At 41.9% G+C, this 121,896-nt stretch overlaps 8 protein-coding genes across 10 annotated transcripts in view; 4 read left to right on the top strand and 4 right to left on the bottom strand.

The window, feature by feature from the left end:
• Positions 1-595: 595 nt before the first annotated feature.
• Positions 596-14,806, top strand: arhgef5 (Rho guanine nucleotide exchange factor (GEF) 5). 2 transcript variants are annotated; one of them, XM_080039709.1, is made up of 15 exons: positions 596-1,092; positions 1,625-4,546; positions 7,441-7,486; positions 7,758-7,807; positions 8,605-8,966; positions 10,533-10,693; positions 10,883-11,035; positions 11,135-11,264; positions 11,572-11,646; positions 11,773-11,862; positions 12,011-12,153; positions 12,334-12,477; positions 12,578-12,648; positions 13,876-13,980; positions 14,100-14,806. In XM_080039709.1, exons 2-15 carry the CDS (start codon positions 1,645-1,647, stop codon positions 14,240-14,242), a joined length of 4,575 nt encoding a protein of 1,524 aa, XP_079895835.1. In that variant the 5' UTR covers positions 596-1,092; positions 1,625-1,644; the 3' UTR covers positions 14,243-14,806. The 2 variants fall into 2 exon arrangements, with proteins under 2 accessions (XP_079895835.1, XP_079895834.1); XM_080039708.1 differs by having other exon boundaries at positions 1,625-5,185.
• A 1,079-nt stretch (positions 14,807-15,885) lies between these two features.
• Positions 15,886-19,656, top strand: LOC307259763 (gamma-aminobutyric acid receptor-associated protein-like 1). The gene is made up of 5 exons (XM_080039734.1): positions 15,886-16,052; positions 17,120-17,209; positions 17,404-17,482; positions 17,861-17,979; positions 19,126-19,656. Exons 2-5 carry the CDS (start codon positions 17,120-17,122, stop codon positions 19,189-19,191), a joined length of 354 nt encoding a protein of 117 aa, XP_079895860.1. The 5' UTR covers positions 15,886-16,052; the 3' UTR covers positions 19,192-19,656.
• Positions 19,657-20,162: 506 nt separating this feature from the next.
• On the top strand, positions 20,163-32,315 carry LOC307259657 (uncharacterized protein). Its single transcript, XM_080039600.1, has 15 exons — positions 20,163-20,202; positions 21,403-21,507; positions 21,742-21,831; positions 22,339-22,493; positions 22,623-22,720; positions 23,053-23,162; positions 25,517-25,563; positions 25,876-25,974; positions 28,334-28,449; positions 29,489-29,625; positions 29,726-29,830; positions 30,136-30,255; positions 30,764-30,915; positions 31,564-31,661; positions 31,906-32,315. Exons 1-15 carry the CDS (start codon positions 20,166-20,168, stop codon positions 32,045-32,047), a joined length of 1,611 nt encoding a protein of 536 aa, XP_079895726.1. The 5' UTR covers positions 20,163-20,165; the 3' UTR covers positions 32,048-32,315.
• Positions 32,316-32,484: 169 nt separating this feature from the next.
• trpv6 (transient receptor potential cation channel, subfamily V, member 6) lies at positions 32,485-37,504 on the bottom strand. The gene is made up of 17 exons (XM_080039717.1): positions 37,399-37,504; positions 37,093-37,240; positions 36,876-36,973; positions 36,660-36,782; positions 36,137-36,277; positions 35,892-35,990; positions 35,568-35,743; positions 35,308-35,454; positions 35,138-35,217; positions 34,904-35,039; positions 34,631-34,717; positions 34,457-34,533; positions 34,195-34,360; positions 33,914-33,980; positions 33,508-33,776; positions 33,283-33,389; positions 32,485-32,904 (listed from the first exon to the last, which is right to left on the bottom strand). The coding sequence occupies exons 2-17, from the start codon at positions 37,221-37,223 to the stop codon at positions 32,646-32,648; spliced, it is 2,163 nt and encodes a 720-aa protein (XP_079895843.1). The 5' UTR covers positions 37,224-37,240; positions 37,399-37,504; the 3' UTR covers positions 32,485-32,645.
• Positions 37,505-41,430: 3,926 nt separating this feature from the next.
• Positions 41,431-82,883, bottom strand: ephb6 (eph receptor B6). Its single transcript, XM_080039710.1, has 20 exons — positions 82,791-82,883; positions 81,430-81,505; positions 68,843-68,907; positions 63,073-63,345; positions 61,024-61,193; positions 60,634-60,929; positions 52,347-52,502; positions 51,627-51,898; positions 51,119-51,200; positions 50,227-50,351; positions 49,962-50,124; positions 49,154-49,268; positions 48,995-49,050; positions 48,534-48,650; positions 48,189-48,436; positions 47,882-48,100; positions 47,615-47,764; positions 45,714-45,898; positions 45,455-45,613; positions 41,431-42,941 (listed from the first exon to the last, which is right to left on the bottom strand). The coding sequence occupies exons 1-20, from the start codon at positions 82,812-82,814 to the stop codon at positions 42,836-42,838; spliced, it is 3,057 nt and encodes a 1,018-aa protein (XP_079895836.1). The 5' UTR covers positions 82,815-82,883; the 3' UTR covers positions 41,431-42,835.
• A 1,333-nt stretch (positions 82,884-84,216) lies between these two features.
• slc2a3b (solute carrier family 2 member 3b) lies at positions 84,217-94,525 on the bottom strand. The gene is made up of 11 exons (XM_080039724.1): positions 94,440-94,525; positions 94,121-94,277; positions 90,886-90,990; positions 90,281-90,441; positions 89,677-89,917; positions 88,682-88,844; positions 88,255-88,442; positions 87,070-87,174; positions 86,866-86,967; positions 86,541-86,744; positions 84,217-86,440 (listed from the first exon to the last, which is right to left on the bottom strand). Exons 2-11 carry the CDS (start codon positions 94,142-94,144, stop codon positions 86,180-86,182), a joined length of 1,554 nt encoding a protein of 517 aa, XP_079895850.1. The 5' UTR covers positions 94,145-94,277; positions 94,440-94,525; the 3' UTR covers positions 84,217-86,179.
• Positions 94,526-109,344: 14,819 nt separating this feature from the next.
• cox6b2 (cytochrome c oxidase subunit 6B2) lies at positions 109,345-112,069 on the bottom strand. Its single transcript, XM_080039735.1, has 4 exons — positions 112,008-112,069; positions 111,413-111,544; positions 110,656-110,756; positions 109,345-109,693 (listed from the first exon to the last, which is right to left on the bottom strand). The coding sequence occupies exons 2-4, from the start codon at positions 111,516-111,518 to the stop codon at positions 109,640-109,642; spliced, it is 261 nt and encodes an 86-aa protein (XP_079895861.1). The 5' UTR covers positions 111,519-111,544; positions 112,008-112,069; the 3' UTR covers positions 109,345-109,639.
• A 3,481-nt stretch (positions 112,070-115,550) lies between these two features.
• The window catches only part of rasip1 (Ras interacting protein 1), a 7,821-nt gene continuing 1,475 nt past the window's right edge, over positions 115,551-121,896 (top strand). Inside the window, exons 1-13 of one of the 2 annotated variants that reach the window (XM_080039712.1) lie at positions 115,551-115,771; positions 116,433-116,554; positions 116,896-117,347; positions 117,529-117,789; positions 117,878-118,119; positions 118,213-118,377; positions 118,933-119,137; positions 119,231-119,529; positions 119,640-119,801; positions 120,374-120,414; positions 120,707-120,861; positions 120,993-121,105; positions 121,758-121,896. The exon at positions 121,758-121,896 is cut by the window's right edge and continues 147 nt beyond it. In XM_080039712.1, the coding sequence (XP_079895838.1) occupies positions 116,433-116,554; positions 116,896-117,347; positions 117,529-117,789; positions 117,878-118,119; positions 118,213-118,377; positions 118,933-119,137; positions 119,231-119,529; positions 119,640-119,801; positions 120,374-120,414; positions 120,707-120,861; positions 120,993-121,105; positions 121,758-121,896 (2,356 nt within the window). In that variant the 5' untranslated portion in view covers positions 115,551-115,771. Of the gene's footprint in view, positions 115,772-116,432; positions 116,555-116,895; positions 117,348-117,528; positions 117,790-117,877; positions 118,138-118,212; positions 118,378-118,932; positions 119,138-119,230; positions 119,530-119,639; positions 119,802-120,373; positions 120,415-120,706; positions 120,862-120,992; positions 121,106-121,757 lie in introns of both variants that reach the window. The other variant, XM_080039711.1, reaches the window with a different exon arrangement.

The following is a 121,896-nucleotide window of genomic DNA, read 5'->3' as shown; positions in this document are numbered from 1 at the left end:
GGGAAAGTGTGTAAAAGTTAGCCGAAGTGTAAGTAGGCTAAATAAATCAAGGCAAAGTGAGTGACGTGGTCCTAATGGTTTTAAAGGAATGTGAAAGTGATCTTTGGTCTTGTTGCCTTTATTTCAGGCCTACAGTAATGTAAATGACATGTTGTCGGGGTAATCCTAATTTCATCAATACCTAATCAACTTTATAGTAAGGCAATCATCGTTATACCAATCATTCACAGATCACCCTATAATGCCCCTCCCTTAGTTTAACCCTTCTTTGATTGCTTTAATCTCGGTTTTCTAGATCACAAGGAACAGTTTATTTTCCACTTTCTTTCCCCTATTAACTACTTCTCACTCTCAGGGGGAATGTAGGGACGTTTTTATAGGCCTCAGTGGGTTCTCTATAACAGTTTGTGTGCTCTCATTCTTCATACTGTCTCCCCTCCCCCCGCTCTCCCTTGTATTATCACACCCCTACCTTACCTGCCTGTGTGTGTTGTGCAGACACACCCAGCTACTCCTTATCCACCAATCGCTGCACCAAGTGAGATACACCAAGGAGGTGTACTTCCTGTGTTTCGTGACAGAAAAATTGGAGCAGGACAGAGGAGAGAGTTGAGCACTTTATTTTTGCCCTGGGGGTCCACACAGGCGATCAAGTCGGCAGATGAGGGGAGGGCAAAAGGACTGAGGCTATTGGACCGACGTAACATACGTGTGTTTGATTTATCAGAGTTCAGTGCCCTGTTCAGCAGCAACGACTGAGAGGACAGGACAGAGAGAAGGAGGAGGGGAAAGATAAGTGTCAATTTGTTCAGACTTGTTTGGGAATTCGAAGAAGGAGGGTAGAAACGGAGAGACGCAGCGAGAGGGAAAAACAAGCAGAGCTCAGGCGTAAACATTAAGGTTTTCCACAAGTATTGAGAGAAAGAGAAAGAGGCTGTTTTCATTTAGCTCATCAAAGGAGTTCGCTGCGTCCCCTAGATAATGTGAATACAGAGAATTCATTCTTATTTGTTGTGCAATCCCATGCTGTTTTTGAGCTGAGCTGAACCAGGGGAGGTGGGACCTCATATCTCCCCAGGATAATACATTCAGGTGAGTTGCTTTACAGTTTTTACATGGATTTCAGTTGAACACTTCTGTAAATCCCTTTGGGTTTGATGCTATTATTTACTATCTATGGTTTGAAGACAGTTTTGGATCGAGGTTAGTTATGGTTTGCATGTTACATGCCGTGCCTATGTGTCACAGGCCTTGAATTTATGAAAGGCTTCATATGGTATGCAGTGTTTTGCAGGTCTGTGCTGCATTCTTAGAGAACTGTAACAGGGTGTCACCTTTTTTGTGTGGCCTGCATCTTACATTTGTATTCTAAAGTTACTACACAAACAGACTGTCCTAAAATAACTGACAGCTTTTAGCTCCTAAGTACAAGTGCAATAATTAAATGTATTTGGCAAAACAAAATAAGACAGAAATCACAGCTAAGTGGCTGTATATATCATAACAGTTGCAAAATTCAGAGTATTCATCTTCAACTCTGGAACATCAGCTAAACATGTAAAAGTTGTCAGACCCTCCTTGTCTTATTTCTAAATTGATGATGTGGAGTTTCCCTTTCTTTTAGGTTCTCCAAATTGTGATACTATGGGGACCAAAAGGCCCGGCTGCACCCTCTTTGACACTCCATCAAATATAAACACTTCTGACCGCAAGCTTCACCCAGGTGGAAAAATCTCCCGGGATCCAAGTCCAAGGCCAGCAATGACTGCCCAGTCGGAGCGAGAGAGAGACAAACGAGAGGACGACTGGAGGAGAGAAAGAGAAATGGAGAGAATGAGAGAAAAAACAAGACACAGAGACATGGAGCCACGGGAGCAATACTACGAAAGAGACAGAGCTCCTGCACCCCGGCCAAGAGAGGGTGACAGAGAGGGGTCGAGAGACAGGAGGCAAGAAGACAGGAGGATACACGTGAGGTCGTATGTAGAGAAGGACACTGAGAGAGAGGAGGAGAGGGGGACGAATAAAGGTGACACATTTCCCAGAATGAGAAAAAGCAGCGCAGAACGTGCCAGAAGAAGGCCTGAGCTGGATGAAGACAGAGGGGAACGGAGGCCTAAAAGAGTAGAGACAGATTATGAGAGACGGGACAGAGACAGAGATGGCCAGCGGCAGAGCAGGCCAAGGGAAGAGGGAACTAACACTGGACGAAGACCTGCGGAGGATAAGAAATCACAACAGGTGCAAAGATATCGGTCTGATGTGGGTTTTCAAGACAGGAGAAGAGAAGTGCATAGCGATCCACGGGTCAGAAGAGAGAGGAGCGCAGCTAGAGAAAGAGAAAAGCCAAGGTCTAACATGGAAAAGTGGGAGACCAGGAGGCCTTCTCCACACAGGAGACAAGAGAGAGAGATCTACTTAGACAGGAGTGAGAGGGGAAAGGCGCAGAGGGAGGGAAAGAGGAACTCCAGGAGTGAAGGAGACAGTGACGAGAGAGAGCAGAGGAGGGAGAGAGCAAGGAGCAGGGAGAGGGATAGGGCCTATCATCAGAGCAGAAGTGAGGGTGACAACACGGACAAAATGGAAGCGGATCGATCTCGGAGGAAGGGGGTGAGGAAAGAGGACACAGGGCGGTCACATGACAGGAGAGAAGATGAGAGAAACAGAGAGTATAGTAAGCAGAGGAGGGACAGGGAAACAACGGATAGAAAGACCTATTCTAGGTGGGATGATACGACAGGAAGAAGCAGCCAAGCCCCGAGAGAGACGGGGCTACAAGTGCAGCCACGAGTCCAGAGCAGCGGCGAGTGGAGTAGCGACATGGACAGTGAGGTGAGATACAGACGACGCAGGGACAGCTATGAGGAGACGGGATCGGGGAGAGAGAGCACTACTCATAGGGAGAGAGATGTAAAAGAACAGAGAAATCCAGAGAGAGCTGCTGAAAGAAATCCAGCCAGGGAGCCAACAAGAACAGAGAGACAAGAGAGAGAAAGAAAAGAGGCGCAAGATGCAGAGAGAAGAGGCAGTGTGCCAGAGCAGAAGAAGATGTGGTTAGACCCACAGAGAGGCAGGACTAGTAGAGATGAATATGTGGACAGAGGGAGACACACAAGTGGGGATGAGAGGAGCGTGGTAGAGAGGGGAAGAGGGGAACCAGATGAGAGGTACAGAGGAAGACACGGAGAGAGGAATCAGTACAGGGGAGACACGGAGAGGGAGACAGAGGGTGTAAGTGTGGATGGAGATGATGTAGGTGAAGATGAGAGAGGGAAGGTTTCTTCCCTCTCTCATCCATCTGACAGCGGTGGAGAGATAGAGGGAAGCCAAAGGAGAGATGCAGAGGGAGATAAGGTCACGGATAACACAGACGAGAGTGACAGAGAGGAGGAGGGCGGGAGGGATAGCTGGGGTCGCTCCGAGAGCGAAGGAGGAAGTGGGAAGCCAGGGGAGGATGGCTTTGAGACCGTGTCCAGCGGCTGGGACGAGGAGGATGAAAGAGAGGAGGCGTTTGAGGACTGTCAGGAATTCTTTGAAGGTGAAGTTGCATGTAACGGGCCCTCACCTGTTGCCTTAGAGGGAGAAGAAGGTGCAATGGGAGAGGAGCAGATGGTTGAGGAAAAGGAAGAGGGGAGGGGATCAAAGAAAAAGTATGTCTTCTGTGTGATTGGCACGTTGCCCCAGCAAAAGACCAACGAGGTGTCGCCCCAGCAAATTGATCAGACAAAGGGAGCAGAAATAGAAAACCCATATTTAGAAAGTCTTCATCATTCTAGTGACTCCACACAGCAACCTCAGGATGCCCTGCATGTGACGCTGAGTGGAAATGATGAATTCCCGATCATCAACAACCAAGACACAAAGAGCAGAATCTATTTGAACTCGCCAAGGGAGGAAAGGGCAGCCATCGGAGAATCTACTGAAGTGAATATGAGATACAGAGTGTCGCCAGAGCTTCATAACACAGATACCGGAGAGGGAATGAGGAGCAAATCGGAGCGCCCATATACCCCAATAGAGACAGTTAAAAGAGACTCACAGACTGAAAGACTCCTCAATAAGTGGAGAGAGAACAATAAAGAAGAGGTGGAGCAAGATCCTGAAGTCCCAAGCAATCCCTATGGTGAGGTCTTGTCTCAAGTGAATTTCGAACAAATTCAACCCATCTTGGATGGGCTTGCCTCTGGCGCAATGAGTCCAGAAGAGGTCGAGGCCATTCGGATCCGAATGAGCGGAGCGTGGAGCATCGCCGAGGAGCCCAAGCGTCATTCCCAAGCCCCCCACCTTAAATGGGCCAAAAATGTGGTGCGGGAGATTCTAGGACGCTCCGAAGATAAGGATCTGGATGAACCTAAAACAGAGGTAGAAGGAGATCGAGGGGTCAGCCAATCGGAGGCAGCGATAGAGAAGGACCCACAGCAGGAGGAGGAGGAGGAGGGTGCACAAGGGACTGGAGAGATGCCAGGTGTTAGGTTGAGCACAGACGAGGAGCCTTCAGAGCCAGAGCCGGAGGAGGAAGAGTCTTTGGAGGTGGAGGGATCAAGAGGTATGAGGCAGAAACAGGCCGACATGCATGCTGACCAGTGCACAGCTATGCATGGTGACACGCGTACATACACTAATACTGACACACTGCTAGACACAGAGGGGGAGGAATGTCCCAGCATGGACAAACAGACTGAGAGTTCTGGCCTTGTTAAAGTAGAAAAGGCAGATGATAGGGTTGAGTTATCAGAAACTGAAAAAGAAGCAATGGAAAATAGAGAAATGGAGATGTATTTATCCTTGAGCAGCACGCTTTACAAGCCTAACAGCTGCCCCATTCTCAATTATGATAGCGATTCTGACCTCCTCGTCCCCTCGAGAGAGGATGAGGACCAGGAGGGGGAAGACAGGATGGGTGAGAGTGAAGAAGAGAGGCAAGGAGAGGAGCATGGAGACAGTGGTAGTGCAGAGGAAGTGGGAGAGGTTACTCAATTGGATGGCACAGAGGCAGCAGAGAGAAAAACAGCCGGGGGGGATTTGAAAAGCAGCTACAGTTTCCGAGATTTGGGTCCGGAAGCTCGGTTTCGAAGAAGGGGAATCCGTAAAACCACTGAAAGAAGAAAAGGAGAGCTTGTAGAAGTTGAAGAAGAGATGGAAGATGTTGGAAGGGATCGCAGAACCAGAATATTCTCAACAACAGGTAACGAAAGAAGATGGAGGGTGGAAACGCTGGTTATGTGCTCCAATCAGTTTTCAGAAATCCACATAATTACCTCTCCGTTGACTTGCATGCATCATTTCTTATTTTCTTTTGTTTCTTCCTATTCAACATTGACAATATTTTCCTAATCAAGTTGAAATTTTCCAGACCGGATTGCCCACAGACAACCCTTAAATGGAAGGCTACATAGATGTGTTTTTTTCAAACAATCTTTTAGTCATATCTTGTTTTATAAATCCGACACCTTCTTGCATCATTTCGTTGCAACATCAATCACATAGCAGGGTTCGACATAACGTATAGCCCGATGGCCCGGGGCCAGTAAAATCATATGCAGGGCAAGTTGATTGGCCAGTCACTGTCCCGCCCGGGCCAGTGACTGGCCAATCACAGTTCAGTATATTTTTGTAGACTACATCATGGTTCATTGAAATGCGCGTTGAGAGTCGGAATGAAAGCAGTGTTTATTTAAGACTCAATATAATAAACCTAATATAAAATATATTTTTTAATGAAAGGCCAGTGGACAACCGATGCGTGGGCGTTTTGACAGGCAGAGCAACAAGCGGGTGCAATCTCGCTCCGTTGGCAGAGCTGCCCACCGTCCGCCTGCGAGTCGACTTGCTTTGCCCCCTTTCTTCCCACAGCAGAGGTGTGCAGAAAATGATAACTGCGCTTTTCCTTTATCTGCCGCCGTAATGTTACAGTATTTGCATCCAAGCTCCAATGGTAATACAAATGAGAGGCGTTATTTAAACGCTGTGAATGCGTCTCCGGTGATTGTGTCGGTTGTAGACAGAAACGAACGGAGGGACTCCGCTCACTGTACAGTTCCTATAGTCGCGCAGTTTGGCACTGTGTTTTCAGGCTCGAGACATTCAATCAGATCGCGGAAGTCTTTCCCATTGAAATCGCTAACGGGGAGAATATCCCCCGTTATTATTTTAGCCACAAACCACAGTTCATCTGCGCAGCGGCTCACTCGCTGCCGAGATCACACGGTGAAACGCTGCTGTGATCGGACGAAGGCATTGTGTGTTTCTAAGTTGATTTAACGTCATAGTCTTAGACGAGCGTTTAACTTATGCTGCATATTTTGCACTGCATTGTTTTTTATCAATAGTTTGAAAAAATGGTCCCACACCGGACTCTTATGTGAAGCTGACACTTCATGGAGAAGTGACACTCCTGCAGCGCGCTCACAACCAGACGTGAACTCACATACACGGTGAAATCTCCCATTTAAAAAAACGGCATAACCCACTGATTTTCGGATTTCTATTCTATTTTTAAAGTCAACTTGAGCGCAAGTGGAAAACCGGTCATTCGGTCGACACATTCACATCCCTAATGCATATAGAGAAAGTAATAAAAACAGCCTACCACACCACAAAGAATGATCAGACCTTCATATCTTATTTTTTTTTTTACGTTTGAACATGACTTCTGCAGGTGAACTGTTCATTAAACTGCCCAAATTCAAGAATACAAACAACCATCAAACTACTGGACTTTAAAATACTGGCCGACTCTTTCAACATACTTTCAGTTGTAGGCTTCTAATTCAATATGTTTGCCTGGTTTTTATATTATGTGTATGAGCAATATCAACATTTCATATAATTAACTATAAGAAAAATAACCAAATCTAAAGGGAATATATATACTGTTACAGTATAGATATTCCCTTTAGATCTGGTTATCTTTCTTTATTTTTCTAATACAGGTATTATAATTATTGACACTAAATTATGAAGAAAAAAAAAGTGTGTGCAGGGCCAGTGAAAATATACAAGGGGCCAGTAAAACTCGGATCCACTGGCCCGGCGGGCCAGTAGGAAAAAAAAGTTATGTTAAACCCTGCATAGTCACAAATCTGAGGCAGACTTCGTTCTGCTTATATACATATCATTGCATTTATCAGAAGACACTGCCTTCTTTCCCTGGAAATTGCATCACATGTCGTGGTTGCAGGTAGTGGGCGGAAATATGAATGGAGGTGGAGAAATCAGGGAAGCATGAGCTAAAAGGCATGGGGGGGATCCTGTTATGAGACATAACACCAGAGGCACAAGCTTTGGGAACCACACATGCTTGTTGTAGCTGGGTTATTGAAATAAAAGTTATTTATCTTACTTATTACCTATTTCTTTAGTCATCAGTAAATCTGATTCACGTAAATATGGGTTTGCTGTTTTTTAACGTTTCAATGAATGGATACTTTTTTATTCCAGACGATGAGGACGATAAGAGCAAAAGCTGGGGAGAAGTAGACCTGAGGTTTGTAAAACAACTGCACATGACATACAAACATACCCAATTCTTTCATTTCTATTTTTAAAGTATGTATTTGATTGCATGTCCCTGATATGGATATTGCATTTTTGAGGGACGTAGGTCAATAATATTTTGAACCACTAAGTACTAAGTTATATCTCTGTCTGTGCATATTTCAGTGCAAATGTTCCACACTTCAAAACAGTTTTTTGTCACGGTCTTCACAGTTCTAAAATACATTGTTGTTGTGACTCTGTCTGTGTGTGTGCTGTAGGAATGTTTTGGACACGATCGAGAGACGGAAAAGGAATTCACGGTTTTTCAGTGAGTATCTCTGTCAACTTTTATTTATTTTTCCTAATCAACGTACCTCTTTAAAACCATTATAAGAACTCCAGGTCCAAATCAAGCACTTGGGCTTGATTAATATTTGCAGATGACTTATTTTACTACTCTTTTTATTTTGACATTATATCACTGACTGATTGGTTCCACAGTAAAGTAAATCGTTAGCTTGATCAATAGAAAGGGCTGTGTAGGTGACACTGATGTTTCTACAGATCAAATCTGCTCTGGCTGTAGCAGGAAAAAGCACGACGTGGTTGAGCAATTCCCTTCAGTTTGCGTGATTAATCTCTGTGTTAATACATGCCCACTAACTGTTTATCTCTTTTCTCAGCCCATATTCGCTCAGAATTTTGAAAAAAAAAGAACACAAATGCAAGGAAATATGTGTGCAGTTTCCTGTTGCCTCATTTTAGAATTATGTTTTAAACAACACTTAAATGGCAGTGGGTCCCTTGTTCTATGATTCACATAGATATTGCGAAAAATGGGACATAGGAGAGTGTGAGTATGTGCTGTATATATGTGAGTCTGTGCAAGCCGCAGACAGGTTTCTGCAAGCATTCATTTCTCCTGTCTTGAGGGAAAAACAGCTGCTACTGCAACATTGCATTCCGACAAGTATGTGTAAAAGGAATGTCAAATTCAAACAACTCGCCGTTTCTGTCTCTAGCCATTTTCTTTCCCTTTTCTTCATGTATTTTTTTGTTGCCCTCCCTCTCCTCTCTTCTTCTGCTGTCTTCGTTCAACCGTCTCACTTTCTCTTCGCCTCCCAGATGCTGCCCAGCTCTACCAGCAGTACAGCGAGGCCGCTCAGAACTTTGAGATTCAGCGTCAGGCTCGCTCCGATGTCGTCTCCATAATCGAGGACGCTCCCCGCTCTCCTCTTACCTCGCCTAAACCTGCCCGCAGACCTCTCCCTCCCCTCCCTCCTGTCCAGCACCCACACTCTTTGTCTCACACGCACTCCATTACCAGTGTCAAGAGCTTGCCTGTCCCCGAGACCGGACGCAGGCCTTCCTCCCCTCGTCTGTCTGCCTGCCTCACACAGTCATCCACACTGTGGCGGGAGCTGCCGGGGGTCAGGAACAGCTTGGAGCTGGAGGAGCTCACAGAAGACCAGAGGAGACTACAGGAGGTATGTCAAACTGTCTAGTCACCAGTTCTGTGTTACTACATCACACCTCAACATTCTTAAAGGTGCTGTAAGCGGAATGGTTCTTTTAGCTAACTTCCTGTCAGTTACTGCAATTAGCAGTCCCCTCGCTCGTCCCTACGTCACCACATTAATGCACTGCGGTCTTCAAACAGCGAGATAGCATCATCTCAGATAAGTAATTGTGATAAAACATGAAAACATGTTTTCATGTCAAAACAGATATTGGGAAGGATTTATACCTGCTCTGCCATTGTAGGCGCATAAACATTCACCCATCTGTCCTCTGGCGTGCACTGGCAGTGAGACCATAGCTGCATTCCAATAGTAGTTGCACTTCCCCTCGTTCATTTACCCTCAGCCCTTGGTATGACGTAACAGCATACGTTGCACGGAGGGAACTTGGAGCGCGGAGGGAGACTGGGCGGGGGAGGAGCGGGGGATTTAAATGGAACCCACTTGCCCACTTTCCCTTGTAGTCGCAATGGACCGTCAGTTACATAGGTAGTTCTGAATGCAAATAATACAGAATTATAACATTCTGCTAAGGTAGCCTATGTTGCAGAAAGCCATTTCCATAGCATAACAAACATTGAATTTCGACACGGTAACTCAGATTATCAAGATATTGTTACTTACACATGTAGATTGTTTGCTCCAACATATTTTCATATTTATATTAGTTTCAACCAAAAACATTTGTTTTAAATAGTCCTCTAATTGGCAGCCATCTGTGTTATAGCAGCAATGTGTAAACTGCAATACATTCACTGGATTGTTCCTATGGGAATAGGATAGCCTAATTGAGGTGTTTTGGAATATATTTATATATAGCCTATATATTTGTCCTGCGGGTGGCCGCGATGTCCCTAAAAGCATACAGTCTACCGGAAAATAAAAGGAGAAGAAGAAGAAGACGAACTGCAATGCACTGTGGGTGATATCCACCTCGGAGTGACCATGGATGTTCACTTGATCACTCAGCCCTCCGAGGGTCTATATCATGAAGTTCACTTCAGTTTCCAGACAATTGGAACGACACTTAAGATGGCGGCGGGGATTCCCCCGAGGGCAAGTGCCTAGGGCAAGTGAACGAGGGCATGTTGAACGGGTATTGGAACGCAGGGCATGAGTGAGACCGGTGTCGGTTTGTAGCGTTCTCTCTTGTGATTGGACATTAATTTCGGGATCCCCGAAAAGTTTATTTGCCGATTACGTGCAGAGCAGCTGCCTGAGAGATCGGCTTTATGAAACGCGCACATTATGTAAGTGATCACTGTATGAATAAAGAGCGATTTAACACTTATATTAACATAAATAAATCGCTTACTTCACCTTTAAAGCTTTTCTGGAACTGTAAGTGTTTCTGTAAGTCTTAAAAAAGACATGTGTCTGAGCAAGAATACTCATGCTCATTGTGAAATGATCCTCCTCAGTAAGACACATCCCTGTCAAAATTCCCCAGAGAGAACTGACAAACAGCTGTTTGCAATAATGAACTGTTAACTGTCTCTGGCTCAATGTTTTCATCTTTTCTTTTATTTATAGGTGAGATTTGAGGTGGTGACTTCCGAGGCCTCCTACTGCCGCAGTTTGGACATTGTTGTTGAACACTTTGTCAAGTCTAAACAGCTGGGGGCGCTGTTAACCACTCAGGATAGAAACTGGCTGTTTTCCCGGTTGGCTGACGTCCGTGCCATCAGCCACAGGTCAGAAGTCTCACATTATTTAGAGCCAGTTCTTTATCCATCTGAGCTATAGTTCTACATTTACATCTGACGTGATGTAACATACAGTGCTTTAACTAATTATCAAAATATTTGTTTTGTGCAGGTACGATTTTACAAATCTGTGGGAGAATTGAGCCTAAAATAATTATTTTAACTTTTTTGTTTTAGTTTCTTATCAAAACTGGAGGAGCGGGTGGAGTCAGACATGATGCAGTTTACCGTGTGTGACATCATCACTCGGCACTGTCAACGCTTCAAAATGGTTTACGTGCCTTACCTCACCAATCAGTCCTATCAGGATGCCACCTACCAGAGACTCATGTAAGCCTATTAGTCAAGCTGTTATGCGCTTTTCTGTGCTGGAAGATAATGTATTTGTTGCAGGCTTAAGTAGTAGATTGATTTCTCCTTTTCTTTCAGGAATGAGAATTCGGGTTTCAAGCGAATTGTGGATAAATTAGAGAGGAGCCCTGTTTGTCAGAGGCTTCCTCTTCGCTCCTTCCTTGTCCTTCCCTTTCAACGCATCACAAGAATTAAGCTGCTGGTCCAGGTGTGTGTGTGTGTGTGTGTGTGTGTGTGTGTGTGTGTGTGTGTGTGTGTGTGTGTGTGTGTGTGTGTGTGTGTGTGTGTGTGTGTGTGTGTGTGTGTGTGTGTGTGTGTGTGTGTGTGTGTGTGTGTGTGTGTGTGTGTGTGTGTGTGTGTGTGTGTGTGTGTGTGTGTGTGTGTGTGTGTGTGTGTGTGTGTGTGTGTGTGTGTGTGTGTGTGTGTTTGTGACCTTTTTGAAACAGTAAAGGTTGATGGTTCACAACATGTATCATCCTGTACCCTTTTAACATGTACCCTCTGTTTCTGCCCAGAACATTGTGAAAAGAACAACTCCTGGTACTATGGAGGCGACTCATGCCATCAAGTCTTTGAAACTCCTTGAGAAGGTACAGCAACCTTCCCTTGTTACTACATATTCAAATAGGATAGCAATGTTTTTATAATATTGCTAAAATAACCTGCAACTTCTTGGTAATAAGAACATATTTTTCCTTCTTTTATTCCTCCTGTAGCTGATTCAAGAGAGTAATGACAGCATCACACAGATGAAGAGCATTGAGTCCCTGGTCTCTCTCAGTGCCAAAGTGGACTTTGAGTGCAGGGTAAGTGAAGACTACTATGTTTTCATACAACATTTTACAATCCAAATTCTTGAGTTCAAAGAAATGTGTCATGCTTAAAAAAAAAGTAGTGACAGACAGCATTGTCTTTGTGTGTGTGTTTGTGTTTGTTGTGGTGTGTGTTTTACAGACCCTTCCTCTGATCAGTCAGTCTCGGAGGCTGGTGCGGGAAGGGCCGGTCTCTGAACTGATGGATTTCTCTCTTAAGGATACAGAGAGACATATTTACTTGCACCTGTTCAATGACTACTTGCTACTTTCTCTGCAGAAAGAGTGAGTCAATCAGCAAGTTTTTTTATTTAATTTTTTTTTACAAAAAATCTCATTATTCATTTGTGACATCCTGTTATCCTTCATATCTGCAGTCTTTTTATCTCTCCCTTAATCTCCCCCCTAATCACAGTCTTTCCTTCCGCCATCCCATTTCTGTCTTGTGCTGTCTGCTGCTTTCAGCGGGGGGCGCTTCACAGTGATAGACCACTCTCCAGTATCGGATCTGCGTGCTGAGAACTGCCGTGTCAAACTTCACTCCCTCCAGAAAAACCTGTTCCGGTTGCATATTGCTCCCAAAGCCAAGCTGCTAAGAACTGACACACAGTAAGAGACTGGCTGGCAGTGTCTGTGTTGGCTGTTGCTGCATCACAATGTGAGAAAAGTTGCAGAATTTCTTACACCCTTTTTTTACTTTTTCCCTTAGGAGTGATAAGCTACGTTGGATATCCGCTCTTTCCCGGCCACATCCTGAAATAGACTATTCTGCTGCACAAGGTGAAGAATGCAATGTTGGTTTAGAGGTCGTAAGATGCCAAGTTGTTCTCAAACCACTGCCCTGCTTCACTCAGTCCCTACGTAACATATAGGTTTCCAAAGATGTATTTTGCATCCTAACAACAATCATATTTTTAGATGAAAGTAAAGAAAGTTAAAGGACATAAATGTGTTTTTTCAACAAAAACTGTGACATGGTATGGGGACACGATTACACTTATTTCCGACACTGAAATAAAATGGCGAAAAGAACTGGCCACAAAGTCACCATCAGCATACAATAATAAACCTTTCTGATATATGGCATCCTTGCTTTATGTCAAAATGTATATTATGGAAATGATGGGAATCAAAACATATAGATGAGCCAGTTCCAGGGACTTGTGCTAGCTGCCTACTAGTAGAAAACTCATTCAAAATGTTTCAGGGAAACATTTGCAACTTGGACCCTGGGTGACTGTAGTGAACTACCATCAATAGCTGCTGGAAAAAGTTATCCTATGGGTTCATTCACCATCACTTAGTTCCACTGTATGCATAAGACTCACTTATCACTGTTTATAGAGGAATAGACTGCATTTTGACTTCGGAACTTCAGCGTTCTCTGACCTTGTTTACATGAATGTTTTATTCACCCACACACATATTTTCAGCATGTTTTCAGTCACCATGACTGATTACACCTGATGTCACCAATCTCAATGTACTAACAATGATAAAAGTGTATTGCCCAACTATTACAAGTGTAAACAAACAACAGCAATAACAGGAAAGTGATCTAAATGTCAAGCACAGTTTCCGACGCCCAGACAGTATGCAAAGAGCTGTCAACATGTTTTAAATAAGGAACTTCACATTCCGAGCATTATAATCAGCAATTCCGGAAAACACTTTTGTCAGAATCACTTTTTGTCAAAATCAGTAAATATCTCCTTATCATACGCTATCTTTCTGTACTGTGTGTGCACTGAAAAAAGAAAAAAGACTGGTGTTAATACACAGCCTCTATAAACTGGCATCTAAAAACAAAAGGGGCCCTTCTTAGCTAGTAGCAACATGCCCCATTTACAGAGCCTAGGCTGTGTATTAACACTGGATTTTGTTTTCAGCCCATAAACACTACAGGTAGCGGATTGTGAGGAGATATTCACAAGCATTCTCCAGAATCGCTGACACCGCCTCCTTTTAAACTGTAGGTCTGACCTCTCTCCTTCTTTGTCCGAACAGATTTTCCACAGATGCAGTGTATCCGAGCTGTGGTCGCCCAGCAGTCTGATGAGTTGTCGTTGGACAAAGCTGATATCATACTAGTTCACCAACAAAGCAGTGACCGTAAGATAATCAAACTACCGTTTCCCTGTGCAGTGTTTGATTGTAGAACTGCCGTGACCCTGGTATTATTAGAGAATAAGCATTCAGTTACATTGTGTTGGATTTGTTCTTCCTCACAGATTGGGTAGAGGGGACCAAACTGTCTGATCGCCATCGTGGATGGGTGCCAGAGTCCCATTTGGAAACCATAAGCAACTCTAGAGTCCGAGAACGCAACCTGTCAGATGCCCTCAAACTGACAACGGCCAAAGCTGCTGTTTGACCACAATGCTCAGCGTGGGACTAAACTGAGGGACGTCCTGGATGCACCTTAAAATGAGAAGACTCAGTTGTCTGCTTCATACTGCTGGAAAGTGGACTATGGACGTTCAGTGCTCCAAAAAACGGGGATTGCTGTCATTGAATTGTTCACAAGTGTGCAGCAGCTGAAATGTTGTAGGAATTCATCTCAATGTAGCATTGCGTTTCACTTAGTTGAACAATCGTTTGCCTTTGAACAAATGTGTTGACTGCTGAGGCCTGCCTGAAAGAGTGATTAACATTGTGACTCTATTAACTGGTATCTTCAGTACATTACCAACAGTGTGTGTGTCAATAAGCTGGTGTTTTAAGAGAATATTTTGATTAAGTGAAATCACATTTTTCGAGGAAATGTTTTATTTGTGAATATTGAACAGAATCTAATAGTTGATTGAAAGATAAATGTCTGTTGAAAAGTTGACCCCTGCATGCAGGAGAGCAGAGACATAAATCATGCAACAATGTACAACACAATTGAATGATGTACAGAGTTAACAGAATGAGGACATTTCAATAAAATTCAGATTGGTGGACTAAAATCACTTCTGAAAAGAACGCATGCCTCTTTGAGAGTGAGTGGTGGCTTATGGTGGTATCTGTAATCTGTATGGAGTTTGACTGTTTATTAATTGTTGGGGATTTTAATATACATGTTGAAAACCCGAGGACAGAAGTGCTAAAGAACTGTGCTATGTCCTGGAAAATGTTGGACTCTCTCAACATATAAACCAGCCTACACATAACAAAGGTCACACCCTGGACTTAATAATTTCAAAGGGCCTGGACATTTCAAACCTTTCAGTGTCTGATGTGGATTCGTTACTGTTCACTTGCGTGATCACAAAGATAACAGACGAGCCTCGTTAAATAGCCCAATATGAATATAGAAATTATATAATAATTTAAACTGTGATCACTAGAGGACAAGGGATCTTGTATAATATAAAACACTCATCAATGCTGTGCAGCGGCAGCTTAATAATTTTGCTGCTGCTGATATGCATAACTTAATTCTTAAAATAGATTGCTTCTCATACGGAAGCAATGATGCTCTTGCTCCATTGACGATGGCTTTTATGCACACGCTCCACCCAGAGTGAACACGCTCAGAGTTGATTGACCCAACGCTGATCCACTGTTCTGAAACCAAAAACCCAGACCCTGCGCTCTGAGTTGGTCAACTCAGAGCGCAGGATGAAACTCAGAGTATATAAAACCAGCTACCTGAAACAGGCCTCTGTACATAGCAAGGCTCATAAAACGCTTGAAAAAGGCGGTCGGAAAAAACGCTCAGTAGACACTCCCGAGCGCACAGCCAGCGTTTAACGCTGGAAAAAGGCGTTAGGTGGACACGGGCCCTGAGGATTGAGTAAGGGCGTAACCATATCGCCAGACTGGCCCAGTTTCCAAGCGCTCCCATTGGTTAGATGTATTAAAACAGAGTTAGACGGAAAGCAGCACTCATCCAATGAACGCGCTGTCACTGTGCCTTTGGTCCACTCTGATTGGATACCATCCACTGTCAATCTACACACTCGTCTCTGATTGGTCACGGACGTGGTGGGCGAGCGTTGCAGCATTTGTTGTTGTTTTTGTTCAGCAAAATAAGTAGACCAGTCGACATCTTTAAAATAGGGTACATTCCCGTACGTTATGACTGATTTTTGAGCAAATAATAATCTCCTAGGGCATTGTTTTAAGACACTTACCAGCGCAGTGAATCTGGATTTATCCTGTTTTGAGTGAATCTTGTTCTTGTCTTTTTTTCAAAGGTATGTGAACAGAAACGTCTTGTTGATCCGTTAGCTTCTGTTGTTAGCAAAACCGTTGTCAGCGAGGACGATAAAACAGCCTTTAAATGTTATATTATAGACACAGCGACTGCGGAAGTTAGTTGTTTTTGACGGTACGTATAGTTTTGTTTAGTTGCTTTCTTTATAACCGCCTCAGAAGGAAGGCCAGTTAGCTGAAGTCAAAACTGTTGTTTAACGTGACGTGGCCTCACTTCACGATGACCCTTATCAACGTGACAGAGAGAAACTAGTCTTATGCAGTCTGTACTAAAAAAGAAAATTCTGATTACATTTGTTTGGCTGTAGTGGCTGGCGACGAAGAGATACTATGTTGGATGAGTGTTTTTCTTTTTATCGTTAGCTTTACTGTCTGCCCACTGATACGGCTGTTTACTCCACCCATAGCTAACTGTAAACAGCGGCATATAATTGGGGGGTTCGGATGTGAAAATAAGTAAAACTGTGGTTATATCGTTTATAAAGAAGACAATATTTTGATTGTATGGTCTACGGGGGTCTATGGGTACAATCTCCAACCACTGATTCTACATACAGTTTACATCAGTATAATAAGTATATATTATATATTTATTACCTATATTTTCTGGAACATGTATTTGAGAATCCATTCAGTAATGCAATCAACCCAATGGAATGTCTTTCTTCTTGCCCCAAGCACTAATAATAAGGGCTGCAAGAATGGTTCCTTTGAAGAACATTATTTATAGTAAGCAAATGGTGAAATAAACGCCCTACACAACTTCAAATAGCAGCTTTGCACACAAGGGACAGCTATGTTGGTATATACAATAATGAACATTTCTTACAGCTGAGAAATGTGTATTGTCAAAATTCCTACCCCTGATATTGCCCCTATAAAAGACTTGATTAAAAGTTGCCTGCATCTCATCTCTCAGTTAAACAATGATGTTTTCGTTATTCACTGATTGGTGAAGTCAGCCAGTGCTCTCTCTCTCTACTTTGTTTTCTCTGTACATAATGCTATTGTTGTTAGACACTTCAAGGTTTTCTTGTGTTGTTTTCAGATGGGCAGTCAGTACCAGCGTTCAGTACCACTCGAGGTGAGGAGAGCAGAGGGAGAGAGAGTTCGGGCCAAACATCCTGACAAGATACCGGTCAGTATGGAAGTTTTAAATGTAATGTGTTGCATTTACTTTGAGTGATTTTCAATCAGTAAGTCAGCTGAGTAAAAGCATTGTTCTCTAGATAGGAGACGTGTGAATGTTTTTGATGTTGTTTAGATGTTGTCACTTAGACCCCTTCTGTCTCTGATGGTGATGAGTGATTACTGTTTGGTCTTTTTGAACAGATCATTGTGGAGAGGTCCGCGAGGTCACGAGCTCCTGAACTGGACAAGAAGAAATATCTAGTGCCCTCAGATTTAACAGGTGAGATAAATATCCAAATGCATGCAAAAACTTTAACAGCCCAGTTTCATCGACTCTGATAATTGTCACGTCTAGAAAAATAATACTGCAGCAGTCAACCGCCCAGAGCCTTCACCATGGAAAGACAAGGTGTCCCCACTTGGGATCAGAAGAGCTCAATACTCACAGTTTTATTTATAGCCAGACAGATTTTTTTTTTTTACTGAGATTGATAGGTGGCAGAAACGATAACTACTCTATTACTTCTACATTTGTAATATCTAATTATAAGTTATCATAAGACAGAAAGGCCCTGTCCTACAGTGTTTTTTCTACTGAGCATCACACTCACTGACCACCTCGCTCTCTTTCTCTCCTTCCATTTGTTTTCTTTTCCAGTGGGCCAGCTGTGCTTCCTGATCCGTCAGCGCGTGTCACTGAGACCGGAGGAGGCGCTCTTCTTCTTTGTCAACAACTCCCTTCCCCCATCCAGTTCCCCTCTCTCTGCTGTGTATGAGGTAACTGCACCCTGCCGCACACCTGTTCACATGAGTATCCTCCCCAGCACACACACAACACAAACATATTTACCAACATTTGCAGATCACCGTCCGCTTCTGAAGCTATTTCTCTATGTTTGCTTGTTCAGAAAAAGAGATTAATAACAAAAGTCATCTGACACACAACATTTTTCCCCTTCCCCCTTCATACAACATACCAAACATATCTCAGACGGACAGATCTGCTTGGACAGTGATGTCACTTCACTTTTCGTGTTGTCAGAAGTAGACTGCCAGTAAACCCACAAACATTTGAATTATAAAAAAAGACTACCAGTAAACCCACAGACATTTGAATACATAAAACAACTGAGCAGATAATTGTCACTTCTTCATTCTGAAAGTTAAATAAATTCTGTTTATATTTATAAATGTCACCCAATATCACAAAGAGCCATTTGCCTCAGTGGAATTCACAGTCCGTTCAAAATATGACACCTGACCCTCTGCCCTTTGACCCTTAGCTCAACTGAGGAAAAACTCCCTGCAAAAAAAAAACCTTTAACGGGCAAAATGTTGAGAAACCTCAGGGAGAGTGGCAGAGGAAGTGATCACTCTCCCAGGACGGACAGTCTAGAAATAGACGTCACGTGTACAGAACAAACCAATAGAAAAGGCACAGAGAAGTACAATCATTGAAAAATATGTTTACATCCAGATAATAAAATATGAATAATGTGGATGCAGTAGGACTTTAGATGCTTCCAGAGGAAGGTCCTGGTCCACACCACCTCCTCACCACCAGGGAAACCTGGAAGAGGAGAGACAGACAGACATCCAATGACAGAGCAAAGTCAACGTAGAGAGTGAACTGGCGTGAGACTAGAAAGTGATATTAAAACCAGTATTTTATAGTGTGCTTGAAAAAAAGCAGTGAAAGATTTACAAGATATATTGATAAGAATAAAGCTTTTAATTCCTCAGTTCTCAAATGAGATAAGTTTATGCACAAATGTATTGTGTCCAACTACAACCAAACAACTTTTGGTTTGCTTCTAGAGCCATTCTATGGGGTTAGTGTGGGTGTGACAGCCCAAGTGGAAACCTATCAGCTTGTCATGTCTTGCTGAATTATGCATTATTCTCTGCTCTCTTGTTTTCTAGGAGCACCATGAAGAAGACCTGTTCCTCTACATGACCTACAGCAATGAGAGTGTGTACGGTGCCTGAGGGAGGATTAAAGACTTGAGAAAGAGAGAGAGGGAATGAGAGGGAGAAAAAGTGAGACTTTCTGAGGAATAAAGATTTAAGGCTTTCTGTGATGCTTCACACCACTATTATTCTTTGTTTTAGTTTTGATAAGTAACCACAGTACATGGTGGAAGAAAGGCTTGGCAAAGGGCACAGGGGTGGTTGGTGGGGTGGATCTTTTCTCAGTGTTTTGGGAGGACCGTAATGCATTTAATTACTCTTTAAGTTACGTTGATTTTGTACTTGTTCGAAGACGTAAAAGGTAGGGTGAAATCAGAGGATGAAAAAAAAAAGTGTTTCAAAAGGAAGCTATTGCAATTATGTCGAAGGAGCTCTCATTTTCTTTCTCAGTCGTCTGTATTTAATGCAAATAGTATTTTCTTTTTTTTTGTAAATTAATATCATAAACCTTTGTTGAAAATAAAGATGAAAATGCATACCTTTTTATGATTCATGCTTTTTACTTTATTATTCTATATGTTTGTGTGTCTTCTTATGCCACAATTTGGGATGTTATATTTCAGAACATTTTAATCAGACTCTTTGCATTGCTATAAACTTCTATTGCACTGAAATCTCAACCATTATGTATTTTTATATGTATTTATTTAGCCCTTAACCAAACGGTTGTCATCACACAGCAGTGTACACACAAAGGCCTCCTCCAAAAGCTACTTGTGCACTGTATGCATGTGGTTCACAGGAAGGATGACTGTCAAGAAAAAGCACTTCCCCTGATCAGAGTCAGGGGAAGTGCTCGATTTTTTTTTATAGATTAGTTGAGTCATAGACTTAGTGGACTTTTTCTCTGAATATTTGTGGGTACATTTTTTTTCATTTTTTTTACGCGTTTAATCTGCATTTGTGTCTGCATGACAAAAGGTATATAAAGTGGTCAGGTCTCAAAGACTTCCCCGGAGAATCGAAAGTTAGAGAAACAGAAGAGAAGAGCCATGGAGATGGAGATGGAGATGAAGGTCAAAACTGAAGGTACAACAAGTCTAATTCAACCTGGTATTGCTTTATAATAATACCTTTGCTTATATTGTAGAACTGAAAATTATATGTTGTTTTACAAAAAAATTAATGACAAATACTAATAACACCCAAAATAAAAATAAATAATACCAATACATTTCATAGTTGAAAATATTAAGGGATTATACTTGTATTGTGTTTTTGTTTTTCAGGATGAATATTTGAAATACCAATTGTTATCAAAATATGTATGTCTGTATTTTTGTCTGGCTTTAGAGGAACCAGACCACTACGCTAAACTACAAAGTCCATCTGAGGACGTCTATTCAGAGGTTAATAATGGTGGCGCTTCAGATAAAAAAAGAGCAGGTACACCTTAAGTGTGTGTGTGTGTGTGTGTGTGTGTCTTTTCTGTGGAATGCACTGCTGAAGTGACCGATGACTGCATTATGGTCTCCATGATTTTACTATCATGTTCACAACATACAGTGGACAGTGAAGCGAGAGGTTGCACTGAAACTATTGGATCTCAAGCATTAGACATCCAAATATGGACTTAAAAGATCATATTTAAAAAATGAAGAAAAAATTAAACATATTGCTGACCAATCATTGCAGTTCTCTGCCCGAACATTCTATAAAAACAATGACTGTTGCCATTCAGACCGTTACTCCCACACCCACACAGTCCTGTCAAAAAGTCGACAGTAAAAAGGCTGCATTTTAAACTAAGTTTGATAATATTTATGAACATTTATTTTCATTACAATTTTTTGTAAACCTTTCTAAATAAATAGGTTTTGAGGTTAGCTTTGAAATGAGCTGCTTCTATGATTGCCAGGGAGTAACGTTTCAAAGTCTCGTGCCAGCAACTGCAAAAGTGCTATCACCCAACAGTTTGTGCTTGGATGAACACATTGCTTTGTTGCCTTCGGGAACAGTTTATGAAAAAAAGTATATGAAAAGCAACAATGTATGTTTTCTGGAAATTGTAAACAACACAATGAGATGAGTCAGCAGTAAAGGCAGACGAAGCAGGACCGGGTAAACAAGCTGTATCACAAATCCCAGGGCATTTCTCACCATGTACATCAAATTTAGGCTCAGCTAGGGCAAGGATGAAAAAGCTGTGGCCATGTGTTGAACTGGAAGGGGAAAAGGTATAGGCCACAGCAGATGTTTTCCAGTCTTAACTGATGTCTTCCTCCTCAGGGAAACAGACTGATGGAAACACACGTCTGTATCGTGCTGTGTGTGTTTTCCTCACAGTAATCTGCTTGGTTCTGCTGCTGGTCATCCTTATCCTCAGTGTGAAAAGTGAGTATCCGCAGCCATGCATTTGATTTAGTTTTTTACTTTTGTCAGTGTGGTAAAAAGAAATCCCTGCTGGCTCCAACATAAATTATATATAAAAGGAAATGGAGAATATATAAAGGATCACATTGATTTCATTCTGTTTTTGTCCATAACAACAAACAGCGATACAGGAATACAAAGGGTGTCCAATTGCATTGCTGCTGCCTGCCTGGACTAATTTTGCTTTTTTTCTAGTCCAAACTGGACCCTCGGCCTGCCTGGAAACCCCTTCGGTGTGCAGCTACACACGGTGCGAGACCCTCTATTCCGGCATTCAACCCAAAAGTGAGTGTGATGGTGAAAAATCACAAGGTTCAAACAAAAATAACACAAAAACAAAACAAATGCCGCCTTCTTAACAACCACAGTTCTGCTTTCAAATTTGTCCAAAATGGTCACATTAACAGGCACAGAGGAAGTTGGTTCATCTTGCTTGTTTTTACAGAACTGAGAATGTGGGTTTCTTTATTTAAGATTCAGCTGAATTTAATCAGCTTAATTTTTTTGTCATTATTTGCGATTGCTTTGTTATGGGGTCAAGAGCGTGCAGAGCGTTCATCTACTGATTGCAAGGTTGGCGGTTAGATCCCCACCTCCATCCCACAACAACCCCAAACAGCTCCTGTGGCTGACCAGCACCCTGAATGAATATGATGAAAAAATTGCGAAATGCTTCAGTTCGAGGCATTATATTAAACTACTGTATATTGCCACATCTAAACAGCATTGTTTATTTTATTCTCCTTCATATACTTTGGATTTTTTTCTACATTGATCTATTCCTCCTTCCAGATCCAGTTGGCTCTGGGCAGTGTGCTGATGGTTGGCAGACTTTGGGCCGATCGTGTTTTTTCCTGTCCACCTTCAGACTGAGCTGGGACAGGAGCCAGAAGCACTGCAGCGCTAGAGGAGGGACTCTAGCTGTGATTAGCAGCCAGGAGGTTCAGGTAGAACTGATGGCTGACTTCCTCCCCTGGCCTGGAACTAAATTAAATCATTAATTGAAAAAATAAATAAATAGGTGATCAATTACACAGTATATTTTTGTAAATGTCAATGGCTCTGTGCCCCTACAGAGTTTTCTGACTATGGTGGGAGATCTCAAATACTGGATTGGGCTGAGACAGAGGGAAGCCGCATGGACCTGGGTCAACAACACTGCTCTGCAAAAGAGGTGATATAGGCCAAATAATTGATTAATGATTTTCTGTGTGACTTTTTGATGGATTGACCAATCGCATCAGCACATTTGTTTTTTTGGTCGCTTTTTGTCTTGTTTTGTGGTCTCATCACTTTTTCTTTTTTATGTTGGGGAATTAGTTTTTGGGACCTCAATGTTTAATTCTGTAAAGATCAGATGCAAAATGGGTGGGTTCAAAATATAAAGAAATTAAACAGAAGGCGGTTTACATTTATCTTTTGCCAGCTTTATTCCCTCTCTGCTTTTTTGAAAACGAAAAACTAACTCTGAGTGTACTAAACAATGTTCTTTTCTTCTGTTTGCAGTTATTGGGCTACAGTTACGTCAGAAGGGGATTGTGGAATCCTCAGCAGTGAAGACCCACCTGAGAGGAACTGGATGAGAGCTCCTTGCAAAGACTATTCCTACTTCATCTGTCAACTGCAGCGCTGACATAATTTTTTATAACACAAGCATAAACTCCACCGTAACATTTCAAATCATTTTCTCATTCCACTTCACACTTTAAGCTGTAACATTCAGCAAAGACAGATGAAGAAACCTCTTAGATAATAGTTTTATATTTGAAGTTTGAAGAGCTTCAGTCACTTTCTTGTTGTATTTTGTTGCTTAATTTGTATATGTCAGTATACATTGTATGATTCCTTTTAATGCTGTATGCTTCTTTCACAAATAAAGGCAAATACTTAAGATAAGCCAGTGTTTATTCTTATATAAAAAAGTTCATTTAATTACATAATAAGTTGAAGGTATACAGTCATATGAAAAAGTTTGGGAACCCCTCTCAGCCGGCATTATAATTGACTCTGCTTTCACAAAACAAATATAAAAGTGCTATGTCTTTAACTTACCAGGAACAGCTAAGTACTGGGATGTTTTCCAAACAAAGATTTTTTGAAAAGCAGTATTTGGTTGTATGAAATAAAATAAAATGTGAAAAACTGGCTGTGCAAAAATTTGGGTACCCTTGTGGTTTTGTTGATTTTAATGCCTGTAACAGCATGTAAAACTGATGACTTTAAACACAAAGTTGGTTGGATTATGTTGTTAAGCCTTGAACCTCATAGAAATGTCTGTTTAATCATGAGAAAATGTATTTTAGGTGCCTAAATGCAAGTTGCACTTCTCTTTGACTCTCTGCTGAAGTGAGACAGAATGGGATCATCAAAACATCTCCCAAAAGATCTGAAAAACAAAGATTGTTCATTGTCATGGTTTAGGGGAAGGCTACAAGAAGCTTTCCCAAAGGTTTCAATTGTCAATTTCGACTGTAGGGAACGTTGTCAGGAAATGGAAGGACACAGGCACAGTGGCAGTTAAACCCAGGTCTAGCAGACCAAGAAAAAAACAGGAGCGGCGTAGGTGGAGGATTGTGAGAAAGGTTGCACACAACCCACAGATCACTTCCAAAGACCTGCAAGAACATCTGGCTGCAGATTGTGTATCTGTACATCGTTCAACAATTCAGCGCAATTTGCACCAAAACATCTGCTTTTTATAAAGACCAAATAACTTAATTTTTGTCTCATCAGTCCAAAGCATTTTCTTCCAATATGAAGCTGGCTTGTCATGAAATGAGCTTTTGCATACTCCATGCAACTGTATCTGTGGCGTGGACGAAGAAAGGGCTTCCTTCTCATCACCTGGCCATACAGATGTTTTGGTGCAAATTGCACTGATTTGTTGAACCATGTACAGATACACAATCTGCAGCCAGATGTTCTTGCAGGTCTTTGGAGGTGATCTTTGGGTTGTGTGCAACCATTCTCACAATCCGCCGCATATGCCGCTCTTGTACTTTTCTTGGTCTGCTAGACCTGGGTTTAACTGCAACTGTGCCTGTGTTCTTCCATTCTCTGACAACGTTCCTTACAGTAGAAATTGACAATTGAAACCTTTGGGAAAGCTTCTTGTAGCCTTCCCCTAAACCATGATAATGAATAATCTTTGTTTTTAAGATCTTTTGGGAGCAGTTTTGATGATCCCATTCTGTTTCACTTCAGCAGAGAGCCAAAGAGAAGTGCAACTTGCATTTAGGCACCTAAAATACATTTTCTCATGATTAAACAGACATTTCTATGAGGTTCAAGGCTTAACAACATAATCCAACCAACTTTGTGTTTAAAGTCATCAGTTTTACATGCTGTTAGAGGCATTAAAATCAACAAAACCATAAGGGTACCCATATTTTTGCACAGCCAGTTTTTCACATTTTATTTTATTTCATACAACCAAATACTGCTTTTCAAAAAATCTTTTTTTGGAAAACATCCCAGTACTTAGCTGTTCCTGGTAAATTAAAGACATACCACTTTTATCTTTTTTTTGTGAAAGCAGAGTCAATTATAATGCCGGCTGAGAGGGGTTCCCAAACTTTTTCATATGATTGTATATCTATAAATAAATATATCTCTATATATGTATACGTATATGTCCGTCTGTTTGTACATTTTTGTGTGTCTTCTTATGCCACACTTATTCAATATTTCAAATCAAACTATTTGGATTGCTACAAACTTGTATTACATTGAAAGATTAACCATTATGTTTTTTTTTTTTAATTTGTGTTTAACACTTGAACAAATGTCTATCACACACAGCATAATGACATAAAATGTGCTCACACAATTGCCTTCCCCCAAAGCTACTTCACATGTTTACATGTGGTTTAGGGGAAGGGCGAAGAGTCCTTTTTTTGATTTTGTGACATTTTGTGACATTATTAGAGTGACCAGTGTTTAATCTGTATTTGTGTCTGCGTGACAAAAGGTTACATAACGTTGTCAGGTCTGAAAGACTTCCCTGGAGAAACGAAAGTTAGAGAAACAGAAGAGAAGAGCCATGGAGATGCAGGATATCACCAAAGAGATAGAAGGAAAGAAAGAAGATGAAGGAGAAAGTGAACCAATGCTGGAGGTCAAAACTGAAGGTACAACAAGTCTAATTCAATCTTGTATTTATGACAAAACCATCCAAAGAGATGAATAAAACACACAAAAAAATATATATACTAATTAATTTAAAAGTTGCAAATATGATGGGGTTATACTATACTTTGTTTTCCAGGGTTAATATTTGTAATACATGTCTGTTAAAATATGTATGTCTATATTTTTGTCTGGCTTTAGGGGAAGCAGAACCAGACCACTATTCTAACCTACAAAGTCCATCTGAGGACGTCTATACAGAGGCTTATTATCGTTGCGCTTCAGTTAAAAAAAGAGCAGGTACACTTTCATATTAAGTTTGTGCGTGTGTGTGTGTGTTTCTTTTCTGTTTAATGTAGCCTTCTGCTAAAGTCACTAATGACTGCATGTTTCAGTATGCATACATGCTACGTTGCTGAGTAATCACGGGTATTTTGTCCTCATCATGGTCTCCATGCTGCTGTTCATACTATATTTATTTTCATGTTCACGATATAAAGTGAAGTGAGAGTTTACACTGCACTCTTGGATCTCAGGCATTAGCCATGTAATAATGCAAATATTGAATTAAAATATAATGTTTATATGTAAGAATATATATTGCTGTGAGTCAAGAAGACATGACGTTTCCAAGAATGTGGATTCAGACAGAAAGTAATGAAGAAAGCAGAAGCAAATTAATGACACTTCAAAACCACATGATCAGCATGTGAAAATGTTTCTGTTTGACTATTAGAGAAACCTATTGGAGGACTGTCTCAAGAGTTGGGGTCATTCTTCAATTTCAACATTGTTTCAATTCCTGTAAAGAATCCTACCGCTATGAAAAAGCTTTACTAATATGTTTAAGTCTTCTTTATTGCGTGAACAGAAAGTAAGATATTTTTTACATCATTGTCTTTAAAATAGCAATACCGTCTCCACAAAACTTAATTTTGAATAGTTTTAGAAAAAACTAAAATACTCAAAACATGTTTAAACGTACGTTCGGCCTATATACCAATAGATAACAATACATTATTGGAATATTTGCCTTAAAAATAAATGTATCATTACAATTAAATTAAAGGAGAGTAAGTGATATTGTCCTTTTAGCTAAGTTCCTGTCGGTGACAGCAGTTAGCAGTCCCCTCCCTGGACCTACATCAACACCACATGAACATGCAGCCGTCTTCATCAGATAGTGCCGCGATGGACAGCAGCGAGTCACCGTTTACGGGCACAGAGACCCGCCTCTTTATAGTGCTCTTTATCCTGATTGGATAAAAAAGAGAGGAATACTCAAAATTTGATCTGGCAATTACTGCAAAGCTGAATGACTGGGAGACCTGTGTTATGAACTGCGCATACTGTTTAAGTGATTCCTGTATAAATATAGAGTGATTTAACACGTATGCTATATTAACAAAAAATATCACTTACTTCTCCTTTAATATATTATACATTTTCTGTCAGTCGACTTATTGCTTCCCCCAAGCCTAAGTAGTGAGTAAGTAGTCATTTATGGTCAATGTTAGCTTAAAAAAATATTTGAAAAGGGAAACGTTGATTATTTAAATAAGTATTATATTATAATAATAATAAATAGCATTTATTTTAATAGTCAGACTAATATAAATTCCTAAGTAGCTATCATTTATATATATATATATATATATATATATATATATATATATATATATATATATATATATATATATATATATATTCTGATCCTTTTGTTTAAAATTAATTTTCGTTTTATATAAAATAAAGTAGTGAATTATGCCTCAAGTTATTCTTCATCTAGATAGCAAACTTTATGTTATATAAGTGAATAAATAACTATCTGCAATTTATAAGGTCCAAACTGAGTTAGGACTGGAAATTACGGCCATTACACAGGTTACATTTCGGCATGTCTCGGTAGGAAAAGAAAAGTTCACTCACTCAACGCCAACTGCTAAACTGTGGTCGTGTAGTGCGGGCAGCAGCTCCAGCACCCTCAGAACTTCCTTTTCCCACATTAACCAGCTCTCTCCATCTAGTCCTGGGTATCCTCCATGGTCTCCTCCTAGCTGAACGTGCCTGAATACCTCCTTAGGGTAGCCCCCAGGCGGCATCCTTACCAGATGCTCAAACCACCTCAACTGGCTCCTTTCTATGCAAAGGATCGGATCTGCCCTGAGTTCCTCATAAATGACTGAGCTTCTCATCTTAAGGGAAACGCCAGCCTTCCCCTTGAGAAACCTATTTTGACCGTTTGTACCCCTGATCTCGTTATTTTGGTCAATACCTAGCCTTCATGACTATAGCTGCTGATGGGAACGAAGATCCACCGGTATAGAGAGCTTTGCCTTCGTCCGTTGTTCCATGGGCAGGACGGATTCTGCATTGTTCCTCTTCAATCTGAAGTTGACCCTCCACACCTCAAGCTTTCAGCATTTCTGGACGGATCTCATCATCCCCGGGGCTTTGTCACTGTGGAGTTGCTTACTACCTCGGTGACTTCCACCAGGGAAATTGACAATGATTCCCCATCAGCTCCCCATCACCCTACCATAGAGGGTGTGTTAGTCGGATTCAGTAGTTCCTCAAAGTGCTCCTTTCACTGGCAGACTACCTCCTCAGTCGACCAAAATCATTCTCTGATTTATCTGAACTTCTCCCACACCCCCAGCTTTGCCTCTTTCACGGTAGAGGCTGCAGCCCTTCAGGCCTGTCGCTGTGGTACAGCTTCTGGAGTCCCCCCGGGATAACATATCACAGAAGGACTCCTTCTTCAGTCAGACACCGGTGACCACCACAGTGTTCTAGGGTTACCGCACCTTGATGCAACTGAGACCTTGAGACCATAGCTGAAATTTTGAACATCAACCACTCCCAACCTCCACAGGGATGCTAGAAAAGCTTGACGCAAGTGTGAGTTGAAGATCTCTCAAACAGGGGCCTCCTCCAGAAGTTCAACCGCAATACCCGTTCTGGCTTACAGGTTCTGTCCAGAGTCCTTCTCCCACCCTCTGACCAAACTCACAACCAGATGGGGATTAGTGGACGGATTTGCCCCTCTTTTCACCCGAGTGTCTAAAACATGTGGCCTTAGATCAGATGATCACAAAATGTAAAAGATTCAGCTATGACAAAGACCTATTATAACATAATTGTAATCTTATTCAATATACAGTGCAGTTATGTCCGAATAGATAGTAATACACATTCCTCTTCATCTGAAATATATTGTCTGTAATTGTTTGGCAAGCACAAGAAGCACAAGTCTGTAGCCTACTTAATGTTCTGTTTAAAAATGTCGACAGTTTATCTTGAGCTATAGTTGCCAACTTCACTTTCAATCTGACAACAATGACAGAAACTGTTTTGTCTTAACATTTTCTGACGCATCCAATCCAACGTTCCAAGGACAGTTTTAACAATAACATGAGAGTGTTTTGTAAATGTGAGTAAGTGGAGTATTAATAGACAAAACGCAATGATTGAATGATTCTGGGTTCCACAGTGTCCTGGTTAAAATTCCTTTAACTTCACAAATATTACTGCACTTTGTCTCTCTGAAATCTGAACTTCAAGAGTTAAATCTGTTGTTTTGGATTGTGGCGTCTCTGTGCCGACAGTATCTGTCTGTGTCTCTCACACAGAAGAGAGAGACAGTATAATTTTTGGGGAATTGAAGGACAAGACGAGCATTGTGCTCTATGAATGATTTAGGAGTCCTTCAATGTCATGTTGCTATGGCAATGAGACGGGAGGGGGTAAGAATGCTACTCTTGCAGGCGTGAGTCAGCAGGAGAGGCAGACGAAGAAGGACCGGGTAAACAAGCTGTATCACAAATCCCAGGGCATTTCTCACCATGTACATCAAATTTTGGCGCAGTTATGGCGAGGATAAAAAAGACCAATCCGGTGAAATTCTGTCACCTGAGTCAGAGCTATGTGTTGAACTGGAGGGGGGAAAAGGTAGGCCACAGCAGTTGTTTTTCCAGTCTTAATGGTGATTTGTGTTGCTCATTTAGAATATCTCTCTTAACATCTCTCTAACTGATGTATTCCTCCTCAGGGAAACAGACCGAGGGAAACACACATCTGTATCGTGCTGTGTGTGTTTTCCTCACAGTAATCTGCTTGGTTCTGCTGCTGGTCATCCTTATCCTCAGTGTGAAACGTGAGTATCCGCAGCCATGGATCTGATAGTTTGTTTTACTTTTGTCAGCGTGGTAAAAACAAATCCCTGCTGACTCCAACATTAATTATGAAAGGATTGTAGTTTTTCCCTAGCAGTGGAAAAATAAAATAAAATTGAGAAAATATGTTTGTGTATAGGATCACATTGATTTCGTTCTGTTATTGCCCATAACAACAAACAACGATATGGGAAAACAAAGGGTGTCCAATTGCACTGCTGCCGCCTGCGGGGCTTTATTCTTTTCCCTCACATTCTTGTCCTCCCACTCCTGCTTTGATTTCTAGTCCAAACTGGACCCACAGCCTGTCTGGAGAGAGAGGAAACTACAGCAGTAAACAAGCAAAGGCCTTTGACGTGCAGCTACGAGCAGTGCCAGACTCTCTTTACCAGCATACAACCTCAACGTGAGTGTGATGCCAGGTGTAAACAAACAAACCCTTGTTCAAGCAAAAAGAAGATCAAGATCAAATGAAAAACAAAAACAAATGGCGCCCTCTCAATAATCAGTTCTGCTTTCAAAGTGGTCCTAAATTGTAACGCTAACAGACATGGAGGAAGTTGGTTCATCCTGCTTGTTTTTACAGAACTGAGAATGTGTGTTCTTCTTTAATTAAACCAAGATTCAGCTGAATTTAATCAGCCACATTGTTTCTTCTTTATTTATGATCTCTTTGTTATGGGGACAAGAACGGTCATCTAATGATCGCAGGGTTCGTGGTAGATCCCCACCTCCTCCCCACATCAACCCTCAAACCCTTAATTGCTCCTGGTGGCTGAACATGAGTGCTTCAATTTGAGGCTTTATATTAAACTGTTGGAGGACATATATTGCCGCATCTAAACTGTGCTGTTTCTTTTACTCTCCTTCATTTACTTGGAATTTTTTCTGCATTGATGCATTCTTTCTTCCAGTTCTTGGCTGTCGGCAGTGTGCTGATGGATGGGTGACTTTCGGCCGATCATGTTTTTTCCTGTCCACATTCAGACTGAGTTGGGACGGGGCCCAGAGGAACTGCAGCGCTAGAGGAGGATCTCTGGCTGTGATTAGCAGCCAGGAGGTTCAGGTAGAACTAACAGCTAACAACAGAAACCATGGCTGTGTTCGAAAAGCCCTTCTAACGTCCTACTCATACTCATTTTGAACTCAATTTGAGTATGTTGTGGTTGTGTATGCAAGTTTGTGTAGGCAAGGAATGCCCAGATGAGTACTTGCTTCCGATAAGATTTTGTGTATAGATCCATAGGTTACTTTTCCTACTCAACTGTCCCACAATGCATTGCGTCGATGCAGAGCTATGATTACGTAGTAGCCGTCAGTGGCAGTTTCTTATTTCCTACTAGTATGTTTTTGATTCTAAAATTACATAAGGTGTAAAAAAATATAGAGCACAACATAACGTGGTAAATAAAGAAGTCCCAACAAGCACACATGAGTGTTTAGTGATGTTGTAAAGTTTATCTTTTGACTGTCAGCATAGGCAGGCTAACGCTAACCCTTGACTACCAGTGTTTGAGCTAAGCTAACCTGGGTGAGCGCCCTTTGCCCATTTCTTCATCAAAATTGCATGCACATTTAATTGTAGGGATTGTTTCTGAGACCTTTTCCTGAGCCGGAGAGTGAGGCAACAAATTAAAATGAAAACTGCTTTACTATTCCTTTAATAAAAAGTAGGTGATCAATTACACAGTATATTTTTGCTGTGCCCCTACAGAGTTTTCTGACTAAGGTGGGGAACATGAAATACTGGATCGGGCTGAGACAGAGGGAAGCCGCATGGACCTGGGTCAACAACACTGCCCTGCAAACGAGGTGATTCTCCATCAAGCCAAATAATCGATTAATGATTTTCTGTGTGACTTTTTGATGGATTGACCAATCGCATTAGCACATTTGTATCTAGGTGTTGGGTCGCTTTTGTCTTGTTTTGTGGTCACACCACTTTTGTCCAAAGGGGGTGCAAGAATAAACACAAACTGAAAATTCCTCGGAGCACCTTCAAAACAAAAAACTAACTTTGATTGTACTAAACAATGTTTTTTTCTTCTGTTTGCAGTTATTGGGCAACAGTTACGTCAGAAGGGGATTGTGGAATCCTCAGCAGTGAAGACCCACCTGAGAGGAACTGGATGAGAGCTCGTTGCAATGCATACTCCTACTTCATCTGTCAGCTGCAGCACTGTCAGAATTTCATTTAACATGAGCAGAGCAAAAACTCTGTCAACAAGCATAAACTCCTCCGTAACATTTCAAATCATTTTCTCATTTCGCTTCACGCTTTAATCTGTAACGTCCAGCAAAGGCAGATGATGAAAACTCTTAGATAATAGTGTTATATTTGAAGCTTGAAGAGCTTTAGTCATTTTGTTGATGCACTTTGTTACCTAATTTGTATAAAAACATGTCAGTTAAACAGCATTGTTTGATTCCTTATACTGTCTTGTCTTAGATGACTTTTTCACAAATGAAGACAAATATACTTAGGATAAACAAGTCTTTATTCTCATATAAAAAAGTTGATAAAGTCTAATTTCTCTCTCTCTATATATATACGGTAAATATACATATACATACACGTATATTTGCTACATATTTTTTTCTATTACTATAAAAATAATGCACTTTTTTCTATAGCATAATACTGTAAGAGTAATTGCACTGTGGACCACATAGGCAGATTGAACCATTTGAGTTTCTCATCTCGCAAGTTTGTTCATAAACATTTCACATGTCCAGGACTGTATGATGATGGGAGGCCTTCGGATGATTCACATCAGGCTCAGGTAGAATCTCTCCTCAGACATATTGGATGTCCCGGTCCTCCTCCGGCTCTTCCTGTTCCATCTCGTAACCCAGAGTGCTGTTGCGAATCACCTGCCAGCCAGTCAGAGACTTCCTTTTGCCAAACCCCTTTATGTTTTTAGGTCTGAGTTTGGGGGTTCCCGAAATCGAGCCCTTTGTTGTGTCTGTCTTCTCGTCCATTTCATCGTCTTTGGAGAAAGCTTTGATGTAACGCCGCATCTTTTGCAACATAGGATCGTTTCTATCCTCGACCCTGCAGAGAGACAACAAGTGGTCACAATGGAAATTCTCCCACAATGTAAACTATCCCTAAAGTTGAATGGAGCATTGGCAGCCAAAATATCCTGACTTTTGCTCCCTATGGGTGAAACTATTTTTAACAAATAAAGGCAACTACTTATTTATACTTATTTTCTACCAAAGTTCATGCATTTTTTGTTGATTCACATTAGAAATAGTTTTTGTCTGTGCACTTTTCGATAGAGAGAAGTGGGAAAAACAAGATTAGGTCATGAATATCCATGCACCAATGAGGATTTAAGACTGTAAATAAGGGACTAAATCAATAATACAAAATCAAGTTTGATTATTGCAATTTAGTAATTATTCATCATTTGTGTCCCTGTCTTACCTGAGATACCAGCGCTCCCTCAGACCATAGTTTAGCCCGCTCACACCAAACCGAGGCCACAGGCAGCGGGGCAGCCTCCTCTCCAGCATCAAAGTTGTTGCGACCACCTGCACAAACATTATTACAACTGTGACCATGTATGACATCCTAATGCACAGGTAAGCAAACGATGAAGGTGTTTATCTGAATTGACATTTCTGTCTCTAGAAGCATTATTGTCGTTACCTGAGTCCTCCAGAGCTCGTCCCTCTCCTGGGCCACCCTCCAGTGTGTGTCACTCATCATGGCTATCAGGAGATTGAGCAGAAGGATGTAGGAAACAACGGAGAAGGCGCAGTGCAGCACATGGACGATCGGAGGGGTGGCGATGGTGTGGTCCACGGGCAGATCTATGAGGCCCACGCTGAGCTCAAACTGGGAGAAGAGGGTGATGGGGAAAGAGCGATACGAAGGAATGGCCTCAGGCTCCTGGGTCATGTACACCATCCACAGGGCTGGGAGAAAACATGTCACAATAGTATGAGGGGCGAGAAGAAAAAGTCTAAGGCTCCTATATCAAGAATTTCCAATCTGACAAGCTTTGTAAGGTTTAAATATCTGCTTGTGCGTGTGTGGCTCAGAATATACTCACAGGTGGAGAAACCCATTAGCACAATGAAACTCAGCCAGATGAACTTTGTCAGGTCTCCAAATATAATCTAGGGGGAAATGAGACACATGGTATAGGTCACTCTGTCTGCCAAACACAAATAGGTGGACCTCAGAAACCTAAAAACAACAACTGAATACATCTGTTTTCAAAAACATTTGGGCACAGGTGCGCCCAACAAAGCTACTATTTCCGCATGACTCACATAGCTCCCATAGCAATGCACCACCATGTGTGTGTGTGTGTGTGTCTGAGTCGTGTACCTTCTGGATCATGATGACATAAGGGCCGAGCATTTCAAAACCTCGGGCGAAGAACATGACGTTGCACCAGCCGAGGACTAGACACACTGCCATGACCACATCCTCCCCTTGCACTTCACAGGCTCTGAACACACACAGCAGCACCACCAGGCAGGCATAGCCGATACTGGTACAAACAACAGCAGACAGGTTAAAGGGTATTTCAGAACAGTATATAACACTTTTATATTTTTTTATTCTGTTGTGATGTGTTCTTACTTACAGGATAACATGGAAGGGGCCTCCCAGTGCAGTTTGGCCAAAATAACGCCTGGCCCCCACTCTCAGAATATCAGGGATCTGTCGGAGAAGAGGAGACAAGAAGATGTAGCAGTGCAAATCCACTGTGTTGTAGCACACAGTATGTACTGTAAGAGAACATGTTTCATGAATTCACCTCCAGTAACAGGATGACAAAAGCTCCCAGGAGGCTGATGATCTCACCCACTAGCCGCAGGTTGTCCTCATACGTCAAATAACTCTCCTAAGGCACAGAGAGAGGAAATAAAGAATTGAATTGGTACTTAAAAAAAATGTATTTAAATGTTTTTACTCCAAGTAGATATGCTTTATTATTTTAATCCAAGCCTTTTTAAACAGATCATAGTTTTATGTGGTCGCAGTGAACTATCACATGCATGCCATGTACTTGTATGTATCTCTAACGCACTTGGAGTGTTTTCTGGACCCGGATGGTCTTGTCCTTGTCTGACTTTGTGTAGTTCTCTGGAGCGTCCTTTAGAGGGCGATATGTACAACACAGCGTGAAGGTCCCGATGTACAAGAGATACAGTAACATCAGCAGCCTGGCACAAGAAAAGGAGAGAAAAGGAGTCACACTCAAACAAGACTGGACATGTGCACAATTCTGATATTTTTACTTCACACTGACACTGAACTCTACCTGAAGTAATGTTTTCCGTACAAGTTCCACTTCAGACTAACCAGTTGCCTCACAGGGGTCACCTCTAGTATCCCTCTCGCCTGTGGAACAAACACAATCTGTTTTAATGTATTCTCAATGTCACATCAACTTCATCATTCTGTCCAACTATTATATTTCCTATATTGTACCTCTCTCTTGTGACCGCTCACGATGAGCTCCAGCACTGACATGTCGTCGGCCCATGAGTCTATCTCTGTCAGGTCGTACAGGTTGGAGGTCATAGGGCCCAAACTCCATTGGACTACACGCCTTTTATTGACCAGGTGCTGAAACGCCTGAGGGAGACAGAGGCAATCACAGCAGTGAGTTAAGGATTAGTGAAATAATCCGCTCCTCCTTTCATGTTGGGTTTTTTCACCCTGTAACCCCCCTCAAAGGCTTTACTCACCACAATGTTTCCCTCTCTGGCAGCCAGTTTAAAAGGTGTAAGACCTCGGTAGTTGGGCACCATGTCAAGTGGCAGTGACTGGTCCAGCTCTGCATCGCGTGCCATAATCAGGTCAATGGCCTGGCACGCAATGGTCTTGTTGGGCTGCAAAACCAAAATGTGAAGCACTGTGTTACCTAGACAGAAAACAAGGAGGGGAAAAAAAATAATTTTTTGACAAGAGACAGTAGGTCAAATAAGATATAATAGATCAAATATCAGGCTGGTACACATAGTATGTAAAATAATTGAGTAATACTGTACTCAAGAGGCAGTATTTCATACCACGGTAATCCTGGACCCTGGTGCTGGCCCCTGCATCGATTACCATGGAGATAATGTCTTCATTCCCCGCACACGCAGCAAAAGAGAGGATGTGCTCGCCTGTTGACCAAATGTGCCTTTTGAAAATCTCCATCTGTTTTGTGTCTCTCAGCCAGCACATAGTACATAACCTATTTTTTTGCATACACATTCGTTGACATTGTCATTCCACCATAAGGCTGCTAACAGTAAGCTTGCTGACTCACCATAGTATATAAGTCCTCCGATCCTCTTCCTGAAGTACAGACCTGTGACTCGAGGTGTAGCCACATCGCCCCCACGACTGATCAGATGATGGACCAGGTTGATGTTCTGATTCACCACGGCAATGTGCAGCGGAGTAACACCTGAGACATAGAGAGGGGAGCAGTGTTCATCTGTAAATCAGCTGTTTTTGAGGCTGAAATTCAATCAATGTTAAAAAAAAAAAAATTCATTACAAGTCAAAGTCTTGTATTCAAAAGTTTGCTTACGTAAAAGTACAGAAGTCTTTTGGGCAAAATAATTAGGGCACTTAAAGCGATACTGTTATGTTGTAGCTGGTGGCACCTGTTTTTCTAAGAAATTACAATGTGAAATGCATGTACTGTATATTTGAGGCCAAACAGAGAGATGAACAGATGCAGAATATACTGTAGAATGGGTTGAACGCCCCCTTTCTCTTTGTATAATTTCAACCTATGCAACACATAATGTACAAAGTAATTGTGCCTGTTTCTGTTTGTCAACCTTGGAAGAGCTCGGAGGTCATGGGCTCATTGATGAGTTCAGGAGCTCCGTCCATCAGAGCCACGGCAGCGTCCAGGCTATCGTTCATCACGGCCACATGAAGCGCTGTCTCCCCGAGAGCACCTGAGGGAGAGGATCACAGCTGAACAGGTTACAAATGAACAAAGCTGAAATAACCACACACTGAAGTTCACACAATTCACAGTTCACTCTCACCTCTCTCAAATATATTAATGGATGAACAGCTGAGCAGTTTCCTGACGCAACCCACACTGTCGCTTTTAGCTGCATAGAATAGGGGGATGTCATTTATGCTGAGGGAAGAAGGATAGAATACACATGTATTTATAAAGGTTAGTTTTAACATCTACGTGTAGACATAATTTTAATTCATGACATCAGTTGGAAATGGTTTCTTGAGTGAATTACTTACTATTTAGTGTGGAGCATAAACGTCTCATCCAAGTTCTCGTTCCATCCTTTCTTGTGTTGAAGGCGAAACCTCAGCTGGCTCCACCAATGGTTGAGCTCGCTCGGAGCGGATCGGGCCAGAGACGGAGCCATTGACACCTGATGTTTGACTGGAAAGAACAAATGACAAGGGGATGTCCACGTTGAAAAGCAGTGAAATAAATAATCTGAGAATCAATTACAACAGGCCTGAACCAGTATAACCTATTTATCTTTTATAAAATGCAATAAAAAATTTACTAAAGAACAGCAAGTGACTTAATCTTACCCTTAAACAATAAAAGTGCAGCTCCCCAACTTCAGGTGATCCTAGTCAGTCATAATACACAGGAAACACAAAAGTAAATAAATCAGGAACAACACTTCAAAAGAAATGTACCTGAGGAGAAGTGAAATCCCTGTGGCCTGTCCACATATATATGACCCAGCCATGAGGGAGGAGACATGCGTAGTGGGGTTGTGAATGGGAGGATGGGTGGAACAGCGGACAGGTAAGACAGAGAGAGTGAAGCTTTAATAAGTGGCAGGTCAGGGAAAGTTGTGCTCTCGCTGTTGGGCCAGGTACTCCTTTATCATGCTGATCTTAAATTTATGTTTTTTCCCCTGTCACCTTAAAAGTGAAGTGACAATGGTCCAGCCCTTTATCCCAGTATATCTATGTGTATTCACCAGGCCTGTCTGCATTCCACCAACTACCACCGAAACCTGCATGGCCACTATAAAAATCCTGCAACATCATGACATGTCAACACATTGCGGTCATTGTTTCAAGTGAACTGTTAAGGGAACCTGGGGCCTGTTTCAGGTAGCTGGTTTTACATACTCTGGGTTTAATCCTGCGCCCTGAGTTGGTTAACTCAGAGCGCAGGGTTGATAAGCAACTCTGGGTTTTCGGTTTCAGAACAGTGGATCAGCGTTGGGTTGAATATACTCTGAGCATGTTCACTCTGGGTTGAGGGCGTGCCTGTTGACTATAAAGAGCCATCATCAATGGATCTCTGATAACATGATCAAACATGGAAACTAAGCGCAGATCCTCCTACTTCTCCCCAGGGAATTGGAAATTCTAATGTCAGCTTATGACGAGCATACACACATTTTCAACAAAAAAAGCAATACCGCGGTGGCAGCAAGAGCGCGAGAGAGAGCTTGGCAGGAAATTGCTGATCAAGGCAATGCGTGAGTATTAATAAAATAAAATAAAATAAAATAAGAGGAAAGTTTAATATATTCCACTTATTCAATGTGTAAATTGTGTGTGTGTGTGTGTGTGTGTGTGTGTGTGTGTGTGTGTGTGTGAGACCCAGAGTTTCCACTAACTCAGAGCGAACAAACTCTGGGTTGCCTCAAAACCAGCTACCTGAAACAGGCCTCTGTTTGGAAATTGCAAGCATGTAAATCTGAACCCGGGTGTGTAACTTAAACCTGATATTATGGCACGATTGTCCAAGTTGCACTATTTCTGTCTCTGTAACCGTTGGCAGATTTTTCCAGGTGACACTACAATTGTTTGCTTGGTTAAATATGGACATGATGTATGACTTTCTGACATGTTGCATCCTGTGCACACCAAACTACTTTCATTCACAGTGATCACCATTGATGTGTCAACAGGAACGATCACAAACACGGTGATTGCTACATTACAAAGACCAAAATGATCATTTGGAAGTTGACAACATAATGTCACCTTGTTCTGTAGGTGGAAAACAAAGCTGATTGTACATTTAATTTGGTTATGGGCTATATCATTCTTCATTTTTAGGGAGAGTTAATTTGGCAACTGACTTGGGCAGTCCCTAGGCACACCGTGGACCCACATTTATGTTCCAAAACATTGAAAAAGTGTGTTTTGCATAATATGGGACCTTTAACCTAAATCACAGATTTAATTTCCACTCATATGAATAATTTGTAAACTGCTGAATCAGTCGACTTTCACAACATCTCTGGTTATCTCAAATGTAGTGTACAGGTGTTTTTCTGCACCATTTATAGGTTGTGACTAACAGGCTGGTCCACCGCAGGATAAACAGTGTTTAGAAAGACTCTATAGGAGGCCCTGGTAATGGTTGCCGATGTGGCAGTCATTTAGTATTGTGGAGATAATAGCTGTTTACCAGACGGAGAGCGCTGTCTTTAAGTCGGGTCATAAAGACCAGTGGTTTCCACTCTGTTAATGTCAGAATAAAGAAACAATAACACTGTAAAAACATGATTTGAGGGTTTGTTTGTCCACTGTCTATGGACTTACATACTTGTTCTCTCACAACACTGTAAATCTGAATCGGGACATCACAGCAAACAATTATTACAGATATTTGTGGTTAATTTAAGACAGTTGGCATGTACTCTTTTTCAGAGTGACATAGCACAGTGGAGCTCAATGACTATTATCAAAACAAAAGTGTTACACACTTTAGATTCAAGTTTAGCTCTCTCTCTCTCTCTCTCTCTCTCTCTCTCTCTCACACACACTATATAATTCCCCATTTCCAACTACATAAGTTCGATCTGCAAAAGGCTGCCAAAGTACCAAAAGTATTTTGTTTTTAATTAAAGACATGATTAATATGTACTTACGTATATATATTAACAGATTGCTGGAATTATATTATTCATGTACCGCACATTATTGTACTTCAGTTGTACAATAGGGCCTATTGCAGATTAACTTTACTGCTATTGTAACTACTGAACATGTATCTGGACTATAAAGTGCTGAGGGTTTGTATAATATTTGGCCACTCAACATGCCTTCACAAAAAGGATCAAGCAGTTTGACATTGGAACAATCTGAAGACCAGTTGCATAACTCTACAGTCTGATAACTGTGTGTCTAAAATATGACACAGTGCCAGCTGCGTCAGACTGGCAGAATAATGTGGGGGTTTGTGTAAGTGCAAGCAGTCTTGCTATCAGTCATGATCTGCTGTGATATCAGCAACAGTGGTACATGGGGGTAACCAGTGTCTGTTCTGGGACTGCTGCTGATCCAAGCAGATCCCAAACTCAGATTGAACTCAAACTTGCTGATCTGAACAATGTGGAGTTCACTATGTACCATCGTGAAGGTGATAGAAGTGGATCAAGGAGAATATATACATTGGAGTTGCATAAAAGCTTGAAAATTGTGTAAAAGTTAATATTTTTTGTGTAGTACTTTCTCCCAGGCTTTATGGAGGGGGAAAAGGTGGCACGGGCGAAGGTCTTGGCTAAATTAGATGACCATGCAATAGTTTATAGTTTGAACTAAATTAAGCTGGTCGTTAAACGTTGTACATTTTCTCTGTTGGAAGCAATTGTGAACCACTGTCTGTTCATTTGTTGTGTATGTTTAAGCACCGACCTATGAGGCCACTTTATAAATAACTATAGAGCAATGCACAGTTTTCCACATTCAGCCTACCTGCAATTTTGATTTACATAAAATGTGTCTTCTTTTTTTTTTTTGTCTTTTAGAGCGTCATGGCTCGATGGAAAACAGTATATTTGGTTATAACCCAACTTTGGTCCAAACTAAAATATCTCAACAATTATTGGATTGATTGCCATTAACTTTAGTACAGACATTCATTTTTCCCCGATGATGAAGTGGAATAACTGACTTTTCCTGCAGCCCCACCATGGAGATGACATTTTGGGTTCAGAAAAAAAGCTCTTGAATAGATTTCCATGATTGAATAAATACTTAAATTTTTTCCAGATTACATTTTAAAAACCCATGTTATCACATAACTTTTCCACTTGTGAGCTTACACACTTAAATTTGCTATGAGGAACATTAAAATATTTCTGAAACGGTCTAATTTTTCCTCTGATGATTAGAAATGACATGTAACAGCAAACCAGACCATCAGTGCAAAAACGCTATTTTTAAATAGTTTTCTTTATGCCTTTGTCATGGGTACGCTCACCCAGGAACAACAGCTGGCACAGTAAAAACACTACCGCTTTTGTAAGAGGGGGTGCAAGAATGAACACAAACTAAAAGTTCCTCAGAGCACCTTTAACTTAGATGGTGAACTTGGCACACATTATGCCTGCTGACTATTATCATGCTAGTATTGTCATTGTGATTATGTTAGCATATAACATTTTCATAATCACTGCTGTGTTGAAGCACATCCTTGAGCTGCTACCGTTGGTGTAGACCAGCAGTGCATGACATTTTTGATTGCTGATTGATTTAATAATTTTCTCTTTTTCTCTTCTTTAATGTGTCTGTGGAAATATTCATTGTTTGGGGTAGATATAACTTTCTGAAATAAAAAAAAGCAAACACAGTGTTTTAAATAAAGTCATATCATTTATTTTACAAATTTGCACAAGTATGGAGTAGTGGTGAACAACTCGTACAAGTAAACAGCTAATAAGACACACACACACACACACACACACACACGCACACACACACACACACATACACACCCACATCCACACACAGTGTCAGTCAGCATATACCTGATGTACACAATACAACAGCCTCATTTACAGCACACACATGTCACAGACACACAGGTATATTCTTACAAAACAAAGCATTTCGCCTCTTTCCTTCAAGTGTAAATAAGATCAGATTTTGTCCTTTTTTTCCATTTCGCACATAGCAACGCTTCGACGACTCAGTGTCTTTATTCTTGCAATTAAACAAAAAAGAGGTGACTTGTGAACTGTACACATAGAGGTGGGTGCTGTTCGGTTTTGTCTTCATCGAAGATGGTTTGTGTTTGCAGCTGAGGTGACGTTTGTGGCGTACAGTACATTAGCTCTGTTGAATGACCCCACAGTGAGAGTGAGCTGTACAAACAGGGCTGCTCTCAAACCCTGGATATGATTTTTTAAAGGGGGAAAAACATGGCTTAAAGTGTCATTTCTGTTCTTCCCAATTTCATAGCAGTAATTCATATCTAACCTCAGGGTTTGCAGTACTGATTTTGGACTTGTGGCATTTCGTTGGAACACTGAACGAACTATACACGTTTCTGAAAGCTAATGGTGATACCTTATAAGGCTGACCACAGGCTGCTAGGTAGTACACAGTTGTCTTGTTGGTTAACAGTTTTATAGCATTTGGCGTTAAAGGAGAAGGGAAGTGATAGTAATTTTACAACAACTCCAAAAATATTAGAAAAAGGCTTTGATTGTCTTCACGCAATTCTTTGTGCAGAGAGGTCTGTCCATGAGACCTCCATTTAACAAAAACACTTTTTTGAGTTTTTTTTATATTCAACGAGGGTGGGGACAGTGAAAAGTTAGGGGAGGGACAGTAGTGGTAGAGAAGGTGAGAGGTAGAATTGCAGACGGGTAAAGAGAGTAGAAGGCAGACAACAATAAAGTGAAATCTAGTGAAAAACATAGAGGATTCATTAAAAAAGTCCTCCTTCTCAGCAGCTCCCTAAACCCCACTGTGACCTGGACTGCCGCTCCCATAGTGCATCTCTTCTCGGTTATTTGTCTTGAGTGACTGGCAGTAAGTCCTGATCCTCTTTTTCACCCCCTTCTGGTTGTAGTGCCGGGTTTATCCAAAATACACAAGAGTGGCCCTCAATACTTTTTCCTCAAACAAAAAGCATATTCTCTTTTTGTTCTGGCTTTTAAACTTGCTCCATCGGAAAGTGGTTGTGACAGATACCGGACACGACAAGCAGAGGACTGAAAACAATAGAAATCCATGGCACAGGTTGAACTGTAGGCTAAGTGTTTCACACCTCCACCTGGCCCTGCGTCAGATAGGCCTTGAGCTGCTGAGCTGCGTTGAAGATCTTCCTCTGGTGTCCCAGAAGGTTCACCCCGAGACCCTGGACGTCACTGAAGGAGAGATCAGAGGAACCAAATTTAGTTCAACACTTCAGCTTGTGTGTGGTGTGCTATCACTGATAGTTTGCACGTGTCCATAGACGCCTGCTCACGGAAAAGCTACTCACACTTAACCTGATTTGCCTTAAAGTGGCTACGAGGAACTTTGGCAGCTGGCGGCCCCTTTGGACAAAAGCGGTAGTATTTTTACGACGCCAGCTGTCATAAAGCCGTTTTCTAGCGTGCGCCGTCCGGTGCGAGTGTCAAATGATTAGGACGCAATATAGTGCATGTCCGTGTTGAAAGTGTGAGGGCACGGAATCTTTTCGGCTCTGTGAGAGTGGTTACTTACACTGCATTAACTAATGCCAGTCAGTGCCACACACACCTGATTGCATTGAGTTGATGCAGTGTCACTAACCACTCTCACTGAGCTGAAAGATTCCGTGTCCTCACAGAAAGCGAATGAACGAGAGACGGCAGTATGGATCACGATGAGGTAATGTGTTTATGTTGTTGTAAATAATGACTATTTCAGATGAATAATGGTCATCTGATGATGATGAAGCAAAGTAAACTTTGTTTTAGTACCGCTCATTCACTTAGGAGTAAACATTGGACTAGTTCACTCCCGTTAAATTGTTTACACGTTGCTTGGCAACGCCCTCCTCCCGCCCGTCTATCACTCTCCCTTTTAGCTTTTTATTGTTCTTCATTGAATTTTCTTTTCTTCTTTGATGGTTCTGCCCCGTTATCAGCCATTATGGTGACAAATAACTGTCTCAAACAAGGCTCCCCTTCCCTTACCTGGAGGGATAGGCTACTCAAATAGCGTTGCTGTGCTACACTGAAATCTGCGACCAATACGAATAAGTGACCATAGAGCCTGCATGCGCAAGCCGAAAATCGGACTAGGTGTGCAACCAGACCAAAGACATTAATAAAAACTACTGTATATAAAAATTGCTTTCTTTGCACTGATGGTCTTGTTTGCTGTTAAAGGTAATTTATGATTATCAGAGGAAAAATTAGGCTGTTTTAAAGATATTTAAAAGTTCCTCGTAGCCGCTTTAAAGAGTCTCTTAAATTATTTGGCTTCTCCTTATTTGGTTTTAATTTAAAAACTAATCGATTTCCCCAGTCTTTAAAGCCACTACGAGTAACATGGCACGTTGGCGTCCCCTTTGGACAAAAGCGGTAGTATTTTTACGACGCCCGCTGTCGCAAAGCTGTTTTCTAGCTCGTGCCAGGCGTGCGAGTGTGAACTGAGAAGGGCGCAATATAGTGCATGTCCGTGTGTTGAAAGTGTGAGGACTCTTTTCGGCTCCGTGAGAGTGGTTTTGACACTGCATCAACTAATGCCAGTCAGTACACACACCTGATTGCAACGAGTTGATGCAGCAGCGTCACCTAACTACTCTCTCTCTCACGGAGCTGTGTCCTCACAGAAAGCGAATGAACGAGAGACGGCAGTTAGTATGGATCACGATGAGGTAATGTGTTTGTGTTGTTGATGTAAATAATGACTATTTCAGATAATGGTTATCTGATGATGGTGAAGCAAAGCAAACTTTGTGTTAGTACCAACCGCTCATTCATTTAGGAGTAAACACAGCAGTCTAGTTTCGCTCTCGTGAAATTGTATACACGTTGCTTGGCAACGCCCTCGTCCCGCCCGTAGCCTATATCACTCTCCCTTTTAGCTTTTCTTCATTGCATTCTCTTTTTTTTCTTTGATGGTTCAGCCCCGTTATCAGTCATTATGACGACAAATAACTGTCTCAAACAAGGCTCCCGCTCCCCTTCCCTCACCTGGAGGGATAGGCTTCTCAAATCGCGTTGCAGCGCCACACAGAAATCTGCAACCAATACGGATATGTGACCATAGAGCCTGCACGAGCGAACCGAAAATCGGACTGGGTGTGCGACCAGACGAAAAGCAGTAATAAAAACTATATAAAAACTTCTTTCTTTGCACTGATGGTCTCGTTTGCTGTTAAAGGTAATTTATGATTATCAGAGGAAACATGAGGCTGTTAAAAAGATATTTAAATGCTACTCGTAGCCCCTTTAACTTCAACTTGAAACTTGAACGTGCCATATGCATTAAGTAGTTTCACTTATTTACCTATCAAAATACACAGATCATAAAAATGGTTTTAAATAGAGAAAATCAAGGTGAACAGCCATATCCTAAGATAACGACTGTTGTTGAGCAGAGACAGGGGTTGTCTGTGACCACATTGATGAATTTTTTACCTCTGTCACCTGCTGATAAGTCTGTGAGGTTAAGAAGGACAAAATACGTGTTTGAAGGCTCAATAATATTAAAGTAAGTCCCTCATCTTATGTTGAGAATTGTTCTTGTTTGTATGATATTTAGTTTGAAGTATATACTGTTTTTCACTCAATATAAACCTTTAGTTTACTTCACATACTAGTTCATTTCACAAAGTAATACAGTATGCTTTGCGACAGTCTTGTTCTAGAACCCGAATGTCACAGTAAAAACCATCTATACTCACTCCATGGTGAGCCGGCTGACTCTGTCTAACGTGTCCAGGTTGGCCTGCTCAAACTCTTCCTGGTATCTCTCCATCCTCAGCGCCTTCAGCCAATCGTCGACTGTTGACACTGCCGTTAAGTCTGTCGGGGTGGGGCTGAGCAGAGGCTGAGAGCAGCTTCTGCAAAAAGGGACGGTAATGTCAAAAATGATAGTGTGATCCATAGCAGCAGCACATTGTTCGTCACTTGCAAGCTCTCTGATACGTCTTGCCGTCTCACCGAGTGGGCTCCGACTTGAGGGAGGCTGGATGCCTGATGAGCCGATCCAATGAGGACAGGACTGAGTCAAAGGCGGGCCGGTCCTCTCGTTCAGTCTGCCAGCACTGAAGCATGAGAGAGTGGAGGGCAGGGGGGCAGTTGTGTGGGGCGGGGAGTCGATACTGGTCTGCCACTGCCTTCATCACCTGTAGAGAGGGCGACGGAGATGTTGAGAAAAATTAGGGCAGGTGGTGTGAGGAGTGTTGCATAACTGCTCTTCATAAAAGGTCAAACACCACTGAGGGCTTTTAAGAGTGACTAAGAGAAAATTATGCAAATTCCAGCTGCCTGACATTTTGTCATCATTTAAATAGGTCTGTTGATTGGATTAAGAGGAGGGGGAGAGCAATAAAGTGCTTTAAGTAGACGTCTGCAATTTCGAAGCACTGGTAGGGGAGAACGGGGTAATTTGTCACACGGGTTGGTTGTCACAATCGTTATATCTCGGAACCAGAAGGCGCTGTCTGTGAAATTTTGGTATGTAAATATCCAGAATTGGGATCAGAGGTCACCTACATAGTCTTCCATGGAGTTACACTGCTGAATTTGAGGTGAGACGACTGTTTGTGTTTTTCATGTCAAATTGAAAATATTTAGCTCCTCAGTATTTTTCTTCTAGGCTTTTACACAATGGGTTTACTGTATAACAAAACACTTGTTACCCATACAAAGTGTGAAGGGTAAACTATAGTTTAGATTGTGGTTAGCAAGCTAATTAGTTGTCAGATGGTTGTTGGCCTTGATGCTAGCAAGAAATTCAAGTTGGGGTTGGTCGTCACATTTTTTGGGGGGTTGGTTGTCACATGCTATCTCAAGGCTGCAGCCAGAAAAGGAACCCAATAACGAAATAAATTGTCAAGCTGTATCCTCACTGACACCCCAGAGAAGGAAAGAATAGAGCAGGAAAAGGCAGCCAGCATGCAAAAGAAAAAAGGGCAACAAAATCAAAACAACCCAGTGCATCCCAAACTAGACCAGCTGCCAAGGCTACAGTAAGTTATGTAGGCCTATTTGTCAACTTGACAATGCAATTAAACTTTCAAATTTAGTTCTACTTTCTTGCCTTCTTTTTAAGATTATTCCCATTAAGATAACATTGTGACAAACAACCCCATAGTGTTTGACAACCGACCCCTTGATGGGGTTGGTTGTCACAATGTGTAAGGGTGTCTTTGATGATTAATTTCTTCTTTATTACAATAAGATAGAAAAAGTGAGGGGTACACATTTCAAGCCAACACCTTAAGCTTCAATTTAATGTAGGAATGACTATTGAAAGATGTTTAGGTGATAAGCAATTCTCACTAGAGTGAAAAGTGTGCCTACTTACCCCGTTCTCCCCTACTTTCCTTGAGTTGCACTGTTTTAACATTTGACATTTTACTTTTGATCTACTAGATTTAAAAGGAAAAAATTATACACTTTCTGTCACTTTGTTGATACAAAGGAACACATAATTCACAATAGAAAATAGCCTAAGAACTTTCATTCTTGTAAAATATTTTTCACCCTTTAAGTGATGATTGATTGATTGATTGAATGCAGCACTTTTACTTTTTAAATTAATTTGTGGGTGTCTGTATGCCTTTATTGAAAATCTGAAAGTGGAGAGATTGAAAAAAATAAGGGGAGAGAAGTAAAGCGACCGACATTCAATATAGTCTGCAACAATAGTCTGTGGAGGGATGTAAACTGTGGACGTTGCGGTTCATGGTTATTGCTTTAACCCCTTTTAATGGATCAGTAGTTGACATTTTTATTGTATTTTATTACAGTAGCAGTCAAATGTATACTTAAGCGAAGGCTGAGTGCACTTCTATCACTAATCGATTATGGCTTCCTGTGCTCAAGCACACACTCACTTCTTGATTGCTCATGTCCCAGTATGGACGCTCTCCATAAGACATCACTTCCCACATAAGTACGCCGAAGCTCCAGACATCGCTTGAAGAACTGAACTTGCGATGCTGGAAGGCTTCAGGTGCCGTCCACCTCACAGGAATCTTGCTGCCCTGGTGAAGGAATGCACACATGGATTTAAGTGAATTATGTTACACTGGAAGCACAAACCAGGAGCATCTTAAAAAAAAAAAAAAACCCTGCAGATGCTCAACTTTCCACATACTAACCAGTGAGGCGGTGTAAGTAGGTATGTTGTGGTCCATGCCCCTCATGAGTCGGGACAGGCCAAAGTCGGACACTTTACAGACCAGGTTGGAGTTGACCAACACGTTTCGAGCTGCCAGGTCTCGATGGACAAAGTTTCTCTCAGCGAGGTAACGCATCCCTGCACCAATTCCCCGGAGCATCCCAACAAGCTGCAGGATGCTGAACTGGCCCTCGTTCTCCTGAAAGAGTAAATAGGAAATTGAACGTGTGTACAGTCACTAATGTCAAAGATGTAAAACATTTGTGACATTTGTGTCGTTTTCTCACCCGGAGGAAGGAGTCCAGGGGCCCGTTCTCCATGAACTCAGTGATGATCCTCTCTGGGGGGGTACGAGTGATCACTCCCTCCAACTTCAGCACGTTGGGGTGGTCAAACTGTCCCAGGACCCCCGCTTCACTCAGGAACATCCCCCTCTCTCTGTCTGATGCCCCCCAGCGCAAAGTCTTCACAGCCACCAACACCTCCCTGCGCCCCATGGGACGGTAGCGGCCCCGTGAAACTTCACCAAACTGGGCTGGAGTACAGAGGAGGTGGAGCATATTAAACTATGTCGACATTTATCACATAAATACACTCAAATTTTGAAAGAAAGGGGAGAGCATCAGGCCTACCTGCACCAATCACCTCTTCAATCTTGAGATGAGTGGGATCTACCTCACGGGCAAACTCTTTGACAGCCTCACTGGGATCCTCATAAGTGGACGGGTCCACATAATACTTAACTCCACCTGGAATTAAAATTTTATTTCATTTATAGACCTATACATGAGTCTTTTTTCCCCTTTATTTATTTTTTTACATTTAAATACATATGACAACAGCACACTAAGTGTTTTTGATCTCTTACTGCACAACAGAGAAACCTTTTTCAAATATAAATAAGTCGGTACTATTCTTTCAGATAGATGTTACTGGAGGCCATTGTATCCGTTTTTCGTGTGTAATAACAACAGGTTGAAATGTTGTAAACGAGTCTTCGCACAGCAAATATTTAATTTTGCAAAGATATGATATATTTCATTAAACAGAACAATAAACTAAATGACATTAAATTAGATAAACAAAGGCTCACCTCTGTTACTGATGTACCTCTGAAGTCTGTCGCTGTACGGACTCTCCCTCCTCTTACTGTCAAGTAAAAGCAAACAAAATGCATCCATGGGGCCAGGGTTAAATAAATAAATAAAAAATAAACGTGTGATCACTTGATTAGATCCAAGACCAACAGTACCTGCGAAATACCACCACAACCACAATGGCTGCCACCACCAGGAGGAATGCTGCTCCACCCATCACTGACCCAACCAGCAGAGGAAGTCGATTCTGGATCTGATGTGAATGCTCCTCTGTGGGGGAGAGAGCGAGGAAACCATCAGCTGCTGAAACTTATCACACACACTGTCGTTAACTTCAACAATGAATGTCTCGTCTTTTTATAGGCCCACTGTAAAACCAGCGATTTTATTATCACTTACAGTAGAATCTGGATTGAATATTATTTTCGACTACATAAAGGCAGCAGACAGCTAAACATGTAACTTTACATTAAATTATTTTCACAATAAGGTCAACTTTAAGAATTCCATGGGGGGAAATAAAGTGGATTAACAATAAACTCAGAAAGCTTTCTAATAAAATAATTATGGTCAAACGTCTTTAGACAGAATGAATTGAAAGTAAACACTTACTTTCACGGATTCACTTTGAATTCAAACACAATAGTGTTTAAAAGAGCTTTTGAGTTGCATTGGACACAATGATCTCACTTCAACCTGGGTAGATTTAAATTCAAGTTCTACTTTAATAGTATACAGTACATTGGTACTCATTCCTACTCTCTGCCACATTCTTAAGATTATTGCTGTTAGCTTGTTAGTAACCAGATTATCAGTCTTCATTTGACTCTCATAAAATATCCTTTTCTGTCCACCATTAAGTCCTCCGAACCCTAAATTCAAACAGTTCACTTGTGTGTTCATTGCAGTGGTGCATTTTCACTAAAATAGATTTCAATGTTACAGTATTTAAGAGTTTTGTACCTAGAGGCAGAGTGGTGAAGTATATGGTGTTGCTGTAGGGGCCGAAGCCCCGTTCATTTCGAGCTCTGATCTGGAAGGCGTAGATGGATCCGGGAATCAGAGTGTTGACGGTCACCGTGTTGGTCTCGCTGTACACACTGGCTGCACTGTCCACATCTGAACCCTGAGGGATAATCAGAGGAATGTCATTTTCTTTTGACATTTGTTAGGTGTCAGTTTGTTTTACAGCATTTTTGGGAGGTGTGAGACTATTCACTGAGTGCACCTTGTCATAGTATCTGAGCTGGTACTCCAGAATGTCTCCATTGGGCCTGTCCGGCTGTGGCCAAGAGAGGGTGATGGAGTCTGGGGCTCGGCTCAGCTGGTGCATCATGGGAACTGTACTGGGAACTGTGGGAGATGACAGATGTTTGAGCTGGACTGAAGTTTCCCCCTGAGAGAGATTCAATAATTGATCGGTTAACCTCCCTCTTAAAACCCCATCGACCAACAACGGTAAAACCCTGCCGTTGTGTTGACCTCATGGTGACCACTAGGGGGCATTGTTACGGAGTTGGTAGAGAATATTTAGTAGAGCGTAAAAGAGGAATGTTCTATGGAGCACCAAGCTGGATCTAGTTACAGTCACTGTGCTGGCCAGACCAGTTAAAGAGAACTTTCTGGCATTCCTTTAATCAATCAATAAACTCTGGGAGCCGACGCAAGAAGGTTTTAGATTATTTACTTTTGTGGAGAGTTCTAATCAATCTTGATTGGTTTAATAGAAAATCGCATGATGGCGTACTTTGTCTGCACAATGCCCCATTCTCCTCTCCTCTACCCACTCGTGAACACTCATCTCCCTATCTGTCTGTCTTTTTTTGTCTTCCCGTCTCTCATTTGTCCCTTTCTTCCTGCTCAGTGACTATAATGGAATCTGACAGGATATTCTAACCTCGGGTAACCCTCCTGTCCTGAGAGCAAGAGCTGGAAAGATGTAGCAGAAAAAGAGAGATATAGATTGAAAAAAGAGAGATGGACACAGTGAGACACAAAGAGATATATAGAGAGAAACCCTAGCCCCCCCCCCACACACACACACACACACACAAACATCAACATCAGAGCATTTCTTGTCTTTCATCCCATCTTTTTCATCCCCTCTGTCCCCTGCTCACCTGACTGGCTCGTAGTGAAATTGATGCTTGTGTATCGAGCTGGAAAAGGACTCAGAGCCGAGACCTCGTTCATGGCCTGCACCTGTCAATAAGAAGAACCAACAGACGTGACATTTGAGTCTTTTTTTCTATTTACTTTCACGTCACGCTGCCGTGTTTGAGAAAACAAAGCCTGACACGCACAGCTGTGTCGGCCAGTCAACAAACACACAGTAAATAGGAAATATCTGCCGATTATGAATAAAAAATAGGCTATATGATTTAGTTGAGCCACCACAAGCTAAATAATAAATGTCACTCTGTATTTGCTGATGCAGAGCTTAAGGATTATTACAGAGCGGAGGACCAGACTCCTCTGTGGATCCATGAAATGTTTCACTATTCACAGAATTTTCTTAAAGACAATTCCTAACTTTCACAGGGCAACAAAACATACGTTATTATTGTAATACCAGAGTTATAACAGAGAGTGTTTGGTCAGCTTTTTTTTGACAGTTTTCCACAGTACCTGTATGAGATAAGTGACTCTGGTCAGCAGGTTGTTGAGGGTGACCTTGGTTTGTTTCAGGTTGGTCTGGGAGGGGCTGAAGGTGACGCCCTCCCCGCACCAGGAGCACGATGCCGGGTTAGTGAAGGTGGCCGAGGGGCAGATGCGACACACCACCCCGTACCAAACCTCACTGCGGCCTCCCATGTCCACTGGGGGGCGCCATCTTATGGAAACCCCGCCGTCGCCACTCTCATACTCCCAGGAGGGAGAGATGGGCGCAGACGGAGGAGCTGCGGATGGAGAGAGAGAGAGAGAGAGAGAGAGAGAGAGAGAGAGAGAGAGAGAGAGAGAGAGAGAATGGGAGGGACTTAACATACATAATGTAAGAGGTAGATACTTGGATGGAACATCTGCTAAAATGTTTAAGATATGAAAGAAGCTGGCGAAGACATTTAACATAGTAAAGAAATTATGAGAACTTTATAAAAAATAAAAAAAATTGTCTGGCTGTGACACAGTTTAAGCCAGGTGAGCAGGGATACAAAATATTTAGCAGCTTTTTTTTCAGCTGAAAATATAACTCTTTTATATTGTGATGAGAAAAAGAGGACGGGATCTAGCCTCTGACTGTACATCCCGGTTCTCACCGTCGGAGCAAATGGCAAATGACCAACGAGGGCCCCCTGAACGCCTCCCAGACAGCCAAGCATAAACAAACAAACAAGGGACAAAGCTCACTTGTGCAGGCAGTAGAGTTGGCATCATTGGGCGACCGGTAAAAGCTGCTGCGACATTCACACACACTCGATCCCTCCTGGCTGGTTCTGCTGTTGGAGGGACACACCAGGCAGGGAGCGGAGCCTGAAACCAACTTGAAGTAGCCCACCGGACAAGCTGAGGAAAGACAAAAAAGCAATAAAGTTACTCACAAAGTTACTTCATCAAGTGATTAATGTTCTTCATGAATCAGTGATGTGCCACGTAGGAGTCAGCATTTCATGACTATATGACACAACCTCTCTGTGGTATTAGTGATTACTTTAACACATAATCCAGACAAAAAGTCTGAAACAGTCTGAAATTGGACTGTCAATGAGGCAAATACAAAAAAATAAAAGTAGATTTGGCATCACATTTACTTAAAGCTACGGTATTTTTTAAAACCTCATAAATAATCTATACTCAATGTCCACATAGTCTTTTGTCTCTCCAGAAGGGTTTTTATTACCATGTCATAATATGATCTTCATTAGAAATTTGGTGTTTGCCCAATTGTCATGAAACTGTGACACCTTGGTTGAAATGTCGACAACAAGTGGTTAAGATGACAATGAGAAAAGATTGTTTTGTCGACTATTAAGTTTAGTTTAAGATCACACATTCATTCATTGATAAGGGGATGAGAATGTGCGTAAAGAAGAAAAGACACAGTATCAATGAAGTTGAAACACATAGAAGATATTGATAAAATGTATATCAGGTAAACAAAGTGGTTTTCAAAATCAATACGGTAGAAAATAACTGTTTCAAGGACCATCTTGAAGTTTGAGAAATACACAGTTTGTTTCCTATTTTTAGTCTGATCTATCCAGGACAAAGTCAAACACCAGACAGTATTTTTGGATAATGCCAGGCTTGTGGCTTGTGGTTCCCTTCAAGTCAAAAGTTCATCTAAAACGTAGCATCCTGTTGTTTGTTGTTGGCTTTGCAGCATAGTCATTTACTTGTGTTTACAGAGGAAGTGGCTCAAAAGCAAAACCATCAGTAACACACACAAATTAAAACATTTCGACATTTTGGGGAATTGATTTGGTTTGTCGCAGAGATTAAGACATGAAGATCCACATAACTCTCATGTTGTTACAGTGAATATAAAGTTACAGCGATGAGCCGATTAGCTTAGCTTTTCACAAAAGAAGCTACAGCTAGCCTTGCCACTGTCATTTTTAGTCTTTGCTAAACAAACAAGTTGCAATGCGTTAATAAATTAGCTTTGGAGGTACTGGTAGCTGGATATCTGTCCAATTATTTCTACACTTTCCTGTCTGAATATGAATCACAATTGGCAAAAGGGCTCATTTTTGACATAAACAGTATACATGACAAACAAAATAATGACATCTTCATCTTGTCATCTTGTTGCTTTGACTGAGTCAAGTTTGTTATCATAAAAGGTCACGTCTACTAAACTCAAAGAAGTTTGTTGATCAAACTGTTAGTTGACTAAACCTAATGTGTCAAATAATCTGAAATAAAAAGGATAATTTAAGAGAACTATAAAAGATGCTGGGTGAATTTAGATTATCATGTTTTTACAACTGCGAATCAAGTTGGCTCAGTTTGACATACTAATTATTTTCAACTTCTATTACAAAGTTATTTGAGTTTACATTAATTGGTTTAAAATTTAATATTTTTTTCCAACTTATATAACCAAGTTACTTACGTTTATATAAATTGGCTCAACTAAAAAAAAAATGTTTTCCTAAGTACATTACCAAGTTTACCAATTTCTGCGGAAAACCTCAATACAAAGCTTCTATAAATATTAGGTGTCGACCGATTATGGCACTGGCCGATTATCACGGACGATATGTCACATTTTTCCGATTATCGTATCGGCATTTTATTTGACAGATAACCGATAATGCTAATTATCTGTGTCTCTCCCTCTGCTTTGGTTTCTTTCATGTTCCGCCTACAACACTATCTGATTGGCTAGGTGTCATAAGACAAATAGCAAATCAACACACTGACGCAACTTAATGTCAGAGTTTGTGCAAAGCTAACCTCACCAGCTTCTGGCCTTAGTCCTGCCTGTATCAATCTTATCAAATCATCAATAAAAAAACTAATCAAGACCAAAATCGTAAGTGGGAACATTTTCTCAACCCAAAAAGCAAAATGATTTTTACGTGTAATTCCTCCTTTATAACGCAGGGAATAGAGCAGAAACTCAATATCAATTATAACATTTCTGATTATCCTAATATTAAGTGATGTTAGCCATTCAAAAGTTCAACACATTTCTTTCTTTCTCTCTCTCCACTCTGTTGCACAAAAATACTGAAAAGGCCATTATAACCTGCAGGCTGTTATCCTGAACTGATGTGTTTTTTACAGAGGAAAATCTGTGAAATGTGTCAGTTGTTAATGTCAACAGCAGGACAGCCAGGGCGATGAGGTCAAGGTAACACACACTTCACGTCACACTGCTGCCTGCCAGAGCCTCGAGTGCTGTCCTGAGCAGGTTATGAGAACATTGAGAGTAACGCCTCCAGATTGGTCTGCTGCCATTGCAACGCTGTGTGTGTTTGTGTGTGTTCCAGTGTGTGTATGTGTGAACGCCCAAAGTATTGTCAACTAAAGGTTGTATCATTAAAAAGTGGTCACTGTATCTGGAGATCTGTTTTTAAACAGAGTTAGCCATGCGGCTCCTAGAGTTGGAGGATGACGATGGGAGTGAACCATTGACTTTATTTATATAACCTTGTCAAGAACGTGTACCACGTCTTTAACGGGAGTGTACTAGATGGTGTTGGGGCAGCGTGGGAGTAGAAGAAAAAAAGGTAAGAGGGAAAGAATAAAAAGATAAAAGGCTTTCCATGTTCGCACTTGTCTACGAGAGCTGAATTTGCTTTTAAACAGGTGTGAAGAGAGAATAAAAGAGAGAGAAGAGAAGGAAGAAGGATGTTAAGGGTGAATAAACTAGAGAAGGGAAAGAAGTGAACAAGGAGACGGATGGCAAAAAGACAGTTATAGGATGAATAGAGCACCACCACAGAGGAGGAAAGAGGAGAGCGAGTATCCTCCGTCCTGCGCATTACCAGACGTGTTCTCTTACAGTTCTGACACGAAACATGACTTTGCTACAAAGCCGCGCCATTATGAGCTTCGGCAACAACTCAACCCCCCCCGCGTCCTCATCCTCATCCACCTGATTAGAGCAGCCAATGAGAGTGCAAGCCCTCTGCCCTCTCGCTTGATCTACCCCCCCCCCCCCCCCCACCATCCTATCCACCATTTCATCTCTCAGCTACAATGTAGACAGTTCATGTTCATTATGAACAGATACACACATGCCTTTACATCCACACGCTCAGGCCAAAGTGAAGAGCACAGCAGTATCAGAAAGGATTGCAAACAAACATGGATATAGTGTATTGTAGTAATGATGACAGACAGAAGTAAAGCATGTTTACTGAACTGAACCGCCAGGAAAATGTGAAGTGTAGCTACATGTACATTGACAAGATGTTCATTTTTTACGTCATATTTCAAGCAAAGTTTCTCAAATTAGTTGTATATAATTTTTATATAATTTCTTAACTAAATAGGTTTTGGCAACAACAAAAAAGATAGATAGATACGTGATGCTGACAAGGGGGGAAGTATTTGCTTGGCAAAGGCTAAATGCAAAGGGAATTCAATTGTGTAAGGAGAACAAATGCATTGAGTTGACTAATTTGACGTCAACGAAATACTTAGGTACGTATGTAGATCACTGACCCAATTTCTCTCTTCTTCTCTTCATCTCCCTGTTTCATGCACTCATTCCCTCTTTTGGCTCCCAGCGTAATCTCTCTCTCTATATCTCTCTCTCTCTCCCTCTCTCTCTCTCTCCCTCTCTCTCTCCCTCCCTCTCTCTCTCTCTTAAACACACACAAACATACACAAAAACACACATAAGCTCGACCACAGATGCGACCACACAAAAGGACAGATGTGTACATATGGGCCCAACTGTAAAGTCCCTTCTCTGCATCTCTCTATCCTTCATTTCCTCTGCACTCTGTCGTTCAGCTCAGCCTGACAACAGACGGACGCTGCATCACATGTGCTCTAATGTCGTCAATTTCTGTACGTGCTCTTGCAAATAATCCTTTGTTTGATTTTCTCATCTGAACAACCAACTGTTATTTGGGTTAGATGTTAAAAACAATCTTAAGGAAAAGAACTGTGGGGCAGACCATCAAAAGTCAATTGTATATATACTGTATTATATATCTTAAGCAGTTCTCAATCCTGGCTACTGGATCAAAATCGTCTTAGCTAAAACAACTTAGGTCTCATCATTACTCCATGGCTTTGATGATTCAACCTGCTCAATACATTTGACTACACACACGACTGATGATGCAGTTGCAAGCTTTACCATCAATGCCTGGCTACTCCCCCCCCCCCCCAGACCATGTCATTGATCATATCACTCAACTGTGTTTTGCTCTAAGCTAGACCTTTATAGATTAAAAAACGTGTCCACTTGCCCTCTCATGGTATGCAAAACAATGAGGAAATATTATGAAGAATTCAACAAAACATTTAATTCAGCCTACGTTAGGAAAGATATCCATTATTTTTTGCTTAAAAGTTTATTTTTTTGGAAAAGAGTGAAGTCAGCCATCACACTTAAAATACTATCACACTTGCACTTTTTCCCCTGGCCAAATGTTCTTGTTTTGCACCATAATGAGCCTCGGGATATGTGTTTGAGCGCCCATGGTGATAAATCAGAACCGATCTGACAACTTTAATATTTCACTGTCGGCCGCACGCCAAAGAAAATACCAACATGGATGCAAAATTCACTCAAAGCCCATTTAAGCAGTCGGCACTAATCCTCGTCCTTAATCCTCAACGGTGGCTTAATATTCAGAAGGCATCAAACAGAGGAAGGATGGTAAATAGCCAGCCTGGACCAGCTCGGGGAGCCCAGAACTAAAGGACTGTTTCATGTTTGGCTGCACAAGTTTAATTGTGTCTCATGCTCAGTCGTGTTCCTGCCAGTGCCCTCTGCCTCCCCCTGTCTCCCTTGTGGGATGCAAATGTCAAAGGAGAAAAACATTCTTCTGCTGTTTGTCAGAAATATACAATAATAGTAGATGCTGCTTGTCATCTGTTTTCATCCAAAATGATGCGTTTAATATAACAGTGACTCTGCAGACAATACATATTCTTATACTGTAAATACAGGAACAATGTTTTAATGTATCTTGGCTAAAATGTGTCTGTGTTTGATGTTTCAGTTGGCTACTTCATTTATCATCAGTCCAACTGGTGGAGTGTTGTTTGGATAATAATCAGGCATCCCAGTTGTAGTATGTTCATTTTTTACACTAGGTTCTTTCAAGTGTTTTTGTCATTTCTGGAGATTGATTTTCATTTAAAAAAGATAAGCAAAACAGGCCCCCGAAAACCTACTTTCTCTTACTATACTGTAAGTGAAATTATATGAAAACGCACATTTCTGCTAACAAGAAAGTCTCTTTGGACAAATGCATCAAATGTTAATGCTACATGAATGTAATGTAAAGTTAAGTAGTTCGCTAAGACAAATTATAGTGCATTCCTGCACTCGGTATCTATGAAGTCACAAACAATGCATACATTATGGAGGATCCCTTGAATCTTAAATTAGAAAGCTATTTGAGCTGTGTGTATGAAGGCAATCATTTTTACAAGACACAGAGGGAGTCCCTTATTTGTCCCTTGCTTGAGGGTTGGGTGTAGCAATGTTACATGGATATCAAAAGATAATTTATTTATATTGTTGTGAATTACATTAATCAAGAGGGCCAATACAATTCAATAAAATTATGAAAAATGGAGAAAACATTGCAACTCTTCCCCGTAGATATACTGATGGTTAACATGCTGAATCATGCCTTAAATGAAATACATGCAGTTTAAGATGACACATTTAAAGTGAGTCGAAAATAAATTGAGTTTACTTCTTGATAAAGTGTTTTTTGCTTATAAAGTGTTCAAAGGGCTGGTAGAAAAGCAAGGAACATTTTGCAGAGTTGTGCGTCTTATATTGCAGTTTTCCAACCAATGCGTAAGTCAGGGCAGAACAGCCCATACATTTTCTGACTTTGTGCTATTATTAAAAGTCCAACAGTGCTTGGTAAACCAAAAACAAAATAACAAAATGTGCAGGTTCAAATAGTTTTTTTCAAATGTTTCAGTGCTCCACTTTCTGGTGAGAACAAGGATCAGCTATACTGTTAATAATCCTTGACGGCTGCCTCGCCAGTTTAACCATCTGCCTCTTTTCTTCACATTCCCAGGGAGCCAGCGAGGACAACAATGTAATGATGCCAATCCACATCATTAGTCAGTCAATTGATCAACAAAACATAATCATTGGAACACAAAGGCCCGGGCAGTGCGGCCAGCAATGTGTTAGATCATTCATAGACTTTCAGTGGAAATCTTTTGCTCCGGCAGCTGAGCAGTTTCAAGGGTCTGGTGATTTGTCAGTAAATATCAATCAAAGGCGGAACAAAAACAAGTGGTGGACAAAGTGCAGACGTGAAAGCAAGGGAACATGAACACATTTCACAGCTGACTTGACAGGATTGGAGGATTAATTGTGTGGGAGTTAGTTGGACTTTAAGGGCCCCCATACGAGGGAGCTGAACAATTATTGCCATTGAAATTCCTGCAAGAGTCAAGTTTCTTTTTTTTTTCTCTACAATAATCCTGTCCATTCCATTCCTGAGAAATATGTGGACGTCTCAGGAATATACACTTGTTCATACTCAAACATTCATACAAAGGAACACAGACAACAATCAACTATTTACCCTTCATACCCTCAGCATTCTTTTGGCCTGCTCAGTTCTTTAAGTCATTAAAGTGCATCTTTCCACTCTCTCTCTCTCTCCTCAACTCTCCCTGTTTTCCCTCCACTCCCCCTCTTTCCCCCTGCGGTTTCTGTCACTTGTTCACAGACGAGTGGCCATTACATCGCCATGACCTAAATGTGTCACATCCCTCTCACTATGGCTCCCTCCCTTCTCTTCCTCTCTCCTCCTGCTCTCTCCATATATCTCTTCCTGTCCGTCTGCACATATCTCCGATTTTTGCTACTTCTTCTTTAACCCACGATAGCATTTGATTTGTAAAGTGAAAATGCCTTTGATCCTGTTTGACTATTTCTGCCCCGGTCTTCTCTGCCCTCCCCTCTCGTCTTCTTTCAGGTTAGAAGTAAATGATCAATACAGCAGTTCAGTATCACTGACGAAGAAATGTCCGTTAATCTCAATTGATCACAGACAATATGTGCAAATGCCACTTCACTATACTGTAAATGCCTCGCATGGACACAGTGCTGCCTCTCTACTTCTCATCTCATCCTGACCTGCCCTTGTTTCCCTTTGGTCTCTTCATCAAACGTGGGTGTGTATCAGAGTGACAGCAACTCCTTCCAGTATTGATCTAGACACTTCGTATCTCAGGAAATACCAGGGAAGAGAATTGACAGGAAGTGAAGATTTGCCCCGAGGAGATGACTGATTACCAGTATCTTTAACGGACATTTGAGTTCGTATGAGTTCTCCTGAGAGGAGTCACTACTTTGTGCATTCAAAGATGAAGTTCACTGACCAAAGCCAGTTAACAGGTAATGGCAAGCATTAGGGCTGTCACGTTTTGACTTTGACCTTTGAAATACAGCTTGAAAACAGGCCATTATTACATAGTATGTCTATAATAGGCTACACAACATTCTGTATCTTGTACTCTTGGTTGGGTAATTAATTTATTCAAATGGGCTGTCTATCTGACTATAGAGCCACTGCATGTTATGTTGCCTTCTCATTGAATAAATCAAACCCATGATGTGTGCAGCTGAAGAGAGAATCGTGACACAAAACCATTAGGAAGGTTCGACACGACAGCTGAAAAAAAAGTGATAGCCCTCCTGAAATAACCATAGTGATGTGATCATGGATATCTCAGCTTTAGTTTGGCCTATATTACAAACCAGAAAGGGATGGTCTAATAAAAATACTTTATCTTGTTGCAGTATCGGAAGTGTAGGAGCCAATGTTTTCGGAATTCAATATCAGAGTCAAAGGTCGGGAAATCCTAGCCCCTGCTGCATTCATTTTGACCAATCTTTATTTTCATATGTCTCTTAAAAGTCATTCAACTTTATCGCAAGGCTGGCACGCTAAAAAAAGGTAGATTAAATGGCCATCATGCCGAGATCCACCTCAATCAGCCTCCTCAGACTTACCCAAGCAGGCCGATCCGTTGACATTTGGCTCGTATCCTTCATCGCAGACACATCCTCCTACAGGAACCATCCACTCCCCTTCAGCGTTGCAGTGCATGCGCGGGGGCATGCCTGCCTGTGCTTTGCTGTGAGGGACACATGTGCCGCCTATGGGAACTAAGGCCGTGGGCTCGGCCCCTGAGGGAGTGGACGGGTAAGATGCCAGGTAGATACTGGTGGCTGGACAGCGCCGGTAGAAGACAGACACACCCATGAGGGAAACACACGCTCCACTGTCCACGATGGCCAAGACGAACCTGAGACAAGGGTCAGATGTTGTTAGATGAAAAGGCCCAGACCCTTGAGAATATTCAAACATGAGCTACTAAAGTGTAGCAAAGAGATCGTTACCCAGTGCGTGTGAGTGGGGCAAAGCTGCGTGTCTTAATGTTAATGCGGCTGTATCTGTTGGGTTGATACTGGTGAGGTGAGCTAGGCTCCACCTTGGAGAAACTCTTATCAGCTGCAATGGTGTCAATCTTCACCCAGCCTTCCCTGGTGTCCTTCTCTCCGGCGGATGTCTGCAGCGAGGGAAGAGCAGAGTGGACAGCAGGCAGAAAGATAATGAGTGGTCAAGAGAAAGCAAAATAGCACAGAGAGATCGTGTGGCTGACAGGAAGGACAGAAGTAACACTGGGAGAATGATGGTGGTACAATTAGCAGGTTGATAGATAAAGAAGTATCAGATACAAACAGTGCATCAAATCAAAAGAAATACATAAAATAAATGGGTAAATGACAAGATAGAAGACAAGCTGAGTTTCGCTGTGTCTTTCCCAGGCAAATGTATAATAAGTAGTTTAGTGGGAGAGTGAGTGGATGTTTGTCTGAGATGTATGCAGGTCCCAGTAGGAGTTCTTGCTCAAGTCTCTGCAAAGACTGTCAGCGCTGCAGTGCTCCCTGCTCCTCTGATTCATCATCTGGGTTTCATTTCATAAGGAGAAATGATCTATAACAATCCTGCATCCCTCCCACCACATCTGTGACTGCACTTGCTAGTTCAAAATGTCTCAGAAACAAACAAACACTAGAACTTAAAGGCCTACTTCACCGGTGGGAATATGAAGGTGTATTGAATTCTGAGATCCTATGTAGTATAAATGTGCAAAAAAAAAAAAAATCGGTTCATCCTAGCCTGAGAAAAGGCAGAAAGAGTGTTTTTTTTAACCCTATATTAATCTTATTGTGACATCACAGTAAGATAAATATAGGGTTAAAAAAAAAAATTACTTTGTAAATATTACTGTGATGTCACAGTAGGAGAAATCACAGTAATATTTACAAAGTAAGGTTTTTTTTTTAACCCTATATTTATCTTACTGTGATGTCACAGTAAGATTAATATAGGGTTAAAAAAACGCTCCTTCTGCCTTTTCTCAGGCTAGGATGAACCAATCTAAAAAAAATTTGCACAATTATACTACATAGGATCTCAGAATTCAATACACCTTCATATTCAAACCGGTGAAGTAGGCCTTTAAGTGCATAAATAAATAACACATCTTTGAACAGTCAGCGTCAGTAAAAATCAAAAAAGCTTGTCAACTGCTATATGAACAACATCTGAAATTCAGATACTTTGCTGTAATCAGAGTAGAATGGTCACTGTCATATATTTTATGTCTTAAATATGTTATTAACTGGGACTACTTTTTAAACCACAAGTATGTGCTTCACACCAGTGCTTCCTAACGAGGCAGTAAAGCTCAACAGCTTTTCTGTACAATCACAACAATGATCAGGATGATCAATACTATTACGCCTTGTTGTGAGACGATGAGAGGTTTCTGCTGTTTTGTTGTAACATGAGAGCAACATCAATGCAAATTGCATTTTACTGAGCTTAAAGGCCTACTTCACCGGTTTGAATATGAAGGTGTATTGAATTCTGAGATCCTATGTAGTATAAATGTGCAAAAAAAATTGAAATTGGTTCATCCTAGCCTGAGAAAAGGCAGAAAGAGTGTTTTTTTAACCCTATATTAATCTTACTGTGACATCACAGTAAGATAAATATAGGGTTAAAAAAAAAACCTTACTTTGTAAATATTACTGTGATTTCTCCTACTGTGACATCACAGTAATATTTACAAAGTATTTTTTTTTGAATATTAATGTACGATTGCTGGACCATGTTTGGTTGCCTCACGTTCACAGCCAGCTAGACTTGCAATTTTGGTGTTTAGCCGGGGCCAATATTTAGTAAAGCTGGAAAATTGCTTGTTTGTGTTTGAAAGAGGATGCGCAGCTAACAAGGTCCTGTGCATGTGACACGATTTCTCTCTTATTATCTGTTGTTCTTTAGTTCATTCAACAAAATGAAAGTGCAATTAGCTCATTGAAAAAAAACGTCAAAGCATATCTGTTGTATTGCATGGTATTTACAATGTCCCATCTCACCTCAGCTACCCAGGTCCTCTCCAGCTCTCTCTGGGAGTCGGCCTGTTTGTAGTAGAGGATGAGGGTCTCTTTGCAGGAGGGCGATGGAGATCTTAGGCTGGCACAGTCACGCACGGAGAAACGCAGCGTGACAAACACCCGCGGAGCAGAGTGACGATACAGGAAGGGCGTAGCCAGCCAGTTGTCTTGCTGACGGGGATTCTGGTTGACATTGCAGACCTCGAAGGTTCGGATGAGCTTCCCCCGATCGTCCAGGACACTGACCTCATCCCACTGAGAGACAGAATAATATTATTATGACCTTTAGTAAACTCACCTTTGAAAAACTTAAGCAGAAAAGCTCTAGAAAGAGACTGTTTGAACAGTAAAGACCCTGGTGTGTCTTTACATTTTGTCCACGGTTATGAATCCTCTTATTAACTTAACAGATGGTTGGATGGATGGATTTAACAAGGTAATTATTAAGCATATTACTGCTGTTGCTTACATGTGAGTACTGTCCTTCCCAAACTGTTCATATTAAATGCTGCCTATCCTGGAGATAGGCCATGATAGAGTATTTGTTTTTGTCTGATATAACACACACACTAGTATTCACAAGGGCAAAGCTGTTCTTTACCGTCACCAATGATCTAGGTCATCTGTTTTGCCTCGATGTCCATAATAGACTTTCCATTGTGATGAGGTAATCAATGATTATAAAACCAGCAGTTAATTACACCACTTCAGCCATTCATTTGGAGCGTAGCACTTTTCCAAATGTTGCAGACAAAAGTGTAATGATTAAGAGATGATTCATTTCTGCAAAAGAAAATAAGGATGTTTTCATAATGATTAGGATACATTTTTCACGCCTGTAAAACATTTTGATCTGCTCAAAGCTATTAATGATATCGTCAGGCTGGAGCTACAGAACATATTTTATGATCACCAAAGTCATTGGAATGCATAGTCTACAGATACCACGATCCATTAAGTACATTTTGAGGTACTTCACTTGAGTAAAAACCTTCCTCTGCTGGCGATGGAGGAATCGGCAAAGTGATTAAGATTCACCAAAGACCGTGAATGTCTGTAGGCTATATGAAATGTCATGGCAATCCATCCAATAGTGGTTGAGATACACAAGTGTTTGATCAAAGCGGTGGACCAAAAGAACAACATTTTTATCCCCCAGGGTAAACAAAGAAAAATGGACTTCAAGGCTTCACTTGAGAAAATGTGTCCTGATTTATCTGGCTGACACACAGCACACAATGTAGACGGTTTTCAAAAGGGACAATTTCCTTTCACAACGTGTCGGTTGAGTTCTACAGGACACCTTTCATAAGGCATGAACGAGACAAAAATTTTCTTTCTTTAAAAATAAACCCTGAACTACATGGCAAGATGTAAGGAGAAAAAGACAGCAAAACAGACATAAAGTAAAAGATAAAGTTGGTATCTCCTTATTTGTTATGTATAATAATGTCAATGTTCAGTCTTATGAAGAAACATTTGGTCAGTTTTTCCCTTGCACTGTTTTGGCATTTGCGTGTGAAACATTGTTCACATGTGACAGGTGGCGGACACTTGTGAATCCGACTTGTGGCAGCTGTTGTGCAATAAAACAGGCAGATTCTGTCGTATTTTCAGGAAACTTGATAGATGCACAGTGGACTGGGACATGAGTTGTCCCTTCAAGGAGAAAAAAAACAAGGAGCTACATAGACACAACTCTGAATGAGACTCTGTCACATGAGTCAAAATGCAAATGTATGCGCAGGGTTTAGTTTCACCAATTATACAGTACGGTGCCTCAGACGATGAAAAGGCTCTGCTTTAAGCCTGTGTCGCCCTGAGTGACAAGCCGGGCCTTTTCTGTTGTAACACAGAGGAATTATGTATTAGGCCTCATCATCATTATTCTCCCTGCAACAATGGAGAAAGGACAAAAGGTCTTGACACCCTATCAGCGTGCATTTGGCGTGTGTGAGTCTTCTGTGTTTGCGTGTGTTAGTGGATCTCTGCATGCTCATGTCTCTTGCTCTGTGTGGTTCTGACAGCCAGTGTGAACAAAAATCTGGGTAGCATCACACATGAGGGAATGCATTCATATTCGGGCAAATTGGTATAATGATAAGATCAGTGAGCAGTTGGAAAGAGTCTAAGGCGCTGTCAGTCTAAGGCCGTGAAATGACAAGTTTTCATCTCTCCATGGCAGCGATTTCACTGTCTGTCAGACATGAGGACAAGGGGAATCAGATGGAGGGGACAACAGTGGGCACATGGGAAAATAGGCGCAGAGAAAAGTGTGGAAATAGTAAACAGAGCGTTGTGTGTGCGTTTTTCAGACAGAAGTAGGAGGCTGCAGTAAAAGCCTGACCATTTGGATTCTAGGGTCTACAGAAAAGCAGCTGCTTGTATATGTAGCATATCATGTAGTTTGCTTTGGGTAACTTTGTGAAAAAACCGACAGCTTTCACTTAGTGTCTGACCCCAAACACAAATCTCCCGCCTCACCTCCCCTCCCCTCTGCTACCTTCCCTATTTCTCCCCGTCTTGTTTTCTCCTTCTTTTATAAAGAAAGAAAGAGAGGAAAAAAATGGGCCAGATTGGGGAGGAGGGGCGGATGAAGCAAAGAAAAAAACAGGGGCGACTCATCTTCGTGATTTAATTTGAACCGAAATGCCAGAGCTAGGGAGCAATCTCTCCAGTGACAGAGGGTGGGGAGGGGCATGGACTCGAACACTACCGCTAACACACACACACACACACACACACACACACACACACACACACACACACACACACACACACACACACACACACACACACACACACACACACACACACACACACACACACACACACACACACACACAAACGCAAAGACAACAGAAGTCTACTGAAGGGAAATAAGGGGCATAGTGCAGATTGAGCAGGGGGATAAAAGCAACAGTATGGAGCAGAGACCCCAGTGGCTCTGGAACTGTGAAGGGCAAAGGGGGTAAAGATTAAAAGAGGGAGAGAGAGGCAGAGACAAAGCAGCAAGCAAGGCTGTTCGTCTGTACATCAAAAAGAATGGAAAGACAGTGAGGGAGTGAGAGGAAGCATGACGAGAGCGCAACAAAGATATCCCCCAGACCCTCCAGCAAAAGAGAAAGATGTGATGTGGAGAAAAGTGAGGAAAGGGTTAAAAAAAGACCACGAGCACGAGCACACACACACACACACACACAACCTTCCTCTTTCTCTCCCCGTCTCTTGATCTGTGTTTCTACTTCTCTCAGCTTGATGCCCCAGGTCAAATAACCATATCTCCATCTCAGAAGCACTTCTCATCCTGTGACCACAAAGAAAACTCCTGCTAATGCTTGACTTGCTCACACACAGACACACACACGCACACACACATGCACGCACACACACACACACACACACACACGCGCATGCACACACACACACGCACACACACACACGCACGCACACACACACACACACACCCACACGCACACACACCCACACGCACGCGCACACACACACACACACGCACGCACGGCCTACTATTAGCAGCAACCACCATGGTTGACATTTCCTAACACCCACGGGCCCTCATTAATCAGACATCATGTACAATTAGGCCAGACTGGGGTGATAATGACAGCACGTAAAGCTGAAGTTGAGTGTGAGGTGAGATAAAAGGCTTGTGAAAGTGTGTGTGCTTGCCAGATGTTGGTTACTGCATTCTCACTTGGTAAATTCTTTCAGCTGCCAACATGTTACATTCTGGTGGCTCACTTGTTTTTACCAAAACCAGCAGTGGAAGAAGTATTCAGATCATTAAAAGTAAAAATAGCAAGACCACACTGTGGAAATACCCCACTACAAGTTAAAGTCCTGCATGCGAAAACCTACAGACTACAATTTTTATGCTTTTGTTTCTTTCAAAAGAAAAAGTATTAATTCTGCAGAAAAAAAGGTAACTTAAAGAGAAATCTGCTGTTTCTGCTATGAAATTCCTTCTTCATTATTGCGGATGTTGCTATTTACTGCTATTGCTTTTCTTGTTTTAATGACTTTGTACTGTTGGTCAGTGTTCCGCAATGCATCATATTCTATAACATCATTATATGTGTTTAGCATCACTGTCTTGTGAAAACCAAGTATCTCTAAAGTCCACTTATTCATAAAAAATGTTGTGCTAGTTGTGATTTGGTTTAATTTCAATCTATGACATTGTATAATTCATATGTTTTGCACATGCATATTGCCCATGCGCATTAAATAAAGTATGGACTGGCCGTAATGGCCGTAAGAATTCCCTCCACAGTAACAGGTTCAAGTACTGAACTACCGTTTCTCACATAGTTTGCCTGATTATCTCAACGCTGATGACAATGACGACAATGTACAGTATGTGTGTAATTATGAGCCATATTAGAACTGAGCCACAATCACTCACAGATGAATGAATTTAACTGACCCGGGAGTTAACCCTAGCACAGTCACGCAAGTTCACACACAGGCACATGCACACAAACATGTAATCCCCCCTCCCCCCTACACACACACTCATGAGCTCTCTCTCTCTCTCTCGCTCACATGCATACATATTTACACAGCTCAAGGCAATGCGACAACCTTAATAATATCCAGCTCAACAATGGGAGATCTATGGTTCAATCACTGCAATCCCATCACAGATGTAAACACACAATAGAGAGCAGAGAGAAAAGCATTTTTGCCCTCAAGGATGTCTTGAAGGCAAGGTGAGACCGGCTGTGTGCAACTTGCCAAAAAGCTCCACCAGTCAATGCCAGATCATATGCCAGACATCCTGAAAGATAATAACCCCGCCTATAATTTATAACTCAACATAATAGTTTTGAACCCTTATTCCTCATCTTCAAACTGAGATCTGTAACGTTCATCATACTGTAATTCTTAGTGGCGCTATAAAACGTCCAGCCGGAAAAATGACATATACAGGACTCATGATTGATTTTGATGTGTGAAAGTGCAAACATTGTGAGAAATGCAACGAATGAACTCTACTGGCTCCATTTTAAATAAAACTCAAGAAAGTGAGAAGTGTGAACAGAAACAACATAGCTGAGCAGAGTATAGAGATCTTTAGGCATGTTAAAGGTGTTTTTTGGTGTTTTTATTTATTTTTGTCAACCATAGCTTAGAAAATTATTACGATCATGTTTATGCTTTATGTTTTTTGACTAGGGTCAATAATGATCCTCTCTTCATACAAGCCTTTTTTTCTGTATAAATCTACACCAAATCCCTTTTAATGTACTTTTAGTAATTGCTAATTAATTTGATGATAATTAATTGTCCAATTAATTTTTAAGTAAAATGTCAACAAAGACGAAGAATTGGAATATGTGACCTCGGGTCAGGAAACGGTCATGAGCATTTCTAATGATTTTCTCTGCCATCTTTTGGATCAAACTGTTAAGTATAACAAAATAATGAGCGGATTAATTAATAATTATGATATTCATTCGCAGCCATGTATCTAAGACAAGCATTTGTAACTTAATGCTCCCCTTCAGTTAACTAACCCGGCCCCTGCTGCTGTAAAGAAATGTTTGGTGTATTCTTGTGTTGAATCGCTCATTTGAGTCACACCTCAAAGGCAGACATACGATGCGATTAAAACCTCACACTTAAAAAACGTAAAGATGACCATGTGTGCAACACATTTGATTGGCATAACCGCTTTAATGTTCCAACAGCTGGGAAGCACATTGAGTTTGAAAGAGTGGCTGCTTACCCCTGTGTCTGGATAGGTGGTCCAGCCCAGCTCTGAGGTAGACTCTGTTGTGTCCAGCAGCATCACTGACAGGTAAGGAAGCAGAGACAAAGGAGGTATGAAAAAACAAGAGAAAAAAGATGCACAACTGCAGATCATCATGGTATTGATTGCAGCTTAGGAGTTTAAACTTGAACAGGGCAAGTGCTAAAAAGAAAATGTAAAAATAAGAGAGAGAGAGAGAGAAGTGCCTGTGAAACCGAATGTGTAATCATGAAATATAATAATTTAAGTTTTCCCTGCTAGTTTTCAAATTGACTTTAAGATAGTATTGCTTACTGTAAAGGCCCTGAACAGCCTCATACTTTCCGATTTACGTTTGTGCAGATAGAGCCCAGCTAGTGTTTCTGATTTTTAAATGGCTTTTAAAAATGTTTGACGTGAGATTTTATTGATTACGTTCTCAAACTTATTTCATTTTATTTGATTGACTATATTTTACTGCTTATACTTCCTCTTGGTTTAGGCCTCTGTCTGGTGTTTTTTCTCTAACAGCCTTGTCTGGTTTCATTTTCCTTTTTAAGCAATTTGTAACATTGTTAAAAAAGTTTGTATACAAATAAATAAATGAAAGGCCTGAATCAAACTGATTCTGTAACTCCATCAAGATCAGACATGATCTGCTCCAGTGGGGCTGAAGTTGAGATGAACCCTGTGAAGTAAAAGCTTTGACAATGCAACACAGTCATTTTGTCAAATGCCACAAGTAGTTGGAAGACAAGTCTATCGTCTGTCCAGGTTATGCATGTCTCTTTGATTTTCTTCCCTTTGCCATGAAATCAGGGAGGGCTCCAGCTGTGTGCATCTGTCACACCCAATAACTGATTGTGAGTGATGATGCATTTTGGCACAAAGTTCTGGTGTTTAAAAAATGTGGCTGATTGACCTGATGGGGAACCATGACTAAAGGTCAAACTTTCAAACTTTAAAAGGCCATAACAGTTACTGTCATATTGTGTTTTTAAGGGACATACCCCCTCCCCCATATTTTCCCATAATTTGCTTTCAGGTTTAAGTGCTTTAAAAAGCAGGCTGGCAAAGATATCACACACACACACACACACACACACACACACACACACACACACACACACACACACACACACACACACACACACACACACACACACACACACACACACACACACACACACACACACACACACACACACACACACACACACACACACACACACAGAGTGCCTTAAATGCTGAGTGCTGTGTGCTGACACATGGTATCTTCCCACACAAGACTGAAGCCCTTGAATTTCCCATTAGTATTCCAAAGCTGTGGTGACTGCCTCTCCTTCAGTCTGACAGTCTGCTCCTCAGCTCGGTACTGTTGAGGAGCTACCGACTGAACGCAGGCCAAAAGTTTGTGGTGCACACAGAGGGGTCACAAACAATGGGACCCTCGTGTTAAGGATGCTTGCACAGATGGGAGCTGAAGAAAAGACACATGGTGCCTGATTTCATCGAGCTCAAAGCTAATCACCCGAAGGGCTTAAGATTCGCAGGCACGCGGAGCTGTGGAAGGCAGCAGCCATCCACCTCTGTTTACAAATAAATCATTCTTATCATTGTCTTCACACACTTGTTATGCTTTTGCTTCCAATTCTTGTCACACAATCATTCACGGGGAGAAAAGGAGGCTTCACTTTTTTCCCCCTCTATTCAACAACCAAACAACAAGCGAAAGATACATATTATCTCTACATAATCATCACACAAGCAGGAAAGACCAAACCAACTGATACCCACTGAGATAGCTCTATTGCTACTTCTGCGGCAAAGGCTAGTTGTTCACACACACACACACACACACTGAATCCCTCTGCCTGTCATTGTCTTAAAAAGAAATCAGAAATTGATATAATGTCTGACTTGTGACATAAAATCACCAGCAGCTCTCTGCTCTCTGAATGTGCTGTACACAGATTTGTTTTAGGATTGAACTCAGATGGAGACCCTGAATATATGTCCCTCAATCCTTCATTTCCCTCCTCTTTAGTTGTTATACTTCTACAAGCCCAACTTGCCACCAGTCTGTCTGTCTGTCTGTTTGTCTGTCTGTTTTCACCCACTGACCTGTCTTTACGTCAATCTTACTACATTCACACATTTTTCCATGGAAGTCCTCCAGGATTACGGAGTGATATGAATTGTATCAAGAACGGAATACAAATGGACTATGACAGCAGAAGGATTAAGTGCAGCCACAGGCATCAAAATAAATCGTTTTTAGTTCTGGGCAGCTCGGTGGATGGAATTTGCTGAGCAGATCGGGATAAAATCCTCTACAGGGAAAAGATTCAATCCACCGAGCCAGGGTGTGTTTTTGGAGGTATGCTGATTTCCATTAGTCACACACTTTACTGCTTTTGTTTGGTGATGCATGTAGCAGAAAAACACACTAACGCTTGATTTACACTAGAGGACTTTTAAGAGACTGAAGACTGACACCCTCTCACATCTAAAGACAATGAACTCACACTTGAGGACAATTAATCATTAGTTCTCAGTCACAGAATGAGATTTTGAACAGACAGGGGGTCTCATTTTGCAAGACTACAAGTAGATTCCGTTTGAGATTAATTTTATTTTCAATCCTGCAACCGGGGATCAAAAGTGATTTCACTCAAATAAAAAGTATTTTTTTAAGTATGTAAAATGGACTGGGTGTTAAGTAAATACATGCCCTTATCACATAGGCTAAATGTCATGCATGATCACGTTAAAAACTGCAAACGCGATTGCAAAAAAATGTATTCAATATTCCGAGCGGGGGACATCCTGTAGTTATTTGACCGGCTTTATTTGTTTATTAGAATAACTCTAACTCCTAACCCTAAATGTGACGATGTAGCTGTAGACTGTCTCGGTCCGACTCCCTTTGTTTAGATAGGCCTACACATTTACGGAGCCTGGGCTGTGATTATACACCAATTTTTTTCAGCGCATACGCGATATGGACAGGTAGGGGACAGTGAGTAGATATGCACTGATTTTTTTATTTTTTGCATTTTTGCATTTTTATGCTTTATTGATAGTGTAGAGACAGAGTTGAAATGGGGCAGAGAGGGGAGTGACATGCAGAGAACGACCGCGGGCTGGAATCGAACCCGGGTCCGCTGCTGGCCGAGGCCCATGGGGGGGACGCCCTACCAACTGAGCTAAGGGCGCCCCCTAGATATGCACTGATTTTGACAGAAAGTTTTTTAGATCGCTCAACCTTTAAATTCTGTTTTTGATGAGGCTGCCTTGGAGAGGTGTTGATTCAGCTGTTGGATAATTTCCAACGCTGTAGTTTGTGGTGAACTGTACACAGACTTGTCTGTTATCTAACCTACTCTAATTGATATAAATTGGGTGGGGAAAAAAAAGAAACACGTGTTGATGTGTGTGATGACATGGGAACAGCCTATTGATTAGTGTCCACGCTCCGTTTCTCTTGTCAAGGGTCATCCTTCATTCGTCAACATAATAAATGATCATTATGTTTTAACATTCTGCATGGAACACACCTGCTCACAAATGTATTCTGACCTCATTAAGCACAGATAAGATGCGCGCGCACACACACACACACACACACACACACACACACACACACACACCAGGGATGGAAATTAACTTTTTTGCCTACCAGCCACTGTGGCAGGTAGATTTAAAAATCTACCAGCCACTCATCTTTTTTACCAGCCACTTTTTATACGCAATATCTTTTTTAATATATGCGTTAATGTTAAACAATACAATAGTAAGAATAGCTAATGAAAGTGTTTTTCATACAAATGTTTTCCATCAGAAGTCATTTGTACTGTAAGTAGGTGCTACCAAGGAACTGAGTTGCAAATTAAATGGTACACTCTTACTATATATGATACACAATACACGCCATCTTTATTTCAAAACATTGTATAATTGAACTCCATATATACTCTGGGTTCAATGCAACTTTTTTTCCCAACTGGCCCGCTTGGCCAATAGATCCGAGTTTTACTGGCCCCTTGTATATTTTCACTGGCCCTGCAGACACCTTTTTTTCATCATTTAGTCAATAATTATAATACAGTATTGAAGTTACCTTTAGATTTCTTTTTTCTTTTTAGTTAATGATATGAAATGTTGATATTGTTTATCACTTTCTCCATATGCATTAGGGATGTGAATGTGTCGACACATTGACCGGTTTTCCACTTGCGCTCAAGTCAAATTTAAAAATAGAAATCTGAAAATCAGGGAGTTATGCCGTTTTATTAATGGGAGATGTCACCGTGTCACGTCTGGTCGTGAGCGCGCTGCAGGAGCGTCACTTCTGCAAGGTGCGTGCATGAAGTAATCAGCTACACATAAGAGTCCGGTGTGGGACCATTTTTTCACTGTTGATAAAAAACAGTGCAGTGCAAAAGATGCAGCATAATATTAAACGCTCGTCTGAGACTATGACGTTAAATCATCTAGAAACACACGATGCCTTCGTCCGAGCAAAGCAGCGTTTCACCGTGAGATCATTAGTGAGTGCGCGAGCCACCGCACGGGGAAGAACTCTGTGGTTTGAGGCTCAAATAATAACCGGGGATATTCTCCCCGTTAGCGATACCGATGGGAAAGGCTTCCCTGTTTGTATGCGATCTGATTGTATGTCTCGAGCCTTAAATACAAAGCCATGTCGGCAAACTGACTGCGCGACTCAAGGGACTGTATGTGAGCCGAATCCCTCCGTTAGTTTCTGTTTCAGCCGACACAATTAAAATCACCTCTAAGCACGGACAGCGTTTAAATAAAGCATCTCATTTGTATTACCATTAGGGCTTTGATGCAAATACTGTAGCAACGGCGGCAGCTCTGCTGCTTAAAGGAAAAGCGCAGTTTTCACTTTATTTTCAGCACCTCAACCTCTGCTGTGGGAAGAAAAAAGGGGGCAAAGTAAGTCGATTGATTTGTCGACTTACACGTTAACTCGCAGATAGTTTCCTAGCGGAGCGGATCGCGCCGTAGTTCAGTTCGACTAGAAAGGCAAAAAGAAACTGTTGAACTGTGTAGCGCCCTGTCATCATGTTCATGACGAATGTATTAAATATGCAAATTAGATCGGACCTGACTGGAAAGTATTACCCGACACAGTGGCGGGTGAAGTGACACAATTTACACGCCAGCACGCAAATCTACCCGCATTTGGCGTGTGGCGGGTGTTAATTTCCATCCCTGACACACACACACACACACACACACACACACACACACACACACACACACACACACACACACACACACACACACACACACACACACACACACACACACACACACAATTCTGCAAACGTGTCATTCCAAATTCAATAAACTTTCTGCTTCAGGGCAGAGTCATGCCTAAATAATGTATAGCCAACTATTTTGACATTAATATTTATGACTCTGCTATTTAGCTTCTTGTCATGGAGGCCCCTTGGGGGCCACAGGTCCTCACGTCGCCTCCGCTCTCTCTTGACAAACCTGTACACGAGGATTACATGGAAGAGTGTTCAAAGAGCTACATGCGTGTCTCGTTGCATGGCATTAGCAGGTTGAATAATTCAGACTGACATCCGAAGATATGCATTGAGTTCCGTGTTACACACACCTTTCAGGGATTAGCTCCAGCTGAGGCATCCAAATGGAGCCTTGTGTGTGTGTGTGTGTGTGTGTGTGTGTGTGTGTGTGTGTGTGTGTGTGTGTGTGTGTGTGTGTGTGTGTGTGTGTGTGTGTGTGTGTGTGTGTGTGTGTGTGTGTGTGTGTGTGTGTGTGTGTGTGTGTGTGCATGTACTGTAGGCCTATATGTAAATGTGTGTTTGTATGTGTGTTTGTATATATATGTGTGTGTGTGTGTGTGTGTGTGTGTGTGTGTGTGTGTGTGTGTGTGTGTGTGTGTGTGTGTGTGTGTTTGTGTATGTGTTTAGTGCCTGTGCGTGTATAAGTGTGTGTGATTGTAAGTGTGACTGAGTGTGCAGGCGTGTGTGACACAAAGTTGAACAAAAGAGAGGGACATTTGCTGGCAGGTCCACTTGGCAGTAAAAGCTCCTTTATTTAACTGCGGTGCCATCATATAGCATCGCTGTTATTGGTCCGTGTAAGAGCAGAGAGACACTCAAAGTTTGTCCCTGACAGTTTGGAGAAGTGCTGAGTCCGCAATCTGGACCTGAGTGCTGCGTTAATGCAAGCCGCCTCTCACGTCTTCCCTGCTCCACTCTGGTCTTTTACTCACTCTACTCAATACCTTTCCCCCTTGTCTACCTCCGTCCTGTCCCTTGTCCCTCTCATCTCCCCCTCTCTGCATGTGTGTATTATTCATCTAAAAAGTGACAGCAGGGCAGGGCTCTCTGTGCGTTAAATAAGGAGATACGCTCCGCTCCATTATTTATGCCAGATCTCCTGTTTGTTTTGGAAGAGCTTTGATATTCAGAAATAGAGAAAAGTCGGAGACAATAGAATAGAAAAGGCAGGGTTACGAAAGAGGAATGAGAGGAGGAGGATGGGATTGTGTTTGTGCATACGAATGCGCTTCTTCCCCACTTCTCCCCCCTCTCGTGCCGTCTGCGGTGTGGGCGGGAATGCCCTTTTCTGTTGTACAGAGGTGACCTGCATTCGCTCATCACTGTCCCCTCCACCACTCGAGTGTTCACTTCAGCTTAGTGACCCTCTCTCTCTCTGTTCCCTCCATCCATTTCTCATTGCCAAACACTTTTCCTCATGTGTGGCCATGCATGCCGCCGACACTCTCCAGTGCAAAGTGTAGTGCTGTTGTTCATGTCGGGCCTCTTTGGCAGCAGATGTATGCTACTTTACCGCGCACTTCCAGGCCATACAGCCACCAACCTAACACTCTTCTGGTGTTAATATTAACGAAGGCTAGAGGCGTGTGTGAGTGCGTAATATGCATTAACACCAGAGTAAGCACACTCGCAAAGAGTACAAAGAGTCTCTCAGCTCACAGATGACAAAGAGCTACAAGATAAAAACACATGCATACACAAACAGCCACAACGAAATTCCCACAGTGGCTGTAACGTTCTCAGCTGTGGTCAGGCCGTGTTTTGTTTCTTGTCCACTCATCCACCCATCTCCACCCATTCTTTATACGCTACAGATGCTCCCACCCACAGACAGTCAGTCAAGGACAAGGCCCACGCCACACCATCATTACCAAACGCCACAGCGAGAGAGTGATACGCCAAGACAGAGAGGGAGCAGGAGGAGCGAGGGAAGAGGGGGATTAACGCGCTTCCCGAAATAAGCATGCACATGTCAAAGGGAGTTATCAAAAATTGCCTGGCGGTTAAGCTGAATGAAAGTGCAGCTGCAACAGAGAGCACTTAAGCCAGGTTAGATGACAGAGCACTGCCTGCAATGAGTCTCTGAACAGGCAGCAACAGGCATAGGAGGAAATTTCACAAAAAACGATTCACACCCTTTATTACAAAATTTGTAATTAGGTCACCACCTGGGTTGGTTCTGGGTAGCTACGGGTATCCACTTTTTGCAGAGTGTATGGATTATGCTGAAAATAATGTATGTATGAAGTGATGTCCAACCTTTTACCCCACATTTTCACACAGTCTCTTCTGGAAGGCACTCGTAGTGAGAAAAATGGTCTGTGCAACAAATTAAAAAGACAGCTGGAGAGGAAGTTCAAAAACCTGCTTACTTTCACACCTCAGCGTGCCTGGCTAAGTACGGTGTGAAGTAGGTATGAACATTGATTTCAGAGGATTACATGAATCCGAAAGTTAGAAAGGTGTTGGGGGGAGCTGCTTTTAGCAGTTCTGACAGAGTGGGATATTAAGATGAGAAGATTGATTTCACACTCACATATGTTGGTTGAATAGGGAGCTAGGACAGAATGTATTTAGCTTTGATTATCATTAAAGGTTCAGTAAGCGGAATGGTCAGTTTAGCTAACTTCCTGTCAGTGACTGCAGTTAGCAGTCCCCTCCCTCGTCCCCACGTCACCACATAAGCAAGTTGTCTACCATCATCTCAGATCCGTAAGTGTGATAACACATGATAAAAACCATCAAACAGACATTGGGAAGGACTTTTATCTGCTCCGCCATTGTAGACGCATACACATTCACCCATATGTTGCTCTGCAAGTGCACCGTCAGTGAGACGGCTGCCGGTTTGTAGCGTTCTCTCTTAGGTTATCAGTAGTGGTGGGATCCCCGAAAAGTTTATTTGCTGATTACATGCAGAGCGGGTGACAGAGAGATCGGCTTTATAAAATGCGCACAGACACTATATATACGTAAGTGATCACTGTATGAATAAATAGCAATTTAACACTTATATTAACATAAATATATCGCTTACTTCACCTTTAAGACCAGAAACGAGATAAAACCAACTAGCCGGACTTGTTCCAAAAGTATAGCTAATTTTTCCTACAAGCAGCTCTAAAACTCATTATTAACACACTATAATATGTTTGTGTATTTTAATCTGTTCATAGTACAAATAAGTAGAAACAACCATTTTTGGTTTAATGGAAGGTTACTGTATGTGCCATATGTGTGGATCTAATAAATAAGATACAACATGTTAATTAGAGCGCTGTAAAGGTGCTGGTAGGCAGATTATGGAACAGAGCCAGTTCAGCTGTGTCCTCCCGTTTCCAACCTCTATGCTAAACTAAGCTAAGCCAGCCTCACCCATCTGTTCTGTAGCTTCATATTTAGTGTACAAGCATCATGAGACTGGTATCAATCTCCTCATCTAACTCTCTGGGAGAATGCAACAAAGCTTTTTTCCTAAAACGTCAAACCATTTTTTTTAGCCTTTTCAGATATTCGTATAACACTTGATTTCAGAGCCGGCTGAAATCTTGGTTGTGTATTTGAGACCTATAAAGGCCCGTCAAAAGAGAAGCAGCCGTGGATAGATTTTAATTAGACCCCATAAATTCTGTGCAAGGCAAAAAATCCTGTCCCTCCCCTCTATTTAAATGTTCACTGGAGGAAAAGTAAGTAAACCGTGTGCACGGTGGAAATATAGAATCAAAACCTTCCATGACAGAACTTACTGCAAATGTATTGTCATCACCATCTCCATCCTCAACAGCCATTAAGGCAGAAGGAATGTAAATACATCTGAGGAGATCAGTTTACTGTAAAGTCATTGTGTAATTTCTCTAGTGAAGCCCCCAACAGTCCAACTCTCACCCTGTCCAGTCCATGCCAACACGCAAACTGCCAAGTGCCGCCATAATGTGAAACTCAAAACTGTAAACTACATTCCACTGTGTTACAGCAGTCCATACCACACATTCATCTTTCAGCTGCATCTTGGCCCTTACTCATTGCCTGTCCTCGCAGGCGCATTATCTGTGAGTCTATCTGCCACGCCACTGACTGACTGACTCAAAGCAGAGAGGCTTGGCTTGCAGCCGCCGGAGGGCTTCAACCTCTCATATCCCGAATGGCAAATATGTGATTCATTTGAGGAAAAGTGACTAAACGCCACTACAGAGCACTCAGCAGACACAGAAAACGCTGCTGCTTTTTACACGCAAAAACATTGCTAAAAATAATGCCCAGTCACAGTTAAGTGTTGATGTGTCAATGATGGGGATGCTGCGTCCTCCACTTCCCACCAGCATGTGATCTTTCTCTTTCTGCAGCCAGGCAGGCAGCACAGACGTGAAAAGGAAGCTTTTCAGGGCCGTCTGTGGCACTTTTCTCGCTGCTCTCCTACTGTGACAAGCACACCATTTATTTTCTTATCACACTTTCTCCAATTTATCATGTCCTGAAAAGGCAGCTTATTACACCCAGGATAAGGACAGTAATTGGTCTAATTACATACCAGATGGCCCATGTGACCTTAAAGTGAGAATGTCAACATGGCTCCAAGTTTAAATACCGGTAGCTCATTTTCTTTTGTATGTACAGATCACTAATGGGGAATTAATTATTCTAATGCTTTTGAGTAAAATTTAGATCCTGTACTTCAAAACATCAAAAGTAATAAGTATTATCAGTATGTTCTCCAATTAAAATCTAACTTTCCACCATAGAGTCAGGTTGATTTTTCAGCTGTAAAATGTCAAGTGCATTTTGGCCACAATTCCTAACAAATGCTTTACTTTTGTTGTTACATTATTAGTTATAATTATAACTTATAATTACTTTTTCAATGAGTAACGTGTAAATCAATTTTACTAAGTAACTTACCCTTAACCTTTTTATGAGAAAATATAGATGTATTTATATGCAGATAAATATAATGGAGTAATACAAATTTACATTATCCCCCTCTGAAATGTATGTAAAAGGGCAGAAAAGTATCTCAAAAATGTAATTGTTACTTTCCACCTCTGCAGTTATCACTTGAAAAAACTTTGCATTGTTGGATTTTTATAGTGAAAATCTCAGTCACAATTGATTCAGTTTTGTTACTGCTAAACATTCTAATCTCCAGTTTGTTCAGCCTGTTGGTCAAAATCCTATATTAGATTACCAGATTTGTAGGATGAGACATTAGTTTCACCAATGATACAAGGTTCATTTCTGGATGCAAAGCTCTGTGAGCCTCAGTGCATCTCCACTCATCCATGAGGGGAAGAGCTGGAGGGGCATCAGGTGTGCCTCTACAGGCCGCACGTTCAGCATAGTGTGTTAATCCAATGTGAACACGCAACCCTCGACACAGACACAAAAACTCAGTGGGCCAGCCGTGTGGCTTTACATCGACCAAACACACACACACAAAACACGTGGGCGAAGGCATCAACACTCATTACACAGGCAGCATGTGAGAGTGATAAATCAAATGCCCTGTCACTCACACACCCACTGTAGTTCCTCTGCACACTGTGAGGCAGCAAGAGAGCCTTTATACTCTGAACCGCAGAAAATTAGGCTAAAAATCACGCCTCTTTGCGGTTTGTTGTGTGAAAAAACAGACAAGGATATGGGGTTGTTAGTGGTTGGTACAGGTATGCTTCACAAGCATGAGACAGACAACAAATAATAGAAAGACAGACAGTCAACATATCAGTCCAGACAGACAGACACGTCATCTACTGATATCAAAGAGGAAGCAGAAGCCAAATCCGCCCTTCGTGACATAATGAGATGCTTCAATTTACGTTTTCCATGGAGGTCCGCTCTATTGGGTTAATACTGTATTATGAAGAGCTCTATTCTAATTACACAAACAGAGTCAGTAGGCCAGGAACCCTGTGCAGCCTCTCTCCCTCTCTCATCTTAGTCCAGGGCCATCTGTTACAAAAATGCAGCTCAAATCATGTGGCACAAGGCCCACACATAAGTTTCCTCTGTTATATAGCCTATTACTGACACACACCTCGCAGTAAACTAAAAGCCTGTGGGAGATGAGCACGAACAGGTGCAGCTCTTTCCAACGTGTAGCCAGAAAGCCTTTGAAAGCAATTTGCGTGCCGACTGCTGAAACCCTCTCGAGTGTTGGGGACAGGATGTAGGAGCGGGAGGCTATGTACAGGCAGACGCTACAGCTTGCATGCACCTATTAGAAAACACACAAACACACACACACACACACACACACACACACACACACCACACAAAGGCAGTTGAGTCATCATCAAATGATCATCAAGTCGGCCAACTCTGATCCGACATAACGTTTCATAGATGGAATCTCATTTAACTATCAGCCTTTCCAGACAGTCTCGCAGTCTCTCTCTCTATTACTCACTCGCTACCTCACTTTGTAATACATCTAATATTTCCATTTACATAGAGAGAGTGTGGAGTTGAGAGCAGAGCAGTGGAGACACTCGTGGAGGAGACCAAGGATACTGATAACAGTACTGGAGAGGGGGCAGGGGTCTCTGGCTGTCACATCCGTTAGATCATGAGTGACACAGGGGCCGAGGAGGGGAGGGGAAGGGGGGGGTCACCAAATACATAGGCAAAAAGGAAAAAGGCTTGTGCAACTGAGTATTCATTTGTTTCCTGCCTTATTTCCATATTCCTTTGTTGCGGGAACTTGATAGGCCCCGGCACGCACCTGGCACTTCCATGCCAACAAAGTCCTATGTGATGTGCTGCCACAGTGGCACACACACACACACACACACACATGCAATCGTACACAATACAGAGCACACAAAATCAACGTACACCGGGCTGTGTGAGTTAGAGGGGGGAGTAGGAAGGTGGGAATTACTCGGGGGTTCCCAAGTTGAAGGCTGGAACCTCTGCAAAATTTAAAATGAATTAGACTTTCTGGAAGTGTTGCGGCCTTTCGTGCCACCGTTTCACACACTGTCAAAGTGCCAAGCTTTGCTCCCAGAGAGCCACGTTCATTAAAGAGCCATTACAGAAGCACACCAAGTGTCCATCCTTCACTTGTGCACTCGTTGTGAGCAAATAATGGGAGCCCTGTGCAAACTCTCCATTCGGCTTTATCCATAAACACACACACACACAAACACACACACACACACACACACACACACACACACACACACACGCAGTCACAGGTTCAGTGTGAATATGAGATGAGAGTAAAAGTTTGTTTCTTACCTTCCTCAGCTGAATTAGGCTGGAGAAACAGGCAGAGGGATAGAAATACACTCCACATCTCCACTCCAGAATGACACTGACAGAAAGAGAGAGGGAGGGAGAGAGCATGAAAGAGGGAGATAGAGTGAGTGTGTGTGAAAGAGCCGGGCAGAGAGAGGGATAGGGGGTGGAGTCTGCTTGCTCCATTTATCTAAGAGAGAGAGAGAGGACGAGGGTCGGAGACAGAAAGACAAATTGAGGGAGAGTCAGCAAGAGGGAGTGACAATGAGAGAGGGAAATTGAAAAAATAACCAAACGAGTTCTTCTGGTCTCCAAAACAAGTGTCTAGACATGTCCAATGCAGCGAGTTCCAGCTATCCTCCGAATCCCTCGCACCCATTTCTCCAAGGCCGCCTGGCAGACTGTGCCTCAAACTGTGGCATCCCTCACATGTCTGGACGCTGTGCTAACTTGTATTATTTCAAGCTGTGGCATGCCAGAGTGCCCCCCTCTCTCTCTCAGTTCTACCTTTTATGGAAAAATTAATATCTAGACACATTTTTGGATTCTCTCCATCCTTCCTGTGCCTCCCTCTTTTTCCTCACACACACACACACACACACACACACACACACACACACACACACACACACACACACACACACACACACACACACACACACACACACACACAACACCACCTCCTCCTCCTCCTCCTCCTCCTCCTCCTCCTCCGTGCCCTCTCCTCTCTGTGTCTCAATCTTGAACCCACAGGATTGCTCATCAAGGCAGCATCGAGACAAACTCACACACGCACACGCACACAGGCACATAAAAATGCGCTGAGCTGGACACCCTCCTATTGGCCCATGCACGCCGCTCACTGGTCAGACTGCAGCACTGCAGCTTGTTGATGGGCTTTCATGCCCCAGTTCACTGCAGTGAGTAAGACTGCGGTAGACTCTTGCTGTGAGACGTTGCCTATTGGCGTGACACAGTTAGATGGCCCCATTCCCAGTCAGCCGGGGGCCCTTTACCCGAGGCTCTGTGCTCTGAGTGGGCTGAGTGGTTCAGAAGGTGAAGTGAAGAGAGGGAAATGGATAATTGGCCTCTAGTCATTAAGGGGGTAATTAAAACTTCCTCAACCCCTTCTGAGTTTATTTATTGTGATCCCTGTGCCAAAAGCAAAACTCTCTGGTGCCTGGTGCTCAAATGTGAATGAGTCCTGGACTGACGAAAAGATGTTAAGAGGTCCCCACGTGCTCTGAAAACCTGTGATGGGCATTTGTTGCTGCTTGCTGGCAGGTTGGGGCGGTGTAAGAGACGTCATGTGAGGCAAACACACTGCATGAGGTGAAAAGCAATGAAGGTCAACTACTTACCCTCCCCGGTTTCATACTCCTCATTCCTCAGACAGATCCAAACACAGAGACATATTTTAAGATACAGTGTGACTTGCACTTCCAGTAGTCCACCAGAAATTAATGTTTTGTTTTCTAGTATCAAACTAATCAAGTTGCACTTAACTGTGCCTAAATTGCAAACAGGAATTGCAAGTAGCTAATTTTGCAAAGTTTTAAGTGTGCCAATGTGGTACCAGAATGTGAACAACAATGAAAGGTAAAAAGAAACTGCTCAAGTTGTGGCCCACAACCAACTAACCAACTCAATGGCAACGTTACACTTCCTGTTTACATCTCCCAAGGCATTATGGGAAACATTTGAAAGATAATTATTCCTACGGTACAGTGTCAAACTGTGAAGCCCTGCTAAAATAGATAAACAATTAATTAATTAATGAATTATATCCAAATCAAATTGTAATTCATTCAATTGAGAAAATAATCCTCAAATTTAGCGATAATGAAAATAACCATAGCAGCAGCCCTAATGTGTTTTAGTCTCCTTAAAAAAACAGTTCACCTAGGAATTTGATTTAGTTTGCATGCAAGAACAACCCCAACAGGGCAAAGACCTATAATTTTAAGAGAACATTTCCTTCAGAGCAGCAGTGTTAAAGTGCATTTGCCTCTTTGAGTTAAATATTCAGTTTGTGTCTACATGTGTTCTCGTTTGGCTTCTGAGGCCGTGATACCCAGGAGGAAATGTGACCTCCTAACTCATCCTCACGCATGAAATCCTCACACAATCATGAAGATATCTTTTTAAAACCCAAGAATAAGCAGCAGCAGCAGTAGCAGCCACATAGGAAAAAACGAGCTCTGGGTTTGAATTCATGGCTTTATTTCAGTGTTTTAGAATGTTGGCAAGCTCTACAGTGCATAACTGCACCGCTAACTGAGGTTTCCAAGTGGTGCAAGGAAGGAAATGGAATAGCCAGACAGAATACTCACACTTTTACTTTAGCACGGACTGCAGTTCCATTTAACAATCATGATAAGAAACTTGCTTTGACTCTTGGCATTACAGACTTATTATTATGCTCATAATTCAAGTTACACGTTCCCTTAAACATGGACATCTTTATTTCCTTTTTAGTTTTTCAAAGCAAGTGTAAACCATATTATTACAGCAGAAGAAAAGAGGGCATTATAATAGAAAAAAACAGTAAAGGTCATCTCTCTCAAGCACACTCAACCTCCATCACTTCTCACCTCTGTCAACTGACATTTACCATAGTCAGGGGCGTGACACCAAATTCTGGGCCCCTATACGAAAAGTCCTGATGGTCCCCCTGAAAGGTGGTTTTATGATACACATGGCTCTCTGAGCCATGTGTATCATAAAACCATTGTACACCATTGTACATACCCCCCCCCCCCCCCCCCCCCTCTCTGATCTAATGACGTTTAATAACCATACACACATACAGTGTTTGTCAGAGGAATCTGGGAGACTGTGTTGGGGACCCTGGACCTTCTAGGGGGGTCCGGGGGAATGCTCCCCCAGAAGAAAAATGTGGTGCACTTTTAGAAAAAAACTAAGGCTAAATCAATTGTGTCCTATGACTATTTAGTACTATGTTATGGAATAATTTGGAGACACAGAATTACCAAAAGTAGAAAGAAAAAAATGTACAGGTTTAAAAAATCCAGTCCGCTTTCTAAATGTTTTAATAATCCCAAAGCTCCTTCCCTCTTTGAAGTCTTTTTCTTTTCTTTTTTCTTAGTGGCACAATATGGGTGTTAGGATATCAGTGTTAGGAGCGTGGATGCCCCTAACCCAAATACCAACTAAAACCATACAGTTTATTTACACGTAACATAGAGCCACACATAAATGGCAATCAGCGGAAAGTTGTCCGCAAAAGTGCAAATGTAAAAGCTGCTGAGCTCAGTCACTGAAAAAGTGCTTCCTTATGAGTGTGCACACATCCAGAGGAAGATGCAACTCTACATTGCATTGGCAGGACGTTTAGAATACTGTGCTGTGGTATATGATCAGTCAGATTCTACAAGGTACACTTGATTTCAGACAATTAGAAACAAAGATGCATGATAAGACATATTTTATGCATCAACATTAAAATAAATACAATTAATTTAGTGTTGTCTTTTTAAACATCACCATCGGTAATATCTTGTTTCTACTGGCAGATGTGTTGTCATGTAAATATCAGTTGACTTGAAATGTGTTTTTATAAACCCCTCAAATAGCTGATTGACACCGACAAGCACTTTTTGATTTGATGTAACACTGTTTTACAGATTGTAAGATATATTTTTGACCCACTGATGTCAAAATAGTTTCAAGTACAGTGGTGAATAAATTCATTTTCTATGCCGTAAGAGTAAGAAGCCAAGTATACAGTGTAACACGAGTATATACCTGAGTTTTTATAACTAACTGCTTTAATGCACTATAAATAATTGGTCTGTCACCCTGGCTAAACCCGGCAAGGAAATTATAAAAACAAGAGGTTAGAGGTTTTGTTTTTTAAGAGCAGACCTATACGGAGACTTTGTTAAGGCTTGACAGTGTTAGACTACACCTCATTCTCCTACAAACAATATAATTCATGCGGACAATACTGATATACAGGACTGTCCTTGTTGTTACTTTTTCATCGGCCCAAATGCTGCTGACTTCAAACAACGCACACTCAAACGTCCTCGACTTTCAGTGGGACTTTGTACAGGACGAGAAGAAATACTTCTTATCTGTAACATTTTTAAATATTTTTATTTGAAGTCAAAAGCCCATCCCTGTGTTTATTCTGTCTCCTCAAGGCAACATGACTCCCTCCCCCTCAGCAGCAAGGCACATCAAGCAGGCAGACAGGACGGCAAGTCAGTCCTTTTTGGGTCAAACTACCGGGTTCCTAAACCGGCTTTTCAAGCTTGACCTCAATACATAAAACCCCCAAATCCGGCAACCTTTTAACACTGGGGGTTAGCTGGAGAACCTGGGACTTAACACTGAACATATGCTGAGCCTCTCATATGGCAATATGCACGGAGCTGGCACTGGGAATGTCCACAACTATTAATTCCTGGTAATTTAGTTAAATTTGGCCCATGTTTAAAGTAGGATTGCAGGGGATTATGTCGTTTACTTTAGCGACCTTTGTAACTGAGGAATCTTTACAAAATAACACTGTGTTTAATTTAGAAAAGGCACTCTAAAGACATATATTAAAAAAAAATGAAATGTCCTTTCTGCATTAATACACTGGGTTGGCTCTCTGAACACACCCTGCTCCTTTTTATCATGTGTGAGTTATGAAATATAACTCCATACAATATCTATGTGCCTAAAGCCTGGTGTCTGTGTTGTACCCTAAGCCCTTCCATCTTCTCTCTCAGGATTTTCATGGCTTCTCTGGAGGAAGATCCACCATGGGAACCTTTTCTGTGGGGGACATGGGTGGAGCATCCTTGCTCTCTGGCAGGCCCATGACCACCGCCTCAGGCCCTGGGGATTGTGGTGGTTTCCCTGCATTGGCAGCGAATCCCTGAGCAATGTCGTCAAAGGTCCTTCCTTTGGTCTCTGGTACTCGCAGGAAGGTGAAGATGAAGAAAAAGATGAGGAGGATCATGAAGATGATGAAGACGTAAGCACCACAGAGTTCCTGGGAAAGAAAGAGGAGAAAACATGTTTGTAACTGCATGACAAACCACCCAATACTGCTTGTACATCTTTAGATTTGAGCAAAGTAAGTTTTTCCATACCACTAGTTTCGGGAAACCCAGCCCCACCAGGAAGTTGGCGGTCCAATTGGAGAAACCAGAGACGGCCATGGCGGCAGGCCGGGGCCCCTGGGAGAAGAGCTCTGCCACGATGAACCAGGGAATAGGACCCGGACCCATCTCAAAACTGGCAACAAAGCCAAGCACAGCCACTATGGCCAGGAAGCTTAGAGACGGGTTGGCCTGCTGCTCAGAGGGAAAAAGAAAGAGGATGAGGATGTAACTGTAACAAGGGAACATTGGGAACATCTTCATTTTTGTACGCAAAAAGCTGACAAGTAAGGGGAATTGTGCAACCATCACTCACCACCAAAGCCAGGGAGATGGTCATCAGGAGGGCAGACACAGCCATTCCAGCCAGCCCAATCAGGTGCAACGTCCTTCGCCCCGCTCGCTCAACCAGGAAGAGCTGGGGTCACATGGTCACAACAAGCAAAAAGACTGATTACTAATCCAATATTTACAATACATGGCTTGTATTGAGCCACCTGACATGTAGTAAGACACTTACAGAAACAACAGTGAACACAACGTTGACAACTCCAGCTCCGATGGTGGCGTAGATGGGTTGAGTAACTCCAGCTTTCTCGAAAATGCCAGTAGAGTAGTAAAAGACCTGAAGGGAGAAACAGGAAGATTTACTATCTATTTCAGTGTATAAAATGAGTGTTGTCTTGAAAATAACATTACATTCGACCTGTTAATGGATGAAAGAAAACACTGACATATTATCCCCTTTTAAAGTTGATAAGGCTAACTTGTTAGCAAACAGGCTTAATTTACACATACGACAGTCACAGAGTAACATAAGCATTTAGCTGGGTTTGTGACCACCTAGCGAATGTAAGTCACTCTCTTCTTAGCTCTGTTTTGGTATCCACCAAGTCCTGACAGATTGTTCACTAGCTAAGTAGTTCCTAACTTTGACTGTTGTTTGGTGCTGCAGTGGCTAGTGTACAGTTGGTCCTTGGGGCTTTATAATTAAAGCAAAAGCTTTCAGAAATGATGTTGATGGAAGAGGTGAGAGGTGTCAGGATGAAAGACCCTAAAGTTACAGTGTATGTAAAGTTGAAGGGGAAATGCAGAGTTGGGTTCTAATCATCTATGGGTTTGTTTTTACAAATGACTCCTTTCACAGGACACAAAGTCATTTGATCATTCATATAGACTACAGTAGTATATAAGAAATGTTGATGGTGCAGCTTCAACTTTAAAACAATATTTACACAGCAGAAACTCACACAAGTTGCATTATGAATAACTCTACTAGCTGGCATGCTGGTGAGTGATATAGGTTGTTGTGTCTGTCAGAGTTCAGTTGATGTCGCAGCCTCTAGCCGTAGGCGGCCGATTCACTGTGATTGTCAGGTCAGACCCAGCATTAGCTAACACATTTAGTCAGCCCGGTTAAATAACCTCATTAACAGAAAACCTTTTAAACACCAGTGTGTTTATCTCTTTCCATTGACCTTTCGAAGCTTAAATTATTTCGCTCAATCTAACATTGACTGGAGCCTAGAGGCATCTCTTGTCTTGTGCTTGTCAGAAACATTTGTATCATATCGGTGAACGCTCCTTTAAAGATTCACGTTCGACATGACAACTTTAAAGACTGCCTTCTCACTTCACACAGGCTGACACTTGGTAATATTAATGTCACTGTGCTGCTCCATTATAGGCTTTGACGTTTACTCACAGCGTTAATGCCAGACAGCTGCTGAGAGAGCTGGAGGACAATGGCAATAATGATTGGCTGACGGTAGTTTCGGGAGCGGAAGAGTTCGGCGATAGTCACTTTCTTCTCTGTAGACATCTTCATAGCCTCTTCCTTCATCTCCTCCATATCTTCGCTCACATCTTCAGTGCCACGCAGACGCACCATTGCTACACAGAGAGAGAGGAAGGAGAGGAAGTAAGTACATTATTTATTTAAATATAATGTAACGAAAAGGCTGGAAGTGTCTTGGGACATTTTACATGGTAAAATTTTAATAAAACCAAGACAGCCACCTCGTCTGCAGGCAATGCTTCAATCCACAGGTCTTTAAAAATTCAGGAGTAATTTTAGATTCAGTCTCATTAAAACCTGATGTTGCCATCTTGTAAATCATTTCAAAACCAACCTTTTCTGGCCTCCTCCTCCTGGTTGAGGGTGATGAGTAGGTAGCGGGGGCTTTCAGGGCAGAAGGGCAGCATGATGGTCTGCACTATGGCAGGCAGGATGGTCAGAGCCAGCAGCAAAGGCCACAGAGTGTCTGAGCCAAGAAGAAACTCCAGACCGAAGATCTAAAATACACAGGCGACACGGGATGAAGAACTCATGAAGGAGTCATTTGAGCTAAATTTCTGGTTATGTTTCTTTTTTGGCATTTTTCATGCTTTATTTGACAGTTTGAAGAGACAGAGGTGAAATGGGGCAGAGAGGGGAATGACATGCAGAGAACGACCACGGGCGGGAATCGAACCCGGGTCTTCTGCTAGGGGGACGCCCTACCAACTGAGCTAAGGGCGCCCCCTCTGGTTCTGTTTCTAACTCTGAGAGGTGCAGCTCTTCTCCAAAACACCATGCTTCAAATACCTCACCAAATGTTTTATCTCCTTTATCAGATTAGTGTCTGAGTCTTCTTCTGATTTCCTTAAATACAGTCAATTCATCTGTCATGTGACCTTTATTCAAACATCTTAAGATATTTGAGAATACTGTGCTAGGCCTGAATTTATTCAAAATAGTTGGTTTGTGTTGAAATGTTGATAATCAACTAAAAGAATATTTTAAAAAGATGCTTGTACATGTTTTGTTTTGATGGTCTTTTATACTTGTAATGTATACTTCTGTATTCACCGGGAGTAAATATGATATTTTGCAAAATAAAGAATAATTATTTGACAAAAAAAGTATGATAATCTATTTTATCTATCGATCTATTGGTCACATAACTGATCAATGGATTTATATTATAAAATTGCCTCAGACACCACTCTGACGGTATTTATTAAATTTTTTCAAGCACATGCAGCTTTTATTTTAAGTCCAATGTTTTGCTTTTGCAGCCTTATAGAAAAAACACCAATAATAAAATCATAGTACTATAATCACCATATGACATCATCATCATACCTGAGCCACCAGGATGCCAATAACTACACCCAGCTGATGTAGCGTGCCGAACGCGCCTCGGACGGCTGTGGGAGAGATCTCGCCAACGTACATGGGGGTCAGTCCCGTGCACAGGCCGCAAAACACACCGATGATGAACCGGCCCACAATGATCATCTCAAAAGATCGACTCAGAGCCGACAGTCCCATCAGACCACCACCGAGCACAGCCAGGATATTATTAATCAGCATGGACTTACGCCTGGTGATGAGCGACAAGGGGCAGACAGAATATACAGTTAGTCAGAGTTAAGATAAAAAAACTAAAAAAAAACTACTATCAATTCATCTGCAGATTTATTTCTCAATGAAGTTGATAAATTGTTTATAGTAATGTGTATCGCACTTCCCCAGATTTGCTATTGGATTAGATTATAAAATGCTCTCATTTAAGAGGCTGAAACTGTAGAATTTATGTCATTTTTACTTGGTAATTGACTGAAACGGAACTTAATTTTTTAAGTGTACTAATGATCTTGTAAAGAACTTGATTGATTTACTGTCTGTCATCACATTGCATAAAACCCTTTTCCTGCACCTCCGTGTTCACTGCAGATGTTCTCACCTGCCAAATTTGTTGACCATGGCTCCAACACAGAAAGACCCGACCATGCCCCCGACACTGAAGATGGCCACAGAAAAACTCCACACCATGGTGTTGGCGTCTTGGCTAAAAGGCTCTCCGTACCGCTCCAACGATACATTCTGGAAAAACCTACGAAGTTTCTGTCAAAACCACAGAAAAAGGTGGGGGGATTAGAAGTGTCTTGTTGTGCGTGTTAATGTGGTTAATGATGTGTATATAATAGATGGCAGTGGTGATTGCACTTGATTGCTATTTTGAAGAGTTTATCCACAAGGGGGCAGTATAGCCTCTAGCATTGACACCTTGTAATGCTGTGCATTCAAATGAGACCAGACACACTTTGTATCCAGCACCATAACTCTTATTTAGGCAGCAGATACAGAACAGCAACATAAAAGTGTCAAAATATATATTTTTAAATGTGCATTTAAAAGTCATTGCAATAGTAATATCAGCAATTGAGAGAAAAGGGTGTAATGCGCACAATCACGGCTGTTAAAACTTTAAAATGCTAGACATCCATTACAAGAATTCATCCAGCTGTGTGGCTGCCATATTGCCAACACACACACACACACACACACCTGCTCTGGTGCATTGATGACTCCGGTGTTGTAGCCAAACTGCAGCGATCCAATGACTGCTGTTGCAACAGAGTAGAGAAGGTAAAAGGTCAGCTTCTTCTTGGGCTGTCAAGAGAGAAAACCATAGAGAGATATGAAAGATTATAACAATGAGCGATGGAGTGTATGTACAATCATCCCCTCAGTTTATGTAGCGGACATGGCCTGTTCCTGGGTCGACAAAGCTCCTGTTGTTTATAGTGACACTGGTAGCTACACACAATAGGCCTTTCTAAGTATGCCCGCCCGTCCTCCCTCCCTGTTCACAGCCCTCTGCATTCGCACCTCACAGCAGTAGTGTGAATGCTAGGTGTTACAACCGTGCACACACGCCATGATTCACAGCTCTAAAGGTATTTCTCAGCTGAGTAGCTCAACACACCTGAGAGAACAAAACTGAATCCTATTGAGAGACTTCCCCCCCCCCCGCTGGTTTCACAATAAAGTGGGTTTAGCTCATAATAACAGGCTGATACATCTGACATTAATCCTTTACATGGCAGGGACTGCTTAGAAGTGAATATTTCAATAAGTAAAAGTATCCAACCGAGCACAACTGAACAGAGTAATTGGTTAAAGTGGAGTTGTACTCAGAACGCTACTATGTGCAGGCGTATTGCCAACATAGGAAATCCCCCAGTCAAAGTTTCACTTCGACTTTAAAAAACCAACCTAATGACTACATCTTCATTTACATTTGCTGTAACACAGCAACTCTTGCAAATAACCTTTGCATCCAGAGTCAAGGGCTAATGTCCAAAAAGGCTCATTGATGAAAGGAAATCGGTGTTAATCATCTAGTTTAATCCATCTGTTTTCAAAGTCTGCCTCCGTCTCAACACTAACTCGCCTATGCTACATCCCTGAAACATTCACTCAGGAATTGTCGTAATCACACTCAAGTTAAAGACAGACACATCTAGTAGCCACGAACATGTGCAAAGACCAGCACAGTGAGTTTTGACGTTCTTGACAGCACTATCTGCATGGATACAATAACAATGTCCTCAAACCTCATGGAACAATTATTCTAAAAACAAACTGTCTCGTTATGAATACAGCAGGGCAGATCAAAGAGCCCCCCCCCCCCCCCCCACCGAAATAAACTGTGAGTTATTTTATATCTGATAAGCCACATCCGTTTTCTGACTTACTAAGAATTAACAGAGAACTTAAGGTTCCCAAATACCCTAAAAAAAATTCAAGTATGTGTTATGTGTTGCAGCTCGTATCAGGTGCCTACAGTTACTATAAATGGAGGCCGGGGAAACGATGATTTACATGAAGAAACAATAACAGTATATTTTGCCACACTGAGACCGTGGTCATCATTTATAATCATGCCACAGTGTGTATCTCAGGGAGACAGCATGACCTTGTCCCACAATAATGACTAAAACAAGTTGAACACACTGGGTGTCACAGTCGTAAACAGACAGACTGTGGCGGACAGACAGAGTGTCGAAGGAAGTGCTGCACACATGATAACGTGGGGGGTGAAGGGGAAATACAAAGTTCTAGTGATAAAACAAATGCATTATGAGTTTTAAGATGGAAGCATTTTTTGTCAACTTAGATGTGTCATTTCAAAACAGAAGAAAATTAATTTGCAAGTTACACTACTTTATTTTTGGCACAAGATCAACAATGTAGGCCTATGTGTGATAAAAAAAAAGAAAAGAAAAAAAAGAAGCTAACTGCATCTGCAGAGGCATGTTGGGGTTGAGTAAGATTTGGGCGATTTCACTGATCATCCAACCTTTGCTATAACAGCGTCTACATTCAGGGAGTGGCCGACTTTTGTGTGTAATGTGAGGTTGCACAGGCATGTGGGTATTCATTCCAGTGAGTTTGTGTGTTACTTGTCTATTAAGTAGCCAAGCCACTGACTTTGCACAATATCTGTAGCTAGATTCTACAAAATACAATACTTTGTAGTAGAATAGATAAACTGGTTCAAATTGAACATACAATATGACATTTTGCGATAAACAGTTATAATCAATTTGTAACCATGACTTATAATCGCTTATCACAATGACAACTCAAAACATATAAAGCCATGTTCAATACATCCAGCACAGCCACTAAATGGATCTTGAGGTGATGTAATTTTCTTAACTACTGTTTCCAAGGTTGAGAAATAACTTTTGAAACTCAGTTTTCTAAACTGTTCTCTCTTAATGTGGTTGTTTCATGCACTTATATGTTTGGTTCATTTTCTCCTCTAATATTAAATAATGATGTGGGACCCAAACCACATGCAGTGGTTGTATTTCTACGGTTTAAGGTTTAGGACTCTGGAGAAAATCATCCCATTTCTTCACCATGTTTAAGTAATCTTGCAAACTTATTCCCTTAAACCCGGTTTTAGAAAATGTGTTTCATTTCTTCCTTTATTTTTTTCTATTGTTGTATTTGTCTTACTTGTGTCTCTTTATCACAAACATTACTGTTCTCTTCAGTCTAGGGTGTGTCGAAAGAAATGGTTGATTATGCTCATTTTGAGCAAAAACATTTGTTGGAGCGGATGCTAGTATACATTGTGGCCTTGTGGGTAGTATTTACATCAATAGAGTTAACGTGAAGGTCTTAACAGCAGTGGAAATGAAGTAACCGATTGCAATATGTTTGAAAAGAAAAACCACAGGGAAGCTTTGTGAAAGCAGGAGACAGGCCCTTAGTCCCTTAGTCCCTATGTACATCTGTTTCAATTTCAAAGAGAGTTAATTTGATTAATAACACTTTAGTCTCCTTTAAACATGTTATCACTAGAAGTAGCTTGTCCCATCATATTTGTGCTGTACAAGCTCACAGTCCTTGCTTTCCAGATCCCTCTTCATCTCATTTCCTTGTACCACTTGCTATGCAGCACACAAAATAAAAGCAAAAAAAAACACACGCTCAAGTTCAAACTTGCCACCCAACATGCCCGTCTCCAGATCTCTCTCACTTAGTCATGTCCTGAAGGAAAAATACAGAATGAGCTTCCAGTGACAACCTCAGGATGAAACAAACAATGGCTGATACCTTTCCTCAGGAACCACAGGGTGTTTGTATCTGATAAGAATGCAGTAATGTAAAAAAAAAAACTGCACATTACAGTCTCATATGTGCAGGGATTTGGACAAATTATACCAAATCAAAACAACACTAGCAAAAAGAATAAGGGCAATAAAACTGATGTATTATTTACCTTTTCCTCTTCCATCCGCTCCATCTCTGCTGCTTGATAGAAGATTTAGAGGAGAAATCTGCAGGGACGCCTCAGATCACAAAGTGACTTACGCTGAGCTGTGTCTTAATCCTTAGGGAAATACACCTCCTTATGAAAATATAGTCAGCAGGAAGACCTGAACATGAACAAACACAAGAACCATGTATAATAACCTTTTCTAGAATTATTGTTTACAGAAGCTTCAGCATCAAAATATCTAAATGGATCCTGTATGTTATAATAGAAACTATTGCCCTGTCCTGTGGTTAGGCCAGTTAGGATTGTAAACTATACAGACCTGGAAACTCTGTGGAAGCTGAAGCACTTTTCTTCACTCAGTGAATTCAACAGGAGTCAGTGCCCAAAATGACAGTAAACCCCTCCCCTTGGATCCGTATTCACGTCCTACCTAGACTACTCTCTCTCTCTCTCTCTCTCTCTCTCTCTCTCTCTCTCTCTCTCTCTCTCTCTCTCTCTCACTCTCTCTCTCTCTCTCTCATTATGAAATCAAAAGAGAAAAAAAGTGATGTAACTCCTTTTCAAATTAAATTACTGTCCCTGGGCTTGTTTTTTTTCTATCAATTCAAAGCATAATACAATCTCAATGGCTGAAGAGACTATAATAACCCACATTGTACACTGGAGCCTAATTTGATGATGTCAGGCTACTGGTCAAGTGGATTTTGCTAAAAAATATAACGCGCACTTTGCTGTTTTTATTCCAGACAAGGCTACATATGTGACAATAACAATGCAGACATATAATTTGCCGAATCACATTAACATGTTAATGGCATTATCGGACAGTGAGAACCCGACTGAATTAATTTGAGAACTAAAATACATGTTTATTTACCGCTATGTGGTATTTGTGCCAGCCTCTGTTTATCCGGTGAATCAGTCTCGTCCAGACTTGTTTGCAGTAGGATACAAATTATGAGTCCTCCCTTCAATATGTGTGTGTGTTTTATAGTCGCCTATCCTAAGTGCTACAAGTTCGCCAGCACGTTCTACTGCTTTGACGTATCCCCTCTTACTCACACTTTATTGGGAGCTCCCACACTGTGCGTAGAGACGCACGCAACATTTCCCATCCAACTTAGTCACTTCACTTCGGGTTTAGGCTACTCGTCTCATGTCGTAATGTCTATAGCAGCAGCGCAGATGCATTTCCACTCAGCTGAAGAAAGGGGACGTGCTCGGGCGAGCGTACAGTCAGTGCGGACTGTAGGGATGGAGAACAAACGGAGCGGGTGAATGGGGTCTCTGTGCTGCTGCTGGCCCGTCGGCTGCCCACCGTAGGCGCGAGAACAAAAGGCAACGGCCATGGAGTTCAGATACAAAGACGGGTCATGCAGAAATCATGAGACCAGCTGAGTGGGTGGCAAACAAACGGGGTGCCCTCCTAATTCTTCATCAACTATTTCTAATCTTCACAGCCCACCTAAATCCCAGTCTGGAATTTGACAAGTTCAACAGAAAACATGAGGCCCCTGGTCAATTTTAAACCCACTTGGTGAAGTTGAGCTCCTGCTCCAAGTTCATTACTTTTTAAAGTATAGGCCTACTTACTGAGGCCAGAAATACTTGTCACCCACCCCAGCCTCACCCCAAAAGACTAAGACCACAAACAAAATGAAAGTAGCGATACATTGAAATTGTTATGTTACATTTGTTAAGTTACATGTTTAATTCAGTTGTTATATCACAATACTGATTTAAAGCAGTTACTGTTATAGCCTTGTACACACAACAATACATACAAACAAAAAATCAAGCAAAAACAACTTCTTGTAATTAAAATGCTGAATCAATTTTTTAAGGGTGAAACGGGGTCCAAAAGTTCAAATCATCCAAGGTTCCAAAAACCAGCACGTTTCCCATGACATGACCTCTGTCACCTCAATGAAAGCTGTAGCCCGCTTCAGCATTAAACAGACATTATTATTATTATTATATATGCAGAAATTGTGAGTGTTGGTCTTCATTTATCAACATTCTTAACTTGGCCTCAACTACCGGCTCACTCAGAAACAGCTTGAGGTTGCTGCCAACAGCTCATCATGTATTTGATCATGTTAACTCTCACAGATAACATTCTAGTATAATGAATTCCTGAGTAACTGGATCAATTTGAACTTCTGTTTTGATGATCAACAAAATAAAATGATTCCACATCAGACCTGGAGATGGTTATAACAATACATCCAGGTGGTGTCTGCTTGAGATACTCTTAACTCATAACTGTGGTTCATTATGAAATCGTTGTAACATGTTGTGTCAGAATTGAGATAATTCACTACTGCACAACAGAAAAAAGCCACTCTGACACAACAGGAAGCCTGGAGATGTCAAATATCAAACCACATATTCACAGACAAAACCAAACTGTCACTGGCCCTGTAGACACATGAACCGTAAATTATATGACACTGCGACAACAAAGGTTTTATATATTTTCTGTACATTAATACAGTTAACATAATATAAGTATATTTTGATGCCTACACTTCGATTGCAGGAGACTTGCTCATAAAAAGGTAATTTTTACTTTGTAGTATTGCTTCTTTTCAGAGGCGATTCTAGGGACGGGGGGGGGGGGGGGGGGCTTTTTTAATATTATTATTTAGAGATGATATGGATTTATATTTTTCTTTCTTACCTTTTTTTCTGATAGGTTGTTGCCACGTTCATCACACAAACACTGATCAATCAATGATGACAGCTTATCCACTGATATGGGACCAGTTTGCGATTTCCAACTACTACAGTAATGGTATGGCTGTGGCCACTAGAACTGGTCTCAGGTCAGCAAAGGTCTTGAAAACAGCATAAGTGTGCTTGCGACATGCATACCATGGGCAAGTGCCCAACCAGATTTTTGAAATCTGAATTTAAAAACAAATATTTTTTTCTTTTTTTGTGTGTGTTTGTAGGCTAATTTCAACTATCTACTGTATATTAAAAGTGTAACATGTTCTTAGTAAGGGCAACATTTTGTAAATAAAGGTTTATTAAAAGGTCAGTAGCTCCAATAACATTAGCAAAAGCTAGTGGTCATCCATCCCTCAGTCCAGTTGTTAAGCATCTGGCTGCTAGTGTAGAGGTATAGGTTTACATGGTCAAAAGAGTATTCATTTAGTTATTGTGGGCATTCTATAAAGTTAAAGCAGAGCTCAAGTGATTTAATATATGTTCTATAAATGCATGATTGTGTTACTGTTTCATGCCGGTTAATACATTATAAGGTGTAATGTCAAGTTCCGCCACTAGGCGAATCTATTGTATTACTGAGGAGGTTTTGAGTAGAAGAAGAAAACTGTTGTTGATGTGTTATTATTACGTTCGGAGAAGAAGAAGTTTAACGTAGTAGATGCTTGCAGCCATGCAGACAGCATGAGAGAGTAGGACGCTGGCACACTGTATTGGAATATATTCTTCTTGTTTCGGTAAAATAAAAGAGTGTTACTCCGACGCAAGTACAGCCTCTGCTACTTTTCTGTAAGCCTGCAACAAATCTGGCGAGCTAGCCAGGAGAAAAGTTCAACGTGAAATCGCACGCGGGCTGCCATCACGGGCACCAGACGAGAGAAGTGGATTTTTCCCCGGAGACGAACCTAGAACGAAAAAGTAAGAAAAGAAAAGAACTATTAAGAATACAACATGGATTTGGAGCTACTCTTAGACAGAGCCACTGCCAGGCTAGGTCAGCTAAACCGGGACCAAGTGGTGAATGTCTGCAAATATTTGGAATGCATTGAAGACGAAGATGATACTGTCGCGGATAAGAGTAGGCGCGCTTTTATCAAAATGGCGGAAAATAAGCTGGACGAAATAGAAAACGACAAAGAAACAGAAGAAGCAATGCAGCTAATTAAAGAACTATTGTCGTTCATGGGGAAGGAAGAAGTTCAGAATGACGAAGAACAGTCCACGCATGATGAGATGGAAGGAAAATTCCAGGAGCTGCAGCAGTCCCGCCAAGCCTTAGAAGAGGAAATAAAAGAGCTTGGTGTGAAACTAAATAAAACCGAGGCTACCACAGCTAGCCACATTCTGAACCTGCCGCCAGCCAGAGTGCCAGAAGTGACCATCCGCCGTGAGTTTCGCATCTGTGGCCAAATCGGCGAGGGAGGACAGCGTGACAAATTGTCATACAACAACCTCCTCCACCAGATAGAGAGCGGGCTCCGTAAGGGTCATGGTGAGTCAGACGTCATAAGGCCAGGACACACCAGTCCGACTTGTTTCTACTTGTTCCGACTACGCAAAAAATGGGGTCGGCCGTTTCAGGAAGCTCCAGGCTTCCCGTCGCGGCCAGAGAACACACCAAACTGACTGCTGACTTTCCGTACGCTCTGTTGCTTGCGCGGGACGTAATGTCTCCACAACAGCAGGCGGCGCTAATCTGTATCGTGGCCCGAAAAAATACGAAAGCCGGAAATGATGGGACAGCTCTCTAGAGCATAAACATAGATAGAAATACGTATTTATATTTATGGACCATAAGAGCACAATTTTTAGCAGAGAGTGTCGAGCATGGTGTCGAGCAGTCAACAAGGGTTGATGCATGTGAGTACTCTCAAAACGAAACGAACAAACACATTAAAACGATGGCTAGCTGTTGTTAGCTGTTTGTGCTACCCGCCTCACTTCCGGGCTTCACTGATTCGCTAGCCCTCCACCAATCAAATTGCTCCAAATGAAAGACGGTCGCCCGCCGATTGAACATGTTCAATCGGCGCCGACAGGCTCAAAACAAGCCCGACGACCTCTACGTCGGCCGACGTCACGGCACACACCAAACAGATTCGTCTCCCGACCCCCTATCGACTCAACGACGGCGATTTTCGGGCTGGTGTGTCCTGGCCTATAGAGGCAGTGATAAGGGGCATCAGCCCAGGCCTTAAGCTTCGCGACATGCTCGAAATAAAGCATGATTTGACCCTGCCTCAGCTAAAAATAATATTAAAGGGACATTACAAAGAAGATGACGCCTCAGACCTGTACCAAAAGTTGATCAGTATTTCTCAAGATCCAAAAGAGTCAGCACAGGATTTTTTGTTCAGAGCCATTGAACTCAAAGACAGGCTGCTTGTTTCATCCAAAGAGGGAGAGGAACACTTTGGTGCAGAACTGGTCAAAAAGAAGTTTCTGAGGTCAGTGGGTACAGGACTGCTAAATGACAATATCAAATTCCAGATTAAGCCACACCTTGATAATCTGGAAGTGACTGATGAACTTTTGATTGAAAAAATAAATGAAGCAGCTAACCTTGAGACGGAGAGACTAACGAAGTTGAAGAGGAACAGTGCCAAGACACCCAGAGTGGCTGAGCTACAGACGACCTGGGACAGCAGCACGCAGGGCTCCTCCTCAACCCAGAACGGACAGCCAGAGAAGAACGCCAAAGAGCCCTCCAAGGAAAAACCAAAAGTCGCTCACCATCCACCTGAGCCTGAGGTAAACATCTTGGTGAGAGAGCTTCAGACAGAGGTAGCTGAAATGAAACGGATGATGCTTTCCTCCATGAGTGCTGTGAGACCAACGAACTCAAGGCAGGCGGCAGACAACAGGGACCCGCGCCGGAGGAGAGGCTGCAGGACGTGCCAGGACAAAGGAGAGGGAGACCGCTGCAGTCACTGCTTCAAGTGTGGCGAGCTGGGCCACATCTCCAGAGGATGCAGAGCTCCACGCCAGGCGCAGGGAAACGACCTGGGGTTGCTGCGGGGGGACCGGCAGTGACCCAGCCACGATCGTCAGAGTCCCGACGCTGCCACTTCTGTCTGCAGGATGAAGGCACTGATAGAAGGTTACAGTTATGTACTGGTTGTTCAGCTACAGTCTATTGCTCTAAGGTATGTCAGAAGCAGCACTGGCAGGAACACAAAGCTCTGTGTAAAACTGTTAAGTTGGTTGAGCAACACCTAGCGGTGGAAGAGGCACAGAGAAACAAATTACCAGAAATTGCTAAAGTTAATTACCTCTCAGCAAAACAAGGTAAAAAGCTAATCCAATTAATTGGGGAACGTAAAATGGTAAAATGTACATTTGATAACGTGCCAGTGACAGCACTGTGGGATACAGGCGCTCAAGCAACTGTGATAAATGACAAATGGCGAGTTGAGCATCTGCCTAATAGCACTATCAGAGCAATAGATGAACTATTAGGGCCAGTAGCACTAAACGGACTTGCTGCCAATCAGACAGAAATACCATTTATGGGGTGGGTACCTGTAGAATTCAAACTAAGCATGTCAGACACTGCTTCTTCTAGTCTGCTAGTGCCAGTACTTGTTTCCAGCGACCCCAATGTGGCAGAAGACCCCATCATTGGCTTTAATGTCATAGAGGAGGTGATTAATGATCTGAAACAACAGCAATGTGTTACACATAGAGACAGTGCCACTGATATTGTGAGCAGCGCTTTTGACATTGACTCTTGTGCAGCAAAAATGTTTATCCAGCTGATGCATACTCACCAATCCAGTAATGAGGGGATTCCAGTAAGTACTGGCAAGAGTAAAGTGACACTACATCCAGGTAAAACCACCACAGTGAGATGTCGCACACACACAGGGGCTGAGAAAGACACTGAAATGTTGTTCTGTCCAAAAACAAGTGCAGACTTACCTGAGGGGTTACAAATACAAGAAGTGTTGTTCACCATGAAAAGAGGTAACTGTTCCACTGTCCCTGTCTCTGTGATTAATACCACAGGACACAGTATCACTCTGGGCCCACGCGTCAGCCTGGGACACATAGAGAGCGTTAAAGCTGTGTACCCGGCGGCCATACAACCTGTGACTGCAGCACAAGTAAGTTCAGTCAAAGTTAAACCAGGAGAGACAGACTGCCCGGACACAGCATGTCCCGCCACAGACAGTAGGGCAGTGTGGGATCCCCCTGTAACATTAGAACACTTAACTGGTGACCAGCAGGCCCTTGCAAGAGAAATGCTTAAACAGGAATGTGAAGCCTTTGCCCAAGATGAGTATGATGTAGGCTGTATCCCTTCACTCCGTATGCACATTACTCTAACTGACCAAACACCAGTCCAAAAGACATACATTAGTGTGCCTAAACCATTACATCAGGAAGTAAAGGAGTACTTACAGGACCTGATTAACCGGGGCTGGATTACAAAATGAAAATCACCCTACTCATCACCCATAGTTTGTGTGAGGAAGAAATCAGGTGAATTGAGACTATGTGTGGACTACCGTGAACTTAATAAGAAGTCGGTGCCGGATAGACATCCTATTCCAAGGATACAGGACATGCTAGACAGTCTCAGTGGAAGCTCTTGGTTTTCGGTACTAGACCAAGGAAAGGCGTACCACCAAGGCTTCTTAGATGAAGAAAGTCAGCCACTCACTGCCTTTATAACTCCGTGGGGCTTATACCAGTGGGTGAGGATCCCATTCGGACTGAGTTCAGCTCCAGCTGAGTTTCAAAGAAGTATGGAGGAGTGTATGTGGGGTCTGCGTGACGACATATGCCTGCCTTACTTAGATGACAATTTAGTCCACAGTAAGTCCTTTGAGGACCATGTAGAACATGTAAGGGAAGTGCTACGTCGGTACAAGCAACATGGAATAAAACTCACTGCAAAGAAGTGTGAACTGTTTAAGTCCAAAGTGAGGTTTTTGGGAAGGGTTGTGTCAAGTGCAGGTCATAGCATGGATCCAGCGGAAGTGGCCCCTGTACAGGCTCTAAAAGAAAAACACCCCACTACAGTAGGAGAAGTCAGGCAGCTGTTGGGCTTCCTATCCTATTATAGATCATACATTCAAGACTTTTCCCGCATTGCGAAGCCTTTGTATGAACTGTTAGCTGCCCCACCTGCTACCCACATACCTGAAAACAATGTCAAAGTTGCAAAAAGGGGGAAAACAAAGAAAGGGAAATCAGGACAGTTACCGTCAGGAACACGCGTTTCATGGACTGATAATCATCACCAGGTTTTGTGTTATCTGATTGACAAACTCTCCAGCCCTCCAATTCTAGGCTACCCGGACTTTAATGAACCATTCGTCCTGCACACGGATGCTTCTCAGGCAGGACTAGGAGCAGTGCTCTACCAGCGCAGTCACGGCAATCTACAGGTAATAGCCTATGGGTCCAGAACGCTCACTCCCCCAGAGAAAAATTATAACCTTCACTCTGGAAAGCTAGAGTTCCTAGCGCTTAAATGGGCCATTTGTGAGCGCTTCAGAGACTATCTTTTTCACGCTCCCTCGTTTGTTGTCTATACCGATAACAATCCACTCACATATGTACTGACAACAGCGAAGTTGAATGCTACCGGACAGAGATGGGTTGCTGAGTTAGCTGACTTTAACTTCAAAATTAAATACAGGCCAGGCAAAGCAAATGCTGATGCAGACGGGTTATCAAGAATGCCAATGGATTTTGAGAGCTACATGAGTCAGTGCACCCAGTCAGTCTGTCAGGATGCCGTCAGAGCAACAGAACAGGGTATTTTAGTCCAACAAAAAGAACCGAGCCCACTCCTCAGTTCAGTGTCGTTTAATGCTCTCAAGGCACAGATGGAAGATGAGAGTTTTCTCAATACTGTTCAACCTTTATCCAGAGAAGAGATACAGGCAGCTCAGCAACAAGACCCTGTGATAGGCAGAATGTATGAATACAAAGAGAGAAATGCGAAGCCTACTGTACAAGAGTTAAAGGGTGAAAGTGTTGAGCTTAAAGCGCTGGTGAGAGAGTGGGGCAAGCTTGAAATCAGAAGAGATGGGACTATGTACCGGAGAACTCGAACAAAAAGTCAGCTTGTACTCCCAGAAAGATACCGTCCGCTCATCCTAAATGAGCTTCACAAGGAAATGGGCCATTTGGGTACAGAAAGGACAGTAAACTTGATCAGAGACCGCTTCTTTTGGCCCAAAATGCAAAGGGATGTTGAACATTTCATAACAAATGTGTGTGAGTGCCTCAAGAGGAAAAAACCAAACAGACAGTCAAGGGCACCCATGTTGAGTATTGAAACCACACATCCATTCCAAATGGTCTCTGTCGACTTCCTGCATCTGGAAGAATGTAGAGGGGGCTATGAATATATTCTTGTGATAATGGACCATTATACTCGCTTTGCCCAAGCATATGCCACAACCAACAAATCAGCCAAAACTGTGGCTGATAAACTGTTTAATGATTTTTGTCTCAAGTTTGGTTTTCCAGAAAAACTGCACCATGACCTTGGGAGAGAATTTGAAAACAAACTGTTGCACCACCTGAAAGCTCTCTCCGGTATCAGGGGGTCTCACACTACTCCTTACCACCCGCAGGGGAATGGGCAGACCGAGAGGTTTAACAGGACTCTCCTCTCAATGTTGAGAACACTGACAGAAGAACAGAAAAGTGACTGGAAAAACCACCTCCCTAAGGTCATACATGCCTATAACTGCACAACTAGCGAGGCCACAGGTTATTCTCCATTCTTTCTTCTGTTTGGCAGGCCACCTCGACTGCCGGTGGATTTGTTGTTTGAGACAGAGAGTGAGAACTGTGCCCGCTCCTCCCAAGAGTATGTGGAAAAGTGGGGACGGAGGATGGCTGAAGCATATGACATTGCTTCCAGAAATGCTTCCAAGTCAGCTGACAGAGGAAAAAGACAGTATGACAAAAAAAGGTACGGCCCCACACTCCAAGTAGGCAGCCGTGTCTTAGTGAAAAATGTGACTGAGAGAGGAGGACCAGGAAAAATCCGCTCCTACTGGGAGGATAACATTTATGTCATAAAGAGTCAAAAAGGGGAGGACAGTCCTGTGTTTGAAGTGGAACCAGAATGTGGCCGAGGCAGGACAAGAATACTTCACAGAAACATGCTTTTACCTTGTGACTTCCTCCCAGTAACCACACATGAAGAGAACACTCCCGCCACAACTCGTTCAAAGAGAAGTAACAGGGACAAAAACAAACAAAAACATGCGACTGGAAAAGCACTACAAATGAACAGTGAGGACTCGGATGATGATTTTCCTGCAGTGACATTCACTTGGTCTCCATCTGAACCTCAAGACCCACCATCGCTTTACCCCACAGCTGAGCAGTTCCATCCACAAGCCGAAGAGGCTGTCCCAGAAGTGTGTGAGCCTCATCTTGTTGAAGACGAACAGGCCTACACCACAGCTTTGGCCGACAGCGCAGAGGAGGCTGCTGGTGACGATGAGGTGAGCTCAGAGGAGGAAATTATGGAGACTGAGCTGCGGGACCCGTATCCAAAGAGACAAAGGAGGCAACCCCAAACACTGACTTATGATCGACTTGGCCAGCCACACTTCACAGAACGAATAGTTTCCACTCAGGGGATGGATGTAAAAGGCTACTGGCGGCCATGGTAGTGAACTAAAAGGGACTTTGTAAACCGAAAAGACACTCCTTACCTTTTTTTAAAATTATACCATGATGTGCCTTGTGTTTATTTTGTAGTAGGTAACACAGACGGTTGGCTGATTGATGTGTTGTGTGTGTTGGGTATGGGTTATGGAGAAAAGAGATTACTCAACCAAATGTGGGAATTCAGGGATGTGTAATATGCATTAACTATGTATGTGTTTGAGTACGAAGACTGATGACATCAGGAGTATCCCTGACTACAGTGCAGGTAGTCTAGGTAGCTCATAAACAAGGTTATAACCTAAATATTACCATTCAATGTTATGCATGTCGCTGTATTTGTGTGAAAGGCAAGCAGGTATACTAAGATGTCGGGACGACATTATTTAAAGTGGGGGAGAGTGTAGAGGTATAGGTTTACATGGTCAAAAGAGTATTCATTTAGTTATTGTGGGCATTCTATACAGTTAAAGCAGAGCTCAAGTGATTTAATATATGTTCTATAAATGCATGATTGTGTTACTGTTTCATGCCGGTTAATACATTATAAGGTGTAATGTCAAGTTCCGCCACTAGGCGAATCTATTGTATTACTGAGGAGGTTTTGAGTAGAAGAAGAAAACTGTTGTTGATGTGTTATTATTACGTTCGGAGAAGAAGAAGTTTAACGTAGTAGATGCTTGCAGCCATGCAGACAGCATGAGAGAGTAGGACGCTGGCACACTGTATTGGAATATATTCTTCTTGTTTCGGTAAAATAAAAGAGTGTTACTCCGACGCAAGTACAGCCTCTGCTACTTTTCTGTAAGCCTGCAACACTAGCAAGTTATGTAGTTTTGCTAATTTTACAATTCATCAAATATTACTAATATGATTTGGCCATTTGGTATTATAAATAATCTATGCATTGGTTATACAGCATAACACATGCCATTCATTCAGGGGTTGCGATGGCCACCACACTCTAGGTCTGTGTCCCACCTTGCCCACCCCAGTCGATATATATCCTGGCAACGCCACTGCTTCTTTTACTTTATTAATACTCCTTCCATCAATTATTTCCTAACCACCAAGCTCACGTTTAGACAGGTGTACTGATGTTAAGTTAGATAAATATTTTCTTTAGTTTTCTAATAGTTTCTGTATTTTATTGCTAAATTAAGATTGAACAACACAATTCCCAGGGGCCTGAAAGCAGGCATAAGTCATTACTATAAGTCTGTTTAGTTTATCAATGAGTTGATGACAAGAGTCCTGTCTGGAAAGGTCACCGGGAATCTATTGAGGCAGTGACTGAAAAAGAAACCGGATTCTAATTAATATGAGTGGCCACTTCCCTTTTCTTGAGTAATATTATTCTGCGAATCACACTTAGGCCTTCGTCTTGAAATATCTTAATTCTCAATAATAATAAAAAATAATCTAACAGAGAAGGAGTGACGTTTAAATGCTTCGGTTCAGCACCTTCAGTGCTTGCAACACTTGCAATACACTTCTCTTCTTCGGAAAACTATTCCTCTCCTCCCCTGTATGCATCCGGATGTTTCAAGCCGTTGCCAAGGGAACCGTTCCCACATCATCTACTGTGACGACCTGGCCTGGGTGAGCAAATCAAATGATAAAGACATCTGCAAAGAGCAAACAAAGATGCACACAGAGACACAACACAGGCAAATAGAGAAACAGAGGCAGAGATAGCAATACCACTATCACACACACACACACACTCAAACCACATCCCGCCCGAGCACATGCCTGATCACATATCGTACTATATGTAAATTCAAAGTACGATAGTGTCCAGGACTTTGAGCCTTAAAATAAAGTTTATGTGACTTTAGTAGTGCACCACCCCAAATTGTTGTTTGTCTTCACAAAATGATTTTTTCTTGCATTGGTGCAATTACATTCTTACTTTATTATATCCTACTTTTACTGTTGTTATCAATAGTTTTCTAACTTTTTTTTCTTCCTTTATAAAGTGTTTTTTATAATTTTTTACTATGGCAACATATCCTTTTTATGTTAATTTCCATTTAATTTCTATTTAATTCATTTATCTTTTGCAAAGCACTCTGTGCATGTAATTTCTATGCTGTAAAGCACTTTGAGCTGCATATCTTTTAAGAAAGGTGATATCTAAAAAGTTGATTATTATTATTATAACCATGGGCCTATCCGAAAACTTTTTTTGCATAGGAAATTTCCTTTCCTATCGAGATGAACCGGAAGTACTCGGCGGATAGGTGATCCGAATTCTCCAAATGCTTAGGAAAGGCATAGGAAAGGAGCCTGGATTCATCCTTTAACCCTCCTTTAGCATAGGTTACTCCTGCTCCTGACCAACCTATGCTAAAGGAAAGGAAATAGTGGTATCCCATAATCCTTTACGGCGGCAAGATTTAAAGCAACAGGCCACCGCCGGAGTTTACCGACTCTACACGAATACGAACGAGAGGTAAAACAGAAGAGAGGAGAGGAGAAGAGAGGAAGATTTAACTCGGCTAAAACAAAATACCCCCCCCCCCCCACACACACACACACACACACACACACAGGTTAAAGATAATAAAGAACTCATAAAAGACCAACATCATAATAGTTATTTTTTTATAATAGTCTTTTTTATAATAGTCTTTTAGTCTTTTTAAAAAGAGGCTACACAAGTGTAGCCTCTTTTTATTCCACATGTGAATTGGGATATATGGGAGTGATTCTCACTCTGTTGGCGACAACCTGATTAAAATCAATATGAAAAGAACGCATTGATCAAACGAGCTGTTGTTGTCAATTTTCGGAGAATAGACTATAGTGTAGCTTCACGCTAGTGACTCACGTCAGCAATACTCGTCGTCGCGCAATGACGTCGGTTAGGAAAAGTGGAGTCGAATTCATTTGAAACAGCGCTGTCCTTTCCTATGTTCGATAGGAAGCACCTTTCATCTCTCCTTAACCCCGATGACGTTTAGGGGTTAAGGCATAGGAAAGGAGGCTTATAGGTTAGTAGATTGGACTTTTCGGATAGGCCCATGAGTGAGACGGGTGTCGGTTTGTAGCGTTGTCTCTTGTGATTGGATAAAAATGTCGGGATCCTCCAATAAGTTAATTTGCCGATGACATGCAGAGCAGCTGACTGAAAGATCGGCTTTATGAAATGCACGTTATGAAAGTGATCACTGTATGAATAAAGAGCGATTTAACACTTATATTAACATAAATAAACCGCTTTTTTCACCTTTAATATGCTTTGATAATGATAACATAATATTGAGCTTACAGATGGAGCATTGTGAGGACATTTCCTAGTAGGTTTGACTCATTTAAAAGTGTTGCAACTATGCCACCTTGTGTTCACAGTGTGTCAATTACTCATGTTGACACAAGTTGACCCCTGACCAGATAAACTCCCACAATTCACCATCACAGTTCTCTCTCTGGCGGTCACAGTTCTCTCTCTGGCGGTCACAGTCCTTTGAAACATATTCCTTTATGTTTCTTGCATATTTTCCACTTATTTGTTCTAGTTTTGTGTATATTAAAGACTGAAGAGGATTTGATTTGGTCTACAAATCAACACAGAAGACCCTGCTCTCTCAATGGAAGTGCCCATTTTGTAACTATAAGGCAAACTGTAGGACCACAATATGAACAGACATGAAACAAGAATTTAAATCCTAATATTGCTAAAGGCTGTGAATTAACATTCACTTGTCTGTGATAATAACAGATTTAGAGAAATTGTTTGAGAGAACAGTGGAGAAGACAAGACTGTGGTTGACTACATCCACACTAGGCATAATGGATATCTTGGTAATGAAGAAAACATCTGTATGATGTATGGTCAGGAAATGCCTTTGTTTATATTATAGTTTTAAGAACTCATAAATATCATGCATCTTTTAGGATAAAAAATTCTGTAACAAGTAGTCGTATAAAAAATAAACATAAAGTACAGGCTAAAAACTCAATATGATGATATTTAAATGTATCTTTATAGTTAATCTGTTTCTGATTTTGATGTGTGAAACATTCGATTGCAGTAAATCATCTGTGCATTTTCAGACCGTTTGTGCGGCAAAAATGGGCATTCTTCCACTTCCGTTTCAGAGAAAGCAGAGGATGTCGAGTTAATTATGTGCACTTCCACACTAATGCTCTGGTTTCCAGGCCCGAATCACTTCAAACAGTGCAAATATGTTGAGAGGGTGCAGCACTGAATCCATCAACACAGGTTTCCTTACGTATTTTGGAAGATTGAATGAATCAAAATAATTCTGATGCTGGTCCCCAAACAATCACTTAGTTACCCAAAAACCACAAGCTTCATCCTAACAATGCTCAGGTTCATTGTTAGGCTCCAGAGACATAGCCCAACTGTGCCCCCATTTGGTACAACTGGAGTATTACATGTGAACCAGCATCTGGATTTATCACCACTGCCCCCCTATGGAAAGACTGTGAACGAAGAGCGGACTACATAAACATATTTAGTTCAGATAATTGTGTTTACATTTGTGGTTGTATTACAATAATCACGACAGCTGGGGGCTATATACTAAAAAGGCAACAATATTCAAAACTAGTTTCATTCACTTACTTTTCCTAAAAGACTAAATGATTTGAATGAATAATTATATTAATTAAACATTAGGAGATTTTGGGACAACAGGCACTAGGGACATAAAACTGCCATTAATATGGATATGATTACAGTTACTGAGAAGACCAGTTACTCATTAATAGTAGATTCAGCCGTCTAGGATTCCTTTCCTAAATTAGGTTACAGAATTAAGAAAGAAGTTAACTATATCTGATGGAATAATGTCCCAAACGTTAATCCAACAAAGTAATGAAATGTTTTAATGAACAACATCCTTTTAATTAAATCCGGACTGAATTTATTGAGTCAACAACGCAGAGAAGTAGTTTACAATCGAGATGGGAAACAAACTTCAGACCTTAACATGTAGGGTAAAAAGTTGTGCGTGTTTAAGTTATTAACAGTTACATTACTGATGACGAAGATTTTGTAGCTGTTTGAAAATGTCCTTAGGCACGCAACAAAAGTCAAAAGGCAAAAGGTGCAGGTAACAGAATGTCCAGCTGTGGACTGTCCTGATCAAACACAGCCTGTCGATTTCAGATCTTCCCTGGGAAACTTCCGGCCTCTACCTGCTCGTCCCATTTGGCAACCTGCGCGACAAAGGAAACACAAGCCTCATGTGACAACAATAAAATGCTCCAGCCAAATTCATTATTGACCTTTGGAACACTTTGCATATCAAAATAGTCTCACAGCTGTTGCATCAGATGGCAAATACAAGCAGCCTCAAAAACCTCAACTCAGAAAAGGTTGTTTACTCACAAATGAAACAGCTGTGAGAGACTAGATTGTCAGTCAGAGGAATAATTATATGATGGAACAGGAACACAATAAGCAGAGAATGAAAGCGTAATGTATGAGATACCTGATCAACAGTAAATCACAGAACAAAATTAAGCTGTATTCGACACAACTAAATAAAACCACAGGGGGACATGAAACAGAAATTCAACAAGCATGAAAACAATGGCCCTGTCTGGGCAAAATAGTCTCGCAAAGCCAGACCAAACTACAGCAGGTAGTATAGTCTGGAACCAAGCTATATCATTTTGTGTATAGGGGGGAAAACTGGGCTGGCCTGTTTTAATTTCTGTAAACCAATTACAATCGTCTTGGGCAACGTGTCCTTTCAAAATAGTGCAATTCTGTGCCGACAAACACCGTTAATGACGGCCGCCGTGTGTGTGCGCACACGTACGTGTGTGTGTGTGTGTGTGCAGCAACATTTTGAGCTGGATGCTGTCAAACCGTATCAAACACAAATGCACACTTTCTGTTTTCTCCCGTTCTGAGCGGAGCATACACGGTAGGCTACAGCAGGGAAGAGGAAGGGGAGGAGTTTGATGCTATTATCTAGCAGGAGCGCTATACTAGTTGTCGATATCTGGTTAGCCAGACTAGGGCTACACAGCTGACCTGCAATGCCCAGTTTATAGAAACCTGTCTTAAAAATACTATCAGAATACAATTGTGTAGTCCATTTCCTTAGAAGACACCAAAACATACAGAGAAGTATACAGTCTGTATTGTTAACTGTAAACCTATAACTTACCCAGCTCATGGGACAGAGGCTCTTGTAGACCCTCTGGTACCAATCACAGGGAGCCACATCCTGGTCTTTGGCTGACAGAGCCTTGTTGCACCTGTGGAAATCTGGAGCAGAAATAACAGTTCAGCATAACTCATCAGAGGCTATCCTCGAACTAAAAACACCACAGATATCTGAGGTTAGTCTGTACTAATTCAATTATGTTGTTATGAAATGTTGTTTGAATTCTATTTTTTCAACTACACAATTGTATTTGCCATTTATTAAGAATACTGAATACTATTAGAATCAACCAATGTCACTTGTAAGTCACAGATTTCATGTGACAAGAATAATAATCGCATGACGATTGATGATTTATAAGCTTACATTAAACTATCAGCTATCTTATGGTGCACCATCTAAATTAGTTTGTTACATTTAAACAATGTTGTTACAGTTTACAAATATTTAAATTTAACCACAACCCTGCTGATACAAGCTATTTATTTATTTGTATGCAAGCGTTTTGATGCCCATTTCATGTATGCTTGCACAAGTTTATATTTACTGTATACGCAGAGTTCAAGCATATCTACGCCCCTAGAGCTAAAGTGAGTTATATTATTACTTTTTTTTAACGCAATTTGGAATTAAAACTGTACAATAACCAAAACTAGAGAAAAATAACGTATTGGAGTTTTAGACACGTTTTCACAAAAATGTATTTCGTTGGTCCAGACTTTAAGCATGATCACAACATATCCTTCCATGACCTCACCCAGGTAGTTCTGGAAACAGTTTCGGGTCTGGTTGGTGTTGGGGAACCGGGCGTCAAAGGGAGCAGTCCTGTAGCCCTTGATCTTCGCATCCATAGTATCAGCCATCTTTTCGGTCAGACGTTTAAACGACACTGAAACAGGGCAAAGGGTGGATGTTACAACGACACGTTAGATGATAACAACGGCCACAGTGTCACCTCAACACAACGTTAGCTAGCTAAGAATAGCTTCGTGATTACAGTTCAACTTAGGTCAGCTTTTGACGCTTTGTGTGTTATCAAACCTAATGACTAATATACGCCAGCTGGCTACATATCTCTGATAAGTCTATTCAAAGAAACAAATATTAGAGCCGTGACACGACCACATAGCTTTGAATCAAAGTTAGCACAGTGTGCGTTGCTTCAGTCAGTTAGCTGCAGCTAGCTGTAAGCTCACTGCTAACATGTTAGCATAGCTGGATTTAATGATTAGTATACACAACTGAGAACAACTGGTTGTTGTGATATTTCTGGTGGCCCAGAAAGCTCGAGAAAGATGGGCTTGAAGTTAGTTAAAAAAGAGCAGACAAAATCGGAGTTACAGACGGCTAACCTTGGAAAGTTTCTTGATGTGTCCTCGGTGCTATGTCCTTCTGTGACGCGCAAAGGTTCCTGGGAAAGCTGTCAATGAGAATAGCCTCGTTTGAGTAGAAGCATGAGTAGGAGCCGTCTTGCTCAGACCTGCGCAATTATGACGCGCATCTTGCTGAGCGCACAACAATAATACGGCAAAAATGCTGTGCGCTCAGCAAGACGCGCGTCATAATTGCGCAGGTCTGAGCAAGACGGCTCCTATTCAAACCATTTGTCTGACAACATCCTGTACCTAACTTTAATAGTAAAGTTTTTTGGGGCAATATCTAGATACAATAGCTCTATCTGTTTATGACTATTACCATTACAACACAATTATATATATATAAAATATATATATACACACTGTGTGCACATTTTTTAGACAAGTTGTATTTTTGAGGATTCATTTTATTATTGAACAACTACAGTGCTCTCAGTCAATCCAAAATGTTAAAGAACCTAAACCTGAATGTTTACGAAAGTAAAAGTGAGGTAAGATGCTAATTGTTGCCTTTAAATATGAGCTAGTTGGACCTTTTCGGGTTGAAGATGGCCTCAAAATCAACTCCCAAACCTACTGCCAGTTTCTAGAAGACACTTTCTTCAAGCAGTGGTACAGGAAAAAGTCTGCATCTTTCAAGAAGACCATGATTTTTATGCAGGACAATGCTCCATCACATGCATCGAAGTACTCAATTGCATGGCTAGCCAGTAAAGGCCTTAAGGATGAAAAAATAATGACATGACCCCCTTCCTCACCTGACTTAAACCCTATTGAGAACCTGTGGGCCCTGCTTAACGGGATATTTACAGTGAAGGAAATCAGTACACCTCTCGGAACAGTGTCTGGGAGGCTGTGGTTGCTGCTGCACAATATATTCTCGTAAGAAAGACAAAACCTCACTTTTACTTTCGTAAACATTCAGGTTTAGGTTCTTTAACATTTTGGATTGACCGAGAGCACTGTAGTTGTTCAATAATAAAATGAATCCTCAAAAATACAACTTGCCTAAAAATTTTGCATACAGTGTATATATATTTTGCACTGTTGTCTCTGTGTGCACTGTTAGTCTTTTGTATGTCTTGGATTATTTTTCTTGCATTGTTGGAAGGAGTCACATATTTAAGAATTCTAACTCTTTGCCTATATTTGTTGCGCATATGATAAATTAAGAAACTTGAAACTTTATTGCAGGAGTGAAACTATCACATTAAAGATCACATATTATGCTAAATGCACTTTTTAAATGTGTTCTAACATATCCATGGGTCCATGGTGTGCCTAGAGACTGCCAAAATATCAAAAAAATAACAATATCTCCTTTTCTCACTCTCCCCCTTTCTGAAACCCCCACCCCTCCCCCCCAATATACTCGAGTCAGAATTCTCGCCGACTATTACGTCACAGTCGGCACAGCCACATCCCCATATTTTCTTTATATGTCCATGCTTCCCCCCACATTAGTAACCAGAAACGTCCACCGTATGATAACCCCACCCCCCCCCCCATTTCTTATCGGCCCACGGCCCCGAGATCCGATGGAAAATTTTCCGAGCGACAGCCATGTTGCTTTCCCGCTAAGCGACAAGATGCCCATAGTACAGCCTGAATGTTACATACACCAACACAGAATGCTTTTGCTCATACTCCACTAATTTATCGTAACCACAGCAGTCTATTAATGCCTCGTTTTTAGTAACACAACGGATAGGAAGCTACTTGTGCTTTTTTTTTAAACGGTGAAACTAAAATAATAGTTTTTATTGGTATTTTTGCCTGCCTGGTGTATAGCTATTAGCTTTGGGACAAGCCAGCTTTTGCTCATAACACGCTGTTTATATTCCCCACAGCAGTCTGACAAAAAGCCTCGTTTTTAGCAAGACAAAGCATAGGAAGGCAATAGAGTCGAAGTCTAGCTTTGAAGCAAATTTTTTCACTGATTTTTGTGATATTTTAGCCGTTAGCTTCCGAGCTAGCTTCGGGAAAAGCATTGATATTTTTCCCATAACAAGCTCTTTATATTCTCCACAGCAGTCTGAAAATGTCTCGTTTTAGCCAGACAAAGCATAGGAAGGTAATAGAGTTTAAGTCTAACTTTGAAGCTAATTTTTTCACTGATTTTCGTGATATTTCTAGCCGTTAGCTTCCGTGCTAACATTCAGTACAGGCACTGTGGACAGGCTACTACTACAGGCTATGGACCCGTCGCTTCCAGAGAGGGGCGGGGGAAGCTCATAGATTGTATATTTACGAGGGGAGCTGCAGCTCGGTTTCAAAAATAGGCCATCGTGAGATTAGCTGAACATCAGGGTATATAGGCATACTACAATAAATGATCTGAACGGTTTTTTCAGCAAACAACTAAATAAAAACGTATTAGGGACCTCTAAGACCATATAATATTGCCAGAAAAGTGTATAATATGTGAGGTTTAAGACCAACTAGAGAGAAAGAAGAGCAACATCCAAAACTCTCTCGGATGAGGTTTGGTTGAGCATCATCCATGTTGTGACTGAAATTGTGTTGCTTTTGTGATATTTCTCCCCGAAGCAGTTTGATGGATCTACTAAAATCTCAAGATGTCTGTGGTTTTAGAAGCAGCATTGACAGGCTGGAGAGATGGCTAATTTCACATATTCTTTAAAGTTTATTATGGTTTCAAGGTTTTGCTCATATATAAGATTGACAAAGAGTAAGAATTACATTTAGACCTTATTTGTTGTGTAAATATGATGCTAATCATTAAGCTAATGTTACAGTTACTTACTGCACATGTCAGCCATTTGTCTGTTCTTTTCTCCCTCAGTGAAAACGCACACTTCGAAACACTAGAGGAGCCTTTGAAATTGGACAAGGGTTATTGATGTTTGACCCTTTATGACCAATTTGGTCAAGAAAGGAAGATTTCCGAGGATCCAGAACTGAGACACAATGACAGTCTCCTTTCTCCTCCCAACACTGTTTTCCTGCCGAAGATAAGGTCAAAGATCACAGGTGTCTCTGTCGCTCTCTCTAGCTTCCTGTCTCACCGTGTGTGTTTCCTTCGTCCTCTTTCCAGCAAAAAATAAATAAATGTTAAACTGGGCTCTCTGTGTGTTTTGTGATGCTATATTTGCTCTGACAAAATCAGAACACAGTCACAGATTTAAAAGGCCACATTCTTAAAAATGTGTGGTGGCTTTGAGATCCTGTTAGATGTTTTTGAGCTTTATTGTAATGGAACATTGAGACAACATTTGTGTTTAATCAATGCGTACATAAAGATAGATATCCGATAGCTTTGATGTGTACAATACAGTATACTATTCCCAACAAGGTCTTAAAGATTCAAATGTATGTGTATTTTCTCTCGCTCTAACCCTGTCTCTACCTCGCTTTCTCTCTCACTCAGTCAGGATATAGGTGTTGTCCACTGCAGAGGAAGGAAATTCTGTCACTTTGAACAATGGGCCTGTTTCTCTATCTATAGACCCAGAGAGGCCGAGAGGCAGAGAGGGAGCAGATCTTGTCCAGTTAAAAGAAGGATATATTTTAGCCAAGGAAAACATTTAACTAATGGATCTTAAGAAGTAGAGATGTGTATTTAGAGGTATGGCAGGTTTAGGCCTTTTGGAAAATGGAATTTCGTCGTGGGGAAAAAGAAACATAAAAGGCTATTAGATTACTTGGAGCTGCGCACTTGCATTTTGGTGTCGAAGAATCATCATAATACACTATAGAAGGATCAGAAGCAACTGTGGGTAAGTTAAAAGCATTTGAATTGTCTTTCTGTACCATTTAGAGTTGATGGTTTTCAAAGTATTCCACCACAACATCTAAGACAGGATGCGTATTTATAAAACACACAGGTTTTGCAGTCTTTTCAGAAATGATTCTTCAAAACGATGGTAGTTTTCCAGAGGAGTGCAATGATTTTGTTTAATCCTGGACAAGTTTCATCTGTTAGTGAGGTAAAAAGCAAACGTGACGCTTAACTTTGATGGAAATGTACAAACAAGTAACACTGAGAAATGCACAGGCAGTGACCTTTGGAGTGGGTATTTCCCAGTCACTGCGACAGCTGGACCTGAGTCCCACAAAAGATGCTTCCTGTTTGAGGATGGGAAATTCATGCTATGATTTACAGGGGCTGATTGGGGAGTTTTGTGTTCATTTATTTCTGTTTGCTTTCAACATGTTGACAACCTGCTGTAGGTATCCTGTTGATAGTTTTTGAAGGTGACATAATGCCATTGTTATATTGTTTCAATCCTGGCATCGCTGACACACATCTCTTAATACATCATGGAGGAAGAATTAAACATAACATTTACAGAAACTTGACATACAGCATTTTTTTTCTTAATTAACAGAAACATTTGTCTTTCAATATTGGCATTTCTTTCTCTCTGCCTTTGTTAGATGGAGGGGTCTGGCAGTCCTCGCTTCAGAAAGCTCCATTTCCCAGTGGGTTTGTGGATCAACTCGCCCAGGAAACACTTTGCCAAGCTAGGGGGTCGCTGGCCCAGCGCTATCTCTGTCAAGTTAGTCTGAAGTTCCTTTTAAACTCACCTTTTTTCTCTGCTGTTTTGCCCCCTTTGTCATGTATTAGTGGCCTCAGGTTATATGGCTTTCATGCCAGTTATCGTTAGCCAGAATTTAGCGCCTGATAAATATTGTTGAATGAACACTTTATGTTTTGATACTATCTTATTTCACTTCCACTGTCATTAGTATCCTTTCAACCCCGGTAACCTTCCCTTGTTTTATTTTAGTCCTTGTTGTTTGTCTGTGTTTGGTCAGTCATAATTCACAGCTGACTGGTCCCTTCCTTTCTCCTTCCTCTCTCCTCCATCTGTCTTCCCCTCTCTCATGGTGTTCCCAGGTCGACCACCAGCTCTGACGCAACCTCCCTCCACGAGGCCCCCTCTGCTCCTTCCTCTTCCCTTTCTAACTCCACCCCCTCGCTGGCTTCCCCTGCCCCGTCCCCGTCTCCCTCCCCGGCCTTCCTCAGGCCGAGGCCTGCCGGGGCCCAGTCCCGCACCAAGCGCCTTTCCCACCTCTTCCTGCGGGGACGCTCCAACAGTGACCGGGACCGAGCGGTGGGGGAGAGGGAGAGAGAGCTTTGGGCTCATTCGGCCGCCCCCTCCTCCCACCACTACCTGCCCCCTGCCTCCTCCTCTGCCCCTGGCCTGATCAAGATCTACGGGGATGCCCTCTCCAGCGGGGCCAACTACCGCTCTCTCCTGGCCAACATCCACTCCACAGCCAGGCAGCTCATCTCTCAGGTCATCACTCGGTACACTGAGAGAGAGAGGGAGGAGACGGATGACGCAGGTACGAGAGAGGGAAACTTTCTCTCATTCGGTCCTCTGCTGCGACCCATTACTGGGAATTGTTTGCTCAAATTTTCTTTCTTTTACCAATTGGGAATGAGCTAATATAAACATAAACCGCAGTGTTATGGAAAAATAATCACCCCCCCCCCCCTTTCCTCCCTTCCTCCATTACCTTCTAGTTCTCCAGAAATACAGCCCAGAGGACTTCCTGTTGTGTGATGTCATTGGAAAGCCCATCCAGCAGCCAGATGGAGCTATCAAATGGGAGACAGAGTGTCGGAGAAGCGTTGCCTCCTGGGAATGTCCCCTGTTGTTAGTGGACATGTGGCGGCCTAAGGAAGGATTTGAGCGGCGCTTTGAAATCCAGAGAAAGGAGGACTATGAGAGGGAAGAGAGTGAGAGGGAGAAGGAGCGCGAGAGGGAGGGGGAGAACTATCAAGGTATCCATAAGACTCCAAATGTAGGTATGTGAAAATATATATGGCGCAGGGGTTACACTGACCTGCCCTCTGTTTTTGTGCTCAACAGGTGTGCGCTGGCGTCGGAGCAGGATCTCATCCGGGGGTGGAATAGAGGAGAGTGAACGCGGTCACCGTGGAAGGAACACAGAGCTGAGGAGGAGCATCAGTGACATGAACCTTAGTCTGCGGCGTCGCCAAGGAAACCACGTCACTAAAGACCAACGCGGCCCTGGCAACCGGCCTAACAACAACGGAGGGGTGCAGGACCGGAAGAACATTGTGAGCATGATCCACCCACTGCCCGGGGAGGTAAAGAAAGACAATTTGGTAAGGAGAAAACAAAATGAATCGTGCATCTGGGGTTCTAACCGTCATGGCTTAACCCTGTTTTTTTTTCTTCAGATAAGAGCTTCAAGAGCCGAAGCAAAGGTTGGGTGGACAAACCAGCCAGCAGAGGACGGGAACGATTACTCCAACTGTGACCTGGAAGTGATGTCACAAAGTTTGATCCTTCCACCCACAGACCGGCCCTACTTCCTGTTGCTGCAGGGTTACGATCAAAGCAAGGCAAGACAAGCTGACAGATTTATATCACACACACACACAAACAACACCCACAGACATGTACACTATGTAAACGGAGCCACACAGACACAAACACACAAGGAAATGTACATGGTTTACAAGGTGCGTACACACTGATGTGCACATATTCAAACTAACAGGATTGTTGTGGAGGATCTGTGCAAAACTGCATGTGCATACACACCCTGTACATGACCTCATACCTGCATGTCTGTAATCGCCACATACCATCAGGGTTTCCATCCCTCTACAAGCCTCTCCCATTCAGCATCCTGCACAAAACAGCCCCAGAGCAGCACAATGCCTCAACAATTTATCCAAGGAAAGCACAAAACCCCTCTGTGTACATCACTCCATCTCGCACAATGACCTCACACAGGTCTTCATTGTAGCAAACTGTGACACACTTCATTTCTTATCAGCTGCCTTCTGTTCAACTTAACATCTCTAAGATGCAAGATGGATGTAAACCATAGCACTTAAAAGATAACAGACCTCCCTGACTTTCTTCTGCTCCTCACTGTGTGTTTTGTTTAGGACTTTGTTTTGTACATCATGATGGGACATATGCATATGTTTGGAAGAAAGCCCACGATGAGGGAGAGAGAGAAGGACAGAGAAAGGGAAAGGAAGGGGAAGAGGCCTATGAAGGTGGACACGTTCCTCTCGGCTCCTGACCTCTTGGCCCGCCATTTATTGGTCAGGAGAGACTCAGCTGTGCCCGACACGCCCACGGGACAAGGTGCTTTAACAGTCACTAAGTCATATCATACTAAGATTCATTGTGCACTTGCTGTGTTTGCGTTTACCTATATCTGTTTTTACTTAATTATAGCTCTGATGCGGCCCTTCAGAGGAGGTGCAGTCACACACAACGGAGTCGCCCTTTACAGAGAGACAGTCCTAAAGCCTGGGGATGTGATCGGTCTGGGGAACCACTTCCTTTTCCTGTACCGCGACCCTCGAGTGACTCCAGCACCACCACTGGCATTGACCCTCCCATGGCAGGCTGATGCCTCCACTGCCTGCTGCCCCTCAGGTTTGGTGGACAGACAGGAAGCACTTAGGCAATATCTGGGTTCTACGGAGGCACTTCTGAAGTTCCATCCCCGTCACACAGATTACCTCTTACAGGTAAGACAGAAAAACAAAGAAGCTATAAGCTCTAAGTAACTAACAATGTTTTCTTGTATCATAGAAAAATGGCCTTAACTTGTGTTTGTTGCTCACTTCTCTTCTGTCAGGAGATAATCTCCAAAAATTCATCTCCAGACTCTGGGGGCGGGCCTTTAGCTCCTGCTTATCTCCTGTCAATCATGATAGATCATGCCTCCAAACACCTGGACCCCGCTCTCACACCGCAGATTTTACTCAAGTCAGCCAATCTAATTAAAGAAATTGTCTGGGTAAGTAAAATAAAATCAACGGAACAGTCAGATATATAAAAATTAAAAATGACATGTGGGATGCCCTGTTGGCCGAGAAGTCAACCATTGTATGGCAATCCATGTGATTGCTGTCAAAACAATTAATTAAAAGTTAAAAAGTCAATAGGAGTTGTCCTACACCATGGCTTATAAACAACAGCAACATGTAAATGCACTAGATGTTATGGTATGTTGAGTTAAATACTAAAATATCTCAGAGGCTTGTAACAACTGGACCATGATCCTTTTTTAAACGTTTTATAGCATTGGATGACAATATGGCCATGACCACACTTAAACAAGCTTGAGAAGGTGTTGAGATTGAGATTACCACATTCAGTCAGACAGAAAAACCAGCAGACAGACATATGCCCTTCATTGTGGCCTGCTACGTTGTGAACAGGAGCGAGGATGAGCTGATGTCACTGCCCTCCTGCTGGAAAATGTGCTGTAATTGTCCTGGCTGCAGGGCCAGACTCTGTTCCCCCTCCTCCACCCCCACACTGAGCCAAGATGTCTCTCCTCTCTTCTGTCTCCAACTCTCTCCACAGGATAACATTAAGGAATTTGGGGATAAGCACCCCACGCAAAAGTAAGAGAAATTTTTGCTCTACGTCATGTTTCCTCTGTTTGGAGATCTCCTGAGTGATTCATGATACTTTTGTGCTTGTGCTGTTATGTCTTTGGTACATTTTTATCGTATGATGACAGCATTGTAGCACGGTGATGTTGAAGGAAATGGCAGAAATACAGTTGAGTAATAATAACTCTGTCTATTTTTACTTACCATTTTACTCTTTGAAGCACAAACAAGACGCAGACAGGAGAATGTTCACTATCATTTTACGACTCAAATAACTTTGGCATTACATAAATGTCTCCAGTTCCACAGAACAAGAAGGTGAGATAACCACGCCAAATGTCCAGAAGCTGTCATCAGACCTTCGACCCCTGATGTTTTGGATGTCAAATGCCACAGAGCTCCTTAACTTCTTCCAGGTTAAAGTTGAAGCCATGGAGAAAGAGTGGGAGTTTGAAGGTGAGAGTGACAGAAATGATAGGTTTGGTAGAAATGAATCTTTAGAGGCTGTGACATTTTAATGAGATATAATAGAACTTTGGTAAAGTTACAGCAGACACAAACTCATCTAAATTGTAATTTCTTTAAAGCCCTGGGGGATCCACTTCTGACGGCTGACATGGACACCTGCTCAGAAGCTCTGGCGCAGCTGGATGATGTCATTATGCATACATTCCAACAGTGTGTATATCACCTCACCAAGGTACAGTATAAAAACAAAACCTGTGTCGGAAATCCAATCAAAAACATATACAACAACTACATACTGTTTTAGAAGTAAGTATACAAAGAAAATCAACAAACTTAATAAAACTGTACGTTTTTAAGAATACTTCATTTTGCCACTGTAAACATGATACTGCTACTAGCCTATTAACATCCTGCTTAGAATTAGTATTAGTTTGGGACGTGCCTACATGTCTACAGCTTTATATGGTCTACTACAGCTACACAATAGGCCAACATGCTAACAGTGACAATGCTAACACACTAATGTTCAGAAGGTTTAATATTTGCTGTGTTCACCGTCTTAGCTTTAATAGCTTAGCAGGTTAGCTCGCCAACACTTGCTATAAAGCACTTATAGCTGATGTAATTAGTCTTGCAGATATTTGGTGATAAACGACAAGATTTGTGTTTAACTCTTGTCAAAATATTTCTGCTTGGTCCAAAAAGATGGACAAACTGACATTGTCATCCCATTGTCATGCTAGTGTGTCAGAAAATTCTCTCCATCTTCCTCTTTATCCTCTACCATCTTAAACGATCCCAACCTATTCTGTCCAAATCACCTTTTTTGTTTAATAGTTTTTCCAACATATTAGATCAAGTTTCCGTCTTTTCCGTCCACACAGACCCTTTACTCACTCCTTCCGGCTCTCCTGGAGTCCAACCCGTTCTCCAGCGAGAAGGAGAAGGATGGAGCACAGGGAACGGAAGGAGAAGAGAAAAGAGAAGGCGAAGGAGAGGTGGATGATGTGTCAGCCTTACCGC

Source organism: Ammodytes marinus (genome assembly GCF_949987685.1).
Source record: "Ammodytes marinus genome assembly, chromosome: 13".
NCBI classification, from domain to species: domain Eukaryota; kingdom Metazoa; phylum Chordata; class Actinopteri; order Uranoscopiformes; family Ammodytidae; genus Ammodytes; species Ammodytes marinus.
This window is presented reverse-complemented; position numbering and strand designations above follow the sequence as displayed.

What these genes read in the sequence shown, in the direction of transcription:
- arhgef5 (XM_080039708.1), top strand. Translation starts at nt 1,645, where the DNA reads ATGGGGACCAAAAGGCCCGGCTGCACCCTCTTTGACACTCCATCAAAT. An exon ending in GAATTAAGCTGCTGGTCCAG is followed by an intron (nt 11,265 to 11,571) that starts GTGTGTGTGTGT and finishes GTTTCTGCCCAG; the next exon opens with AACATTGTGAAAAGAACAAC. An exon ending in CTACTTTCTCTGCAGAAAGA is followed by an intron (nt 12,154 to 12,333) that starts GTGAGTCAATCA and finishes TGCTGCTTTCAG; the next exon opens with CGGGGGGCGCTTCACAGTGA.
- LOC307259763 (XM_080039734.1), top strand. Translation starts at nt 17,120, where the DNA reads ATGGGCAGTCAGTACCAGCGTTCAGTACCACTCGAGGTGAGGAGAGCA. An exon ending in AACATCCTGACAAGATACCG is followed by an intron (nt 17,210 to 17,403) that starts GTCAGTATGGAA and finishes CTTTTTGAACAG; the next exon opens with ATCATTGTGGAGAGGTCCGC. An exon ending in CTCTCTCTGCTGTGTATGAG is followed by an intron (nt 17,980 to 19,125) that starts GTAACTGCACCC and finishes CTTGTTTTCTAG; the next exon opens with GAGCACCATGAAGAAGACCT.
- LOC307259657 (XM_080039600.1), top strand. Translation starts at nt 20,166, where the DNA reads ATGGAGATGGAGATGGAGATGAAGGTCAAAACTGAAG. An exon ending in TTCAGTTAAAAAAAGAGCAG is followed by an intron (nt 25,975 to 28,333) that starts GTACACTTTCAT and finishes CCACACCCCCAG; the next exon opens with CTTTGCCTCTTTCACGGTAG. An exon ending in TTAGCAGCCAGGAGGTTCAG is followed by an intron (nt 30,916 to 31,563) that starts GTAGAACTAACA and finishes GTGCCCCTACAG; the next exon opens with AGTTTTCTGACTAAGGTGGG.
- trpv6 (XM_080039717.1), bottom strand. Translation starts at nt 37,223, where the DNA reads ATGGCTCCGTCTCTGGCCCGATCCGCTCCGAGCGAGCTCAACCATTGG. An exon ending in CATTAATATATTTGAGAGAG is followed by an intron (nt 36,783 to 36,875) that starts GTGAGAGTGAAC and finishes CCTCTCCCTCAG; the next exon opens with GTGCTCTCGGGGAGACAGCG. An exon ending in CAGGGTCCAGGATTACCGTG is followed by an intron (nt 35,744 to 35,891) that starts GTATGAAATACT and finishes TTTTCTGTCTAG; the next exon opens with GTAACACAGTGCTTCACATT.
- ephb6 (XM_080039710.1), bottom strand. Translation starts at nt 82,814, where the DNA reads ATGAGGAGTATGAAACCGGGGAGG. An exon ending in CAACGGATCGGCCTGCTTGG is followed by an intron (nt 52,503 to 60,633) that starts GTAAGTCTGAGG and finishes GTCTTTCCTCAG; the next exon opens with CTTGTCCGGTGGGCTACTTC. An exon ending in CCCTGGACTCCTTCCTCCGG is followed by an intron (nt 48,101 to 48,188) that starts GTGAGAAAACGA and finishes TTACTCTTTCAG; the next exon opens with GAGAACGAGGGCCAGTTCAG.
- slc2a3b (XM_080039724.1), bottom strand. Translation starts at nt 94,144, where the DNA reads ATGGAGCGGATGGAAGAGGAAAAG. An exon ending in TCATCAATGCACCAGAGCAG is followed by an intron (nt 90,442 to 90,885) that starts GTGTGTGTGTGT and finishes TGGTTTTGACAG; the next exon opens with AAACTTCGTAGGTTTTTCCA. An exon ending in ATGGTCAACAAATTTGGCAG is followed by an intron (nt 89,918 to 90,280) that starts GTGAGAACATCT and finishes GCTCATCACCAG; the next exon opens with GCGTAAGTCCATGCTGATTA.
- cox6b2 (XM_080039735.1), bottom strand. Translation starts at nt 111,518, where the DNA reads ATGGCTGATACTATGGATGCGAAGATCAAGGGCTACAGGACTGCTCCC. An exon ending in CTGTTTCCAGAACTACCTGG is followed by an intron (nt 110,757 to 111,412) that starts GTGAGGTCATGG and finishes TTTCTGCTCCAG; the next exon opens with ATTTCCACAGGTGCAACAAG. An exon ending in GCCTCTGTCCCATGAGCTGG is followed by an intron (nt 109,694 to 110,655) that starts GTAAGTTATAGG and finishes TTTGTCGCGCAG; the next exon opens with GTTGCCAAATGGGACGAGCA.